This window comes from Dama dama, chromosome 8 (genome assembly GCF_033118175.1).
Source record: "Dama dama isolate Ldn47 chromosome 8, ASM3311817v1, whole genome shotgun sequence".
NCBI lineage: Eukaryota > Metazoa > Chordata > Mammalia > Artiodactyla > Cervidae > Dama > Dama dama.
In genome coordinates this window covers 10,167,273-10,307,471 of record NC_083688.1, presented here as the reverse complement: position 1 = coordinate 10,307,471, position 140,199 = coordinate 10,167,273, and the positions used below count along the sequence as shown (strand labels likewise).

The 140,199-nt window shown below is 54.9% G+C and overlaps 3 protein-coding genes across 10 annotated transcripts; all 3 read left to right on the top strand.

Annotated features, from left to right (window-relative positions):
- The first annotated feature begins 7,069 nt into the window (after positions 1–7,069).
- IFI6 (interferon alpha inducible protein 6) lies at positions 7,070–10,698 on the top strand. Its single transcript, XM_061148335.1, has 5 exons — positions 7,070–7,224; positions 8,538–8,641; positions 9,020–9,094; positions 9,180–9,329; positions 10,455–10,698. Exons 2-5 carry the CDS (start codon positions 8,569–8,571, stop codon positions 10,556–10,558), a joined length of 402 nt encoding a protein of 133 aa, XP_061004318.1. The 5' UTR covers positions 7,070–7,224; positions 8,538–8,568; the 3' UTR covers positions 10,559–10,698.
- Positions 10,699–32,881: 22,183 nt separating this feature from the next.
- On the top strand, positions 32,882–53,263 carry FGR (FGR proto-oncogene, Src family tyrosine kinase). Of its 5 annotated transcripts, none has more exons than XM_061148332.1 (13): positions 32,882–33,067; positions 40,449–40,511; positions 41,464–41,693; positions 42,168–42,270; positions 43,041–43,139; positions 46,681–46,784; positions 47,241–47,390; positions 48,073–48,228; positions 48,357–48,536; positions 49,301–49,377; positions 49,615–49,768; positions 50,545–50,676; positions 50,783–53,263. In XM_061148332.1, exons 3-13 carry the CDS (start codon positions 41,474–41,476, stop codon positions 50,989–50,991), a joined length of 1,584 nt encoding a protein of 527 aa, XP_061004315.1. In that variant the 5' UTR covers positions 32,882–33,067; positions 40,449–40,511; positions 41,464–41,473; the 3' UTR covers positions 50,992–53,263. The 5 variants fall into 5 exon arrangements, with proteins under 5 accessions (XP_061004315.1, XP_061004316.1, XP_061004317.1 ...); XM_061148333.1 differs by lacking the exon at positions 32,882–33,067 and adding an exon at positions 35,390–35,550; XM_061148334.1 differs by lacking the exon at positions 32,882–33,067 and adding an exon at positions 39,166–39,458 and having other exon boundaries at positions 48,073–48,198.
- Positions 53,264–59,904: 6,641 nt separating this feature from the next.
- On the top strand, positions 59,905–128,667 carry AHDC1 (AT-hook DNA binding motif containing 1). 4 transcript variants are annotated; one of them, XM_061148323.1, is made up of 7 exons: positions 59,905–59,929; positions 60,623–60,720; positions 103,454–103,631; positions 108,920–109,031; positions 109,165–109,202; positions 109,575–114,485; positions 124,321–128,667. In XM_061148323.1, the coding sequence occupies exon 6, from the start codon at positions 109,649–109,651 to the stop codon at positions 114,440–114,442; it is 4,794 nt and encodes a 1,597-aa protein (XP_061004306.1). In that variant the 5' UTR covers positions 59,905–59,929; positions 60,623–60,720; positions 103,454–103,631; positions 108,920–109,031; positions 109,165–109,202; positions 109,575–109,648; the 3' UTR covers positions 114,443–114,485; positions 124,321–128,667. The 4 variants fall into 4 exon arrangements, with proteins under 4 accessions (XP_061004306.1, XP_061004308.1, XP_061004309.1 ...); XM_061148325.1 differs by having other exon boundaries at positions 108,815–109,031; XM_061148326.1 differs by having other exon boundaries at positions 108,801–109,031.
- Positions 128,668–140,199: the final 11,532 nt, after the last annotated feature.

Sequence of the window (140,199 nt, the reverse complement as noted above, 5' to 3'; positions counted from 1 at the left end):
GATAGGGAAAGAGTAAGGTCCTGAGACCTGGGTTAGGGACATCAGGGTAGACAAACCTAAGACTCTTTACCTCATAAGTTTTCCTGGGTGGCAGAAGCAGCTCCTGCCCTCTTGCTAATGAATAACAGCTTCTCCTTATCTTGAGACTATACAATAATCTCACATGAAGCAGGTCCCTCATAAGATATTTGTTCTCTTCAATACAAATGTCATTTCCATCGCACACTCAAATAACTGGGGTCAGTTCCTAGCAACTCCTAAGTGGGGAGATTGAAGTACTGACCCTGGAAAAATAGGTTCCAAATGAAAGGAATTGAAAGGCCTAGCAAAAACATATGTGGGAGTGACCTTGGGAGTTTTAGACATGTTAGTGAGGAGGCAGGCATAGCAGAATATCAGACTGGTTTATGGGGAATCCATCATCATGGAACATTTTGTTCACTCGCCCAGTCATGTCTGATCCTTTGTGACCCCATGGACTGCATCACTATGCATGCTGCTAAGTCGCTTCAGTTGTGTTCGACTCTGTGTGACCCTATGGACTGTAGCCTGCCAGGCTCCTCTGTCCATGGGAATTCTCCAGGCAAGAATATTGGAGTGGGTTGCCATGCTCTCCTTCAGCGAATCTTCCTGATCCAGGGATCAAACCCCATCTCTTACATCTCCTATATTGGCAGGTGGGTTCTTTACCACTAGCGCCATTTGGGAAGCCCTCATCATGGACCAGTCTCAAGTAAATCAGGCTTTAATATGCATGCAAGGATGCCTGAGCTGGTCTCTGGTAGTTTTCAAAGCTGGTCACCACTGGGACTTCCCTGGTGGTCCAGTGGATAAGACTCCATACTCCTAGTGAGGGAGGCTGGGATTGGATTCCTGATCAGGGAACTAGATTCTATATGCCACAACTAAGATCCTGCATGCCAACTAAAGATTCTGTGTACTGAAACTAGAGACCTCACATGCCATGATGAAGGTCGAAGATGCCATGTGCCCCAACTAAGACCTGGCATGGCCAAATTAATAAATAAATAAATGTTTAAAAAAATCCAATCATCAATTTCTTCCCTCCCTTTATGTACATACCACTCCTCACAACAGAAAATGGCATCTATTTCCCCCGCTCCTTGAATTTGGACTGGCCTTACGACTTGCCATAACCCACAGAATATGGCAGAAATGACACTGATCCAGTTCCAGACCTGGCCTTTGAGAAGACGGGCAGCTCCCATGTCCTCCCTCTTGGATGCCAGCCACCATGTAAGAAATCCAACCACAGGGAGACACACAGTAAGGAGGTATGAGCTAGCCATGTGGAGATACCATACTGAGAAAGAAAGACGCCTAACGAGCCAAGATGTTCCATCCATTCCAGCTGAGCTGCCATTTATGTGAATGAAAAGGACATCCTGAACATTTTACCTCCTGCAACACCTGCAAACAACAGATGAAGCATATGAACAATCACCTGAGCCTAACCCAGATTGCAGAATTGTCAGAAATTATAAATTGCTGTCATTTTAAGCCTTTAAATTTTGGGTGGTTTGTTATTCAGCAGTAGATGATTGAAATATGATCTTAATAGTTTGCAAGTATGCTTGATTAAAACAGGATGATGACCTACAATAAATGAGGTCAAGATGCTAGAACATCCTTGGTAGAATATTTAGGAAGAGGTCAGAAAGTTCAGGGAGGTGGGAATGTAAGATCTAAGAACTCAGCACCGATAGGAGGGCCCACAGGACACTCTGCACTAAGTCAGTGAGCGGTTCATGATAAAGGGGACACCAGCATTCTGAGTAGCTCAGTGGTGACTGTTTTGGGTACCCTAGGATCAAGAGTAAGAGAAGCTGCTGTAGAATTGGGATCACTAACGTCAATAGTAATGTTGGGATTCCAGAATGGCAGAGATGGCATCCAAGACCAGGTGAATATAATTGCTGTCAAGGGCAGCAAGGCCAGAGCAACAGTGAGGATGCCTCAATCTGCAGGAATCTATGGCAAGTTGATTATGGGGATGGGATGGATGGATAGCTCAATGGATGATCCTCTATTTTTGCTTTTTTTTTTTTTTTTTAAGCAAGAGCTGGTAAGCAGAAGAGTGACATCAGCTGCTACAATAGAAAACCACCACAGTCCATCATCTAGATTCTAGATATAAACTCACAGAGCCAGAACCCCTTGGCTACAGGAGAGGCCATTTCCCTTCAGAAACAACTCTACAGTGAGGCCATAATTATATATAGTAAATATTCCTCCACTCCTTCCCCAAAGGAATCTGATGCCATTTGCCAGGATAACTGTGTGTTGGAAAAAGGACAATATTCAGAATTTTTAAAAGATTGTTAAAGAAATGGAGTCTGAGTTGACACAAAACACCATCACAGTTCTCTGGCTAAAGTGGGGAGTAAAGGAGGCCAAGTGATACAGATGGAGTTTAGCCTAAGTCCAGTGGGTCCTATAGAAGCTGACAGAATCCTGTCATTGTTCCATGATCTGTGGAGTAATGGCTATTATGACAGGAAGAGCCAAGCAGAAGCTCCTGAAACTCCCTGCTTTAGTCAGGGTTCTCCAAAGAAACAGAACCAATAGGAAGTGTACATATGTAGAAAGGGAGTGATTTATTTTAAGGAATTAGCTCATGCAATTGTGGAGGCTGGCACGTCCACAGTCTGCAGGATAGACTAGCCACCCGGAGAGCCAGGAAAGAATTGATGTTACAGCTGGGCCCAAAGGCAGACTGCTGGCAGAATTCCCTCTTCCAAGGAGGAGTCAGTCTCTTTTTTTCTCTTAAGGCTTTTAACTGATTGAATGAGGCTCACCCACATTATAGAAGACAATCTGCTTTACTCAAAGTATACTGATTAAATGTAAATCTCATGAAAAAACTACCTTCACAGCAACACCTAGAGTAGCATTTGACCAAATATCTGGGTACTGTGGCCTAGCCAATTTGACACATAAAATTAACCACACACTGCCCTACAGATGATTTGTGCAGTATTATTTCTGATCTAATACTTTGGCTAAGCTTGGATTCCCCATCATATCCCCATTCAATCCACCTGTCTGGCCTCCAGGAAAACAGATGGATCATGGTAGATGATGAATAGACTACTGTGAATTTAATCTTGTGATAGCCCCCATCAGAGCTGCTCTTCAGGATGTGGTACCTTTACTGGAGCATATCAGCACAACTCCAGCACTTGTGTGTGTGGTTGTTGGTTTAGCAAAAGCTTTCATCTCAACACCCACGAGAAGAGACGATCAAAGGCAGTTAGTTTGCCTTTACATCACAATACTACAATGAGCACCTTTACTCTCTCCCCTAAGGGCTTTGTTAGCTTACCAGCTCTCTGTTATCTATAGTCCTCAGGAACCTTGATCACCTTGAGATCCCACAGAATATCATGTTGGTCCACTATATGGATGACATCAGGCTCACTCACTGGACATGAACAGGAAATGGAAAGCACCATGTTCGCCAGAGAGTAGAAGATAAATTGCATGAAGATTTACGGTCCTGCTACAACCGGGAATATTTTTAGGGGTTCAGTGTTTTTTGAGGCATTCCAGGCTTGGTTATCTAACCCCACACATCTCTTAGAAAAATGCAGTTTTTGGCTAGAGCAGTGGAGAGCTATTTGGATTTTTGGAGTCAGAATATACCCCCTTAGAAGTACTTCTCCAACCCTTTATTAGGTGACCTGGGAAGCTGCCAATTTCAAGTGGCGCCCAGACCAAGAGAGGGCTTTATAGCAGGTTCAGATCATAAAACAGCCAATGCTGCCACTTTGGATTATATGATCCTGCAGAGACAATGTTGCTGGAGGAATCTGTGGTGGATATAGTTTCTGTGGGGAGTCTCTGAAAGCTCAGATAGAAGGGCTGCAGTGAGGACCCCTAGGATTCTGGAGCAAGGCCATAATTACCATGGTCCATTTGAACAAAAAGGTTCTTCTGTGCCTCTGGGTCCCAGTAGTGACTGAGCACGTGACCACCAGAGGTCAGGTGGCTATATATCTAAAGCTAGATGTTATCAGATGGGCACAGCAGCAATCCAACATGATGGAAGTGGTACATTCAGGGCTATGCTCAAAGGATCCAGAGGCATGAGTAAATCAAATGAACAGACATCTCAGACTCCCATGACATCTAACTCTATGGACCTGACACTTCTTTAACTCATACCTATGGCCTCATGGAGGAGTCCCTGCAACCAACTGATAAAGGAGGAAGAGAGTAGAATACATTTTACAGATAGATCATTGCAGGCAGAAGATGCTTGCTCTTTGGAAAGAAAGCTATGACAAACCTAGTCAGAGTATTAAAAAGCAAAGACATCACTTTGCCAACAAAAGTCCGTCTAGTCAAAGCTATGGTTTTTCCAGTAGTCATGTATAGATAAGAGAGTTGGACCATAAATAAGGCTAAGGGCCAAAGAATTGAGGTTTTTGAATTGTGGTGCTGGAGAAGACTCTTGAGAGTCCCTTGGACTGCAAAGAGATCAAACCAGTTAATCCTAAAGGAAATCAACCATGAATATTCACTGGAAGGACTGATGCTAAAGCTGAAGCTCCAGTACTTTGGCCACCTGATGCGAATATGCTGGGAAAGATTGAAGGCAAAAGGAGAAGAGGGTGGCAGAGGATGAGATGGTTAGATAGCATCACCAACTCAATGGGCATGAACTTGAACAAACTCTGGGAGATAGTGAAGGACAGGAAAACCTGGAGTGCTGCAGTCCATGAGGGTCAAAAAGAGTTGGACATGACTTAGTGACTGAACAACAACAGAATAGGCACCAGATGGAAATGGACCACTCTATTATAACCCTAGGTAGGAGTAGCCCCAAAGGACAGCAGTCAATCCTCCCTGGGGGCAAAACTCCAAGCAATATACTTTGTCATTTCCTTTGTGTGAAGGAAGCAATGGACTGAAGCACAGACATACACTAACTCCTACTAACTAGCAAATGGCTTGGCTAGTTGGTCAAGGGCACAGAAGAGGAAGGGTGGGATTTCAGACATAAGCAGGTTGGGGTAAGGGGCATATACATGGACTTCTGGGAGTGGGTGCAAGGCATGCAGATCTCTGTGTCTCGCACTAATACTCACCAAAGACCATCGAGGCTCCCCAGCCAGAGGGTCAGGTGTCCCACCTTGTGGAAATCAACCATCGTCTAAACCTAGCCACCCTGCTGTTTTGCAAAAGACCCATACAAGGATGGCCCCAGTGGCAAGGATGGAAGCTATGAATGCACCTGACAACTTGGGCTCCCTTCCATTGAGGCTTATCTAACAACAGCCAACAACTAGCCAACCAGGCAGCAGCAGGCAGCTGCACAGAAACGTTGGTTAGGGAGAGCAGCCAGTCACCTGGGCGCAGGTCAGTTACATCAACCACCTTCCAGCTTGGAGAAGGCAACAATTCATCCTTACTGGAATTGTTCAGTTCAGTTCAATCATTCAGTCATGTCCGACTCTTGGCGACCCCATGGACTGCAGCACGCCAGGCCTCCCTGTCCATCACCAACTCATGAGTTTACTCAATTGAGTCAGTGATGCCATCCAACCATCTCATCCTCTGTCATCCCCTTCTCTTCCCGCCTTCAATCTTTCCCAACATCCGGGGCTCTTCAAATGAGTCAGTTTTTCACATCAGGAGGCCAAAGTACTGGAGTTTCAGCTTCAGCATTAGTCTTTCCAGTGAATATTCAGGACTGATTTCATTTAGGATGCACTGGTTGGATCTCCTTGCAGTCCAAGGGACTCTCAAGAGTCTTCTCCACCACAGTTCAAAAGCATCAGTTCTTCAGCACTCAGCTTTCCTTATAGTCCAACTCTCACATCCATACATGACTACTGGAAAGACCACAGCTTTGCTTAGATGGACCTTTGTTGGCAAAGTAATGTCTCTGCTTTTTAATATGCTGTCTGAGTTGGTCATAGCTTTTCTTCCAAGGAGCAAGTGTCTTTTAATTTCATGGCTACAGTCACCATTTGCAGTGATTTTGTAGCCCCCCAAAGAGCTGGAATTGTTATTTACTCCAAATATGGGTGGCATTTCTAGTTCTTCAATCATCACCATCCAAAGGTTGAAAGAATGTTCAATCCAATACCCAAGGCAAGAAGACCCATTTTATGGCAAAGGATCTGAGACAATGGCCTCATGAACATAGGCTTCACTGGTGTTACTATATACCCATCACCCAGAAGCAGCCAGGCTGAGAGAACAATGGAATGATTTCATTTCCACAAGCTTTAATCTCCTCATCTGCAAAACACGATTATGAGCAGTGATTGTACTTCTCAAGACTGTTGTGAGATTGGATGCAAGTGCTCAATATATGACTTGTTGTTTAGTCACTAAGTCGTGTCTGCGCCTTCCCTGGTGTCTCAACAGTAAAGAATCTGCCTGCAATCCAGGAGATGCAGGATATTCGAGTTCAATCCCTGGGTCAGAAGATCCCCTGGAGGAGGGCATGGTAACCCACTCCAGTATCCTTGCCTGGAGAATTCCATAGACTGAGGAACCTGGTGGGCTACTGTCCATGGGGTCACAAAGAATCGGGAACAACTGAAGCGACTGAGCACACATGCATGCAAGTCATGTCTGACTCTTTTGTGATCCCATGGACTGTAGCCCACCAGTCTCCTCTGTCCATGGGATTTCCCAGTATTCCCAGAATACTGGAGTGGGTTGTGATTTCTTTCTCTAGGGGATCTTCCAGACCCAGGGATCAAACCCGAGTCTCCTGCATTGTGGGTGGATTCTTTACCTCTGAGCCACCAGGGAAGCTCCCCAATAAATGGTAGGCATTATTACTAATTCAATTAAATTGTCAGAGACTTTCTGCCTTAGGAGGAGCTGGTGGTCTGGCTTCATTAAGCCCAGTAGGACTGTGGATCCCAGTCTAGTTTGACCTGCTTTGAATACTCCGAGCTGTTCAGAAAGTCTCCAGCTTGAATTACGTCTTTTAGCCACTAAGCAGCTCAGCAGAGATGTTGTCACTGAGCAGAACTGGAAAGGAGGAGAAAAGCTGATGCAGAGCGCGAGAAACTGAAACGAAAAACCGAAACTAGAAACTCTGACACTGATTGGCCACTTGGAGGCAATCTGAAAGGGTGATAAAAAACCAGCCTGAGGACTGTTACTTCACTTCTGCTCCCTTCTAGCAGCAGGCTCCATCCAGGCAGGAAGATTCTTTCTCTGCTCTCCTCCAAGGTAAACCCAGAAGCTATAAGGTGTGGGTGTCAAGTTGCCAACCTCTGCCAGGCTGCCTGCCTGGGAGCCTCATTCCATAAGAGCTAGAATGCCCATTCCTCAGGGAGGCTATACTCCTGAGTGCCCGGACTAAGACTGGTCTGAAGGGATGGGTTGGTGGGCTTTTAGGGGCTTGGGTTGCAAGAAACCCCAAGAGTCATGAGATTTAGCTTATAGGTGCTGTGTCAGCGGCCTGTGGCCTTAACCCTGTCACTTCATTTCTCTGGGCTTCAGTTCTGTAAAAATGAGGCTCAAGCTACTTCACCTGCCCAAAGGACTGGATGATTTCTGAAACCCCTTTATTATAGGATCTAATGTGATGGTGAGTTTATCTTTGAGGATAGACGAAGGGATCCAAAGCAGATGTTCAAAGTGTGGGTGTGGCATCAGTTAACTGTGGCTTTAAATCTTTACTCTGCTTCTCCCTAGCTGGGTAGGCTCAGGAGTGTCCCTTTCCTGAGCTTCAGTTTCCTTATTTATAACATGTGGTTGAGAACAATGGTACCTACTTCATGAGGTTGTTATAGGTATAATTAACCTCGTGCCATAAAGTGCTGAGTAAGTGCTCAGTCCAGGGGAAGTTTTGGGGGATTTCTGCTTGCTTGTTTTTATTTCAAGGAAAATGCATTGAATGGACAAAGATCACATTAAAGGTAAACTGTGGTGGGGGCAGGGAACTGTGTTTCTATTTTGTGGTGTAATGGAAAGAGCATAGGTCTTGGATTCTGCCAGTCTTGAGTGTGTGTCTAGGCTGCAGGATTTGGGAGTGACCTCGGGCAAGTTCCTTTATCCCTTTCTGCTTTCTGAAAAATGAAGTTAATCTGAGGCAGCGTTTGGTGCCTGTACATATTCAATGCACTGGAAGAATAAGTCTATCAACAACCATTGTTTAGAAAACCCTATGTGACAGGTCCTGTTCTAAATGCGAGAGATCCAACGGTGCACAGTTGCAAAATCCACAGCCACCCCCTAAAATAGGCTCTATTAACACCCCCACTTTAGAGTTAAGGAAACTGAGGTTCAAAGAAGTCCCAGGTATCCTGGTTAAGGTCACACAGCCAGAAAATTCTCACGACCACTAGAGGGGCAGAAACATCAGCGTCGCTGGTGCAGCGAAGAAACGAAAAGCCTGCGGCTCCTTAGAGGGGGTCCTGGGCTCAGTCCAGAGCATCTTGATGCTTTTTGTGGACTTATCCTCGCATCGAAAGGGAATTACCACCGAGCGGGCGTGGTTTCAATAAGAGGACCGTCTCTTTCCTCTGCCCCTGTCCCAGGGACGGTGACAAAGCCTTGAGCTGCGCCACCATGCGGCAGAAGGCAGTATCGCTCTTCCTGTGTTACCTGCTACTCTACACCTGTGGCTGCTACGGGGAGGAAGGTAAGGATCTTGGGGCACCTAAGGATTAAGAAGCGAAGAGTTTCAGGATCCCTCGTTTAGAGACCCAGGCATGCCTCTGAATGAGAGGAGCTATTCCAACGGACAGCGCGGCGGGGGTGGGGGTAGGGGTGGGGGTGGGGGTGGTCCCTGTAGCCAGAGCCCCAGGTTTGAATCCCTGCTCTGTCCGTTCGTCCATTCTCTCGAAATGTATTCAAGCCAGTTCTGTGCCAGGCCCGGCGACCTGCGAAAAGCCGCTATCCTTCATTGAGGCTCTCCAAAACGGGAGGATGGTGGTCCTACCTGTCCGGGTGGTCTGGAGCTTCGGGCACAGAATAGGGGACCTTGCTCTCCACTGGGCTTTGTCCATTCTCCTTCCAGACGAGAAAAGACACTCAGAGGAAAACAACGACTCAAGCTTCTGGGGCATGGTGACCTACATGGCCGTCGGAGGTGGTAGGTCTGCAGGGTGGGGAGCCCGGAAGATGCAGGCGGGCCCTGCAGCCGGCGTCCCTCACCCACCGCCCTCGTCTTCCCGCAGGACTCATGGCCGCGGCACTGCCCGTGCTGGGCTTCGCGGGCACCGGCATCGCCGCCAACTCGGTGGCCGCCTCACTGATGAGCTGGTCGGCCGTGGCGAACGGGGGCGGAGTGCCGGCCGGGGGGCTGGTGGCCACACTGCAGAGCCTGGGTGAGTGCGGGCAGGGCTCCTGGAGGCGGGAACACCCAGGCCAGGGGCCTCCTTTACTGTCCTGAGCCCTTTTCACAGCCTAACTCGGCTCTACACACCGTGGGGAAACTGAGGCACCCACCTGGGGATTAAGGGATTGACTCTGGTTCTCCCATATAGTTAGTACCACCGCCAATATTCAAGCCCAGTCAGCAGGCCTTCTCACTTTCAGCCTGTAACGGCGGAGGCCTCACCGATGCTCTGGCCAAGTCACAAGTCTCAGTTTCCCCATTAACCAGGATAAGCATCCTCACTTTAACACTTTATGAAGCTCATCCATCCCAGAAAATTAGAGTGGCAACGAACCAGTGAGAAGTGACCCAATTCAAAGTCCTGCTCACCCTGGTCTTGCATTTCTTGAGCATCATGACGGGGACAGATACAGAGCACAGAGTGGTGCTTCTGAAAAACCTGCTTTCACTTCTCTTTCTGTCTCCCCATCCAGCCCTTTCTTTTTTCGTTTCCCCTCTCTCCCTCTCTCTAAGGCCTCCCACATCCTTCAGAAAAACCACCCCTGACAAACTGGCCCTCTGCCTTTCCCTCCCTCTTCCCTCGGTTCTGGATGACAACAGCCCCAAGAAGCGGCCCAAGAGGCCAGGGCCCTTCTCGGAGCGGGCAGCGGGCAGACGCAGACGGAGCCACACCCCCAGCGGTGGGAGAGGAAGAGGGTGGGCAAGCCCAGCAACAGTCCTGTGCTGTGAGACGGCTGTCCTCTCACATGTCACAGGGTCGTGACAGGTTGTCCTGTCCCACATGGCGGGGACAAGGTGGACATATCTCACTTGCAAAGCGCCAGCACCCACCGAGGCCTCCACCAAGGAGGCGGTTCGCATTACCAATAGCACAGCGCGTCTGCTGCAGACATGAAGAGAATGCGCTCTTATTTTTGTCATTTTCATCCCGGATTTGAGATGGCAAGTTGGCAGGGTGGCGATGGGAGTCCCTTCGCAGAAGTCCTGTCCCCTCTGGGCCTCCGTTCCTCTAGCTGGAAATAAGAGGGTACACTTGGCCTATTGTTTCCCCACATTTGGATCCCTGGGCCTGGTGCCTGGGCCCCAAGGGACCCGGCTGTCGTTTGTCTTACAGGCGCTAGTGGTGGCAGTGCCCTCATGGCCAAGATCGGGGCCCTTCTGGGCTATACTGTCCACAAGCAAGTCGAAAGCAGACAGGAGAGAAAGGATAAGAAGTAGCTAGCAGCTCCCTGGAAGCCCCTCCTTCCTCCTTGTCTTCCTTTTCCAGCTGCAGTCCAGAGCTTCCTCTGTCACACTTGGCAATGACCGAGGTAAAAAAAAACACACACACACACAGAATAAACGTCTCTCAGAAAACACTCGGGCCTGCTGTGAGTCGTGGTTGCTATGAGAAGCCCAACAAGATCTCGCTCTGGTGTGCCTCATCCACACACCCCACCCCCACGCCCCTCCCCAGAGCCCCTCACAGCTCCTGGAGCACCATCAGCTGGTTTTGCCCCTGAGCCTTGGTGAGTTCTGGTCTCTCGGCCTAGGACGTCCTTCTGAAGCTCGCAACCCACCTCACACATACCTCATCCCCCGGGACTCCTTCCCAGCAGAGCCTTCCTGCTACCCCTGTCACAGCCGGAGCGCCCAGGCTCCATTTCACAGGGTGTCTGGGGGGGCAGATTCTTCCTGTTCTCAGTGAGCAAAGCTTCCGGCTACTTCCCTGATCAGGTAGGGATGGAGAAGCCAGATCTCCATTCCCCAAAGAAGCGCTAGAGGGGTCTCCCTCAGATAAGGCCAGGCCTTTGTCGTGGGGAAATGGTTTAAGAGCAGCTTTTGGGGGGATGGGGGTGGTCAGCGAGGCCTCCCTTCCTTTAGAGAGCTCTGGGGACAGGGTGGGGAGTTTGCAGCTGGAGCCCACACGCCTTCTGAGGGGGAAAGGGAGGCCCAGCCCTTGGGAGGATCTGAGGTTCAGGAGGCCCATCCAGGGAACCAGAGTGCCAGGACCTCGGTCAGGGAAGGGCAAAGAGGCCCTGGAAACCAGTCAGCAGTAAAGCTCAGGCTGGTTCTGGCACTAATGCAGAGAGAGACAGACTCGAGCTCTGGTTCCGGCCTGAGTGGGTGTGCCAGCCACGATTCCAGACCAGCCTTCTAGAGAGATCCGCACCCCTTGGGAAGTGGCCGTGTGTGAACCACAAAGCCGGTCACTAAAGGCCCCAGCCAGCTGTCCTCAGGCCTCCCCCACCCAGCCCCACTGCTAACCCAGAATTTCTCCTTCGAATACCAACGTGCAACGGCGGCTAAGAGGCTGTATCGTGCTCGCTCCTGTCTCCAGGTCCGACGCCACCCTGCAGGTGGCAAACAGTTGGCCTCAGCTGGCTCACCCCAGGCCCCCAGAGAAGCCGGGTTTGTGAAAGAGGGGGCACAGGTGCTGGAGGCCCCACCAGCACCTCAAACACTGTCTCCACAGTTTGTTCCAGGAGCGGAAGCTGAGCTGAGTTCCCTGCCCTCAGAGTCACCACAGGGCATCAGCTGACTCCCGCCTTGGTGGACTTCCGCCCACGTCTCAGGCGCCACACTCTCCCAGGCCTGCTGATTGCACCCCAGTTTGTCCACAGAGTTGATATCCCAGAGATGGAAGTGTGTTCCCTCAGCCCCTTCACAGCGGGCACTGCATTTCACTCATCTCACCTCCCCAGCCCCTGGCATACAGCAGGTGCTCAATATATGTGGGTAGAATTGAACCTGAGGCCAGTCTCCTTCCATCCACCAGTCCTTTCACCTCCCCCAACCTTCACGGGAGGCAGGGGCTGGACCGCTTGTTCTTTTCCTGGGGAGCCCTGATAATACCCGCTGTCACTGCCATGCGGGCCTCAACCCCCTTTAACGCTGTGGTCAGGTAAACACAGGCCCCTAACTTTTGCTCAGTATTCTCTAGCACAGGTGAGGCTGGGTTTTCCATGAAGCAGAGGAGCAGAGTGGTTAAGGGCGTCCCTCCGAGCCCCACAGACCCGGGTTCGAAGCTGCCCTGCCCTCTCCGACCAGGCTTCATGCCCTGCAAGGTCCCCTCACTGCCCTGTGCTGCGCTTTCCTTCCCCGTAAACCGAGAACAATAACAGCATCTGTGTGTTAGTCGCTCAGTCGTGTCTGACTCTTTGTGACCCCATGGACAGTAGCCCACCAGGCTCCTCTGTCCATGGGATTCTCCAGGCAAGAATACTGGAGTGGATTGCCATTTCTTATCAGACCAGATTAGATGAAATCATGAACAGAGTTTAGCACGATGCCTGACAAATGCTAAACACTCAGTAAATGTCCATTATTATTATGAATAGGGACTTGCATAAAGCAAAGAGGAAATAGACAAATAAAACCAAGAATTAGATAATCTAACTTTGGAGTCTGGGTTTACTTTATAGGGCTCACAGCCCTGGATCTTCTTTCTTCCTAAGGGTGGGCAGCCTGCCCCCAGGGGCATACACCATCCTTAGATATCATATTGCCCTGAACAGCATTTAAAGCCAGAAAGAGGTGGACGACTCTGGCTCCAGATTTTAGATCTGAGGCCTCAGCAGTTCTCAAGCTGAGTGACACTGGCAATGACCTGTCTTTAAGGTGATCCTCTGCCTATCACAGGATCCCTTTGGGCTGGTGCAGGATAACTCTTGACTTTCGTTCCACAGCATTTACTGGGCACTCACTCTATGTCTGGCACTGTGCCAAATATTAAGGACACCGCAGTGGAAGAGACCCAGTTCCTACTTACTTGGAGCCCCTGCATACAAATTAGAAGCCCCTCAGAATATTCATGACCACCCCCCTCCCCCCCGGTTCTCCTTCCCTGTCATCACCTCCTCGCCCCCATCTCCTTTCACCCATCCTGGCCCTTGTCAACTTTCATGGACTGCAATCATCTTGTCCATAAAATATGAGACAGAATGATGAACATAAACCCAGAATTCGCTAGTGCAACAAGTCAGGAGACACTAATCACCTTTGGACTCCTCCTTGGCAATGGTCTTCAGAAAGACACAGCACCAAATCCTGGTCCAGCTCCAGAGTGGGGCGCTCAGGCAGGTTACTTGCCTTCCATGAGTCCCAGCTTCCTCCTTTTTAAAACAAGGGGAGGTTGGACATCTGAGTCTCTGGGCACTTCCTGCTCTAAAACTGCTGAGCCTGAAGCACGGACTTCTGAATCCCCTAGGTCTGTCGGTCCCAACCCCTGAGGTTTTATTTTTGGAAGCAGCCAAAAGCCATCTTGTGGTGCCAACTTTGGTGACTAAGGTGGGTGATGGTGCTGAGAGATGCCTATTTGGTCACAAATAAGGGTGGCTAGAAACTAGCAGGGCCGTTCCTCACTCTGGGACCGCACCCTAAGACAAATCCAAAAATAGATCCCATCTGTGTGGCTGACTTGATGGAAAACAACAGTTGAGGTCCTCTGACATCATCATTTCTTTCTGGACCTCAAGGTCCTAGTCTATAAAACAGAAGAAGGGGAGAGCTGGACTCTCGTCTAGACCTAGAATGTCTTTCCAAAGTGCTCAAGTTAGAGGTGTCTTGCTCTTTGATAAAAATCCCTTTATCTAGAGATTTATTTTATTCTTCAAGGGGCCCCCTGGCCCCCAAGACCCTTGAAAGTCCACTCACTCCCTCTGCGGGCAGGCTTCCCACAGTCCCACTGTGCTATGCACGAGTATGACCACCAGGTGGCAGTGCTGTCCCAGCCTGAAAGCCGCCTCAGCCTGACTCATCCTCCCGCAGCTCCACTATGATCAACAGCTCTCCCTGGGGCCAGCCCCACCAAGGATGCTAGGGACCAAAATGATTCAGGCTCTGCGCCGGCTCTGCGGCAGGAGCTCCTGAAGCTCACAGGAGTGGTCAACGCTGAGGATGCCTGCAGGGCTGCCCTCTCCTCTCCTTCCAGGCCCTGGGTCCTGCAATGCTGGGATTTCCAAACTCCTGACCACAGCAATCAGGACACCCTGCGACCGGGTTTCACTTCCAGGCTCACAGCCCGTGCTCCCAGACCTGAGTCACGGGGGGTTTGAGAGGAGCACTCCACACAGACCCCTCTTGTCGGGACGGGAGATGGTGATACCCGGAACAGGGCCTCTCTGGACCCAGTCTTGAAGGGGACCTGGGCCAGGAGAGGGCTTGGGTCAGCAGCAGCTGGAGGGAGTGGAGGCAGAGGGGGCCTGTGGCTTCCTGTGAAGAACCGAAGAGCCACTTCCTTTAAGCTAGCCGGTGTGGGGGAGGGGCAGAAGGTTAGGGAGCATGGACTTCCTGGCTCAGCGGGAGAGGAAGGCCCTAGGAAGACCCTACGAAGAGGCCCAGAGCAGCCTTCTATTTCCTTTCCCTCTAGGGGTTTCCATGGAACAGACAGAGCGGACAGGCAAGGTCACACCTTTTCCAGGTTCTGTGAAGCCACAGGGAGGTCAGATTGGGGGAGGCTCATTTGTACCAGATCAGTAAAGAAATGGGGTCTTGATGGCTCAAAGAAACAGGCCCAAAGGTACCGCCAGGTATGTAGGAACCTAGGCTAGACATTTGCCCAAAGGGGCCCTCCTACCCCACCGACCTTCCAACGATAGCCTTCTTTACTCTGGGGTCTCCACTCAAATGTCACCTACTCTGAGAAGCCCCCCTTGACCACATTTTAAAGGAGCCTCCTTTTTTCTTGCTACCACAGCAGTTCCCAAACTTATCTACAGCTGGAATTACCTGGAGGGATCAAAACATACTGATATGTATCTTACCCACAGAAATTGTTATTTAACTGGTCTGGGGTGTAGCCTGGGCTTTGGAAGTTAAAAAAAAAATCTCTGGGTGATTTTTATGGTGCAGATAGACAAGTGTGGGAACCACTTTGCTCACATGTCATCCTGTTTTAATTTTCTGTATAAGGCCAGTAAAGCATTGGAGACTTGGAGGTCCTTGGTGGTCCAGTGGTTAAGAATCTACCTGCTAATGCAGGCAACATTGGTTTGATTCCTGGTCTGGGAAGACTACACATCCCTCGGGACAACTGTGTCGCAACAACTGAGCCTGCATTTTACAGCCCGTGCTCCGCAACAAGAGAGGCCATCGTGATGAGAAACCTGCACACCGCAGCTAGAGCAGCCTCAGCTCACCGCAGTTAGAGAAAGCCTGCGTGCAGCAACAAAGACTCCACGCTGCCAAAAATAAATACATTTTTTAAAAATAAATTTTAAAAAAAAGAGCATCTTTAAAAAAAAAAAATTAAAGAATGGAGCCTTGGTTGCTTCAAGAGGCAGACCCAAACACTCAACCCCAAGTTCAAGTCTAAGGAACCTCAGAAACTAGTCCCAAACACCCAGATCCAAGGTTTTACTTATATCACCTCATTTAATCCTTACCACAATCTCCTTAGATGTTATTAGGAGCTTCATTTCACAGAAAAGAAATGAAGGTAAAGAGATGTCAAGTCACTTCCCTGAGGTGAACAGCTGGCAAGGACTTGAACCCAGTCAGCCTCACTAGGACAGTGCCTGGCCTCCACAGGGCACTCTATAAGTAACTGCCCAACCAAGGAATTTAACTTTAATCTCCTTCTGCCTCAACCATCCAACCCCATTCAGCTGAGCAACCAGGCAGCCTGTAGATCTATTTTCTAATTATTTCCTGAGTCTGTTCACGGGTCTCCACCCACACGGCTCTCCTCTCAGCATCCAGGTCACTACCCTCAGGCCTAGAGGGCACCCACAAAGTCCTTCTAAGAGGTCACCCTGGGTCCACTCTTGATCCTTGTGTTCACTCTTATGTATTCTCCACACAGGGCCAAGGAGATCTGAAAACAAAGGAGATCAAGTGACACTCCCCCAAAAAATCCAACCCATCACACTTAGAATAAAGTTTCACTTCTTTATTTTGGCCTTTGAGGTCTTTAATAATCTGCTCCCCCATATCTCCAGAGTCTTATCTCACTGTGCTTCCCCTCCCCCAACTCTTTTCCAGCCATACCGGCCTCTTTTCCCTTCCCAGAACCCTGCAAGAGCCTGCCAAGTTCAATGCCTTTCCACAAGCTCTTTCCTCTGCTTGGAACACTTTTGTTGCTTCAGGAGTCAGCTGGAAGGTAACTTCTCCAGAGACCCGAGCCCCCAATCTAAATTCAACACTCCTTTATTCCGGCAGCTGGTTCCTTATGTTCCTAGAATTGATCACGGTTGTAATAAAAGCATGATCGGTGTAAACATTTGTTACTGTCAGACTTGCTCACTAGACTTGAGCATTCTGAGATACAAGCACAGGGCTCATCGGTGTTTATCACCAGCACCCAGCTCAGCTCCTGGCACACAAGAGACGCCCCAAAGCTTTGGCTGAGCGGACAGTTAAGATGGACAGCTGGATGTACAGACCGATGAATGGGTGGATGAGTGAATGAGTGAATAAATACATTTTAAAACTTAGAAAACGATTCACCTGCCTGTATATTTCTCAGGGTAGCTATAACGTGCGCGATTTACAAGGGAGTTCTTTTCACCCTTCGACAAGCCCCACCCACTGGCCCTTCGAGGCTTTTCCCAGGCCCGGCCACTGGGCGGGACTTCCAGGGCCGGATGAGTGACGTCACGGGGCGTGCCCGGAGTCGGCCGCTGCCTCCTGATTGGCGGGCGCCCCGGGCCGCGGCTCTCACCGCCACTGCCGTCGGCGTGGAACCGTGGGAGCTGAGCCGAGGGACCTCGGCGAGGTGTCCCCGTGGACCTCGGCGACGCCGTCTGCAGCTGCGCCGGCCTCGGCTCATCGGGGTCCCCTGGGGCACGTTCACGTAGCGCTGAGCCTTTGGCCAGGCTCTCCCCGTTCTGCCGGGAGATGGGACAGCGCAGGGGGCCCGCGCTGCGGCTGGACCGCTCCCCGCAGAGGGCGGGGCGGAGAGCTGGTGACCAGACCTCTGAGCGCTCGCCGAAGCGCCACTATTTCGGGCCTCTGACCTCAGCGAGGAAAGTCCCAGAAACACAGCCCCACACACCACCACCCCCCCCCCCCCAACTCTTCTGGACACGCTTCATCTCTTCCCCAACCCCCCACCGCAAACTCAGACCCCAAAGATCTGGACGAGGAGTAGCACTGGATTCCTATTGCCTCCGTCAGGCTCCATGCCCGCCCTGTAAGGCGGGAGATGCTGTTCCCATTTTACAGACGCATGAGCTGGGGTTTCTGGTTGGATGCTTTTTATCTAAGGTCGCATAAATGAGATAGTGACCAAGCCAGGGTAGACTTGAAAGCCAAGCCTCTTTCTTCTACCTCTCAGCTTGGTGCCTCTTGTCTACTGACCCTGCTTCCAGAAGCATCATGAGATCCTGAGGGTTCACGGCTCCTGTTCTACACAGCTGGATCCCACCCACACTGGGGCCTCGGCCGTCAGCTAAGAGCTGACTGTATGCCAGGAGTCGCCCCTTCCTTCTGTACTTGGTCACTCCCCAAAACCACGGAGGGACCTAGACTAAAATTAGGCAGTGGCCAAGGAGCATTCTGGTAGCCATCAAGTCCCTGAAACTAGACTGAGCCAGTTATTTCCTGCATGACCTTCAGTGGTTTCCTTTCTTGGAGCCTCTGTTTATCATCTGTAAAGGGGGAATATTATCCCTCCCCGGGGTCTCTGTGTGCCGGTTTTCAGGAAAACTGCTCTTCTTTCTCCCAGTCTCTGTACTACTATAAATAATAATATTTAAATCCTCCTGAACCCTCTCAGAGAGCATGGCCTCCTCTTCAGGGTCCCTGTGATGGCAAAACGCCAGCATAAACTGCATATAACCTGGTCCTTGATGGAAGTCACAGATCCTGGGTCGGGCAGGCAGCAGGTGAGGGGAGGGGGCATAGCTTCCCCAGCTTCAGCCGCTCTTGGCCTCCATCTCTGCTGAGGAACCGCTCTCTCATCACCTCGACTCCCTCTCAGTTCTGTGGCCTTTGCAGAGCCGTTCCGCAGGGGAACCCTGTCTCTTCTGCCTCCTTCTGTTATCCTCTCTCCCTTCTCTACCGCCCCCCCTCTGCCCACAATTGTTTATCCTTGCCTACTCTGTGCATCCGTCACTGAATAAGCTCAGTGCCAGTCCTTGCAAAGGAGGAGACTGACAAGGAAACCGAGTTATAATTCATGCACCCATCCCCAGTCCTATTGCCCTCCCCGGTTCTGCCCTCAGCGGTGCAGTCTGCTCTCTACATCCTGATAAAAGGGAGGTCAGAACATGTCACTCTTCTGCTCAACTCCCTCCCACGTCTCCCCAGCCCAGAGGAAAAGCCAACGTCCTTGCTGTGACCTGCACGGCCTGCCTGAGCTACCTCATCGCCTCCCACTCTTCCCTCTGAGAGCTCCATTCCAGCTGCACCGGCTGCCTTGCTGTTTTTCAACATGCCAGGCATGCTCCCGCCTCAAGCCTTTGCATTTGCCCTTGGTGCCGCTGGAATGTCTTCCCCAGGTATCCCGGTGACCTCCTCCCATCACTCAGGTGTCTCCAACTCTTTCAAGGGCTTCCTTGAAATACTGAATACTACTTCCTACTGCCTTCTGTCCTTTTATCTGCTTTATTGATGTTTTCTTGGCATTATCAAGTGACAGATAATTATTTGCTTATTGTGTGTTCCCCTACTTTCAAGACTGTAAGTCCCATGAAATCTCCTATAGTTCCTCTCCCCTCAAGGGGGAAAAAAAAATGAGGGAGGGAGAGAAAAGAGTATCAGGAAACTATAAAAAAAGAAAGGCAACACTCACCATACTACTATAGATAATGTTTAAATCCTCAGTAATTAAAACAACTTGCTTTGGCTGCAGGAAGAGACAAAGGAGTGGGCTGGGCTAGAATGTCCAGAAATAGACCCAACTGTACACAAGAATTTAGTACTTGATCAAAGTGGCATCTCAAAGTGAAGAATGGACTTGCTAATAAATAGTGTTGGGACAGCTAGGTAGCCAACTGGGAGGGCAAATGAGATCTCTACCTCACATTAGAGCACTAGGATAAGCTCCAAAGGGGTCAAAGTTTTAAATGTTAAAAAATTAAAATAAAAGCACTAAAGGTAAACAGGAGAATCTGTAATCTCATAGTGGGAAAAGTCTAACTGATGACTCAAAAACTAAAATGTCATTAGAAAAGATTGATAAAGTCAACTATATAAAAATCAAAAACTTTTGCATGGAAAAAAATCATATAAATTAAAAAATCACATAAATCAAGTCATAAGATGAATGACAAAATAGAGGAAAAGATTCACATCTCAGATCACAGACAAAGGGTCATCTCTCTAATTTATAAAGAATTCCTGGAAGACCACTGAAAGGATCAATGATCTAGTAGAAATAGGCAAAGATATGAATTGACAGTTTGCAGAAAAGTAAATACAAATGGCTTTTAAACATATGGAAAGAAGATCAAACACAGTTGAAAAAATGAAAATGAGGAAAAACATGGTGGAATACCATGTCTTATCCGTCTGGTGAAAAATCCAAAAGTTTAATAATATACTCTGTGGGCCTTTCTGTAAGGAAACCATACTCTCACACCTGCAAATATAAATTGGTGCAAGTCCCCAAAAGGGCATTTTGGCAAAATCTATCAAAATTACAAATGCATCCAGATATTCTACTTCTGGGAATTTATCCTTCGGATATACTTGCAGAAGTGAGAAATGATGTATGGACACGATTATTCTCGGCAGCGCTGTTTGCAATAGCAATAGACTGGAAACAACTCAACTGTCTGTTAGTAAGTGCTGGGTTAGGCAGAGTACAATCCATCCACAAAATGAGGTACTATTTAACTGTGAAAGAAAATAAGGGAGATCCATGTATCCTGACAGGGAAAGGATATCTGTAAGGGATAGTAAGTTTTAAAAGCAAGGTACAGGTACTTCCCTGGTGGTCAATGGCTAAGACTCCATGCTCCCAAGGCAGGGTCTCTGGTCAGGGAACTAGATCCCGCATGTTACAACTAAGACCCGACACAGTCAAATAAACAAAGAAATTTTAAAATATATATGTTTAATTTAAAAAATCCAGGTGCAGAGCAGCATATATGATATTCCACCTTTTGTAGGAGAAAGGGGGAGAATTATATATACAGCGGACCCTTTAACAATTCAGGGTTATGAGCTCTGAATCCCTGCACAGTCAAAAATCTGTGTACTGCTATGTCCGCCTCAAAAACGAAGGAATTGGTAAATGACTCACACAAAAGCAGGAAGTGGGGGATTCCCTAGTGGTCCAGTGGCTAAGACTCTGCACTCCCAATACAGTGGTGCTTGGTTCTATCCCTGGTCAGGGAACTAGATCCCACGTGCCACAACTAAGACTCTATACAGCCAAATAAATAAAAAATAAATATTTGAAAGAAAAAGAAAAAAAAAGCAGGAAGTGGGAACAGTTCAGATAGAATCAGGATTCAACTTCAGTTCTTTTGATTCCATGGACTGGGATCTCTAATCAAACACAAACTTTCCCCCACACAATTAAGTTAAAGATCTATAAAATGAAATCACTTGAAATCTCCTACAGATCTTAATATACCCATTTACAGCTGGGGTTTGTCTAGGTACCATATTTATTGGGGAAAAAAATCCTTGTATAAGTGGACCCACACATCTCAAACCCATGTTGTTCAAATGCCGACTATATATTCATAATCTTACTGAGAGGCAGTATAACCGGTGATTCACAGCACAGGCTCAGAAGCCAGACTGCCTGAGTGCAAATGTACTTTTGGGTGCCAGGCTGGGTTCAATAGTGTCCCACCAAAATTGATGTCCATCTGGAACCTGGGAATGATTGTGACCTTATTTGGAAATAAGGTCTTATTTGCAGATGTAATCAAGGTAAGACAAGGTCATCCCTACATTCAGTATGACTAATGTCCTTATAAGAAGAAGAAAATTTGGACACAGAGACAGGCACACACATATGAAGACAGAGACTGGAGTGATGCATCTACAAGCCAAGGAATTCCGAGAATTGCTGGCAACTACCTGAAACAAGGAGATGGGAGGCTTGGAACAAATTCCCCCCAGAGCCTCCAAGAAGGACTGAACCTTGCTGACCCCTCAGTTTTGGACTTTTAGCCTCCAGAATTGTGAGAGAATAGATTTCGATTGTTATAAGCTACCCCGTTTTTGATCATTTCTTCTAGCAACCCTTGTAGCTGTAGTGGTAATATAGTTACTTAGAAGCTGTGTCATCTTGGGCAAGTTATTTAGCCAGCCTCTCTGTGCTCCAGTTTTCTCATTGGTTCTGGAACCAATCTCCAGCAGATACCGAGGGACAACAGTCACTGAGTCTCTATATTCTTGGACAAGTAATTCAGCCTCCCTGGGCCTCAGTTTCCCCATCTGTGAAATAGGAACAATGATATTGATCTTTCTGTACATTTACGGTGCACAGTAACCCAACAGGCACCTTACATGCATCATTTCACTTCATCACATAGGAGATTTTATCAATGTACCCATTTTACAGATGAGGAGGTTTAAGGAGTTTAAGCAGCTTGTTCAAGGTCACCCAGTAAATCAAGGAGTCAGGATTTGTCTAGAGGCCAATGTCAGGGTTATGGAGACAAGGCAGTGTTAATCAGTTCAAGCAGACCCTGGGTCAGACCCCAGCTTGTTCACTCATACACTAGTTGTGTGACCTTGGATAAGTCTCTGGAGCTCTCTGGCCTCTAACCTTATTCACTGGAAGAATGACTCTACTTTGCAGGGAGATGATGCAGGTAGAATGTCTCGAACAGGGCCTGGCCTACAGTAGGTGCTCAGTAAAAGTGTCCCTGCCCCCTTCCTTCTTTGCCTTCTCCCTTGCTTCTTTCCCTCCTCTGGAAGGGATTTCCAGTCCTGTGGGCTAACCTAGCTGAATCGAGACACAGTTGGTGTTCCCTCCTCCCATATTGATGAAGACCAGAGGACTGGTGGGGGCATCCCCCACTCCCAGGGTCTCTCCATTCCCAGGGAGCCTCAGCCTGCGGCCATCTGGGGGATGGTCTCCAGTCTGATGTAGACACAGCCCAAGCAGAAAAGGAAGATCCCAGCCCCAGGCCTGACGCGGAAACCACAGCGTTGTGCCACCTCATTGCACAGTGTGTGTGTGGCTGTGGTGTGCACACAGGAGATAGAAGCATTGGCACTGTAGCGGGGGCGGTGAGGGGGGAAGTGTCTGCCCCTCTGCTCTATGCTGAGTGACCTGCTGGGACCATGACCTGTTGGGAGGTGAGCGCATTGTGTGGACGTCTGTTGGCACGGTCCAGCTGGTACTTGTCAAAGTGACAGCCCAGTTGGTCGCTAAAGCAACACATGGTGGAGCAAACAGGAATTGTACCCCGAGTGAGCCATACTGGCTCACTCTCTTCCTCCCACCGCCCATTGACACTGCCTACTTAGCACCCTGGCCCCCAAGGGCCTCGGGTCTCACAGGCTGCAGGAAATACCGGGGACCACTGGGGGAGAGTAACCTCCCCCACCCCAGCAGGGCTCCTATACTCAGGAAATCAGCAAGCCCCCCATAAAACAGGAGGGACTGCAGGTAGACTGCAGAGACACCCTTGGAAGCAAGGGTCTGAGCTCAGCAATGCTCCCCACTTCAACCGGGAGTCCCACACTTGAGAAAGGGTTGCTGAGGAAAGGAAAGGAGTCCTGCCCAGAGGCAGAGGGTTGGCCAAGTTAACCTGACCCTTATCTGGAAGCTCCAGGGCACCAATGGGAGGCTACATCAGGACTGGCTTCTCCTTGGTGCCACCGACGTGGAGGCAACATTGGATATTGGACCCCAAGGCCTTGGTCTCCAGCATCACCTTGGAAGACACACTGAGGGACCACGTGTGGCTGAAGTGGAGTGCGATAACCCTGAGGGGCAGGAGAGAGCATGAGACTGGACTTCCAGGCACTCCAGAATCATTGGACTGCAGACTCGGGGCTGAAGGAGTTCTCTGGCAGCCTCCAAGGCCATACATAATCTCCACCACTATTCTCACTCACCTCTGAAATATCCCAGTCCACCCCATGAAAGACTTCAACTGCCTCTGAAGGACTCCTGATCCCTCTGAAATAATCCAGCCTCCCCCAGAAGACTTCAACCTTCTCTCTAACATTCCAGCTTCTCTCTGAAATACTGTAGATCCTCCTCACTCCCCATACTCTAGCACAGAGGTCCCCAACCTTTTTGTCTTCACAATTTTTCCACAGACCAGGGGTGGGAGGATGGTTTCAGAGTGATTCAAGCACATTACACTTACTGTGCACTTTATTTCTATGATTATTACATCAGTTCAACCCTCAGATCATCAGGCATTAGATCCTGGGGGTTGGGGTCCCCTGCTCTAGCATCTTCTGAACCCAGCCCTCGGTGAAGTCCTGTAGCTCACCCGCTCTGCATCAGACAATATTCCAATCGTCTCTGGAGTACTCCAGCACTTGCTTTGAAATTACACTCCACTTTTAAACTGCAGCTCACCTTTCAATGTGTGCTCCAAGTTCAGTACTCTTGTTTTCTGTCTGCAATATGCCAACGTCCTTAATACTCCTCACCACACTAGAGTACTCTAGTCCTCACTCTCATTATAGTCTCCATCCCCAGTGAAGATCTTCCAGCCCCTTCAGTAATACTCCAACCCCACGCTATAGCCCAAAACCTCTGGAATGCTCTGCCTGGCCCCAAAAATGGACTCCCAGGCCTGCCTAGGACACAGTGAGAGGTAGGACTTGCCCTGGCAACTCAGTCTGCTGTTCCAATGCCCTCCTGAGCCTCATATGGCTCCTGGACGTCAGCATAGCACACAGTGTCAGCATCCCTTCTGGGAGGAGGCTCCCACCAGCTTCCTCACAGTCCTCCAGCCAAACAGACTCTCCTTCTAGAAATCTTCCCCCCGATCTGCTCAAGTTAAGAGCCCCACTGACCAAACATGACAGTAGTCCCCAAAGGTTAGGGGCACCCAGGGTCTGGGGGACAGTACACTGCTGACCTGCCTGGTGGACTGGTCAGGAGCTCCCTGCCTGGGTCAGCCACCCAGGGTAATCTGACAGGTTCAGTCAGCCCCAGCGCCTGGCCGGTTTCCCCTTGTGCTGCTCTGAGACACCTGTCCTGTGGCTCCATAGGTCTAAGATAAAAAGGCAGTTAGGCCAAGGCCAAGTGGCCTCTGTTCAAAGAACACAGTGACCCACTATGGCCCCTGTGTCACCAGGGAGCAGAACTGGGCCCATGGGGAGGGTTTGGGGGGCCACCGGCCCTTTTCTTTGCTTAAGGGTCACCCACTGGGTCACCCTTATGTGAGGGTGAATGTCGCCAGAATCTAGCAAGTCCCTGACCACAAGGTGGCTCCATGGAAGGGGCTATTAATTGTGGGTTAGCAAATAGAAGGAACTCGGTTCCAAGCCCAGCTCTGTTGTGTTACTTTAGGTAGATCACTTACCTTCTCTGACCTTCAGTGGCTTAGCCTTTGAAACAGGTAATAATCTCTTTTTTTTTTTTTTAATAATCTCTTTTAAAAAAATATTTATTTTTTTGGCTGCATTGGGTCTTAGTTGTGGCACTGGGGCTCAGTAGCTCCACAACATATGGGATCTTAGTTCCCTGGCCAGGAATTAAACTGTGTCCTCTACATTGAAAGGCAGATTCTTTTTTTATTTTTTCTTGATATTTATTTATTTGGTTGTGCTAGGTCTTAGTTACAGCATGTAGGATCTAGACCCCTGACCAGGGATTGAACTCGGGCCCCTTGCATTGGGAGCACAGAGTCTTAGTCACTGGACCACCACAGAAGTCCCTGGAAGGCAGATTCATAACCACTGGACCACCAGGAGAGTCTCCAGATAATAACCCTTATTTTGCCCTGTACCAGTTTGCTTCAAGGCTCAAGTGAACTAGTAGTTATAGAATGAATCTTTCATTTAATAAATATTTATTGAGTGCCTACTATGTACCAGATCTGCATCAGACATAGACATAATATATTTATTATTTCTCCCTGCACCAACCAGTTTATGAGCATGAAGAAGGTAGAATATAGAGTGGTGGAGGAGAGATTCCAAAACTCTTGTTCAGACATCCCTCACTGGCTCCTAACAGCCTGTTGTACGCCTGCTATGTACAAGGTACTTTCAAAGACATCATATCTTTTACTCCTCATCCTGGGAGATGAGGAGTTCTGGTTTTACTGGTGTAGAACTAAAGCTTAGTGTTGTTAAGTCATGGTCTAAGATAACATAGTAACTTATGGGGCCTAAACTTTGGTCCATCCTTCCTTTGACAAAGAAGAGGTCAGAGCAGCACCACGCCCTGCTGCCCTCCATGAACCAGGTCTGTTCCTGGAGCCGGGACCACTTCTATCCTCTGAGAGTCCCTGGTCCATACAAAACAAGAAGACCGGACTCCAAGCCAGACATCTGAAGGTTGAATAGCCCTCATAGGGCATCTTGTCCCACCCTGTCCTTGTACAGATCAGGAAACAAAAGCCCACAGGTTGATAGACACTTGTTCGAGGTCACACAGCCCATGAGGGGCCCTGCCTCTTACCCAAGTGAAGACTTGTTGCCTGTAAAAGACAGCAGGCCAATAGCCCTCCTTCCCAGATGGTGCTAGTGGTAAAGAACCTGCCTGCCAATGCAGGAGACATAAGAGATATGGGTTCGATCCCTGCCTGGGTCGGGAAGATCCCCTGGAGGAGGGATGGCAACCCAATCCAGTATTCTTGCCTGGAGAATCCCATGAACAGAAGAGCCTGGCAGGCTTGGCAACCCACTCCAGCATTCTTGCCTGAGAAATCCCATGGACAGAGAAGCCTGGTGGGCTACAGTCCATAGTGTTGCGAAGAGTTGGATAGGACTGAAGCGACTTAGCACAGTACAGATCAGAAGTGCTTGAGGGTCAGAGAAGGGGGAAAAAATGCAACCTGCCTACAAGACTGAGCCTGCGCAAGAAAAAAGGAGAGAGAGGCTGCCGGTCAGGGGGACCTCTGGGCCAAGGGTTGGCAATTGGACTAGTGTGCATCACCAGGGGGTCCATCCCCTGCCCATACAAGAGGCCAGTCCACGAGGATTCCCTCTGTGAATCACCCTGGTGCCTCCTGAGACCAACCATTCTGCTGCTGAGCTATTCTGAGAATGTGGTTCTTCCTGCTCCTGAACTGAAACTCGGCTGCCCGAGGCTGCGCCCGCTGGTCAGAATTCTGCTGTCTGGGTCTCCAGAAGGAGCATCAACCCAGAGCCACTGGGGTAGGGGAGCGGTGCTATCAAAGTTTTCGCCAGTGAGCCATCTCCTACTTCTCCTTGAGAACCCATCAGACACTCCCTCCTCTGGGGAGTCATCCTTCTCCCTCAAGCAAGGTTCATTCCTTCCTTTATTCAACTTATTTTTATTTTTGGCTGCGCTGGGTCTTTGTTGCTTTGCTTAGATGCAGTAAGTGAGGTCTGCTCTTCGTTGCAGTGTGCAGGCTTTCTTACTGCAGTGGCTTCTCTTGTTGCAGAGTATGGGCTTTAGGGCACGTGGGCTTCAGCACTGCGGCTCACTAGCTCAGCAGTAGTTACAGTCCATGGGCTCTAGACCGAGAGTTCAACAGTTGTGGCACAGGGGCTTAGTACTCCGAAGCATGTGGAATCTTCCCAGACCAGGGATTGAACCTGTGTCTCCTGCATTAGCAGGCAGATTCCTATCCATTGCACCAACAGGGACGTTCCCTTCATTCTTATTTTCAACCAACGCCTATCTATTGATGTGCTGGGAACTATTGCTATGTTGGGAAGATCTAGGGACAAAACCCCCGCCCTAGTGGAGCCGAAAGCCTAGGAGGGAGAGAGGAAAACACATTGACCAATACACACCATGATAGCTGTGTTTTTCCCAAGAACTCTGTAGCCAAGTTTTATATGTTACGTTTGGCAATGATGTTGGCTTTTTGGTCTCTTTTCATATAGCACAGTGACCCCTGTCTTGCCTTTAAAAAAAAAAAAAAAAAGACAACAAGTTTTTAAAATGCCCAGGTCAGTGGTCTTCCAGAATGTTCCACATTATAGGTGAGTGTGAAGTTTCCCTCTAGTGTTATTTACCCTCTTCCTCTAAATCTGGTATCGCTTGTAAGTGGAAGTTAGGTGGAGAGCACAGATTGGCAGACATTTTCTATAAAGGAGCAGAAAGTAAATATTTGGGGCTTTGCAGTGCATACAGTCTCTGTTGCAAGCATTCAGCGCCGCCACTGTAGCATGCACACAGCACGCAAATGGAGCACGGCTACGTTTCAGTGCAACTTTATTTCAGGATGTTGAAACTGAGATTTAATGTAATTTTCGTATGTCACGCAATATTATTCTTTGATTTGGGGGAACCATTTAAAAATGTAAAAACTGGGACTTCCCTGGTAGTCCAGTGGTTAAGAATCCGCTTGCAACGTAGGGGACACCAGTTTGATCCCTGGTCCGGGAAGATCCCACAAGCTGCAGGGCAACTAAGCCCACCCACCACAGCTGCTGAAGCCCCGACACCTAGAGCCTCAACAAGGGACACCGCCGCAGTGAGAAGCCAGAGCACAGCAATAAAGAGTAGCTCCCACTCGCGGAAACCAGAAAAAACCTGGATGTAGCAACGAAGACCCAGCACAACCAAAAAAAATTAGCAAATTTTTTTTTTTTTATGTAAAAACCATTCACAGTTCACGGGCTGCACAAAAACAGGCAGAGACCGTCTTTGACCCATGGTTTGCTAAGCCCTGATTGGATTTAGGTTAAGCATCTGTAACAAGAATTCTTCATAGTGATGGTGATTATCTAACAGTCATCGAAGGAGGAGGCACAAGGGCCACCTTACACGAGTTACGGCTGAGTTATGGGATGTCCACTAAATCTCTCCATTGAAAAGAGAGAGCCTCTCTGCAGAAGCCCGTCAGCCGTGCAGGACTCCTTCTGCATCACGTGAATACTGTTCCTCACAACCTTTCACGGAGGCACTTCCCCGGTGGTCAAGTGGTTAGGAATCCGCCTGCCAAGGCAGGGGACATGGGTTCAGTCCCTGGCTGGGGAAGCTCCCACATGCTGCAGGGCAACTAGGCCTGTGCACCACAACTACTGATGCCCACGTACCTTAGAACCCATGCTCCAAGACGCGAGAAGCCGCCACAGCCAGAAGCCCAACACCGCCAACTAGAGAGTAGACCCCACTCTCTCCAATGAGAGAAAGCCCACATGCAGCTATGAAGACCCAGCACAGCCAAAAATAAACTAATCTTTAAAAAGTTAAAAACAAACCCCTTTACCTAGTGTTTTTGGCACCTTCAATACACTGAATTGGGTCCCCCATCTCAATTCATAAGTCGAAGCCAGAACCCCAATGTGACTATCTTTGAAGATAGGGCCCTTGTGGAAATAATTAAGCTTAAATAAAGCCATAAGGAGCTTCCCAGGTGGCACAGTGATGAAGAATCCACTTGCCAATGTAAGAGACGAAGGAGACACGGGTTTAACCCCTGGGTCGGGAAGATCCCCTGGAGGAGGAAATGGTAACCCACTCCAGTATTCTTGCCTGGAGAATCCCATGGACGGAGGAGCCACGGGGTCGCAAAGAGTCAGACACTGAGCATGCATTCATGTACCCAAAGCCTTAAAGGTGGGGCTCTAATCCAGTGGGTATCCTGATAAGAAGAGACAGTGGACAGTGCCTTCTCTCTCTGCCAGGTGAGAACACATAGAGACGGTGGCCATCTGCAAGCCAGGAAGAGAGTTCTCACCAGAAACTCACCTTGATCTGGAACTGCTAGCTTCCAGAACCCTGACAAATAAATGCTTACTGTTGGAGCCACACAGTCTATGGCTTTGGTATGGCAGACCGAGGTGACTAATGCAACATCATTGAGAGTTCTTGCCTAAATCGATTATCAGTTGAGGCAACAAGATGGAGCTTTTCTAGTTCTCACATTCCTGCTAGTATATTAGTTGGCATTTTTCTACAAAGAAAAGCTTTCCTTCAAGTAGCAATGAACTGCAGCCTCTCCAAAAAGAGGCAGGATAAATGCTACATTTTCTAAGGGAAAGTTTGGAGTTGTTTTTTTTTTTTTTAATTTTTTATGGGAACTTCTAGAACCTGTTTGTATGCTGACAGGTTAATTCTTTAGAGAGGGAGAGACACAGTGTAAGACAGGAGGTCACAGAAGGTGTGAAGTCCTAAAAAGGTGGGAAGATGTGGAGTGCAAGTGGAGGAAGGAAGGGGAGGGCAGAAGAAACGATGTGAACTGGTCATCTGGGCAGATGTACAAGGCCAGCTTACTAAGAAATGTGCCGGAGGATTGCTGGGCCTGGTTGAATACATGCTAAGTCGCTTCAGTCGTGTCTGACTCTATGCGATCCTGTGGACTGTAGCCCACCAGGCTCCTCTGTCCAGAATTCAGAATTCCTCTGAATTCTCCAGGCAAGAATACTGGAGTGGGTTGCTATGCCCTCCTCCAGGAGCTCTTCTTGACTCAAGGACTGAAACCATATCTCTTACGTCACCGGCATGGGCCCGCAGGTTCTTTACCATGAGCACCGCCTGGGAAGCCCACTGGGCCTCGTCAGTGTTTTTAGAACCTGGGAGCTGTCACCCTGTCTGTCTGGCAGGTGCTTTTCTCCTCCAGACCCAGAGAAGGTGGATGGTTTGATTGCTGCAGGTCTGGGGATTTCCAGGCAAGCACCCTGGAGGGTGAGGGGCGTGGCAAAGGGGCACCATCACAACTGACCACAGAATCCAATATGGTTGAAAACAGAAGTGAGAGCAAGAGAGTGATGGCTGGATGGGAAATGGATAAGCGTGCACAGCTACTTGCTAGCCCTTGGTTTTTAGTTTTGATATCAGTTTTCAGAATTGATTTAAAGGAACATGCAAGCATGGGAACTGTGAGCACTAATGACAGTGAGGGAGGGTGTCCAACAGGCCCCTCCTGTGGCCTCTTTGTCCTGTGCCCACCGTGGGGAGTAAGTGCCACATGGAGGGCAGGGACTGGATCTGACTCCTGTTCGAGCCTCCACCACCCAGCCTGGCACGGGCTAGTGACAGGGAAGGTTGAGTTTGATTGACTGAATTGAAAGAATGATAGCAAACACTTTATATAGCACTTACTATGTACAGGTCACTAGTACACATGTACAAGTCACTTACTATGTCTGAGCACACTGATTTCTCCCAAGACTCCTGTAAGGTAGACGCTTCCATTTTTCAGATGAAGAAACGGAAGCACAGAAAGCTAAAATAATTTGTCCAAAGTCATGGAGCTGGAAAGAGGCAGAGGTGATCCACAGACCAGGCAGTCTGGGCCCAGAGAGCCCGTATTCCTTATCACTAGGTTATTCTGAATGGATGAATGAGAGTCATAGAATCGGCTTGTCTCTGTGCTGGGTGAAGCCAGGTATCTCTTGTGGTCAGAGCCCGGATCTGGTCAAGAGAGAGCCAAGACAATCATCAATGAACTGAGAACCACTCTGTTCTAGATTGTGACGATAGCCATGAAGGAGACAAACTCGGTGCTAAGGGCAAGAATAAAGGGACCTCCTTAGATGACATGGTCAGGGACGGCTTCTCTGAAGAGGCAGCACTTCAGGTAAAGGATAGAAAAGAGCCAGTGCTGTGAAAAACAAGGGAAAGAGTGTTCTAGGAAGAGGAAACTGCATATGAGAAGATCTTGAGGCAAAAAGTCAATGTATTCTAGGAACTGAAAAGGATTGCAGTGTGGCTGAAGAGGAAGATGGCCCAAAAGGAACTGAAGAGGTGGGCAGGGGCCACGACTCTTGCGAAGCCATGAAAAGGGTTTGGATTTAGTTATTTTTCACTATTATTGAATTGTATTTTTGTTATTCCAAGCAAAATGAGAAGTAAGCCATTAGAGTTGGGATTTTGAGTTTGTTTGTTTGTTTGCCATTAACGTTTTAAGCAAGGAACTTATATGGTCTGATCTGCATTTTAAAAGCAGAAACAGTTCTGTTCTTCCATTCACTTGGATATTCAGTCATTGGTTCTTAGATATGTTCATTTGTTCTTTAGTTCTTACATTCAGTCATTTATTTTTTCATTGGACTTTCATTTGTTTGCCTGTTAGTTCCTTTGCTTCTTGATTGACTCATGCACTCCTGTACTCAGAGAACCTGCCTCTCTGTGCCAAACCTTGCCTGGACTCCAGGAGCATTGACAAAAGCCAGACATAGTCCTTGCCCTTGAGAAAAACATATCCCACACCCCACACCCCAGGAACCAGTGGTCACCAGGCAAATGGTGCTGAGTGCTCTGCTGGAGATGAGAAGCCAGAACTTGAAAGATGCCAGAGCCTGATAGATTGTGGGGGGAGGGGGTCCTCAGGGACAGGGATCAGTGTCCTTCATGTCTGTGGTCTCTAAACCTGACAACTGACCGGCAATGGTAAATATGTTTGTTAATTGAACAGGTGGGACAATGGTCAGGCAGGAAGTGCTTGATAGTGGAGGTGATAGTGTCCAGCCAGGGTGAAGCCACCCTCCCCAAGACCCTGCACCTCCATCTCCTCCCCTGTGTCTTCCTCCCTACTCTTCCTCCAATGAGAAAGGCATTCTTACCTGCACCCCACTGTTCTCTGCCATCCCGCAATCATATTGAGACACACCTGAGCACACGCATGTGCACAAACACACACAGGCATTCACATGCATCCCTGCTCACACACGCCTACATAATAGGTCCCCGTTGTTGATTCCAAAATTGCAGTCATCGTGTTCATTGCCTACAACCACACACTCACACATCTGTGCTTACACCCCCTCCCAGCCTCCCCACCATCCCAACACACATACTTCTCCACCAAACAGCCTTCCCACACACATCTCATCCTCCCCAGGCAAGAGAGATTCTTGTGGTCCTGGTTGAAGGCTGAAGAAGTAACAGTGGTGGAAATTGAACCCCAGGTTGAGGGGAGGGGCCTCGAACCCTACTAGTTGGAAAGGCTAGAACTGTTGTGATAGAAATTGCTATACTTCGCTTTTCTAAAAGGTAGGTGGGTGGGGGAGGCTGACACCTTCCTGCTTGCTCAGTGTACTGGGATGACTGATTCCTCTGAAAAGCAGAGAAGGGTCTTCCGCTGCTCCTCACTGTCCTAAAACCTCTCCAGTGCCCACTCCCCAAAAATGGCAGAGCATGGTGACTGGAGACCAAGCGGCCCTGGTAACAGCAGCCTTGGGTCAACTGGCTGTGAGAATTTGGGTTAAGGCCTGTCCCCGTGTGGTCCTCGATTTTTCTCAGCTGCAAAGGCCAGAGGGCCGAGCAGTGGTAGAGAAATGCCCCCTCTTAACCTCAAATGCAATAATTCTAAATGAGCAGGTGCTTCTGGGTGTGAGGAGCCTGCCACTTTGAAGGGGGTCTCGGGGAAGTCTATGCTAAGAGTTCAGGTCAGCAGAGAGGTGCTGGGGTGGGGTCGAGGGTGGGCGGGGAGAGGCCTGGGAAAGCTGAGCAGCAGTAACTCCGGGGAGGTGGGAAGCGGGGGCGGGAGGGCCTGGGATGTGAGGGCCCCTCCCCGCTGCCGCCGGGCAGCTGGCTTGGGGCTGGGGCGTGACTGCAAATTCTCCCCGTCGCCACCGCCACCGCGCGCGCCGCCGCCTCTGCAATAAGAGAAGTCCGACGAGGCGGCTTCCTCCTCCCTGACCAGAGGGGGACCGCGGTCAGAGGCGGGCAGCACCCCCGTTTGCTCGCCCCCACCCCTTTCGGCACTCGTGGCTGCTGGGAGCCCCGGCCGGCTAGCCTCAGGGTCAGTCAGAAGCGGTTTCGCCTGGGACCAGGTAGGAGCCGTCGGGGGAGCTGGAAGGGCCGGCGGTGCCCCGCCCCCAACCCCTTCGTGGTTAGGAAGAAAGGGGGACGTGGGGTGCGGAGAGGAAGCCCTAAACTTGGGGAGGAGAGCTGAGGGAGTAGAAGGCCAAAGGGACCTCACCCCGAAAAGGACATAAGAAGGAAAATGGAGAGACCCTGGAGAGTGAAAAACTGATACAATTTGGGGAGAGGGCTGAGGGAACGCGGGGAAAGGAGACTAAAAGGACCCGCCCCCCAAAAAAGATCTGGTGGGAACCTGCAGAGACGAAATTGGGAAAGGGCTGAGTCGGAAGAGGGAAACTGGGGGGATCCCCAAAAGGATCTGGGTTGAGAAACTAAAAGGGACCTTGAAAGTGAGAATCTGGGGAGAACCTGAGGGGTCTGGAAGAGAGGAACGAGTTTTAGGTGGGCGGGGAGGGAGTCTGCCAGAAAGGAGTCAAGGAAAACCGTTTCTGGAGGACGCGGAATGTGGGTCGCAATCCCGAGGGTCCAGGAAGTCTCTCTATCCGAAATCAGCGGAAGTCGGAGGTGGGGTGAAGCCAGCGGCCGGGAGGGGAGGGGAGGCTATCACAAGCGCCCCCCTAGACGCTGCAGCCCCGCACAGGTGGGCGGGTCCCGGCTGGCGAGGGGACTCCTGCAACGCGCAGGAGGCGTGGGTCCCGGTTTCCTGGGGAAGTCCCCGCCCTCGGCAGGGATGGGCCTCTCTGGGTGCCCCCTCCCCGCCCGCAGCGCTGATCTCGGTCCACGTTCCTCTCGGGATCCGGGAATTGCTGGCCGCCCCGACGGAAATCCTGCCTTTGACCGCGATTGCCGGGAGGGGCTGTCTCCACGGTTACAAGAGGGCGGAGGGACTGAGCCCTGCGCTGGGCAGCCGCGGGGCTCGACGCCCGCGCTGCCCTCTGTGGGCCCCTCCCCCGCCCCCATTTTGAGTCCTTAGTTGGGGACGAGCTGTGGGGCAGAGAAGTAAGGTGACGATGTGCAAGTGTTCGGGGATCGGGGCGGCGGGAGATCTGCAGTCTCAGGGTCTTAGCCAGACTGGAACCTTGATTGCTGTGTGACTTTAGGCAAATTATGGGCCCTCTCTGGGCCTTAATTTCCTCATTTGCATTATGTAGGAAATTATCCCTGCCCCTACCCAGCTTCCACCCCCCCCCCCGGCTTATCCCCAGTCGTGGGACTCGGGTGCAGTAAGCAGTTTCTCCCACCCCCATCCCCCACCCCACCCGGTGTCCTGGGGGTAGCCTCTTCAGTTTCTCATAAGCATAGAGCTGGACCAGAAAGCCTGACAGGGCCTCCAGGGACAAAAACACAGGTGACTTCTTATAAAATAAATATTTGTGGGTCTGTTGAGGCCCCATACTGGGAAAGTCAGCCAGTTTGAGACTGTCCTTGACCCTCCCCCACTTTTCTTTTCTTTTGGTGATTTTGTGTGTGTGTGTGTTTATGGTATAAACACTGGTTTGTCAGCAAGTTTTGCTCTTCTCAATTCCAAATAATGCAAAGTTCAAGAATATGCATTTTATTGCAACTTTCTTTTTTTAAACTGTTGTATTTAAAAAAATGTTTGGCCATGCTGTGCCACATGTGGGATCTTAGTTCCCCAACCAAGGATTGAACCCATGCCTCCTGCATTGGAAGCGTGGAGTCTTAACCTCTGGACTGCCAGGGAAGACCTGAAACTTCATTTTATTGAAACCAGTGATCCCTGAGTCTTTTGACATCCTTCCATCTGTGAGTGTGGTGGTGGGAGAGCGAGGCTCTGTTCCCACTTCTCAGATGGGAAGATGGAGGTTCGGGAGTGAATAACTGACAGGTCAGCAGTAGGGACCCAGAAGCCAGGGTATCCTGTCCCTGATGTGGTGAAGGATGTAGACAGAACTGAAGCCTACATTCCCTCCTCATCCTGACCAAATTCCATTGCCCTCTAGAGAGGAGAGGGGAGCCAGGGGGGCAGTGGTGAAAAAACATATGGGTTTCCTGGGCTGTGTCGCTGGTTCTTGCTTCCCAGTGGGTGTGAAGCTGTGAGTGAGGGTGGAGAGTGTTTGTGAGTATGGTTTGGGCTGTGAGTGAATGAGCTTGAGCGTGTGAGCATGTGTGTGGGTGTTTGGGTGTTCTCTGCAGCCACCTGGGGCTGATGTGGCAAAGGAAGTGGCCAGACCTTGGGAGGATGGGCAGGGGGACCCCAGGGCGGGGGAAGGAGGACCCAGGGCCCTTCCTGCACAGTCCCCCAGGCTGGCCTCTGACCGGACCTGGGGAAGGGGACTTCCTGTCTGGCCGCGCTGTGAAATTCAGACTGCTACTCCCTCAGTTCACCCTGGACCAACTCATGGCTTTCCATCCCCCGAGAATCTCAGGTCCCTCAAGATCTCTATTTTAGAGGCTAGTGGGTAGGTTTTCAGCAACCGATGAGAAAACACTTTTACCAACAAGAAGTGGAGAAAATTCAGCTGACACGGTGAGGACCTTGCGGACGGGAAAGCTAGTGTGGCCCCTCCCTCACCCCCACACACTGGCCTTACCAGAGTGATAGAATCAGAGCCAGCTTTGTCTTAGCCCCTGGGTGTTAGGGGTGGGGGTGATAAGGCCTGAGTGATGTGAGATGGTTGGAGGTTCTGTGAGAGATGAAGGCCTCAGTGAGGGAGATGGAGGCTCAGGAAGGGCACTAGAACCAGGGAGGGGTGGAAGGTCTCAGTGAGGAATGGAAGCCTTCATCAGAGGGGCCAGGCCTTGGTGAGGGATGGGCTGCAGGGAGCCTGAGACTTGGGCCTGCCCACCGGGCCAGCCTGAAGCCCTGAGGAGAAGCCGGAACTCTTGCTGGATGGTGGTTTCCTGTGCCTGTTCAGTCCCAGTTCCCTTTTGGTGAAATCCCCCAGGCGGCTGGGCCAGCTCAGCCCTCCCACCTCCCCCCAGCACTTCTCTTTCTTCTCTGCCCCGTCACGTCTCCTCCCTCGGCCTTGGAGGGGGCTTCCTCAAGGGAAGCGATCAGAAGTGAAAGTTCACAGAGCAACTACAGTGCACCCAGTGCTTTTAGGGGCTTGACCGCAATTGAGGCTCAGGAGCAACCCCAGGAGGCAGAGATTTAGATTCCTATTTTCTAGGCAAAGAAACTGCAGCTCAGCGAGAAGTGAAGCGACCTGCCCAATGTCTCAAGTCGGGTAGAATTTGAGCCGAAATCAGTCTCCAGATCCCACAGATACTTGGCAGAAGTCAGGGGGGAACAGGACATCCTGTGTCTACATCAAAGCCCTGATGTGCTGTTGGCAAGTATAGACCTCAGGAAAGGATGGGTGCATATGGGGCTCCTATGTCCAGGAGGAGGGGTGGGAGGTGGGCAGGTTCTCCGCTTTGTGGCCAGCTGCCATATATATGGCAGGGGTGGTATGATCAGTTGTCCAGGGACTGGGTAGGAAATATGACATTCACCAATCAGGGAGAGCATGACCCCCCTGCTCAGGCTTTGGAGAGCACAGCTGGGAACAGAATTCTGTACATGAATTAATAGTCCTGGCTTTGAATCCCAGGTCTGGCTGTTTGACCTCCAGCAACTCACTTCCCCTCTCCACACAAGAGAGAGGTAGACTGATAAATCATCCCTGGGGGCCCTTCTAGCTTTGCTGCTTGTGGTTCTCAGCCTCCCTTAATTACACTGGCCAAGAGCCTTCCCAACAACTGCACAGAAGATAGAGATGCAAAAACAGAGGCTCAGAAGGCTGATGTCATTCAACCAAGGCCCCAAAACTCGGGAGGGCCACACAGAGGGGGAGATGCTGAAGGTGGGAACACCATGGTCCAGGATTGGACCTCAGCTCTGACATCCACAGCCTGATTTTGACCCAGATCAGACTTTGGAAGCCAACTCCTGTCAACCAGATGTTCAAGAGGCCTGTTTATTAACAGACTCAAGTCCCTGCAGTAACCAGAACGCTTGTGGCGGGTCTCTGAGCCGCTCCCTTTGTAAGCAGGCAACCTATATCGGTGCTATGACAAGAGAGACCTGGATTCAGATTCTAAGGGCTATTGAAAATTGGTGGTTGCTGAGAGACCCTGGGCAGGTCACTTCCCCCGCGCTGGGCTGTAATGAGGATTCAGGGTGTGTAGCACGGGGCTTGGCACTCTGTGAGGGCTCATGAAGGTACATACTATATTGATTTCACGAGGACTTCAAAATACAGCAGTACTTATGATGGACGTTGGAGCCAGATTGATTGGGGTTGTGTTTTAGCTTCCCCTTATTCGCTGTGTAGGTAGTCTTTGGGAAGTTATTTAACACCTTTGTGACTTGGTTTCCTTATCTGTAAAATAGGGGTAATAATAAAACCTACCTCATAGGGTCACTAAATAAGATCAATCATGGGACTTGCTTGGCATTGTGCCAGGCACAGAGTGAAGTGAAGTGAAGAGAAGTGAAAGTCGCTCAGTCGTGTCCGACTCTTTGTAGTCCCAGGGACTGTAGCCTGTCAGGCTCCTCTGTCCATGGAATTGTCCAGGCCAGAATACTATAGTGGGTGGCCATTCCCTTCTCCAGGGGATCTTCCCAACCCAGGGATGGAACCCAGGTCTCCTGAATTTCAGGTGGATTCTCTACGGTCTGAGCCACCAGGGAAGCCCCAGGCACAGAGTAGGTGTTTAATACATTAGCGTTTTAAAACTAATAGTTGTCGCCTCCCCACCCGCTTCCCCAGATTTCTAGGAAGTCAAATTATGCTCCTAGGCATTGGTAGCTTGTAGCTGAGATGAGAGCTAGGAGGACAAAGATTCCTGGGGGCTGTTTTCATGCAGATGCCGAGCAGAGAGGACCCTCTGTGTTCCCTTTCTCTTTTCTCTTTCCTCTTTGTCTCTGTCTCTACCCCTCTGTTTCTCAGCCTCTGTCCCCCTCTGTCTCGCTGCCTCTCATTTCAGTCTCTGTTTGTCTCTTTGTTTCTTTCTGGCAGTGGTGTGCTGGAGCCAGCTACCTAGTACCGGCCCTGGGGAGCTGATTCTGCAAATCTCTTTCCAGCCCAGCATTCAGCAAGTCACTTCGGTAACTTGAAATCGGCCATGGTGGGAATATTTACACCATGGAAATCAGCAAATGCTACAAATCTGGGCGTTTTTATTCCCCCGTTTCTTTTAAGAGTCAGTGTACCAGCACGGACACGACTGAGCGACTGAACTGAACTAAACCGATACCAACACACCCTCACCCCTGCCCCCGCTGCCCACGCCATCAGCCTTGCCAGGGCTCTCCCTCTGCCTCCTTCTTGGAGGGTCTCTGAACCCCCTCCCCATTCCAGGTTTGCAGAATTCAGGGATCCTCTTAGGCTGATTTTTAAAGATGGGGGTAACATATACCTGTGTATTGTTGGCAGTGGCGGCATCATGTCTAAGTGGGGACTCAAGAGATCATGTAAGTTTGAAACTCGTATTGAGAGGAGCTCTGTGTGGGTCTGTGACTGGGGGAGAGGAAGACTACATATATCTCTGGGTTTCCTGGTGGAGGCTCATTACACCTGTGTGTGCTTGAAGGAATGGCTGGAATCCTCTGTGTCTGTGACCAGGCAATGGAGAGAAGTGGTTCAGATCCTGGAACCAAATGCCAGGATACCTCATCTGTGTGGCCTTGGGCAAGTTTCTAAACCACTCTGTGCCTTGGGTGCCTTAGCATTAATAATAATACTTAACCTTGTAGAGTTGTCGTAAGAATAAACTGAGGTAATATGTATAAAGTGTTTAATGCAGTGGCTGACATAGAGGAAGGCTGTAATGGGAGAGGCTCTGTGTGTGTGTGTGTAGATGGGTGAAGGCTGAAGGTGTGTGTCTATTCCTAGCTGTCTATGTCTGTGAATCTGTACAGAGGAGCTCTGTTGTGTAGCCGAGGTGACGGGGGTGTCTGAGAATGTGTTGGCAGGGCTGTGTGCCGTCTGAGGTGTGCGCGTGTCTTCCTGTGAGAAGACCTCCATTCTCACCCTGTAGGTTGTGTTTTCCTCTTACCCCCATCTGTCCCCTGAGTGCCTGAAACCCCCTCCCTTGGCTGGAGATGCCCCTCCTCCACCCCTGTGTCTATACTGTCCCTGAGCCTCACCAGCCCTGTAGCACCTTGGAGCCCTTCAGTCAGTGGCTGCACCCCAGGGGAGGGGTCCTGAGGTCCTGAGGCGAAGATCTCGGCAATGGCTTGGTGAACAGGGGCTATTTTGGAGCTCAAACCACAGCCCGCCTCGTAGTTCACCACATGGGTGTCACCCCCTACACATACACGGGAGAACGGTTGCAGCGGAGCATGAGACAGCCTGGTGGGTCTAGAGCGGGGGTCACAAGGCACTGATGTGACAGGGCCATCAGCCAAGCAGCTAGATCTGGTGGATCCAGGAAGGCTTCCTGGAAGAGGTGAGTGGTGCTGGCTGGACAGGTGGGGCTGGACCCATAGAGAGGAGGGCGGGCTATCCATAAAGGGATCCGGACTCAGGAGTCCGGAGTCAAGAAAGGCAAGGCGGGACACCTGTCCCGAGGGTCCTCTGGGAGAAATGAAGGCACACTGGGTTGGCCCCACCCTGGAGCTCACATCTGAGGAAGTCGAGCCCTTTCCCCGGCAGTTCCTCTCTAAGTGTTGCAATGGCGGAGTTTCTGGCAGGGCGTGGAGAGCCCTTGCTCAATGACCTGCCTGCCTTGTCACTCAGAGGACACAGCTACCAGGAAAGCCTTGGCTCCCTTGGGGGCACCCCAGGTCAGACCTGGTGGTCCTGACTTCTGACTTGGGCCTTTCCATGGTGTGGAACAAGCTCTGGAGGTAGGTGTCCTCCTTCCCTCGGCTACTCAGTGTTGTCCTGGGGTTGCTGGGGTTTACCCAGACCAGGGTGGGTGCCAAGGCAGAGCCCAGAGGGAGGGCTTGGTTTTAGAAGACAGTGATCAGAGGCCTAGGGGGAACTGAACAGGGCTGACAGAGACCTGGGTCTAACCCAGAGATGTGCATACGTGAGTGTACGAGTCTGTTAGCCTGAGCGGGCAACCTGTGTGCACGTGCATGTGTGCACGCTACCGTGCACCGGGGCTTGGGCTCGTGTGGCTTAGTTGTGTTGCTGTGTGGTGGTGCTGCTGAGCCCACTCACGCAGGGGTGCGTGTGCGTGTTGCGTGTGACTCTGCTGCTCATGTGCTAATGTGTCAGGTGGAGATGAGTGTGAGAGGGCTGACGTGGGTGGTGGGTCTTGTGTGAGGGTGGATGTTTAAATGAGCCATGGAGGCCAGGACGAAAAGGAAGGAGGAGTCCTGTCAGGGCAGAGCCCAGGCCCCTGGCTTCCCTGGAGAGGACAGGCTTGGGCATCTGGCCGCCAGAAGCCTGGCAGGGACTTCATCTTCCGTGTCCTCTGTCTCGCCCTCAGGTCTCCGGCCCCTCCCAAGGACCATGCCGCAGCCCCACTGACGCAGGAGTAGGGGCCTGAGGGGTGAGTCGGGGCTGAGGGCTCCCCGGGTCAGGAAATGGGGTGGCGGTGGCCTCTCTGGGCCCCACAATTCCTCACAGCCCCTTCCTCCTACAAGGGCCCTGTTGCTAGGTAACAGATGGGGGAGCCAGAGTGAGGCAGCTTGAAAGGCCAGAGGCTGGACCCACGACAGGAAATGGCCTTGATCCCCCTCTGCAGGGACTCTCCAGGTGCAGGCACACAGCCCTCACACGCACTCACACACAAACACGCATCGACACACAGACATGCGCACACGCACGGACACGCACATACCCACACGGACTGACGCAGACCTGCACACACAGATACACACACGCAGACAGGCACAAGTACTCCCACACAGGGCCACACGCATGGTCATGACACACAGACACACTCACACACGCCTGCAAACACAGACACACACACCCATGCTGACAGAGAAACGCATGCATATGGACACACTCCAACAGACATGAGCATGCAGAGTCGTTTCATACAAGAACGTCCACACACTCACATACACACAGACACAGACATTCACAAAGAGCTGCCCAGACACACACAAAGACATGCACCCACAAGCAAACTCACAAATACTCAGAGACACAAGAAAGATACACACACAAGCACTCTGAGGGGGTCATAGAAACCCAACACACTGAAGCAATAGGGGGCAAAAACATATAAATAAACACAGAAACATCCCGAAACAGAAAACCAGTCCCGTAGAGGAGATACATACTCTCCAGAAACACTAAAGCAGCTGTAGGGGTGGACGGAATGGTGACCCCGCCCCCCTTTATCCCTCCACTTGGGGAGGACCCCCTCCCCCCAGGCCTGAGCAAGGCAGCTGCACGCCTGTGTGCGTGTATGTCAGTGTGTGTGCATGTGTGCCTAGGGTGGCAGGTTTCACAGGGACCCCTGAGTGAAGCATGCCCCCCTTCTATATCAGGGCACCTGGCATGGGCTGTGTGTTCTGCAAGAAGTTGGAGCCGGGGGCCAAGGAGGATGGTAGCCTAGAAGGGGACTTCAGGAGCTATGGGGCTGCAGACCGCTATGGCCCCGACCCTACTCAGAGCCGGCCTACATCTTCCTTTCCCCACATCCCCAACTACAACAGCTTCTCCCCTCAGCCCACCAGCTCCGCCTTCCTTGATGCGGGCACCATCCGGGGCATCTCAGGTGAGTCCAGGGGGCTGGAGGCAGGCACTGACTGGACCCTCGCAGGACCTCGGGGGAGGAGAGACTTGGCCTTATCCTTCGTAACCTCCAGGATGACTTGGGAGACACAGCCCTGCTTTTAGCGTCCAGTCTGAGGGAGTGCGTCCAGCCCTACCCTCAGAAACCCCCATCTGAGGGGCAGACAGAGCTCTGTTCCCCGTCTGACAAAAGGTCTCTGAAGACAGTTACCAGTGGGATGTCTGCTTGGTGGGGGAGAGCAGAAGGGACTCCCAGGGAGCCCCCAAGGGAGGAGGGATGAGCTCAATGGTGTGTGTCCTGAATCCATGAGGTCCAAATCAGAAATCCACTGGATTCCAAAGACCTTTGAGCTCCAGGGCACTGTCACAGTAGGGAGGCAGAGCGCCTGTATGGGGAACAGGACTCTGGGGGTGCAGCCTCTGGGGGGCCCTCTGATGAGTAACCCTGGCTCTGCAGGGGTTGGGGTGACCATGTTCATCGCCCTTTATGACTATGAGGCCCGAACGGAGGACGATCTCACCTTCACCAAGGGCGAGAAGTTCCATATCCTGAACAACACGTAAGTGATCAGGCCCCCCCAGCTCAGGACCCAGAGAGGAATCTTACCTGGTCCTTGTCCTCAGGAAATGCCAGTCTAACTGGAGAAGGAGACATGACAATAACAATCTCTGGGTAACTGCTACTATGTAGGGGAAGCCTGAGGAACTATGGGCACGGAAAGACTACCAACCAGGGCCTCGAGGGTAGCAGTGATCAGGGCAGGCTTTCTGTAGGAGGTGATTTCTAAACTGAGACTAGAAAAATGAAGAGACATTGAAAGAAGAGGTAACAAAAAAGGAAGAGAGTTAGAATGAAACTAAATGATGACTTCTGGAAACCACCAAGTGGTTCAGTATAGGAGGGTCATAAAGTCTGAAGTGCAGAACAGATCCTGGAGGACTGGGTGGGAACAGATTCCGCAGGGCTTTTTAAGCCATCTTGAGGAGTCTGGATTTTATCAAGAAGGAAATGTAGCCATTGGAGGGGTTTTTAATGGGGAAGTGACCTAGTTAGCTGTTCACTGCCTGCCCAAACCCCAGCCCAGCTGAGGTGCCAGAAAAGAATGCCAGGAGGCCCAGATGTCCCCACACATACTCCTTCTGCGGAGAAAAATCTCCCAGGGCAGCTGCAGTGGCTGGGGGCAAAACAGGCAAAAGCCCTGGGGGTGGTGTGTTCCGGGTGAGAGGTTGGCAGGGCCAGTGTTCGCCTGATCCTTGATGTGACCCTGCCTGGCCCCACGGTGCCCCAGGGGCTAGGTTGCCAACGAAACCCTCTGTTCTGTTTCTCCAGCGAGGGTGACTGGTGGGAGGCTCGGTCCCTTAGCTCCGGACACACTGGCTACATTCCCAGCAACTACGTGGCCCCTGTGGACTCCATCCAGGCTGAAGAGTGAGTAAGGATGGGGGGACGCCAGCCTTAAGGGCAGGGCTCTGGAGTCCAGATTCAAGGCCACTCTTGAGCAAGTTGCAGCTGCACTCTGAGCCTGTCTCCTTATCTATAATCCTGTAAGGTCATTGTGAGGATACGAGGAGATAAGAGAGATGATACTAACAGTTGGTAATATTATCCAGCACGTACCTTGTTCTGAGCACTATTCAGAGTGTTTTCTGTGTATTAACAAAGTCTGAAACTAATACTATACTGCTTTACAAATGAGGAAACTGAGGCAGAGAGAAATTAAATATCCTGCCCAAGTTCACATGGCTAGTAAGTACCTGGAGCTGGTATTTGAACCCAGCTAGTCTGGCTACATTTGCTAAGCTTTATATATACATGAAAGTGAAAGTTAGTCGCACAGTCATGTCCAACTCTTGGCGATCCCATGGACTGTAGCCTGCCTGGCTCCTCTGCCCATGGAATTCTCCAGGCAAGAGTACTGGAGTGGGTTGCCATTCCCTTCAGCCCAGGGACTGAACTTGGGTCTCCTGCGTTGGAGGCAGATTCTTTCCCAACTGAACCACTAGGGAAGCCATATATAAATACATATTCTCTCAGTGATAACAACAGTGTACGAGCTTTTTAAAAAACTGTGAAATGCTAAACACATAGAAGGAGACATTACTTAGAATTAATTCTGTTAAGGAATCAAAGAAATATCATTTTTTAATACCCTGATGAAATTGAGATACTGTGACAGGTACTTTATATACCTTGATTCATTTAATTCTCTATGGATTTTACGGATGAGGAAACTGAGACTCACAAACACTTTTTATTTAGCTTCACATATACATCCATATATAGGAAAAGTAGAGATTGGAGAGACCGCAGAGTAGGAGTCACGAGGACTTGGTGACTGATTTGCTGCTGGGTTGTGGGAAGTGAGAGGAATCCAAAGTGACCCAAAGGCTTCTTGTGGAGTCAAGTGGGTGCTGTTTGCTAAAGTGGGGAACCCAGGAACAGGTACAGATACATGAGGAGGGGTTTGCTTGTTAGGTGGAATTCATGGAGGGGAACACTCACAATTAGGTCAGCAGTTAGATTGGGTATGCTTTGTATGAGAACTGCTCAGCCCATGCTAAGCCATGTGCTTGCATTAGCCCAGATGAAGGGGCATCCTTTTCTAACCATCACTGAGATTCCTTAGTTTGTTGGCTGTGGCTCTTGCAGAGGTCATGCCTGGGCTGGGGTGGAAATTCAGGACTCTTCAGAGTGGAAAGAATCATCAGAGCTGCACAGAGGAGTGAAGGAAAAAAATGAAAGAGACTGGTCCTAGGACCCAACTCTGGAAAAAGCTGGACGTGAGGGAGAGGGAGCTGTTGGCAGACCAGGCCAAGCCAAGTCAGAACAACCAAGAAGGCAGAGGGGAGGTTTCAGGAAACAAGAGAGGGAATGTCAGAAGCTGCCACTGGATTTGGCAACAGGGTTGACCTTGGTCAGACATCCCTCCGCGTGAAGTCAGGGTGGAGGCCAGACAGCAGAGCCTGGGAGGGAGTGGGAGGTGAGGAAGCAGAGACCCAAGTGTGAAGGGCTTTTTCAAGTGAAGGAAGGTGAGAGATACAGCAGAACGTTGGTGGTAAGATAGAGCTTAGAATGGTTTCCTTTGGGGAAAGAAGAAGTGTGGCCACATGTAGGGGCTGGTGGGATGGAGAGGAGGCAGATGGGGCTGGTCGCTGGGGGAGAGGTGTCCCTGAGCAGAGGCCAGTGGACGGGCTCCAGAGCTCAAATGGCATAAGGCCTTCATCCGGAGAGGGTGATAGGAGGCTTTTTGGAGGAGAGGAGAGGTGATGAGGCAGGTGAGAAGTCTAGGGGTCTACATCTCAGAGGCAGTGTCATGAAGCTCTGAGAGGTGCTCCGTGCAGCGTCGTGGTTAAGAGTGCTGTCGTGGTTAAGAGCGCAGGCCCGAGAGCAGACAGCTTGGGTTCCTATTCTGGCAGCACAGCTTAAGAGTTGTGTAGCTCTGGGTAGGTTGCTTAACCACTAGGTATTTCAATTTCCTCATCTGTCTAATGGGGGTTAATAACAGTACTTATTTCACAATATTGTTATAAGAATGAAATGGATACACACATGTAAGATAGCAGAGCCTGACACAGAATAGGTGCCGTTATTGTTGTGTCAATGATTAAGGAAGTAGCTAAGATCCCGGTGTAAGGAGTGGGCAGAGCATTGAAAAAACTTGAGAATGTGATCTGTCTACACAGCTTCTCCTTTCCCCACCCTGCCTGCCTGCCTGGACACTACTCGCCAATACCTTTCCTTATTCCCCAGACTGTGCTTAGTAACCAGGCATGGCTTGACAGTCCCAGAGTTCACTGAGACTGCCACCTCCCTTAATTTGAAAACTGTGCTCCTTTTAATTCAGCCCAAAATGATCATAAGCCAATCTAGTGATCAAATGACACCTGAGTCTTCTGTGGCACCTATGGTCACTTTGGCTCTCCTCCCATTGTACTCTAACCATTGGCTCAAGGCTACAGTTCAGTCCCAGGAGGTATATCCAAGAGATAGCAGGAATGCTTGAGGTCTCAGTTGAAGTTGAGACTTAGAACAACATCCAGACTTCAGAAAGTGAAGGAAAAGCAGCAGTCAGAACTGGGCAGGAGCAGTTCAAAAGAGGGAGAAGGGGACTTCCCTGGTGGTCCAGTAGTTAGGACTCAGCGTCCTAACTACTGCCTTGGCCTGGGTTCAATCCCTGGGGCAGGGAACTAAGATCCCACAAGTCATGCTCTATGGCCAAGGGGGTAAAAAAACAAAGGAAGAGTAGAAGAAAAGGGTGTTGTTCTGGACGCCAAATGAGGAAAGGGTTTGAGGGGCATGTGGAGAGAGGAACCAGAGTGACTGCGTGTGATGTTGGGAAAAGAAGTAGGGTGGGAGGCAAAGGTTTTAGATAGAGCTCATCAGCTAGCCTTGTGGGCAGGTCAGTTCTCCTCTCTGAACCTCAAGTTCCTCATCTGTAAATGAGCCTATAGAAGGAACTGTAGTGACCCCCTGATGACGTCTAGCAATTTTAATTCAGGAGACACTCAGAGAGGAGATTTCCCTAGTGGTCCAGTGATTAAGAATCCACCTTCCAATGCAGGGGACAGGGATTCGACCCCTGGTCCTGGAGCTGAGATCCCACGTGCCGTGGGGGCAACTAAGCCCTGGCACACAACTACTGAGCCCGCCCTCTAGATTGTGTGAGCCCCAACTAGGGAGAAGCCTTCGCAGTGAAAGGAAGATCCCTTGCAGCCAAATAAATAAATAACTAAGAGGGAAACCCGGAGAGTGAAGAGGAGAAGCCTAAGCTTCATTGGGTAACTTCTGTGTGCCAGGCATTCTCTACATCTCTGCTCTGTGATCCTCCTTGTCAGGCTGCAAAGCAGGTGTGTGATCCCCGTTTCATGGGTGAGGAAATCAAATCTTGGCTAGTGAGGTGACTTTTCCTGGGAGGCTCAGTTGGGGGTTGAGCCAGGTGTATCTGACTCTCGATGGCCTTTCCCAACAGGTGGTACTTCGGAAAGATCGGGAGGAAGGATGCTGAGAGGCAGCTACTCTCCCCAGGGAACTCCCGAGGGGCCTTTCTCATTAGAGAGAGCGAGACCACCAAAGGTGAGGGTTCTGCACTGCCCACCCAATGGGGGCAGGCTAGCCGTTTGGGTGGGGCTAGGAGCAATGGGCTTCCCTTGTGGCTCAACTGGTAAAGAATCTGCCTGCAATGCGGGAGACCTGGGTTCGACCCCTGGGTTGGGAAGATCCCCTGGAGAAGGGAAAGGCTACCCTCTCCGGTATTCTGGCCTGGAGAATTCCTGTATAGTCCATGGGGTCGCAAAGAGTCGGACACGACTGAGCGACTTTCACTTTCACTTCACTTTCAGGAGCAGTGGGGTGGGGCTTGCGTCAGGGCCAAGACTGGGACAGGGTTGGAGGGGCTGAGCTAAGACGGGGACTGGGTTCAAGGGGTGTGGCCATCCAACTTCAGAGTCCCCAGCCTTTTGGGCTTCCCCAGGCTCCCAGACTAGGGGTGGTAAGGAGGAAAGCAGACCCAAAGGTGATCCTTGCCCACAGGCGCCTACTCCCTGTCCATCCGGGATTGGGACCAGGCCAGAGGCGATCACGTGAAGCATTACAAGATCCGGAAGCTGGACACCGGGGGCTACTACATCACCACGAGGGCCCAGTTTGACTCCGTGCAGGAGCTGGTGCAGCACTACCTTGGTGAGGACAGCCCTTCAGGCTGGCGTGCGTTTGAGATTCCTGAGCCAATCGGCTGCGACTGAGGTGCCCAGGGAAGGGAAGGGGCTCCCAAAACAGTTGTGCCTGGACCGGAACTAAAACCCAAGTTGTCTGGACGCCTGGCCCAGGATCCTGCTCTGTAAGTTTCCAGAGGAAACTGAGGCGTGAAGCCCTGCATGGCCGGAGAGCGCCCCCCTTAATGTCTGAGCTGAGTAGGAGACTGAATGGACCTGACTTGGAGGATGGGCTCTAGGGTGGAGGAGAAGTTTAGCATCCAATCCCAGTTTTTGCTTTGGTTGGTTAGGCCAAGCATAGGTCTGTGGAAGGGCAAAGGCTTCGTGTCCACGCCTTTGTCTGGAATTCCCAAGTCCATTTCCTCCTGTCAGAATCCCATCTTATCCTTGGAGGCCCAGCTGGAGGCCACCTCTTAAGGGAAGGCCGTCAATCCTTACAGGAATCATCTCTCCCTCGGGTGCCACCTCCTTCCCTGGGCACCAACATGTTCACCTACTCGGTGGGCTGGGTTGCCTTCTGCCCTGGCCTGTGACCCTCAGCTGTGCTCTAGTGACTTACAACTGGTCTTGGAGGCTGGGGTTGGAATGAGGAATGTGTGGAGCATCCTGGCCGCCTTTGACCTTCACCTTCCCAATGCCCCCCTGCCCAGAGGTGAACGATGGGTTGTGCCATCTGCTCACTGCGGCCTGCACCACCATGAAGCCGCAGACGCTCGGCCTGGCCAAGGACGCCTGGGAAATCAGCCGCAGCTCCATCACGCTGGAGCGCCGACTGGGTACCGGCTGCTTCGGGGATGTGTGGCTGGGTACGGAGGTCCCGAGAGCGGGGGAGGCGGTGTGGGTGGGAGTGGGGGTGTGGGGGATCGGGGCCGAGGCCGGGGCGAGGTCTGGGGGCGGCAGGGAGCTGGTCCAGACAAGCCTTTCCACCCAACAGGCACGTGGAACGGCAGCACCAAGGTGGCGGTGAAGACGCTGAAGCCGGGCACCATGTCCCCGAAGGCCTTCCTGGCGGAGGCGCAGATCATGAAGCTGCTGCGCCACGACAAGCTGGTGCAGCTGTACGCGGTGGTGTCCGAGGAGCCCATCTACATCGTGACCGAGTTCATGTGCCACGGTGAGGGGCGGGGTCAGCACGCGGGGCCCGGGAAGGCGGGGTTTGCGGGGGGATTCCCAGTGTAAGGTGGGTTTATCTGGGGGAGGAACCGGGGTGGCGATTTGTGAAGGGACGAGGAACGCTGGGCAGAGACCGAGTGAGGGGCCCCAGAATGAGAAAAAAAACACCGGGAGTTTGGGCGGGGCCAAGGTAGACTGGGCGGGGTCTGTGCCCGGGGGCGGGGCCTCGTGGGGCCGTCCAAGACATGTGGGCAGAATAGGGTTGTCGGTGGGAGTAGGGTCCGGGCGAAATCCGTGAGGGGTTGAGGCACCTGGCGGGATCCCGAGTGGGTGTGTGTGTGGGGTTGGGGGGACGCAGATCTAGGGTGAGAGACCTGGGAGCAGGGGGCGGGGCCAAGCGAGAGAAGGCAGGCCCTAGGCTGGGAGTAGGGTCTTAACAGCTGCTTTTCTTTCTTTCTTTCTTTTTAATTAATTCATTTTAATTGGAGGATAATTACTTTACAATACTGCGATGGTTTTTGCCATGCATCAGTATGAATCGGCCATAGGGATGCATGTGTCCCCTCCACCCTGAAGGTCCCTCCCACCTCCCTGCCTATCCGTATCCCTTCAGGTCCTCACAGAGCACCAGGTTTGGGTGCCCTGCTTCCTACATCAAACTGGTTATCTCTTTTGCATATGGTAATGCACATGTTTGGATACTAGTCTCTCAAATCATCCCACCCTCTCCTTCTTGCTGCTGATTTTCTGAGTTCTTCTCCCCAGGTAGCTTGCTGGAGTTCCTCAAGAACCGGGAGGGTCATGCTTTGAAGCTGCCCCATTTGGTGGACATGGCAGCACAGGTAAACTGGGACAGCCGCCTTTATCTCTCAGAGCCCCTCCTATTATCTTCCACAAACCCCTGGGTCCTCCAGCACCTAGCCTGCTCCTGGAAGTGCAGCCCCAATGCCTGGACCATCTGTGCGACCTGAGGCAGGACCCTGCCTCTCTCTTTGGGCCCCAGTCTGAAAAATGGGATTTTTTCAAATGATCGCTTACACAAATATGGTGTCCTCATCTCTCCATTCCTTCGCCCCCAGGTTGCTGAGGGCATGGCCTACATGGAGCGCATGAACTATATCCACCGTGACCTCAGAGCAGCCAACATCCTCGTCGGGGAGCGGCTGGTGTGCAAGATTGCTGACTTCGGGCTGGCCCGTCTCATCGAGGATGACGAGTACAACCCCCAGCAAGGTGCCCTGCCTCACCCCTCCTTCCAAGAGCTCCCCAGTGCACCAAGGGGCTGCCCTGGGGCCCCGCCTCCTCCCAGACCATCCGGGACACTCCTACTCCGATATAATGTAAAAGGCAACTCTGGGTTCAAACCCAGTTCCTCCACTTACCAGCCATGTGGCCTTGGACAAGTCACTTAACCTCTCTGGGAACTGTCTTTTCTCACAATGGAATTCTCAGTGAATAATCCCAATGAAAATACTCAGACAACAGATATTTATCAAGCACTTCCTATGTGCCAGGCACATCTATAAATCTCAAGTGAAAGACCATAGAGTGTAATAGCAAAAACGCTGTAGCCAGAATGCCTAGGTCTGAATCCTAGCCACTTGGAAGCTGTATGATTTGGGCAAGTTATTAACGACTTAGTGCTACCTTTTCCTCTTCTGTACAATCGGGATAATACTAGGAAAAAAAAAAAAATAGTAATAAAACTCACAGGGTTTTCCTGAAGGTTAAAATGAGTTAATGCATGTAAATTGCTTAAAACAGTGCCTGGCACATGGTCGAGGCTATACGAGTGTTAGCTATAATTATGATGAGAATTATTACAATGTTTGCAAAGTGCCCAGCACTATACTAGACCCTTAGCAAGTTCTGGCTAGATACCAGGTCTTTCCTGTTATGCCCAGAAACCTCTGTGCTTAGGGTTCCCATTCCTAAAGATGCCATTCTTTTAATCCAGCTATTCCCAGGGATTTCTTCACTAACTTTCCCTTCTCCCTCAATCTCTCCAGGGACCAAGTTCCCCATCAAGTGGACAGCCCCAGAGGCTGCCCTCTTTTGCAGATTCACTATCAAGTCAGATGTGTGGTCCTTTGGGATCCTGCTCACTGAACTCATCACCAAGGGCCGAGTCCCCTACCCAGGTTTGCTGGGGGATGGGGAGGTGGAAAGGTGGTCATGGGAAGAGCTTCTTCCTAGCTGCCTCTTCAGAGGGCTAGGCCCTCTGACTGACAGAGCCCTACCTTCCAGGCATGAATAACCGCGAAGTGTTGGAACAAGTGGAGCATGGCTACCACATGCCGTGCCCCCCAGGCTGCCCAGCATCCCTGTATGAAGTCATGGAACAAACCTGGCGTCTGGACCCAGAGGAGAGACCCACCTTCGAGTACCTTCAGTCCTTCCTTGAGGACTATTTCACCTCCACAGAACCCCAGTACCAGCCTGGGGATGAGACATAGCTTGATTGGGCATCAACCACCTCTCTGGGGGTGCCTGCCAACCCCTTCCTATTCCTAGGGCTCTGGTCCCAAAACCCCCAGGCCTAGAACCCTATAGAGTCCTAGCATGTCAGAGTAAGCAAGTTGCTTTAGGTTCATCTAGGGCAACCTGTTCATTTTAAAAATGGGGCAAATCGAGGCTCAGAGATCATCCCTCACCCTCTCTGGCCCCAAGCTCTATCTCTCCTCTTCCCACTTAAGCCCCTACATGCCTCTAGTCTTCCTGCCTGTGCCCCTTCCCCCAAAAAAAGAAATGCTGAGATTTTTTTCTAGTTATTTATAAAATTGTATATCCTTTCCCTCACTTACCTCCTGTCCATGCTTTCCTGCCTGTCAACCCACCCTGGTCCAGACCCCCAGAATTCACCTCCTACTCAATTCCCTCATGTCTGTAAGTTACAAACACAGGAAAAATTTCTGTCAGATCCCTTTCCCGCTGGGTGGATGCTGTTGTCCATGACTGGGGTCCAACCCAGGGTGAAGGAGAGGGTTGCTGAGGGCTCATCACCTCTCTGAATCATGTGTGTGTTTACTGATTTTGTAAATAAGAAGAGTGACCATATGAATCCTTGAGACATGAAAATTTCTTTCTGTGGGAGGGACGGTGGTCAGTGGGAGGTGAGTGGGCCTGCTTTGGCTGCTGGGGGGAGGAGGAGGTTAGAGAGAGCCCTAATGCCTGCTAATCACAGGGCACCCAAGGTGTGTTCTAGGACACCCCAAAGTCCTGAATCTCATCCTCCTATGAGCTTAGGATGAGCTGAGAGATGGATATAGAATCAAGTAACTGGAGATCAAAATATCCCCTTCATTACTGATGTGGCTTTCAGTCTTCATGCAGTGGTTTCACTAAGTCTTTACTTGATTTCAACAGATTTACTGTTCATCACAGGCACCTCAGCAGAACCTCAGGCCTCCTCCACTGAGGCAGGGGGAGGACCACAGTGAATCCTCTGCAGCTCCCCAGAAGGGACAGAGGTAGGGCTGGGTGGGCAGAGGCCTGAGAGTCTAGCTCCTTGGATTTCACTTGGGGCAACTCTGCCCCCAAGGGGCTTTTGGAGAGGTTTGGAGGCAGTTCTGTTAGTGACAGTGATGGCGGAGGGGGGGAGGGGCTCCTGCTGGCATGTAATGGACAGGGAGTGGGGTACTTAACATCCTGACATGTACCTGTGCAGTGAAGACTTGTTCTACCCCTTGGGTCCCCCTTTGAGAAACTCCTGCAGCTGATGTGACTCTGGGTGGAAACAAGAACAGGGAATAAGGATTCCCACCTCTCCCATCAAGAAGTTGTTGACCCTTAACTCACCAAGGGAATAGCCAGGGGAAAGAGTCTGGGAACTGGGAATCAAGGCTATGCTTGGCAAACAATGACTAAGTATTGGCTCTGTGAAGGGCCCTTTGCTAGGCAGGAGCCTGGGAACACAGACCTGAACAAGACCTGTCCCTGTCCTGGAGGAGTTCACAGTCAGGCCCGGGAGAAATAGTAATAATAATAACTCATTTATTAAATGTCAGCTGAATGCCAGATGTGTTTACGGTCATCTTTTTGTTTAATCGAGTCCTGAATCTGGTTCTATGATCAGCCCCCGATTTACAGGCAAGGAAACTAAGGCCGAGGGATTACCTGATGTACCAAGGTCACACACATATATGAGACAGAGCTGGGATCTGAACCAAGGCCCATGATCTGTCTACCAGACCTTGCTACCTCTGGGTTTTGGGAAAGGATCCTGTCTGCCGCAGTGGATGTTTAGGGGATGCTTCTGTCTCTAAATATTGGTAGAAGGATTCCCTGGAAACTCCCCAAGTTGAGCGACCTAAAGGAAACAGGATGAGGTGGCCAGTGCAGATGGAGCATTCCCTGTGCTCAGCCCTCTGCTAGGGATGGCTGAACTGGAGCAATAAGATGTAGAGAAGCCAAATGGCTGCTTAGAGAAGTGGTCGCAGCGTTGGGAGCCTTCGCTTTGCATACTCCAAGTCTCAGGGCCAAGGCTTCCAGAAGGCCATGGTCTCTGGCCAACCAAACTCACAAGAACCTGATGTTTAAATCAGAGGCCCAGTGTTTCCACTTGCCATGGAGTAAGCAAATAATGAGCACAGCTCTGGAACTGTCGTATAATGTTGTGAATCTTACCTCTACCACTTGCTAATTGTGTCATGTTGTACAAGCTATTAATCGCTCCAAGCCTCAATTTCTTCTTCTGTGAAATGGCAATAAAATGCACAACACATGTTAGTTGTCTTTGTCACTACCATTTATAGATCATTCACTCTATGTGAGGCATGCTATACATGCATGCTGCCATTTAATCCTTGGAAAGTCTTATGAGGAAATAGCTATTATATCTTAATTTTGCCAATAAGAAAACTGAGGCACAGTGAAGTAGATTCCAGGACATAAATGGCAGAGCAAGGATTTGAACCAAGTCTTCTGAATCCAAAATCAGTGCTCTTAGTCTCTAGAGTCTTTTTTTGGGACCATAATATTCCTGTCTGCCCCCAAGGGGCTCTGCCTGGTACCTGGATATCCGTTTAGTTTAGATGATGGCCCAGCAGGGCAGTGAGCCACCTGGAGTCCCCCAGGTCCCCATGACTCCTCAGCTGAGACCAGAGCTGCCTGAGCCTGGAATCCCTCTGACTACTGGCTCCCCGTCCCTCCCTCTGATGCAGCCGAATGAATTCTCCCTTGCACCCCCTTTTCTGTGCATCCTTCTGTTCCCTTTAGATAGAGCACAATGCAATTGATTAGGCCTCTGTTTTCTCAATTTCAATCACATCCTCGCCCTGCCTCCCTGAGATTACAGGCGGGTCACCTTGATTGCGGTTTCCACCGTTCACAAAACTCTTCAGTCATTTACAAAACCATCTCTCGCCTCATTCACTCCCCCACCTGGCTCTTCTCCTCTGCGATGCGTGATTTTACTGGCTTGAGACTCAGAGGGCAATTTTATTTCCAAGTTCATGGTGGGGGAGGAAGACACCTAATTGACTAATGCTGGGTGTTTCACATGCATCATCTAATTCGAGCTTCACCGTGAGGCAATGCAGAAGTAGGATTATTCCTGTTTTACCAAAGTGGAAACAAAGACTCTGAAAGGCCACAACGCTTGCTCAAGGTCACTCAGCTGGACAACAGAGTCAGGATTTGAACCCAGATTCGTGTGACTTCAGAGTCTCAGGCATCCCTCTGTGTCTCATTCCCGTATTTGATGGAACAGCATGGGACAGTGTGATACTAACCCAGAGTCAGGCCCAGGGAGGACATGCTGCAGACTGGGGTGGGGGTAGCCCCACATGTGCTGGACTGTTTTCATAAAAGAGCCAACTCATTTATTAATTTCACACACATCTACTGATGTCTCCTGTAGGCTGGTCCTGACCAGGAGGCAGAACAGTAAACAATTACAACACTTAGAGGCAAGGTCAGTCTGGAGACCAAGGGAGACTTCTTGGAGGAAGTGAAAGAAAAGTCTGCCTGATGAAGCAGCCAGAGGGTGAGATCATCTCCCACCGAGGGAATAGCTTGTGCAAAGGTCCAGAGGTGTTGTAGAGCAAGGTCAAGTCAGGCAAGTATAAATTATTATATCTGGGAGGGTTGAGGTTAAGGATGAGGCATGGAAGGAGGTTGGAAGGCCAGAGACAAAAGATACTGGGGGATCAGGAAACCAAGGATTATGGTCCCTGAGTTGAGAAAAGTCAGACAGAAAAAGCCTGGGTGGCCTAGGACATATTGGGATGAGTCTATTCTGGATTCCACTGCTCCAGTACTGAGCTGGGTGGACCCACTATCCACTCCAGGAGTTCTCTCCCAGGTACCACATCAAAGTCTCCCTCCCGCTCCTGGAGATACACACACCCACCCACCCACCCACCCCTGGATGGTCTTGCAGTGATGTCTGTACTCTCTCTAGTGGCCATTCTGGGCACTACAGCCAAAACTGCAGGAAACTTTCTGGGACAGAAGAAACCTTCAGAACCTTCCCATCCCTCAGGATGGGAGAGAGAGTCATTCAGTACAGTTCATGCTGTCAGAAAGCTCACAGTTTACTGGTGGTGAGCGTGAAGGGCACAGGCAAAGCAGAAGATGTTGGCGATCAGGAGAGGGTCCTAACCCAATTGGGCAGGGGGACGTCTTCTCGGAGGAGGTGTTTCACTACCAGAGACTTGAAAAAGGAATTAAAAGTTTGGTTGATAAAGAAGCAAGAGAGGGGCATCCAGACTTGATAGAATTAAGTAGCTCAGAGGCAGGAAATGGGACTGTGAAGAGAGTTAAAATTAAGTAGCTGTGATTGGAGTGAACAATTTGAGGGGGATCTGTGGCTAAAGATGAAGGAGATGGCGAGGTCGGCAGGGGTTGTCTGCTGTGTACTCAAGCTAGGATTCCAAACCTTGGGTCACAGGAAGTCACTGAAGAGTTCTAAGCAGGGGAGTAAGAGAGTCAGATACACTTTCCAAAAGGAACCCACTGGTGACCCAAGCGGAGGAAGGATAGGCAGGTAAGAGGCGGGGGAGGAACACTCTTCTTGGACACAAAGAATCACACCAGGTCACACTCATAGGAGGACACAGAGCTCTGGACAAGCCGGTGAACCAGACGTTGTCACAGATGACAACACCTACAGACTTGTCAGTGGGACCCCAGGCTGAGCACCCAGACAAACACACACAAACTGACATATACTCAAACCCACAACTCAGGACCTCGAACCAAAAGGAGGCCGAGGACATACATTCACTCCCAGCCAGAGGCTGACAGTGAGAACCCAACACTCCTGATGGACGCAGGAATCCAACCGCTCGTACTGTGGCTGTCAAGGGCTCTACCCTGCCCCACCCCACCCCCACCTCAGTCCCTCACCACCTCGGGCAGGAACAAAGCCGACCTTTGCCCCCTGGCCTCTGGCCTCTCCTCCCACACCCCCTGCCCAGAGGGAGGAGCTGTTTGAAGTCTGGGCTGCAGCTGGGGTTTCCTGTTGCCTGGAGGAATGTGGGAGGACTTGCAGGGAGGGGCGAGTGTGGGGAGGCCAGCACAGGAGGAGGGATAATGGGGACCTGGGGGCCTTGGTTCCCACTGTACCACAGTGAAGGAGAGCTTCCTGCTTCCACGGTCTCTGGGGCCCTAGCTCTGAGCTGTTCCCATCCAGAGGAGGGGAAAACCAAGGCCGTAATGGCTGCAGTCCAACGGGCCTCTTGTTCCCGAATCTGTAGCTCAGTGGTTCAGGACAGGCCCTCCACCTCTTTGGGCCTCAGTTTCTCCTTCTGGGGACTAGGTCGAATCCCTCTGCAACAATCCAGACCTTTCCTGGGGGTAGCTCCAAGAATGAGGCCAGCCCCAGAACTTCTGTAGTCAGAGAGGGCAGTGCCCATTCCTACCCAAGGCTCACTTCACTTTGCCCTTTCCAGGAGCTCCAGGGGCCTGGTCCAGGCTGCTGTGACCTCTCAGTTATTGCTATTATTATTATTATATGGCTCAATAATTCCCCAGTATGCCGGTGCCAGTTTTTCAAACTGCTTTCATATCCATATGTTCAGTAAATCTTCTCAACAGCCTTGCCTGTAACACAGAGACGGGGTTACTCTCAGTTTTACACATGTGGAAATGGAGACTCAGAAAGTTAAGGACACACAAGCAAAAGCAGAATCAGAACCAGGTCTGGAGAATTCCCTGGCTGTCCAGTGGTTAGGACTCCATGCTTCTACAGCAAGGGGTCCAGGTTCAATCTTTGGGAAGGGAACCAAGATCCTGCAAACTGCTCAGCACAGCTGAAAAATAAAAAGAACCAAGTCTGTCTGCTTCCTATTCCACATGCCCTCCAAATCCTTAGGCCCCACAACTTTTAGACCCTTTGGACTCTTCTATTTCCTAGGTCTAGCTACATAACACCTTCTGCTTACTTGGAGACAAAAGTGGTTGCAGTGTGCTGAACCTAGAAAGGGATGATTTAGGTTCTTCCTTTCCTTCAAGTCTGCTTTCTCTGGGAGCTTACAGCTAGCTACCCTGCCCAGTCTGTGGTGACTCCAAATGCTGTTTTTAAAGACCGGGTAGCCCCCAGTCCATCCTAAAGGACATCAGTCCTGAATATTCATTGAAAGGACTGATGCTGAAGCTGAAACTCCAATACTTTGGCCATCTGATGCGAAGAAGTGACTCATTTGAAAAGACCCTGATGTTGGGAAAGAATGAAGGCAGGAGAAGGGGACGACAGAGGATGAGATGGTTGGATGGCATCACCGACTCAATGGACATGAGTTTGAGTAAACTCATGAGTTGGTGATGGACAGGGAAGTCCGGCGTGCTTCAGTTCATGGGGTCGCAAAGACTTGGACAGGACTGAGCGACCGAACTGAACTGAGACCCCTTCAGACTAGGCTGATAAACAGATATAGCAATTGGACACTAGGTGGCAGTAGCCACCCACAGGAAGACTTTGCTTGAGTTTGGAGAGGACCCCCCCCCACCCCACAATACAAATTATTTTTTTTTTTTCCCCACAATCCAATTTAAAGAGGCTCCAAGAAAAAGACCAGTCCCCAGGTGCCAGCGCTTGGTTTCCAGCGATGCCCAACACCTTGGGGGCCAAGAGCACCCAGCCTCCCTGGGAAGGGGGCTGCTCAAGCAGACTGGGGTGGGAGGGGTTTGCACAGACAACCCTACCTAACTTCTATTCCCCTCTCACTTACAGAGTCATGGGCCCTACTAATCTTGGCCCCTGTACCTCATCACCTAATCTCTCCTCTGCTGGATTTCCCAAACTCCTCTTCATCCCACCCCACCTGGGGCTCCCTATCTCCCAGAAGCCATCCTGTATTGCCCCCCAATTCCCTCCTCAAACTTGATTCAGCTTAGGTGGGGTCTTCATGCCCTGGGGCAGAGCCTAATAGGTAAGGATGTTGTGAGGGTATAAAAGAAAGGGGAACCTGGGCCTCTCCGAGCCTCCCCACTGCTAAAGTCTTGACTGGTGGGGGACCAGCTGGGGCAGGATGCCAAAGCCTCAGCTATTTGTGATAACTTTAGGTCAGGCTTGGGAGCTGCAAAGGGCCCCTAATGACTTTAACCATTGCTTTCGTTAATATCTGATCTTACAATGGTTCCCATTCAATGAATAAATCTTTGAACCCAGGGCTTGCCTGTAAGGAGAAGCTGCTCCCAAATGGGGGCCTCTGCGGCTGGTCAGCAGCCCCATGATGCCAGATCAATAGATGGAACTATTTAGAGCCCTAGACCTCTCCCATGGCTGTGGTGCGTCCAGTCCCTGCAAAGGGCCAACAGAGTGTCCCCCAGATCCCCCCCCCTTTTTCTGTCTTAGAGGAGGGGCTTGGGAAGGGTGGAGGTGTAGGGAAGGTGGTGACAGGGAGCTGCCATTGGCAAAACGACACCACCTGCCTTTTGTCACACGCTGGCCATCACCTCGTATCACCCCGCAGGGCCAAAGGAAGAGTCCAAAACAGGTGGGCCAAGGACAAAGGCACTGCTGAAGGGACTTCAGACATGGGGCAAGACAGAAAAAGCCAGCCGACATTGGACAAAGGAATGTCAGACACCCAGATGAAGCGGGACTAGCACAGGACCAGTCGGGGCTGGTGTTGGTAGACGCCGGGGACAGGACAGCCACCATGCATTATTCATCTCCGTGTCCCCTGTGAGCCCTGCACACCTCAGTTAACATTTGTCGAATTGAAGTGCCAAGGGAGGACACACAGACGCCGGGAGAGAAGGTCAGATGGAGAGCTGGGGAGTCACAGCTCCCCGCCTGACCCAGAGGTTAAGCAGTGAGCTTTGGAATAGAACAGACCCTGGTCCAGGCGGGCTCTACCAACTTCATCAGTAGGGGTCATGGGCCTCAGGGCCCTCATCTCTAAAATGGAAATGAGAACAAAATCATTCTACCAGGTCTTTGCAGGACTCAAGAGCCCTGCGGTGATCAGGAGTGGCAGCACCAGTTCTCCTTCTTGGGCTATCCAGAGACCTCTCCTTGGTAACCAGGCCCTGGCAGTGCACATTCCCATCTGTGGGGATAGGCCAGGCAGGGGGCCGGGGCTAGGGGCTGGATAACAGATGTGACCTGCAGAGGAGGTAGGTGAAAGCGCTGAGTCCAGCCCCCTGGGCACAGCAGGAGCTCTGGACTGTTGAATCTGAATGCTGCTTCCTGACGCCAGGAAGAAGTTCAGTCGAATTCAGGAAGGCAACGGTTGTGTGTGTGTGTGTGTGAGAGAGAGACAGAGAGAGAGAGAAAGAGACAGAGAGATCGGTGGAGAATCCAGGACTTCATGCTCTTGTCTTCCACGGACTTCTAGAAAAACTAGTCTGGTGGGGGTGGCTAAACCCAGGGCTCAGAACTTGAGATTGGGGGTCCCTGAGTGAGGAGGAGGAGGTGCGGGCGAGCTTTGAGTTTTCTGGAGCAGCCCTCTCTCCATCAACCCTTGCTCTTTACTCAATAGGAAACCTTCCCTGAAGGGAGAACGCCTCCAGGTTCAGGGAGCCGGCCGTCTCCTCTTCCCGCTTCCCCTCTCGTTTAATTGGGACGCCCGCAGAAAGTCTCAGGCCCTTTTAGCTAGTCCCTCGATTCCCCCATTCTACTCTCTTTCCATTCTCAGACCCCGCCCCTTCACTCCCACCCGCAACCTCCGCTCCGGCCAGAGACCCCCGCGGGGGGGACGAGGAACGTGGGAAACGTTGGCGATCCTTAGGGAAGGACGCAATCCCCCTTTGGGTAAAGAGGACGCGCGCCCTCGCCCAAGCGGCTCGGGCGCTGGGTGCCCCCCGCGGGCTCCCGGCCGCGCCGTCGGAGCTGCCGGCGCCGCCCCGCCCGCCCCGCGCGCGGAGCGGCCGAGGCGGGGACTACAAGTCCCGGCGAGCCGCGCGCGCGCTCCCCCCTGGGGTTCCGGATGGTGAGCGGCGAAGGTAAGGCGAGCTCGCAGAGGCAGCGGCGGCGGCGGCGGGGACGGAGAGAGGCAGGCAGGCAGGCGGGCAGGCAGGGCGAGAGACGGCGAGGGGAGGGAGCGAGCGAGGCAGCCCAGACAGACAGACAGGCGGGCGGGCGGGCAACGCGAGCCACCCGCCAGGCTGCGCTCAGCCCCGCTCGCCGCGGAGAGAGCAGAAGGCAGGAGGAGGGAGGGGAGGAGGGGGAGGGAGGGAGAGAGGGAATCCAGCTACCACCACCCAAAGCCAGCGTCTGCTTTCTGTCCTCATTTCCTTTCCCACCCAGCTCTGAGAGCAGAGAAAGGCAGAGGGAGCGAGAGATTGAGACAGTCAGAGGGACAGACAGACAGCCAGAAGAGAGCGGGAGGGAGGAGGGCGGAGGAGGAGGAGCAGGAGGAGGACTACGCGGGGCGCGTTCCCTCCCAGGTTTGCAATTGGGGGGGTGGGGGCGGGGGTGTCCAGGGCTGTGAGAGTGTGTGCGCGGTGGTGGTGGGGGGGGGGAGCAAGGGGGGGCGCAGAGAGAGAGAGCGAAGGAGTGATCGAGGTTGGGGGGCGCCGCGGGAGCTGGGGGGCCGGGTCCAGCGGAGTTAGCGGCGGAGAATGTGAGCCGAGGCGCGAGCCATGCTGTCAGCAACGGCGGGCGGCTCAGGGCTCCTCCACGACTCCTCTCCCCAGCTGCCGGGCGCCCGCGTCGCTGCCGCCGCCGGAAGACAGACGCCCCCCGAAGCCCCTCGCCTGGCTCGGACCCACGGAGCCGGCAGCCCAGCACTCCGGTGAGTGGCGCCTCCTCCCCAGCCCTAGACCCCCGCTGGGGACCGGCCGGCCGGGCTCTTTTGTGCAGCGCACCGGGGGGGCCCCGCGCCCCCTCCGCGCGCCCCGGTCCGGTCCGCCGGACCCCGTGGCTGCGGTGCCCGCGGTGCGATCGGTCTTTGTTTCCACCGGGGCCCGCGGCTCGGCTGGGCTCGGCTCGAAGCCTGGCAGGCAGCGCCGGGAAGGGGGAGGGGGAGGTGGACGAGAAGGGGGGGCGGGGAGGGGGGGTTCTCGGGTTTCCTGGCCGCCCCGCGGCTCCCCCGGCTCGGGGGCGAGGTGCGCGCCCAGCGCTGCCGCGCGCCCCCTCCTCTTTCCCCCTCCCTCCGTCTTTGGATTTAAAACTGCAATTTGCTCTCCAGCTTGCTGAGAATGTGGGGGGGTGGGTGAAGGAGGGGGACCGTGGGAGCGGAGAACAAGGCTGGATTTTAGGAACGGCGCTGGGAAAGGGGGAGACTGCGGAGGGGAGGAGCCCCTCCCCTCCAACCCCCAAATCCCAAGGTTCCGCTTGTGCTCCGGGAGTTGAGGGGCGGGGACCTAATGACCCGGAGGGGGTATGGGGCGGAGGAGGGATTTGGGGGCGGCCGGGGCCGGAGGGGTTGGGCCGCGTGCCCGGTTACCTGGCGAACAAAGTCGGCTCACTTTTGCATAAATAAATAAATAATCGCCCATCAATGCGTTTCCTCTGAGGCTCTGATTGAATCGGGGGCCCCCTCTTCCCCAGGGGGTGGGGTGCTGAGTGACAGCTGTCAGCCCCCTGGGCCAGTCGCTGGGGGGTGAATCGCTGAATCCCTCCGCTTTCTGGCTCCGGGCGCATTCCCCTGCTGGGTCTTGGTCCCCGGGCAGAGCCAGAGGGGCAGGGGGCTGGCTCCGAGTCTAGGAAATAACCTTGTTTCCTGTTCTACAGGAAAAGGGACAGCAACCCGGAGAGTTTGGGGGCTGGGGATGAAGACTGATGGGAGCCGGAGGGGTTCCCCAGCAGCCTGACCCCCCAGCCTCCTGCCAGGCGCAGGGGCCGGCCGAGGGAGGAAGGATGTGGGCCTTGCTGGCCCGAGGCGGGAGCTGGGGCTGTCCCCGAGGCGGGCAGCGGGCACCGAGAGGGAGGAGGGAGACAGAGAGCAGCGGGGGCGGGAATTCTCTACCGCAGACCCTGGGGGCCGGGGCCAGATGTGGAGGGGTGGGGAGTCCCCCCTCCCTGCTAGCTTGGGGGCCCCAGGGGCTGGGCTGGGAGGGGCTGAGCCTAGTGCCCTGGGTTCTGCACCAAGTGCCTGACTGGCAGGGCCAGCTGAATTTGGGCCCAGGCGTCACCCTGGGAGGCAGGGCCAGCCTGCACCAGCCTGGTCCCTGAGCACAAGGAGGGACCCTTGGGGGGCCTATGCCTGTCTGGCTGGGCAGGCGTTTCCCGCCGGACCAGTTGGTGTCAGGCGGGACTTGGCCCCAGCTCCCTGGGCAGAGCTCAGGGTGTGAGGACAAGCTTTGCCTCTGGGTCAGGGTGGCCACATTTTGTCCGCTGCTGCTGCTGCTGCTGCCGCCACCACTGCCGCCACCGGCGGGGCGGGGGCATGTGCCCGGGCCTGGGCAGAGTCCTGCCAGGAGCATTTGGGGTGTTTCTATTGTTGGCTTGTTCCTGTTCCGTGTGGCCCGGTGTGTGTAGCTGTGTGAGCTGGGGCTGTAAGTGAAAGATTACCAGTCAGTCCACCCCCCCACCCACACCCCCCATACCACCACCACCCCCCATCCCCAGCTGCCCGTCGTCGGGGGCAGGCTGGGTTGTGGTGGTGAGCTGTGGGGGACCCCCCCAGGTGGCATGTGCCTGCAGCTTGCCATCTCCCTCCTTTGAACAGATGTATATTTATTTTTATAGTAATGGAAAATCAAACTGGATAGTAAGTTGAATTCATTTTTTTTTTCTCTTCTGCTGTGTCAATAGTTGGAATAACCCCCAGAGACTTCTTGCCCCAAAGCTCCCACCCTCCAGAGGTTGCAGAGATCAGTGAGGGCATGAGCTTTGGGGGACCAGTGGGCACCAGTTCAAACTGGTGATTCTTGTCCCTCTCTGGCATTGGGGCAGGTGCCCAGGTGGGCAGGCATCTCCCCCTCCCCAGGCATCCCCCCCACCCCTACTCCCCCAGTGTAGTCTGTCCTTTAGGCCACCTCCTTGGTCAGTGCCTAAGCTGTGCCCAAGCCCTCGGGGGACGTTCTCCTGGTGGGCTGTCTCCCCCTTCCTGGGCTCCTGGCCCACGTGCTGATATTTATTTTCTGTAGTAAAATCCATTTTTAATGCCGTTACTTTTGAAATAATATAGAGAGAAACAAATGTGATGTGTTTAAGTTGCCCTCTGTGAGTTTTTAATGTGATCTATGGCTGAGGTAGTGATGGAAGGAGCTGTTGGGCTTGGAGGAATTTGGTGTCATAAAGAAAAAGAGCTTACTGTTTATTATGTTTGCTGGGCTGGGGGGTCTGGAACAGGGTCGTGGGGGCCAAGAGCCCCAGCACCCCCAGGTGCCGTGATGGACAGCCGTGCTTCTCAGTTTGGAGGTGTGTGGTTTCCAGGACTCTTTTGCCTTGCTCCCCAGCCCTTGATGGGGCCTTTGGTGAGGGGGCCTGGGGCCTGGGGGCTGGGGGATTTGTCCCCCCCCCCCACAATTCCACCCGGTTAGATTTTGGCTGAGAGGCTTCTGGAACCCCCTGCTGAGCTAAGTGGAGGTGTGTTGTAGCGAGGATGGATTTGGACTCTCAAGGAGATTAAGAGATGGGATCTTGACCTGCTTGGTGTGCCTGTGCGGGAGGCTTGAGGGGCAGACAGTCCCTGGCAGAAGACCCTTTTTTGAGGGGGGTTTGCTGCTGTGGACCAGTCCCCCAAGGGACTTTGCTGGTTTTCAGGTCAGCCTGGAGCACTGGCTGGAGCCACTGCCTCCTGTCGCTTCTGTTCCCCATTGGACAGGGGCTTCCTCCAGGCAAACCTGACCCCCTCCACTTCCCCTCTTCTCCACTCTGCCCCACCCCAGGGCAACTTTTTTTTTTTTTGGTTTGTGGAATACAGAGCGCTGTGTCTCATGCCAGCCACCCAAGACCACAGGGTGCCCTGCCTTCCTTCGTACCAGATGCCCAGGCGCTTCTGGTCTGATTCGTGAGGTCAAGCAGACTCGCTATTATGGGATGGAGCCCAGCTCGGTTGCTGGGTCCCCTGGGTCTCTTGGGACAGAGCCGGGGAGGGGGAAGCCAGGATGGGGTGGAGCTGGGAACTGAAGACAGGGGGGAGCAAGGGCAACATTGTTGCTAATGTCAGCAGATGGGCCCCCCAGGGAGAGAGCTGGAGTTGGGGGAGGTGGGGAGGAAAGAGACCCAGTCACAGGCGAGGTGAAGAGAGGGAAAGATGGTGATGGGGGGGGGAGCGGGCAGAGGGGGAGCAGAGAAAACAGTCCGGAAGAGCCAGGAGCAAACCCCAGGAGACGGGCATCCAGGCGACCTAGAAGGCCTAGGTGTGTGCCACTCCCCACCTCAAAGCCCGAAATGAGCGGGCACTTGAGAGCCTCTCGCCCAAGATCAAATGCTGCTAGGATTGTGTTTGGAGAGGAGACAAGCAAATGTCTCAGGGAAGAGGGAGGAGGACAGACAGGTGGGAGGGGGAGAAGGGAGGACTCCCACAGGAGGAGGAAGAACGGGGAGACCGGGGGATTCCAAGGGTCACTAGACTGAGGTTGCTGCCCCACGCAGGGTCTCCCCACTGCTTTGCCCAGATGTCTGCGGATGGAGCCTGGCTCTTCTTTGGACCTGGGGGCGGGGCCGGAGGCAGGTACAGCGCCCCACAGGTTGTGGGCGCTCTGCGCCAGGAGGCATCGGGCTTTTAAAAGCAGGGAACATCAGGAACATTAGAGGCAGCAGGGTGCCATGCAATTGCATCCCCCCCTCCTTGTTTGAGGGGAGGAAACCCAGTCTAGAGAGCACCCCCTAGCCCCTGCTTGCCAGGGGTCAGAGGCGGCAGAGCCAGATCTGGGACCTAGGCTCTTTCCCTCCACCTCTCTGTAGTTAGAGAGTTGGAACAGCTGCAGGGGGGCCTCCTGGGTGCACAGGGGGGGGCCAGAGCCTGGGGAGAGGAGCAGGCGGGCACCCTTGTGGCCAGAGCCCCCCCAGGGGAGGGGGAGGCGCCGCTGCCGGGAGAGAGAGAGAGAGAGAGGGAGGGGAGAGAGGAGGGAAACAGTGAGTCAGGCTTCCAAGAGCTGTGGATGAGAGAGCCAGAGCTGGGAGGGAGAGGGCAGGGAGCGCTGCTCCGAAGCGAGGAGAGGGAGGGGGCCCAGCCAGGGGCAAGGAGAGCTCTGGAGGGAGGGAGCCAGCCCCTGGCCCTGGCCCAGCGGCAGGGCTGCGCAGGGCTGTGCGCCCTGCGGAGGGTGCAGCCAACATGGACTCGGCCCACAGTGGGTCAGGAAGGAGCCAGGTCCTGCCCCTGCGGGGCCCTCTCGTCATCTTTGACCCCACCCCAGGGTCTCAGGAGCTCCTGACTGTGTCGTCCCCTTCCTTTCCTCGGTTTCCCCATCTAGCGTGAGATCGGGACCGTGAGCTCTTCTCAGAGAGGGAGTAGGGGGAACAGAGACTCCTGAGAGGGGTCTGAGGGCTACCTCCTGCAGCTGCTGGATTCCTTCCGGGGACCCTGTTGGAGGCCGCTGCCAGTCAGCGTAGGGGGCAGGTCTCTGGAGTGGGGCTCCTATTAAGCCTTCTTGAGTCGCTGGGCCACAGAGTGGGGTGTTAGGCTGTGAGTGCTGGAGGGGGCAGTGTGTGTATATGTGGGTGTGAGGTGCTGGGCTGGCTGTGGTAGGTGGACTGCCTGGGGTCTCTTGATGACCAGTGCCTCGACAGGGCCACGATCTCTACATGTCCAGAACCAACCTCCATTTGGGGAAGGGGGGAGACATTCAAGTGATTTCCACCCACCCCCCACCCCCAACTCTGCCTGCCATATCCCTGTGGGTCAGAGGCTCTAGGGCAGAGTGGAGGTGGGAATGACCCCTGTGGAGCTGATGAGAACTGCATGTGCAGCCCCTCATGTCGTGTCTGGAGCTGGGACCAGAACTGGAGGGTCCCCAGGGACTGCTGGGAAGGGCGGCGAGGCGGGGAGGAGCCCCCTTCCCACCCAGCTGACAGGAAGCTGCGGCTCCAGCCCCTTTTATACCCAAGGCCTGGCGTCCCCCAACCCTTTACCCAAGGCCTGGCGTCCCCCAACCCTTCCCTCCTGGATCCCCCGGTGTCTCTTGCATGGGCGAGGGGATGAGGAAGGTGGGCATAGAAGCGTCCTCTCCTCCAGGGCCTGGCTTTGGGGGGGAAATGGTGAAATGAGGGCAAAGTGAGGCCCCCTGCCTCCTCTTTACACACACACACACACACTCAGCTGCAGTGAGGCCCTGCTTTCTCTCCTCTCTGCTCTGGGGTCCTTGGCTTGGGAGCCCAGGGGAGGGACCGCTTCTGCAGCTGGCTGGCCCCGAACTCCCAGCTCAGCCCAGCTGCTACTGAAGCTTCCAGAAGCTGCAGCTCTGCACCCCCTCTCCCCACCCTCTGAGCCAGGAGAGGCCTTTGCTGACCTGGGGGAGGGTGCCTTGGTGAGTGAGCGGGTACCCTCCAAAGGACTCACACAGACAACCAGACAGATGGGTGGTGAAGCAGATGGACACAGACACCCACGCACAGGCAGGCGGAGAGAGACGGACAGATGGACCAGGACAGGGAGAGACGGACAGACAGAGGTGCTGGCAGAGAGAGGAGTCAGAAACATGGAAGGGTCTGGGGAGAGAGAAACAGACAAGAGACTTGGAGACAGGGAGATCCAAGGAAAGAGACAAGGTGACTGAGATGGGAGAAGGAGAGATACGGGGAGAGAGTGAGAGGCAGGAAGAGATAAAGAGAGGGGGAAACCCAGACTGAGAGAAAGAGAGAGAGGCTGGAGGCTGCAAACCACAAACAAGGATTTGATGAGAATCTGGAAGGTGTTTTCTCCTGCTTCCCTCCCCAAACCCCCAGGCCAGCCAAGTCTCCATTCCTTCCACCCCCAGCTCAGTTTCCAGCTGCTAAAGAGGTCAGGGAGGGAGAGAGAGAGGAAGAGAAAAAGAAACACACACACACTGGCCAGATCCCAGAGACCCTCCCTGCTGATCTCTTTGTGGGGGCAGGGAGTCTCAGAGGGCACCTCTCCTGGCCCTGACCCCTATTCACAGATGTACATATCTCTTGTCTCAGGAAGTGTTCCAGAATCCTCCCCACTCACTGGGTGTGTGTCTCTTCATATAAGTGCACCCCCCGCCCCATACTCATACCTGTCCACACAGGCCTGGCCTCACACATACTCACAAATACATGTTTTGTGGCTCTCACACTCCTCTTGAATCTCACAAACAGAACCCAGAGAACTTGTCCCTGGGCTTCTCACCCACACGGGCAGTGACAGCCAGGACTGATCGTGGGTTCTCAGGACCTGTTCCTACCCCCGTACACAGTCACCCCACAGCAGAGAGAGGACCCTTTCTGGAGGGGAAGATCAGGGGTCCCAGGGGGCCATGGTATTGTGGGGGCAGCGGAGGGGGTTTACCCCCAACTCTGAGTTGGCTGGCTGGAGTGGAGGCCCTCTGAGCTGGTGGGAGCCCTCCTGGGAAGTGACAAGGCCTGTCCTGAACACTGATCAGCTGGCTGGTGTGAAAGAGCTGAGAGTTGGTGAGAGTGTGTGTGCGTGTGTGCACATGTACAAACCTGGGCACGTACACGCAGGTGTAAGGGATGGCGAGTGTCTGTTACGGTGTGTGTGAGAGACTGAATGCATGTGAGATGGGCTATGGGTGTGACAGGGAGATCCGAGGTGTGTGGCGTGTGGGTGTGATCACTACTTGTCAGGTATATATGTGTGTAGGCATGTATATGTGACAAGTGTGTGTGGTCGTACCTGGCTTTGCAGCATGGGGTGGGGTGTGATGGGCGCGCGCATGCGAAGGACTGGGACCCTGGGCCGCAGGTTCTGCAGATGTGAAGGTGTGGGGGCCGTGTGTGCGGGAGTGTAGGCAGGGTACATGTGTGAGGGGTAGCTGCCTGTGTGAGCCTCTGAGCGTGGAGCCTGGCTCGGAGGGAGGGCTGTTTTCCAAGGCAAGGCCGCTGCCATGAACACAGGCAAAGAAGGGGCTCCAAGGCGCACAGTCGGGCGCTGACCCACACAGACGTCCAAGGACAGACCCTCCCCTGCCCTCTCTCCCGGCATGAGTGGTTTTCAGAGGAGCCTCTGGGAGGGCTGTTTTCTCTGCAGAGCCCCCAGCCCCCAGCCTGTGTCTCTTCAAACACAGCAATGCCCTCCAGGCAGCTTTGTGGAGGCTTCTGCCTCGACCATCTGAAGGCAGATGGGTGGGCTGGGATCCGCTGCCGCACCCCCCCACAACCCTGGGGAGCGAGGAGGCGGCTCTGCTCCTCCGGCCTGTCCGGGCACAGGCTGATACAGATGGACAGGCGGTCTCAACACCCCCACAAGGGGGTCTGAGGGCGAGCAGGCACCACCCTCCCACCCCAGCAGAGGGGTTGCAGCAGCAGGCAGCCCCCAGGTGGCTGCAAAGGCCAGGACTCTGCCCTTCACCTCCTCAGAGGGGTACCCCACCTCACCCTGCAGCCCCCCCCAACCTGTCGGGGCAGCCGGGGGGGACCCAAATGCAGCTCCCTCACGCCTCCTGAGTATACAGCTATTTCCCCACTCACAGCGGCAACACCCCCAAACACACAGCCCCAGCTTCTCCACAAACACACAACCTCTCCACATTCCAACACCTTCCTCATATCTGCTGCTGCGTGCACTCTCAGCCCCAACACAGCACCACCACACGCCCACCCTCCCACACATAGTCACAATTCTAGTACTGAAAACCCAGATTTTTATGACCCCCAGTATATCCCCTAACACCCCAACACACACACACACACACACACACACACACACACACGGCTTCTATCACATCCTCAAACATCACCTCCCCTCTCTAACCCAACACCTCCCCAGATACAACCAGAACCCCGCTCCAGCCCTAATACCTCCCACACACCCTGACTCTCAGAGCCCCAACACCTAACAAGACACTCACAGACTCTCCCTACAGCCCTGACGTTTCCCCCAGCTGGAGCCCAGCATGTCCGTAGACACCCTCTACAGCTCCCTACACCTTTCCAAACTCACAGCTCCCACCCCTCACACAGACACAGACACGCACGTTGCCTCACGCAGGCTGCCGCAACAACCACTCAAACGACAACACCTCCTGTGGCCACACCATTCACCCCAGACACACAAACATGGCTTCAGTTCTACTGTATCTTTGAACAGGCAGTGGTCCCCCAGCTTCTCATGCCTTCCCGGGCATGCCTGTGCAACACACACACACACACACACACACACACACACACACACACTCCCCAGATCCCACAACATCTCAAACAAGCGGTCCTCTGTACATCCCCAACAAGCTCCAGCACCTTCCTCTGCCATCCAAGGGCCCAGGGACAGCCTCCAGCCCTCTCCAAAGGCCAGTATCTCACTTGTGTACACACACACACACACACACACACACACACACAGCCCCAGCCCCATCACAGCCCTGCACCCATTCACCCCTCAGAGCAGAGCTGCCCTGTGCCCCCTGCACCCCCACCTCAGCCTGCAGCCCTCACTCCCACTGTCGCACATTCCAGCACAGCCTCCCTTGTTCTTCCCACCCGCCGCCCACCAAACCCCCTCTGGATAGCCTCAGCCTTGCACACGCACACGGACACACTGGCCCACTCTTCTGTGCTGTCTCTCTCTCTCTGCTGCCCGGTCCTCCCCCACTTCCCAGTGCCGCCTCTGCCTGGGGAGGCATCTCCACCCCGCCTCATTGCCCCAGGCCTTTCATTCCTGGACAGTGAGGCTGTACATCTGGTTCAAAGCTGCCCCACCCAAGACCCTGTGCTCTGGGCACCCTGGCCTAGGCTTTGGGGGTTTGAGGCCTCTTTGGGGGCTCTTGGCACCTGGTCATCCTGGTCTCTCAGCCAAGAACTCTGAGTACCCAGCCCTGCCCTGACTCTGGCATGTATGGTGGGGGCGGGGGTGGCCTGGGGCTGGGCAGGGGGATTTACCCCCAGCCTGCACTTTGTCAGGTGCTTGCCAAATCCCCCTCCTCCTTGGCTCACCTGAAGGGGGACATCAGGCCTGGGACTTCAGGGAAAAAGATGGGGAAGGTGCTGGCTTGACCTGATACCCCCTCCCCAAACACCCCCCCAGGATCCGGGCTTGGGGCTTGGTCTCCCTGGGAGTCAGTTCCGACAGTGAAGGTTACTTTACTAGATGCATGATTTTAAACGGAATCTCCACCATCTGTTCCACCCCCTAATTACAGATGCACAGAATCCGCCTCAGAGGGCAGCGTGAGGGAAGTGATTTAGAGGCTGAGCTGCTTCTGCCTGCATTAGGGCTGAGGAGATTGGGGTGGGGGGGCTCTGGGTATTGCTCACAGCCCCCCAACCCCACCTCTTCCCCAGGGGCCCCTCGTGCCTCTTCTCTTGCTGGGGGAAGGCTCCTAGCAAGGTGCCCTGACCCCCTAGACCTGAAAGAGGAAGCAACTGCAGTGCCGAGGGAGGGGTCCCTGAGACATCGCCCGCGTCCCAGGCCCCAAGTCTGGGGATGCAGGCTCCATTAGAGCCTTAAAAAATTCAGTGGATCGATCTCCTGCCTGCCTCGTGAGCCCCGGGGAGCCACAGGCACAGGCCTGGCCCAGCTGTCTGCCCACCCCAGGGGTAGCAAGGAATTGGTGAGGTAGGGAGGGGGCGGTTAGAACAGAGGTGGGGACATCGGGGTTTTGGGCAGCAGAGGACGAGAGCAGGCACGACAAAACCCACCAGGTGTGTTTGCGCATATGTGCCCCGGCTGCCTTGGCGCCACTGGCAGGCCCGGCCCCAGCTTGAGCCGCACCCTATGGGGCTGGAGGGGCACCTGGGGCCAGAGGGGATGGGCCAGCACCTGGGTCTCAGAGGGTCCCAGGGGACACCGGGCTACACCCCGAGGATGGGTCCTGGGACCTGGGCCTCCAGCAGGCTCGGCGGTGGCGGCCGCGGGCACACTGTGATAGGAGCTGGAGCCTTCGCCGTGGGGAGAAAGGGAGCGAGGCCGGGCTGGAGGAATTTTAAAGATTGCTGCAGGCAGGAGGGTCTCAGGAACCCTGTGGAGCGGGCAGTCATGCAGAAGTAATCCTATCGCTGCCTGCCTGGAGGAGAGGAGGGGGGCAGGGAGGGGAAGAGCAGGCGGACGCCCCCTTCCCACCTCAGCCCCTGCCCTGGCCAGCGGTGGAGGGAGCCTGGGCCCCAGGGCACCCCTCTCCTGCGGGGAGGCACCACCCTTCCCGTCTCCTGCGGCCTGTGCCCCCTGGAGGGGCAGCACTGCAGCTGTTGCAGGGCCTGGAGCGCTGGGTTTTATAAATAAAGCAGCTTGGAGGGGGAGCCAACTCAGCACCCCCCACCCCCCAGTCACCTTGGGTCACCCCCTGGGGGCATCAGCTCCAGCTGGCCGTCCTCTCCCTTGCAGCCTGCTCCTTTTCTTTGGCTGTGTGAGCTTGGGCCAGAGGTCCAGTCTCTCTGGACTGGACCAGGGGCAAAGGTGTGTGGAAGAACCTAGAATCCCCTGCCCTCTTGTACCCCGCCCACCTCCCCCCCAGGCTTCACAGGTGGACTGGCCACTGGCTCAGCACATCCAGGCTGGGAAGGGGTGGCTGGCCGTTCAGGAACCTCCCCTGTCTCCAGCCCCTCCATTTTGCAGATGGAGTAAACGAGTCCAGGGAGGGCAGGATGGCCAAGGCCAGCCAGCTGATGAGCGCCTCCTTCCTGCCTCGTTCTGCTGTCACTCAAGACTCTTCTCAGCCTCAGCTCAGCTAAGAGCAGGGCCTGGGAGGGGGGGGGGTGTGGGGTGGGGGATGTTTGGGAAAGTGGTTGTGGCTGAGAGGTTGCCATGGCGATGCTGCAAGATGCCGAGCTGAAGTGGGGGTCCTACAGGGTCTCTGGGGCCCCCAGCTCCACACCCCTGTGGTCTTCTCCTCCCCATCTCCTGTCCCCCCACCCAGATGCCTGTCAGGCAGCTCTGGTGACAGGCGGGGTGGGTGACAGGTGGTGCAGGTGATGGGCTGGGTGGGTGACGAGCTGGGTGGGTGACAGGTGGTGCGGGTGCGAGGCAGGCAGGTGACAAGCTGGGTGGTGACGGGCCCTGCTGATGACAGGCAGGGGGTGTGGTTGGCGGGATGCTGCCTCCTGGCTGGTGGCCTGTTGCAGCCCCCCACCCACACGCGTGTGCACATGCACAGACTCTGGGCTCAGAGCTTGGGGCTAAGATACTAATGAGGCTTATTACGTGTGGAGGGGCAGGTGCCCAGGCGCACTAATGAGAGGCCTTTAACGAAGAGGGGAGACAGCTGGGGGGCTTCGAGGAATTTGGCTGGCCCTCCTGGGCCGGAGGATGAGCCAGGTCGGGACCCCTCCTCCTCTTCCCCCCTGGCCACTTGGCTTTGTGTTAATACTACCCACAGTCAGGATAGCTACCATTGTCGAAGCGTTTGCTACACTGGCTGAGCCCATTACATGCATTGTTTCTCATTTCACCTCAACAGCCTGTAGGAGGGAGGCACTATTGCCCATTTTACAGATGAGGAAATCTGAGGCTGAGAAGGCAAGGGGCTTCACACAGCAAGTGTCTGTTGCAGCTGGCATTTTAATCTAGGTCTTTCTGACCCCGAAGCACATGCTCTTAACCATCCCACCAGTAAAGCTCAGGTCTTGGTGCAGACCCCAAGCCTCTCTCAGGGCCTCAGTTTCACTCTTCTAGAAAACAGATGTGTAGTCGAGTGGGGGGAATCACCAGGCTCTTCAGCTCTGAGTTGGGTGCCTTCAGGGACTCCTCCAGGTGACCCCGAGGCCTCACCCCATCTGGCCCAGATTCTCAGTGACAGCCCTGGACTGGAGAGAGGTCAAGGCTTAGCCCTGAGGGAGCGGAGCTAAAGGGGGGGACACCTGGGATCTGAACCACTTCCTGCGTCATGTGATGGGGAGGCTGAGGTCTGGAGAGGACCAGCAACTGCCCAAGGCCACACACCCTGTGCACTATAGGCCCCCCTCGGGGATCCCAGGTCTCCTGGGCTGTTGGAAGAGCGGGGCTGGGTGTGGTGCCAGGGCTGGGAGGTCACCTCCTCCTGGGCCCCACCCTCCAGCATAGCTTCTTCCCTAGAAGTTGTGAGCCCTTACCTCCTGGGAGGGTGCAGGGGGCTGTCCAGCTGCTTCTTTAGGACCTTGCCCCATCCCCATCAATCTGGGCCCCGCATGTCAGTTGAGCCCCCTCCTTTTGGGACCCGTTGGGGTGGAAACTCCCTGGCAACAGCTGATGGATGGGTTAGGGCCTTGACATTGGCCTGGGGCCACAGCATGACCCTGGAGGGACCAGGCTAGGGCTGGGGGGCTTGGAGGGGAATTTAAGGGAGAAGAATTAGGCTCATAAATCTTGGAGCATCTTGGTTCTCTTCTCCTCGACCTTAATCTCTTACCAAACCTGCTCTCCGGCTGCTCGTCCAAGGCTGGGGGTTGAGGGAGTCCACCTGGCTCATTCATTCTCTTCTCCCTCCAATGGATGCCTCCCCGTCCTGCAAATGCACCCTCTATGGAGAAGAATGAGTTGCTACCACTGTTGTTAGGCAGAATTGAAAACCTGTGTGTCTTAGACGCCTGGATGTGGCCTCTGATTCATGATGGCAGGCAGGGCAGAAGGTGCCCCTGCCTCAGTTTCCCCAGCCTTGGATTTGAAATCCTGGCCTGGTGCTTGACTGCTCAGTCAGGAAGGAATGCTAAGATCAAGTGGGACGTCACAGCTGCAGGACACATGGCCCCGTCCTGGGGAGCCCCATTCTGAGATCAGCAGCACAGCCCTGGCCTTGCGAGCCCTCAAACCCCAGAGGTGAGGTCTTGAACCCAGGCTGGGCATGTGCGGAGGCTCAGGCAGGGAGTGGATGGCGCTGGGTGGCTGGTCCGCAAGGGCTCTCTGAAGCAAAGGCTGCAGCTGGGGAGACTCCAGGAGAAGGGTGGCGTTGTGCCTGGGGGGCCAGGGAGCCTTCATCGATGGTCGGGGTTGGAGCCCGGAAAGGTCTGGCTTTCCCATAGGTCTGGACAGCTGTAGCCTCGAGTTCTGGGGCCCTCCTAGCTCCCCAGGGAACCCACTGCTGCCTGGCCCTGGGGACCCAGGCGTCCTGGCGGGTGAGGGCGGGTCTCCAGCAGGCGCCCTGCCAAGCCCCGCAGCCTGCTCACCAGGAATCTTGTTGCTGAGAGATGGAAAATCCCGACCGGGCCTGCAGCTCATCCCTCCCCTCCGGGAGGAGGAGGGGCCCAGAGATTCCTTCCTGCAACTCCCCCCGCCCCCCCCCCCCCCCCCCCGCCTCCCATCTGGGGCAGGGCCCTCCTCAGCAGTGGGTGGGGCTGGTGGGGGCCCAGGACAGGCCTCTAAGGCTCCATCACATGTCCTGGAGCCTAGCCCAGCCCGCAGTGGGCACCAGGGCACTCTGGAGGCAGAATGGGCCTGGTGTGGCAGAGGAGAGGTGGGGGTGGGGTGCTGAGGCCACAAGGGGGTCTGGATGGGGGCCTAAGCCTGGCCCTGGCCCCATGGGCTCCCCCAGGGCAGAGGGTGAAGAGTTGGTTCTCTCCTTGGACAGGAAGACGAATGATCCCATTATGGGAGCGTGATTTTCTTCCACGTGTCACGGAGTCTGAGATTAACTTGCTCACCAGTCTGTGACAAACCCCTCACACCCTCACATCCAACACACGCATCCACACATAGAGGCACACGCACAGATCCTTGGTCTCACAAACACACATCCCACGGGCACACAGGAGCATTTCCACATTACCACGCGTGGCAGGAGTCTCACAAACAGAAATACAAGCACATACTCACACTGAGGTACCCCGAGGTCTAGACCCACAGCCTCAAAAGCACAGTTCTCTCACTCACACCAAGGCCAGCCATCAGAGACGCAAACAGGCGGCCCAGGGCATGCTGGCGGCCCTCCTGAGGCATGCACAGCTCAAGGACACACAGCGCTCCATGGACACAGATATACCCAGACGCACACACCACCCCAGAGACAGTCCTGTGGGCAGGCCTGGACCAACAGCCACACACAACAAGACAAAGGCCCAGATACAGACAGAGACAAAGACAGGCAGCGACACACAGCCGGCAGCGTGCATACAAGCACAGGCGTGCACACCCGGACCCAGACAAAGACAAATACATGCCCAGAGGTTTCGCTGTGGACACATGTGAGGCACACACACACATCTGGGCCTCCTGCTCGACCTGCCTGCCTGGGGACGTGGTAAGCTGGCGCCTGTGGCTCGGGGGAGAACTCTGAGGAATCTTCTGCTCAGTCAGATCCCCCACCCCACCCCCCCCCCGCCCACCCTGGGCCCAGGGCCAGCCCCCACCTCTGGCACCGGGCCCATGGCCGAGGCCGTGGCAGCCACACCCTCAGCAGAGCCTGACGTCCCTTACCTCACTGTGCACGCTCACGGGCACACCGTCTCCTCCGCACACGCTCACGACGCCCTCCACGCCCACACACTGACAGTTCTTCACTCACACCCCCCTCAGGTGCCCCGCTCCTGGTTGTCTTCCTCAGTCCCTGCCCCCCCGGCCCCACAACCTTCATGGCCCACACCCTCGCCCCCTCACATGGACCCCCATGCACGAGGATAACGCATGGGCTCTTCTTCCCAGATCCACGAGCCACGTCCGTGCGCCCCTGCACAACCTTCCTCGCCGCTGCTCACAGACTGATTCACAAATGCAGCACGCGCGCACACACACACACACTCCCCCGCATACATCCCCACCACTTTCTCACATGCGTGCGTGCACACACACATACTTTCAGAGCCTCCCTCACACCATCACTTTCCTTCCTCTGTCTCTCACAAACACTCCCTCTGCCAAGAGGGTGGCTCTGCCGCAGAGCAGCCCCCGAAGTGTTTGTCACTGTTCTCCGTCACGTCCTCCCTGGCCTCGGGCTCTTCCCTTCCACCTCCAGACCCGCAGACTGGGGCCTCGTGTTCTTCGGTCATTTCTCTGTTACTCAACAATAATACACTGAGTGTCCATTTAATTCATTCAGCATATGTTGATGGAGCACTGATCACGGGTTAAGCTTTGGGAATACTATGGAGATGGGTTTCCCTGGTGGCTCAGCGGTCAAGAATCTGCCGGCAGTGCAGGAGACATGGGTTCGATCCCTGGGTTGGGAAGATCCCCTTTGGAGGAGGGCATGGTAACCCACTCCAGTATTCTTGCCTGGAGAAGCCCATGGACTGAGGAGCCTGGCGGGCTACAGTCCATAGGGTTGCAAAGAGTCAGACACAGCTGAGTGGCTTGAGCACACACACGCGCACACTGGTGACAGAGGTCCTTCCCTCGTCGAGCTCTCGGTTTTGTGGCCAATTTGTTGGCTGCTTGTCTCGTCTGACTCGATTGTTAAAGTAACCCTTGATCTCCGATGTTGAGACATGAGTAGGGATTCACAGGAGGAGGAACAGGGGGCGGGTGTTCTAGGCAGAGGGAACAGCATATGCCAAACCTACCAGTGAATCAGGGTATGGTAGGCTGGAAACCAAGGTGATGTTCAGAGACTGGAGGAACCGCTGCCAAGAGGGCAGAAGCCAGATGTCACAAAGCTCAGAGGCCATGCTCACGGGTTTGAATTTTGTCCAGTGGCCCCACGGAGTCATGGGATGTCTTCAGTGACAGGACAGGGTGCGGAGATGATGGTGGTCTGACCTAGGTGAGTGGGAAGGAAAGGAGACTCATCCAGGAGCAAGGCCCCGTGGTAGGGGTCCAGCTTCAGAGCTGTGACCTCAGGGAAGTCACACAACCTCTGTGCCCTGGGTCCATCATGGGAGGATGGGACAGGACAGGGGCTGGGCTTATAGTAGATGCTCAATAAACTATAGCTGTTATTGTCAGTCATCAGTAGAACATAGCAGGGCAATCAGATGAAGAGGAGACTGCATACCTACTGAGTGCTGAGTGCCGTGCCAAGTGCTGGGGCCCAGAGGCGAGGGTGGTCTGCGGCTTCGGGAAGCTCACATGCCACAACCACAGCTCACGTGGACAGCAGAGGGTCCTCCCCAGTGGGGTGGAGGACTCTCCCCAAGGGCAGAGCACCTTGGAAAGTTAAGGGAGCAGGAGGGCTCTGGGGGGTCACAGAGGAGCTGGCACTGAGGCTGGGTTGAACTTGGACGGGCAGAGGTGGGAGAAGGAGCTTCAGCGAGGCGGAGCCATGTGAAAAACAGCCCAAGGGCAAGGAATCTAATCCGGCTGTTGTGTGGGACACAGGAAAGGGGGGTCATGGGATGGGATTATGGAGGCAAGACCGTGGTGGCCAGGCTAAGAGGGAGGTCAGCACGGGACTGAGCTGCACTCCAGAAATGCCATGTTTTGGTGGTGACATAGAATGTGTCCATTAGAGACTCAGCTCCAGGCTCTGCCAGGAAGCCATGGGGTGACGGAGAACAGATGCCTTGCCCTCTTTGACCTCGGGTTCCCCATCTGTGTGATGAAGTGTTTAGTCTTGTTTAGGAGGGAGTTCCAGTATCGCGTCCTGGGATTGGTCCAGCCAGCTTTGCTGGACATGGGATTCTGGGCCTCAGCGGTGCTTCCTTCCTAAGCATTCTCAGCCAAAGAAAGGAACAAAATGAGGGGTTCCCTGGAGGAGGTTCTGGGCACTCCAAATGAGGGGCCAGGAGCCCGCACAGAAGGGAGAGGTCTCTACCAGGACCCAAATCCAGCCCCAGAGGGAACCCAGAAGAGAAGGCCAAGGTCCCTCTTCCCTCCTGCCCTGACCCGTATGGTGGCAGATGTGGGCCATGTGCCCAGGAGGGCACAGTGCCCAGTCCCTGGCCCAGAGGGCATCAGGACCCTTCTTGCCCACTGACAGAGGAGCAGGGCTTGGGTTCAGGAATGTGGCCGAGGGCTTAGAGTCCCCTGAGATTCAGGAGCCAGGAGGCCAATCTCAGGGTGGCGGAGCCAGTAAACACCCACTGGTGGCTGGGTTCATGGATACTTGGTGTTGCTGGTCTAAGGCAAGTCCTGGTGACCCCCAGCTGCCCGGGATCCTGGCTGCAAGGGGCTCTTTAAACATCTCACCTGTGAGGTGGGGCTGGCAGAGAATTAATTTCCTGTGCTATTTTAATTTTGCTGTATTTAATTTGCTGTTTATTTTAATTAATTAACGGCGGGTAATGGTCTATCGTAACTTGCTGCCTGCCGCTGGCTCCTCTTTCTTTTCGGAAGAGTGGAAGGCCAGGCCAGGCAACTGCCAAGTTGGCAGTGGGGGCACTGGACGGCCTTGGGGGCCTACCCCTCTGTCCCTCACTCCAGGGGTCTTCTCTGTTCTCCCCAGTTCTCCGAAGGGGGGCCCTCGCCTCCCCCTCACTGGTAGCCCCTCTACTTCTTCCTCCTCTCCCCTCAGGCCTGCCTCAGGGCCTCAGATGCCGTAACTTCATGAAGAGAGGCTGACACGAAGCCCCTGCCTGTCCCCCAAGAACTGTATTTTTATGTCATAGGTCATGGACTAAAGGACAGGGCGCTTGGCTTGCAACCTAAGTGGTGCTTACGGGCCGTTGGGGAAACTTATGAAGTGTGGGTCAGTTTTAAATAGCAGCTCCCTTCCCCACCCTGGTGCCAAACAGCACGCCCATCCCGTGTGGTCAGGCCTGTGAGACACTCACATGTTCAGATACCTGTGAACACATCCGTGGGTGTGATGTCAGTTATCAGTTAATCTCTAGGACAGACTTCCAGGGGAGGATTATCCCCTGTAGAGAGGAGGAAGTGAGATTCAGAGAGGCTAAGTGACTTGTCCAAGGTCACACTGCAACGAAGGAAAGCAGGGCCTGGACTCTGTCTGTGATCAATCTGGCTGCACAGAAAGAGTTAATAGGTAGAGGGAAGCGAGGGGAAGTGGCTTGGGCCTTAGGGCAGGGGGATACGGTCAGGAAGGGGCCTGGAAATGGGGTCTTCTGGCTCTTGAGGATGTGGGGAGAGGAGGAGAATGGGTCCCTGCCACAAGGGGCTTCCCGAGGTGTGAGGTCTCCGCCACCTGTTTGCATTTCCCTCGGTGTCTTCGGTTGTCTGTTTGGAACTGGGGCTTTCTTTGTCATTTGCCCTGTGCTTTACCGGGGTGACCCTTCCGTGGCTAGGTGGAACGCTACATTTCTTTATTTAACAAACACATAGCACTTACCGTGTCCCAGATACTCTTCTAACTTTATAAACAGATATTCATTTAGTCATCATAGTAGCTGTATTATTATCATCTTTATTTTACAGATCAGAAAAGTAAGGCTCAGAAAGGTTAAGTACCTTGTCCAAGGTCACACAGCCAGTACCTGGTGGAGCAGCCTTGGAACTTGGAACACTGGGATCCATTAGTCCCTGTTCTGAACCACCCTAACCATCCCTCCCACGCTCTTCGTGGAGAGGGGAGCCCTGAATTCCCAGAGATGTGGCATCTTCGGGGAGCCTCTAGCCTCAGTTGAAGGGAAATCCAGCCCCATACTCACCAAGCCCAAATCTCATAGGGCAAAGAGAGCCCACAAATCAACAGCTGCTTTGTGGGGGAAGCTGGCAGTGTCCGAGTGGGCCTGGCTGGGAGGCGCAGGTCAGCAGTTAGGAAGCCCCTGTGGAGCTCGGGCCTGCGGCCACAGTGCTGGCCACGGTAGGGGGTGGGGGACACAGAGACACTGACAGAAGCGTTGGCTTCAAACTGAGTCCTCAGAGAGCTTAGCATCTGACTGACTGGAAAAACAAGGCAGGCATGTGTGATCAGTTAGCAACAGCTGTGTAAGAAAGTGGGAGAAAAACAGCATAAAACCCGATGCAATTGAAGGAGTTTGGGCTTGGACTCTTGTGTGGCCTTAGTTATTTGATCTCCGCTCTCAGTCTCCTCACCTGTCATGAGGAAATAATGATGGCACTGACTCCATTGCATTTTGTGAGGCTCAAATGAGATGAAATGTGAAGGGTTTGAGCTCTGGATCCAGGGCCCAGTGAGCACCCATCTAAATGTGAAGGCTTGACACCTGGAGAAAGAAAGGGACCTGCCCTTGGGGTTGGCCTTGGAGCAGATCAGGATGGGAATAGTGAGGATGAAGAGGCCAGTGAGGGTCTTGGCTCTGGAGTCAGATTGCTTAGGTGTAAATCCCAACCATGATGAGTCACTTACCCTCTCTAGGCCTTGATTTCCTTGTCTGTAAAATGGGTATAACAATAGTGCCCTCCCCATAGGGTATTCTGAGGATTAAACTAGTTAACTCATTTATTCAATAAACAATATTGAGGGGACTTCCCTGGTGGTCCAGTGGCTAAGACTCCGCAGTCCCAATGTGGGGGCCCCGGGTTCGATACCTTATCAGAGAACTAGATCGCACATGCTGCAACTAGAGATCCCGCATGCTGCAACAAAGATCGAACATCCGGTGTGCCGCAACTAAGACCCGGCGCAGCCAGATAAATAAATAAACAAATAATAAGCAATATTGAGCACCTGCTGGGTGCCAGACATATCTCTATTCACCGCAAATAATAAACAGTCAATACACGTTAGTGATCTTATTATCTTCATCAGTCATTTTCAGAGGGTGGGGAACTGTTTCAGGGAGGAGAAAAAGAGGAGGCTGAGGGTTTTCAGGATCTTTGCCTAAATGGGGAGGCACGACATGCTGATCACAGGTTGATAGGTGATGAGTGCTTACTATGTGCTGGGCAGGTCAGCTCATGAAACAGGGGATCACGTCATCCCCCTTTTGCAGGTAGCAAACAGGTCCAGAGAGGTGCAGTGACCTGCCCAAAGAAACACAGCTAGTTGGGGTGGAGCTGGGGTTTGAGAGACTCAAAAGCCAGGCCCTTGTTTTACAAAGCTTTAAACCTGATTGAAAGATGGCATGGGATGGGGGCAGTGACCCAGGAGAGGAAGGAGGGAGAGACCTGGCCAGGAAAGGGACAGACGTGGGCAGATAGTGAGGAATGGACCAAGTCAGCATCTGTCTCTCTGGTGGGTTTTCCCAGCAGTAAACAACTGAGGGAAGAGAGTGAGTGAAGATTAGCTGCCAGGCTTCTCAGAAGAGGTGGGTCTTGAGAAACAAGCCGAGATGAAAGAGATGGGAAGCCAGTGCCTTCCTGGCAGAGCGCACAACATCAGCAAAGGCCCTGAGGTCAGCACACAGCATGGCACGGGGCTGAGATGTGGCAGGAGATGGCTGAGGGAGGTCAGAAAGAGGACTGGAAGGGCTGGAGGCCTCAGGGGCCCAGGGACAGTGACAGCCCCAGGGAGATAGGGAGGGTGACAGATTCAAGAGGCCCAGCTAACGTAGAAATAGAAATAACCTCCCATCTGGACAGGAAGTAGAGCACAGTGATCAAGAGCAGGTCCTGGACATTCTAGTCGGGCTACTTCCTACCGTGTGGTCAGAGCAAGTCGCTTGATGTCTCCTCCTCAAAATGAGGTACCTCTCTCCTAAGACAAGACCATCTGTGGGCGGGGCGCTTTGTGCAGTGCTGGGCATGTAGAAAGTGCTTGATTCATCCACTTATTCCTCAACCACCAAGTGCACCCTTGGTGTCGAGCACTTTTCTGGGGCACACAGCAGAAAACAAAGTCGATAAAAATCGCTGCCCTCAGAGAGCTTACATTCAGAGGGTAAACGACAAAAAAACCGGTGAAATACATGGTTTGCTGGATGGTGATATGTGCCAAGGAGGAAAATAAAACATGGAAAGCACTTGGGGACTGCCAGGGTCACGGGGTGGTTGCAGTTTTAAGTAAACTTATAAATGGAGGCTATTGTGTAGAATTATTGTATGGCTATATTATAACATTATTTGCAGAACAGGTTGTAGCAGAAAAAAGTGCCTTCCAGTTTATGAGGTATTTATCCCTCATTAGAATCACTCGAGGTGTAGGTATTGCAGTTCCCATTTTATAGATGAGGATGTTGAGGCTCAAAGAAAAGAATCTGACCTTGGAATCATGACTCTGAGGACAGGCTGCAGCGCCTGACTCCTGATGACTCCCTGTGACAAGAAGAGTGTTGTTCCTGAAAGTCTAGAGGACAGAGAGGTTAATTGGGGGTGGGGGAGTGGGGGAGTGGGGGTGGATATAGACAGGGGCCAAGGTGGGTCAGCATCTCGGGGTGGGGCTGAGCTGGAGAGGAGGGGCAGAGGCCTCCTTCCAGAGCCAGAGCTGTGGTCAGCATCCCTTGGTGTGGCCTGATCAGAGTGGGTTTGAAGTGGCCGGACCCAGGGGCAACCCTGAGGGCAGAGCGGGGGCAGCAGCAGGCTGGCCCTGAGACACTGCATGATTGAACAGAGGGGCAGAAGCTGTCCAGAACTGAGTGAGTGTGGGGGTGGTATGGAGAATATGGGGGAGGGGGGAGGGCTGACCAGACAAGAGAGAACAGTGAGAAGGTTGCAGAGCCAGAGCTGGCCGTCCAGCTCTTGAATATCAGGGTAGAGACCTCGGCCTTGATGTTGTCGTCAGCGGTGGGGAGCTCTTAAAAGTTGTTGGAGCAGGGACACAGGTGTCATGGGGATGGAGGAAGAAGAATCTAGCACTAGGTGGAGCAGATTCAGGGGAGGCATTTGGAAATGAGGAACCCTCTGGGGGACTGTCATAGCTGACTGGGCAAGAAGTGATGAGGAAGTCAGATCAGAAAGACCGCTTGGGCTGATGAACAGAGTGAGTGGGGCCTGGGAGACGCTACTCCTAGGTGCTAGCCTTGGATCTGCCTTGCATTTACTTTTTTTTTTCTTGAATGCGCCGCATGCTGCTTGAGGGATCTTGGTTTCCCTACCAGGGATCAAACCCAGACCCTCAGCAGTGAAAACACCGAATCCCGCAGGGCACTCCTTGCCTCTCATTTTCTGAGGGACCCAGGGCTAGTCCTGTTCCCTCTGTACCTGTTTCCTCATTTGGATTGAACTAAAGCCCCCCCCCCCCGCCCTTTTTAACCCTGTGGGCAGAGAATCCATTTTGAGAAGATGATGGACCTCTTCAGAAAAAATACTAAAACACATTTTGGTTAAAATTTGCGTGAGGTTTACAAACTTGTCAAAGACCATTCATGGAGACAAGCTAGATCATCAGTAATAGAAAAAATAGCAGCCAGCATTACAGGCTTTTGGTGGGGAGGGGAGAGGGTGGAGCATGCCACAGCATGCGGGATCTTAGTTCCCCAACCAGGAATCAAACCTGTGCTCCCTGCAGTGGAAGCATGAAATCCTAACCACTGGACTGCCAGGGAGGTCCCTGGCATTACATGCTTATTATGGGCCAGGTGCTGGGCAAAGTGCTATATGCATCATAATCCTGTTAAGTTTACTCAATAACCCTATGAGGCAGGTACCATTGTTTTATTCTGTTATCAGACAAGGAAGCTGAGGAGGCCTAGGCCTAGAGAGGTGGAGTGACTTGCCCAAAGTCAGAGCTGGAATCGAAGCCTGGCTGTGTCAGCTCTAGAACTTGAGATCTTAGCTGCTTAGGTTAAAGGCTAGGATTTTAGGATGGAGGAAGGAGAAATGGCAAGAGGAGAGTAGATGTGGGAGGATTTTCAAAGAAAGCCATGGAGAAGCAGCACAAGAGTAGAACCATGGAGCCCTGAGATGACGGGCACAGGTGGTTGTAGGGAAGGATTCCATTTGGAGGTGGCTTGTCTAACTTGCAGGGGGTTGGTATCTGTCCCACATGACCCCCAGCTAAATGACCTGCTCTGGAGCCTGCTGGGAAGGGGAGGGGCTTTTCTGTTTTCTTGGCTTGATCATGTTCTGCCCCCTTGGCAGGAAGAGCTTACCCCTGACTCTTTGACTCAGCCTCCAGTGCTGTCTCTGGAATCTACCCTCCCTCCCTCTTCTCAAGGCCATTGACAAGGGCCAATGGGCCTTGATCTCTCCAGGAAAGTTCGGAAGTGGGAACACCCTTTCCATCCCAGAAAAGAGTACTGAGGCCCATCTCCTGAGATCAGAGGGGAATCTGGAACCCAGACAGCATGGGTGTGTGTTAGGTTCTGGTTTAGATCCGGGTCAGCAGTACCATCTAGGGGGAGGTTTTCTGGATTAGTCTAGGTCATCATTTCAGGTTGGAATCTAGATTTATGGTGGCTGGGACTTGTTGGTCATCTAGAATAGGGATTGGAAACTTTCTGTAAATAGTTTAATAGTAAAAGTTTTAGGCTTTATAGACCATTGGGTCTCTGTCATGACTACTCAACTCTGCCACTGTACCTTGAAAGCATTCATGACAGTACATAAAATGAATGAGCATGGCTCTAAACCAATCGAACCTGAATCATAAAAACAAACAGCAAGCTAGATTTGGCCCTTGGGCCATAGTTGCCAACCCCTGGTCTAGAACCTTATTCTTCCTGTAGATGGCTAGATCTCAAATATGACTAGACAGTAATCTAAGCAAACAAGACTGGGTGATCTAGAGCCACTCTCTTGCTGGATCTAGATATTGGGAACTGGTGATCGAGAAATGTACTAGACTGTGCTTTCAAGCAAACTAAAGCATAATCTCTGGCTGAGCCAGATTCACAGAAAGCTGGGGAGGGCTGGTGTGGGGTGGTAAGATTTAGATCCACACACAAGGCTGTGGTCTGAACATGGGGAAGTGGATGAGCTAAAGCCACACAGATATTGATCTAGAGCAAGCAAAGTCTTGGTCCAAAGCCAGAACACCATATGATCTAGGACAGTACTGTCCAATAGAAATGTAATAGGGGCCACATATGAATCTAAATTTTCTAGTAGCCATGTTAAATAAGGTAAAAAGAAAGAAGTGAATTAATGTTAATCATATAGCTTATGTAACCCAATATATCGAAAATACAATCATTTCAACATAAAACCATTGTAACAATCATTGTGCTATTTTATATTCTTTTTTTCATATTTATACTTCAAAAGCTAGTGTATATTTTATACTTACAGCACATCCCAGTTCCAACTAACCACATTCCCAGAGCCCAGTAGTTAGTTTCTACCACATTGGGTGCATATTCATCCAGCGTTGGGCAGTTTGGAAGCAGGCTTTTCTTTGGGACCAGGGTCCAGAGGAGTCATGAGCCAGAATGCTCTGGAGTAAATAGAGCTGGTCACACCGGAGGTTATATTCTTAGCAGACCTGAACTGGGTATAGACTGGCTTATCCTGGGAGAGCATCTAGGCTCCGGATTGGGAGGTGGTGGTGGTGGTGGTGGTGTCGTCCCTCCCTTGGAGTCCTGACCAACTGGCCTCCAGCTCTTCCCTCCCTCCTCCCAGTGTCACCTCTGACTCTGGAGTCCGGTCTGGTCTGGCAGGTGGGGGTGGGGCAGGGTAGCAGCTGGACCCTTGAGGGAGCAGGAGCTCCACCCCTCCAAGCCAGCTGCTGCCAGCCTTCCTGGACTGACTCTGTGGAAACAGGGGGCCCAGAGACAGAAATAAACTGCCAGGTTTCCGGGGCGGAGTAGGGGGCCTGCCAACCTTTGTGCTTCCTTGCTAAGGGGTGGTGGAGGGGGACAGGAAGCAACTCCAGGCCTTCTCCCAGGCTGTTACCCCTGCATGTCATCTCTCCTCACCCCCACGTGTCCTCACCCTCATGGGGAGGCTGGGCTAAGTCTAGAATTTGGTGGATTAGTGAATCCTGGGGGCATGGGAGTCTGGGCCTGACCCTTGGGAGCAGAGCATGATCCCTCAGGGCCCTGGATACAGTTCTGTGCCCATTTCTAGATCCCATCCTAGGGCCACACTCTCCATCCCAGGGCAGGAGCTGAACAGCTTCAGAGTGCTGCACAGGGCATTAGACTAGGAGCTGGAAAATCTGTGTTACATGCTCAGCTCTGCCACTAACTGGCCAAAGGCAACTTGGGGCAGATCGCTTTGAGCCTCAGTTTACCCTCCGAAGAAAAGGAGACAGTGTTTGTCCTGCTTGTCTCAGGGCACTCTAGTTCAGTGGTTACTCAGACTCTGGAGCCAGAGCTTATCTGATTCTGGCCCCTGCCACTGTGTGACCTTTGGCGGGTCACTTAACTTACCTGAGCCTCAGTTTCCTCATCAGCAAAAAAGGAACATTACCTCCTTTATGGGAACTTTTTAATTAAATGAGTTTACTGAATGCGAATTATACAGGGCAAGCGCCCGGTGCTGGTTCTTGCCCCTGGGTAGTCCATGAGCTCAAGTGGGTTGTAAGTGAAAATGCATTATTCAAATATAAGGGATTCTTCCTCTGTTAAGAGTCCTCTCGGATTCCCTCATTTTATGAACGAGAAAACTGAGGCCCCCCAAAAGAGAAAGCGTTTTGGCCAAGGAGAGGCATACGGCGAGCAAAACCTTTATTTCCGTAACTCCCCTTGTAAAACCAGGTAAGGCTCATCCCCAATTTACAGGTGAGGAAATCGAGGCCGGTGATTGGCCACTGGTGCGTAGCCGCGCCATCCAGTAAGGCCTGAGTCCGTCGCTGGGGAGGGAGTGCCCTGGCCGCCCGTGTGCACCGGAGGAGGGGCGTGCAGGTAGCGGGCGCCCTGGAGCCGCAGCCGGAGCCAGGCGCGCTATTAATAATCCCGCCGCTCGGCCTCGGCCGAGAAGCGCAGGTCCGCACCGCCGCCGGGCGCCTCCCGGGCCTGGGCCCGGGCCCGAGCCCCAAGCCGGATCGCGGCGGCCCTCCCTTTCCACCGCCCCCCCCCCCCGCCACGTGACCCCCCCCCCCCCCCCCACTCCGCGGGCAGCCGAGGGCCCGGGCTGGCGGGCCGGGGGCCAGGAAAAAGCCAAAAAACACCGAGGCCGGGCCGCTCCCCTTCCCGCTGAAAATAGCCCCCGGCCGGGGCTGCCACGCATTCCGTTGGGCCCGGGGCGCGGGAAGGGGCGGCCGGCCGGGCCCCCCGCCCGGCCCGACGTGGCTGCCCGGCCGGGTTGGAGGCGGCGTGGGGCGGGGGTTGGGGGGGAGCCGAGGGCGGGCCGCGCGGCCGGCCGGCATGTGGCTCTCCTTCGGGGAGCCTTGGCAGCCCGGGCTGCGCGCTGCGCCGGGATGATGGAGAGCTTCTGGAATTTCCTGCAGCTGGAGAGCGCGGCCGGCCGGGGGAGCGGGCTGAGCGCGCGGCTCGGGAAGGGGCGCCTTGCAGCCCGATCCTAGGGGGCGCCCCCGCGGCGAGGGTAATCGGGGGTGGGGTGGGGGGGCGTAAGAGATCTCCCGCCCCGCCCCTGCACGGCGCGCCAGGCGAGGCGGGCAGCACACACCGCCTTCGGGTCCCCCGCCGCGCTTTTTCGGGGGGTCTGGCGGGGGTCCAGTCCCGCCCCCTCCCGGCCGGGGCGGCCTAGAGGGACCAGGTGCAGGCGGCGCCCCTCCCCCAGCCGCCTGGTTTCCCTCTCGGCCCGTCACCTCCTCCAGGAGTCAGTAGCTCTGCGGCCTCATCTGGGGGGGGGTGGGGGGCGGGGGTGGCAAGGCTCAGGGGCCGCGCAGGCCTGCCAGGTAGCCGGAGAGGCGGCGGCGGGAAAAGGCGCGGACCGTTCGGGCCCGAGAACCGCTGGGCCTGCAGACCAGAGCCTCCTGCTCAAGCTCATGGCCCCCCGAAGGCTTCTAGGAGGGAGGTGAGGCAGTCAGCTCACAAGAACCCCCACTCCCCACCCCCATCCCTCGCAACTGCGGACACGGTGGGGGTCGGATGTGCCGGAAAAATCTTGGATGGTTTTTTCGACGGCGGCGGCAGCTTTCTTTGGGGGGCTCGCTCTGCACCTTGCAGGTCTGGGAGTCCAGAAAAGGTCTCCTGGGAGGGCTTCCTTTTACAAGGAGCCCTGAGATCCAGGGGAGTAGGTAAGTGACCTCTTAGGGCTCACTCTTGGCACGCTCCCTGGCTTGCGGGAGGGAAAGAGGTCTACCTTGCCCTTTGTGGGGGAGGGGAAGGGATGCTTTCCCACCACTTCGCTAGTTCCAGTACCATTTGGTGCTCTGCAAACCGAGGAACCGTTTGGCAACTCAGCAGGCGCCTCCCCATCCTGGGTTGGACCCCACCCCCGCCCTTACCAGTGGTCCCTGTTCAACTTCACCTCCTGCGCCAACCCAGCAAACCCTCACCGCGTGGAAGAAGCCGAGGGGATCGAAGGTACAGTTCTGATACCTTCTCTGCCGCTCCATGGCTGAGTCACCTTGAGCAAGCCCCTTCACTCCTTAGTCCCTTTACTCATTTGAAATACTGGATGGTAGAAGGTAGGCCACAACAAAGATAAACAAAACAATAACGAATTAAAAGGTAGTCCGCGGTCTTGTAGTGGGGCTTAAAGTTGCACAATACTTAAAGCAATTCCCATAGTGTCTGCATACAGTCAGGACAGGAAATAAAGGGCACCTGTGTATGAGACAGCCAGCCCCATTCAGAGCCTTCAAAAGTGTTTGAATCTCTTCTCCAAAAGCCCTGAGAAATTTGACTTTGCAAGGTAAGTGGTGCCTCTCAGGTGGGCTGGGAAAGATGGAAGGAGGTTGGTTCTACTGAGTGTTCATTTATTCACTGAACACACATTTATGGTTATTCTCAGCTCCAGTCTGGGGGAGAGACTTACACATTTGCTCTGGAGACTGAGAATCAGGATGGTCACCACATTGTTGAAGCTGGAAGGGCCCTTAGAAATCCTTCCTGCTAGGCTTTCTTTTTTTTTAACCTAAGAATTCTCTGGTAGCTCAGTTGGTAAAGAATCTGCCTGCAGTGCAGGAGACTCGGGTTCAATCCCTGGGTCGGGAAGATCCCCTGGAGAAAGAAATAGCAACCCACTCCAGGATTCTTGCCTGGAAAATCCCATGGAAGGAGGAGTCTGGCGGGCTACAGTCCATGGTATTGCAAGAGTTGGACACAGCTTAGTGACAAAACCACCACAGGCTAGCTCTTAGTACAGATGGAGAAACTGAGGCCCAGGGAAGGGGCGGGGTCTCCTCACTACTTCTGCTGTTGGGATGGGGGCGGGGGCAGGGGCTGGCAGAGAGCTCTGGGCCTGAGAAGTTGGGGCAGCCCCTGGCCCAGCTCCCTGGGGTATGGTCCAGGCTGGCTAAGAAGCTTATGGAATTCTGCTTTCCTCTCCCTCCCATCTTCTTGCTGACCTTTCACTCCACCTCAGCTAGAGTGGGTGGGGGTGGAACCCAGATACCCAGATTCAAATTCAAATACTTGTTGGCTACCCCTCAGCCCAGGATGTTGGGCCTGGGCCTGTGTCAACTCCCACCCTTCCCTCTCCTCCTCCCCCTCCTCCCCCCAGTTCTCCCCGCTTCCTGTTGGATGGGCCTTCCCTGTGTACTGGAAGGAACTCAAGGCTCCATTTGTTGTCTCTGTGAACTTGAGCAAACTACACCACCTCTGTGAACCTCATTTTGCTTTTCTGCAAAGTGGAGTTGAAATAAAAATTACCTTGCAGAAAATCTCTTTCGCAGCATCCCAAAGGCTCCCTGGCAGAGATCTATTTAAATAACAAAAGGCAGGGACTTCCCTGGTGGTCCAGTGGTCCGGACTGTTCCCTTCCACTGCAGGGGGCACATGTTCGATCCTGGTCTGGGAACTAAGCTCTCCTGTGCCACTGCCAAAAATAGTAATAATAAAAAGGCGGGGATTCCCTAGACATTCTAGGCTAGGCATAGAGAACAGAGCAGCCCCCTTTCACCTTTGGTTTGGGGAGGGAGCTCTCTGGAGCTCTGGAATAGGAAGTGGGTTGGGGGTGAATGTCTACCAGATCATTTTGGCAAAGTACAAATTCGAGCAAATCTATACAGACCCCAGATTCCAGGGCTGCCGGGGGCCCATGTATCTGAAGATACCGCAGGACAGTTCTCATAAGCTCTCCAGGACTGCAGACCCTCCCTCTCCCAGCTAATCCAGTTCCATCTCTGGGCTGAGTGTCCTCCACCCCCGACCCCCATTATCACAGAGGGCTCTCAGAGACTAGAAAAGAAGGGCTGTGTGGCTTTGGGCAGGCCACTTCCCCTCTCTGGGCCTCGGTTTCCTCCTGCCTAGAGGAGGAGGCTGGATTAGTGACTCCCTAAGGCACCTTCCAGCTCTGACAGGCTCGGAGCCTGTGTTGACTGATGTATCCTAGGAGATAGGAGCACACAGAACCGAGTCAGCTGGGAGATTCCTGGTGAGGTATATTCCACCACCCCCCTCCCCAGAAAGCTGGAGTGCCTCCCTCCCCAAGACACACCCTCCAGGGATACTGGCTGAGATTGTGGTGGATGGAGGGGGGCATATCACCCAAGTGGTGCTACTGATTCCCTGTCAATAGAGAGGCCTGTGCCTAAGAACAAGAGCTGGTGTGGGGGGGGGAGCTGTGAGACTCCTTGCTTCTAGGGGAAGGGAATGTGTGTGTCAGTGACCAGGCAGCCTCCAGGGAATGGGGGGGCGCGGTGCATGAGGCAGCTAACTTTTGGGATGGTGTGTCCAGAAGAGTGGTCACAGGGCCAGTTTACTGGTGTGTGCAAGACAAGGAGGCTGACAGTGGGAGGGAGGGAAAAAAAAAAACGTGAACCACAGAGCCAGGCTTTGGGTTAGGGCAGGCTGTTGGGGAGGCACCAGCCTCACGGGGAAGTGTTGGAATATTCAACAGTCTGACACAGTTTTGCCTGTGCCTAGGATTGTCAGCTTGTTTATAGGTGCTGTGCTGAACCGCACTGTTCGGAATTGCAGTTGTCACATTCTGATGTGGGGGTATCTGTGTCAGGGTGTTGTCAAGGTTTACTGAACAGCAAGAGTCTGGCTGTTTGTGGAGAGTATCTGTACAGGATGGCATTATAAGGCAGTTAGGCAGCTTTTGTCTATTTGGGATGCTATCAGATTGTACGAGGGGCGTCGGTTCTGGCTGCTAGGAAGCCTTGAGCCATCTTGGGGACATTGCCAGGCTGTTAGGGGAGTGTTTTCAGGCTGTGTGAGCATCCTGGCCATGCTTTAGGTGCCTCTTCCTCTTCCATCTCTTACACACAGGGAGAGAGGTCTGTCTTCATCAGTCCCTCCGCAGGTAGGCTAGCAGGCAGTCACAACCCGCTCACACTTGCAGTAATTTTACCACGGTGCCTAAATCAGGAACAGGCGTGAATTGACCTTTTAACCCCTTCCCCGCCAGGGGATTAGACTCTGTTTCCTGTTCAATCTCCTCCAGAGCCAGTTCCATCCCTCCTGGGGGGGGCCCCCCCAAGGAGCGGATAAGCAGCCCCCACCATCTCTTTTCTTCCCCTCCTCTGTGGAGCCGTGGGGAGGGGCGGTGGGCACTCAGGGTGGATGCTGAGGTCCAGGCTGGTGCAGGGCCTGGCAGGAGCTGAGGGCCCAGGCGGGAGTGATAAATATTGAAGAGGAGGGATTTCGGTGTGGGCTGGAGCAGCTGCAGTGGTTCGAGTGTCACACTATCTCTCCCCAGGTTTACTGACCCATTTCCATTCACGCGGCTGCCGGTTTCCTAGCAACGGCAACAGTCCCCCCAGAACAGGCGGAGTGTGTGTCTGCCATTAGCGACTGCCGCAACTGTGTCAAGGTTACCCCGCTCCCTGCAAACCCACCCCGGCGGGTTTGTTTTCTGCCAGCGCCTGGCACACACCGTGCCAGCCAGGGAGGGGGAGGGAGGGGACCGGGGGCCAGCCCAGGGGCTTGGGTGGGGGTGGGGGGCCGAGGAGGAGCTGTAGTTCCAGGTCCAGTGGGAGCCAACTTGGACTCAGGCCGAAGCAGCCCCCCCCACCCTTGGCTGGTGGAATTCCTGAGCCCGAGGGGAGCAGGGGGCGGGGTTGTCCCTCAGCCCTGACCCCCGAGATTCCAGAGCCTAGGGGGAGGGGTGTGGGCAGAGGGGCCTCCGGGAAGCCTGCCCGATCTGACCCCACCTGGCTTGTTCTGCTCCTGCCCTGGCTTCCTCCCACTTCTGCGCAGCTCTTCTCTGGTCTCAGCTCTTTGTCCCAGCCTCTGGGCCTGGTCTCCCCCCTCAGACTCCCTAGGGCGAGGTTGTATTTCTCCCATCAGACTAGGAGCTCCTGAGGTTGGGGTTCATGATACCTCCTTTCCTTCTCTTCCCTCAGCTCCGGTTCATGACTGTTTTTTCTAAATGTCATGGGAGATGAGACTAAACATTTGGGGTAGCAAAGGATAAGTTGCTTTAACAGGGACTAGCAGGGCAAATACCCCCATTCCACCTCCTGGGTGAAGTAGGTTCTGCCTGCACCGCCCAGGCTGGCAGCACTTGTAGGGGAGGGGCTGCTGGAAATAGAGGAGGACCCTTCTTTTTCACCCTGAAAGCCTGGCTGCAAAGGGTTAAAGCAGTTCTTCCCCCCACCTTGGTATGTAAGCTCCCCCCCCAGGCGGGCGGGGGGGGGGGTGGGAGGAAGGGGGGGGGGTCTGTCGCCTTATAGCCACTCATGTGGTCAACTCAGACCTGACCAGTCACATTCCTGCCCAGGAGGATGGGGCTTGAGGTGGAGGGGTAGGAACCTGGAGGGGGCTGGGTGTGTAGGATTTGGGGGGGTTGGGGTACCGAGAAGGTGGGGCATGGGGCTGCTGGGAACTTGGAAGGATTGTGCAATGTAAACCTCTGGAAGCCTGAATCAGCCTCCTGTCCCTCTGGAACTGTCTCCCTGTCTTTCCTCCTAGTTTGCACCCCCAGAACATTCCCGTGGTCCCCATCGATGTGACACAAAAAAGTGTGTAGCGGAAGTAGTTTCCCACATGCAGGATGGAGCAGAGATTTGTGGGTAGTCTCCACGGTGACTTTCTGGTGCTTGGAGGAGGTCGGCTGGATTTTTGGCTGGGTTGGAGGCTCTAAGATCTAGGGTACAGAGCAGGCCATGCTTGACAGTAGAAAGAGACCTGGGCGGGGACCCAGGCAGCCTGGTTCTCTGCCCAACCTTGTGCCTGACTCCCTGTGGTCTTAGTCTCCCCATCTGAGGGGCTTAGGCCAGTGGTCTCTAACAGCCCTCCCATCCTATTGGTCAGTGGTTCTGGGTGAGGGATGAGGAAGTGAGGGGCAGTGGTCTGGAGGGACTGTGGGAAGCTGCCAGCTCCAGGGGGAGTTTGCAATGTGATCCCAGAGCGAAAATAGCCCAGGTCATTTTCAGCTGCTTGGGTGGAGGTATCTGATCCCGCCAGGGCAGGGCAGCTTGGGCAGGGGGCAGGGAGGAGCATTCTGTAAAGCTCTCTGGGAAACCAGACCCCAGGATGGGAGGGTGGGGAAAGGTTGGCATGCCCGGCTGGACTTCCTGAGGACCCCCCCACCCCCACCTCATGGGGGCTCTGGGATTTTAAGATGAAGAATGCACAGGGTTAACAAGAGGTGAGGGCTGAACTCCAGCCCTCTTTGGGTCCTGGCCTGGATGAGGTGAAAGGTCAGCCCCAAGGAGTCCAGGCACAGCTGGGGAAGGAGTAACCCGATCCTTCTCCCTAGCCCTGCTCAGGGGATCACAGAGCTGCCTCCCCCAGGAAAGGTACTTTGACATCCCCAGGAAGACTTTGTTTCGACTTGTTCTCTGCAGGCAGTGAGGGGTAGGGGAGGGTCGTGGCCCAAGGGGTCAGGGAGAGCTCCTAGCCTGGAGCCCCAGCCAGAATGGCAGTGCTTTGTCATCCTGAGGTCAGGGGAGGTGGAGGTGAGCTTGCTGGAAAGGTTAGAGGTAGCGTGTTGTGGACCTGCTCCCATTCTGTGTCCCATTTATGACTCTGATGGCCAACACTGAGGATTGAGGAAGCTTAAAGTTAGGAGACTACCTGCCCTCAACACACATACACTGATTAGTGAGAGAGGCTGCCTGCTACTAGACAGTGACATTGGGATGTGTTTGGGGTGGTGAATTACCCTGACTCTGAGATGGCTTTGCTGTGTGTGATGGAGTCATTATATAGAGTGTAGGATAGTGTGGTGGGAAGGCAGAGATAATACATGGAAGAACATGGACTCTGAAGTAAAGCCTGACCTGGGTTCAAATCCTTGCCTCTGTCTCAGACAAGCTTTTTAACCTAAGCCTCAGTTTCCCCAACTACAAAATGGGACTGATCATCTTCATCATAAAGGGCAATCGTGAGGGTTGGGAGAGAGAACAAGTGCTCAGTAAAAAGTAACCCTTAATGGGCCTCATTGTGTCCCAAGGCTCCAGAGGAGTTGGTGAGCTACAGCTGGTCTGAGGAAGAGGAGAGTTACGAGACTGTAACGGGGTCAGTGTACCCAGGGCTCTGCGTGAGGCTGTGGGAGTATCCAGGTCACTTGGGGTTGGATGGGGTGAGGTAAATGATGTTTAGTCTGTAGCAAGGGGTGGTTGGGGCAAGGTTCTTCTTAACAGCCGACCTCTGAGGCTGGCGACAGCCCCTCTGCTGCCTACCCCTGCGGGTTTGTGCAGCCATGTGTGGGTGTAGCCTGTCCCCGGAGTGTGGCTGTAGGTATGTTTGAGAAGGCGCAGGCATCCCAAGAAAGAACAAGTCGCCTTTTGTACAAGCCCAGCCCCGGGCCGGGTTGGGCCCTCTCTGGGGGATCCCCTGTTTCTGCGCCCGCTCTCAGCCCACGGGACAGCGCCCCAGCCACGCCCGCCACCTGAGGGGGCTGCGAGGCTGCCTGAGCGCCCCCTCCCGGGAGACCCACGCTTCGGGCTTGGAGCTGGGGGTGCGGGGTGCGGGGAGCGGCCTGGGACAGGGGGCGTGTCCAGAGGCCTGCCCCGCCCATGTGACGTCACCCCAGGTGCTACCAATCTCCGGGAGTCGTGCCCACGGGCGACCCGCCCCTTCCAAGCTCCGCGCCCTGAGATCTGGAGGCGCCGTGGGTGGAGGCGGCGGCAGGGCCTGCCCACGGGGCGGGGAGACCATTGAAAGGCCTCGCCCTTCCTGCCTTGGGCGGGGCTGAGCACACGAACCCTGAGAACGAACCGAGCTGCTCTCTTTGAACCTCACAAGACCTCCTTGCTTCCTGGAGCACTCAACCTTCTTGCCCACCTGTCCAAATCCTACCAGGTACCACTTTCTGCAGGAAGCCTTCCAGAACCGACCTCCCCCCCACCCCCCACCAACCTGTTTTCTTATTACCTACCCCCTTTTAGCGACCCTCAGTCATACCAGTACTGACGGCTACTAACCCCAGCAGCTGTCCACTGAACCATTTACTGTGTACCAGGGCGTTGCGTGTCTTTCATGGAATACCTTACCTGATAGATCTCTGCTTTCCACCTTGTATTATGAGCCTTTCTCGCCCAATGGATTGGAAGTTCCTCTGGGAAGTGGTTCCAGACATGGCTAGGCTCAGAATAGGCACTGCTGAATGTTTAGGATGGATAATAAATAAGAGACAGGCTCATGGAGGGAAAATATCCTGGCAGAAGTCCCACAGCAAATAGGTAGAAGAATCAAAGCTAGAAATGAGGTATCCAGGCTCCATTCAGGCCTTTAGTTCTGGTGTGTGACTAAGAGTAGGGAGTTGCAAAGAAGGATGGCATAATCCTCCTCTTTCCCCATAGGAGGGCTTCTCCCCCCAACTCCACCAAAGATCAGAGGAACCCGAAATCTGTTTTCTTCTGCAACTCACACACCTTGAACCAGAATCTCTGGCTCTTGAGAGGATGGGGAAGAAGCAGTGATGGAGGAGCTGGGAGGGCTTTTACAGGCCAAAGTGGTACCTTTGGGCGTAAGGAGTAGTGTGGTTCCAGTAATTGGGGGTACTGGTTCTGGGGACATAAGGCATTTAGTTTGCAGGTGGGAGGTTCCAAGTTGGGCCACGAGGAGGGTTGGGAGCCAAGGTATGTAGGGATTGAGTGCAAGGGAGGCAGGGTTTGTGCTGGGCCAGCACTCCCCCCCACCGCGGCCAGCCTGGTGGAATGCTGGGAGGCCCGGGGGATGGGGCCAGGCAGCCAAGGTGTCTCCGGTGGTACAGAAGCAGTTAAGAGCTGCCTCAGCCCGTTCCTTCAGACAATTAGTGACATCTCGCTTGACAACACCACACTGAGCTGATGCAGACCTCAACCCCCCTCCCGGCCCCCCCACGGCCGCTTCAGCTGTTTATTCTTGGGCTTTAACAATTGGGATTCTGACTTGGAGGAGCGGGCGCCCCGCGCTGCCCTCTGACCCTCCGTCGCCTTGGCAACTGGAGCCCGGTAGGCCTGGGCTCTGCGTTAGGATTACAGATCCTGAATTCACAATCTTGCTGCTCCCCTGCAAGCAGCAGCAGCAGCATGTGGGATCTTCAGCTAGACTGGAGGGGACAAGAAAGAGGATCCCCAGGGGCCAGCCTGAGGCACAGGTGGGAACCAGGGATGCCCACAGCAACCCAGAGCATGTGCGCCCCCCATGGAGTGGAGCAGGGCCCAGAGCCTTCCTCTGTTCCCAGCATCTCCCATCCTCTGGAAACTTTCTTCCTGGTAGAGCCCCCAGGGCAGGGGCCAGGCTTCTTCATCACCCTCCCCCTGTTTTTCCCCCCAGTCAGCCCCCTACCATGCCCAGACCTCCAAGTGCCAGCAGACTGTGCCCCTGCCGTGCCCGCAGCCATGACAACAGGCCCCCCCCCTTCTGAGCTCTCCTCCTCATCCCCCCCACTATCCCACCCCCCCCCCAACCCCAGCAACCAACTGCCCCAGCTGAAACCGGAGCCGACGCATCTGTGAGCCTCATGCCCAGACTCACATTCCATTTCTGTCCGCTGTCCCCCCCAGCTCTGGCGACGACATCTCCCCCTCCTCCTCTTCACACCCCCTCCCTCCTTGCCTCTGTCTACTCCTCCTGCCCCCACCCCACCCCACCCACACACTTTATCACTTAGTGTCTCCCCCTTCCTCCCTTCCCAGTCTCTGAGTGCCTCTCACCCGCTCCCTCTGTCTCTGGTGGTCTTTGGGTGTGTCGGTCAGTCCCTCTGTCTGTCTCCAGTCCCCTGTGCCTCGCCCCGTCTGTGGCAGCCCCTTCTCCATCTCCTTCCCCTCTGCGGGTGTCTCGTCTTTGTCTCTGCCTCGTTCTGCTTCTCTGTCTCTTTGTCTTTTTCTTCCTCCTCTATCCCTCTCTCCCTGAAGGGAAAACTTCCTGTCTCTTTCTGGCTCTTTTCCTTCCTCAAGCTTTTCTCTGTCTTTTTCTCTCCCTCCCCATCTCTGTCTTCTTAACCTCACTCTGCCCTGTTTCTCTTGCCCACCACGTGCTTCCTCTTTCCACCTCTCTCTTCCTGAATCCGATTGTCTGCCTTGGTTTCTCCTTCGTCTCTCTTCTTCTGACTCTCTCCTCCTAAAATACATAGATTTCTTTCCAGTCTTCTTTCTCTGTTTCCTAGTTGGCCATTCCCCTCATGGCCCCTGGGATGGAACTGGGATGGGGGGCCCCTCTGGAGTCACCCCAAAGGAGTCCTCTTTCAAGATAATCCTGACGTCCATTGGGCACATGTAGTTGAACCTGAGATGAGATGGGGAGGTTCTGAGAGCAAAGAATCAGCAGGGGATGGGGCACAAGGAGCCAAGATTACCAGACCTCTCTTACCTTCAGAGGACGGGCTCCATCATCTAGTTTACCTTCACCCAGCCCAGGTGAGGGCAAAGGGTAGTTCTTAGGGGCTGAACTGGCCCAAGAAGCCCCCTGGCTGTAAGGATTCTATGAAGAGCATGTTTAGGCCTCCTCCCCTGATTCCTGGGATTTGTTCCTCCCCCTCATACAATGATGGCTGTCTCAGACTGTGCCTTAGTTTCCCCTCTGGTGCAGAGGGTATACTCCCCTTGTTCTACCTCTGACTCCTCTAAAGTGCTTTGAGTTCCTGGAGCAAAATCAGGGTTATAAAGAACAGGGAAAGGGTGGAGTGACTTCCGCCACCCTTGCTCACCAATACTTCTGTGCTGGAGGGGGACTTCAGCGCAGAAGAATTGGTTTGGCTCAGGGCTGGGGTGGAATAAGGGTCCTGTCTCCTTAAGTGTCTGGTAGAGGACAATGCCCCCGCTCCCGCCGACCCACACGACTGGCAGGCCTTGCTGTCAGGCCCTCCTCCTCACACCCCCTCTTTGGAATGAGCTCGAAGTCATGGGAAACAGACCCTGGGATGGTGGTGCCAGGCCTCCAGGGCCTAGCCCTTGCCTCTGGGTGTGATGAGACCTGGGCGGGCAGACAGTTCTAAGACCCCTGGGTCTGGGCACTACTCACCAAGGGGCCAGGCGGGGGAGTGGGGGTGCCTGGGGGAGGCGGGTTGCACGCAAGGCATGCTGGGCCCCCTCGGCGGGTGGGTGGGGGGAACAAAGCTGGCATCGAGGCCTCAGCTAAAATTAGCTGCTTCCCTGCGCGGGAGCGAGCATGCCTGCCAGCCGCCCAGATCGCCGCTGCCTCGGCAGGCCATCTGTCGCCACGTTTTGCTCAGTCCCTCAGGGCCCCCCAGCTCCAGTCACCCCAGGGGCTGGAGAACTCTGCTCCAAGGCTGTCCCTGGCCAGGACGCTGGACACTGCTGCTGTCATGCTGTGTGACCTCAGGCTAGGCCTGTCCCTCTCTGGGCTCCAGTGTAACAACAGGGCCCCGGACGCTGACATCCCAAGACCCGCCCCAGTCCTTTCAAGCACCAGCTGCTGGCGCCACTCATGGGGCTGGGGTGTGGGCTCTCTCCCTCCCTTAGAGCTAGCCTTCTGGTTTGAAGTCTGCAGGTAGACCACGTGGGGTTTAGGGTAAAAGTCGGGCTATATGACAAACTCCTGTCCATTTTCTTGATCTTCAGTGGACAGGAAGTCAGCTCTATAGGCAACAGCACCCTGATACACACAAACACACACACTCACTCACTCACTCTCTCTCTCCCTCCAAGCAGTCCTACAGAAACAGCTTCAGCCTGGAGGCAGAGGCTAGGTTCAACTGATACTAACTTGCCCTGTGGCTTGGGCAAGCCTCCTGCCCTTTCTTAGTCTTATCTTCCGCTCTTCAATAAGAAGTTCCCATTTCGGGACTTCCCTGGAGATCCAGTGGCTAAGACTGCACTTCTAACGCGGGGGGCGTGCGTTCGATCCCTGGTCAGGGAAGCCTCTCTGCTTTCCAGTCGAGGCAACTGAGCTCCAGAAAGCAGAGGTCCCTGGTGAGGAAGCAAGCAGGGGGCTGAGCCGCCATGTCCCCCTTCTGCCTCAGCGCTCCCCGGCTTGCTGCCTCTTCCCCCTCCCCAGAGCCAGAGACTGAGCCTCTGCTCCAAGGTCACGCCGCTTGGCCTGGGAGGAGCTCAGACTTGAACCCAGGCCTCTTGGCTCCTGTCCTCCTCACTTTCTGGCCAGCAGGCTGGGCCTGTTCCCTGGGTGAGTCATGCCCCTGGACTTTGGCCTCCTTGTCAGGCTCTGTGGCCTGAATTGGAGAGGGGGCGTTGGTAAGAAAGAAGGGCTCCCCTGGCCTCAGTGGGCGTCTGAAGCAATCATCCCACCCCATCCGTCCTGGGCCCCCAAGGGTGTGGTGACAGCCACCCCTACCCTGCCTGACTCCACAGCCTCCGAGAAGTCCTGTTAGGACCTGCTCCTCAAGCCTTAAGGCCAGGACCGCCTCTTTGCCCTCTGCATTCTGTTTCCCCAGAACAACTACACGTTCAATTAGAAATGGGGGGGGGTGGGGCGCTGCTTGGGGAGGCGGCATTTTCAGGCTGTCTGCGCCCAGGCGGCCTTCTTGCCAGCACTCATCTTCCCGGCCCCGGGTTACCCAGGAGGGAGGCCACGGCGCCGCCCCTCCTGGTGTCCAGGGACCAAGGTCACGCCCAGAGCCCTGTGCGCCTCCACTCCTGGGGCCAGTGGTGTTTGTCACTGGGGCAACGTGTGGCTGTGCCCGGCGCTGGCAGTGCTGGGGTGACATTCATGCCCTGTGAGCTGTGACGCCTCTGCAGGCAGAGGACGGCACCACCAGGCTGGCAGTGATGGGGGCGGGGCCGGTGGGCTGTCACCTGTCCAGAGCAGCCCGGGGTGACATGTCCTTTACCCACCCTGCAGTCTGCAGGGAGGACTCACGGGGAAGGTTGTGTCCCCGGCTTGTACTCGGTGTGGTGGGGAGGGGTCTGTGCCTTTGTCACACCTGGAAAGTGAGGCACATGCACGCGTGTGTGTGTGAGAGAGAGAGAGAGACAGGTTCTCTGCATTTCACACCCTGTTGGGGTCTTGATTGTATGTCGGCCCCACCCTCTGGAGGGTGACAACCTGTGTTCCTGTCTCAGACTGTCTGGAGGTTATCAGGTGTGCCCATCTCAGGCTTTGGAGGAAGTGACAGGTTCTGTGCTTGGCCCCTCCTGTTAGGAGGGTGGTCACCCACTCATCCGCCTGTCTCTCTGACTGTTGGGGGTGTGTGTGAGATGTCACCATGTGCCCGTCTCATGCCAGGGTGGGGAGTGACGTGTGATTATCTCGTGCTGTTGGGGGGCTGTCAGGAACTTGGGAGCTTGTCTCTCGACCTTAAGGAGATGACATGTTGCCCAGTGGCATGGGGCTGTCAGTGGGCAAGGCCTCAAAAAGCAGGCCAGAGCCAGCCCGCAGGCCATGGGCACAAGGACAAGCTGGGATCGGGGCAGGGGTGCAGGGCAGGAGGGAGGGTCTGGGCTCCCCAAGACCTAACTTGTGACCCAAGTGCCAGCCCTTGGGACCGTTCCCCGGGAGGAAGGATCCGCTGTTTTCCAGATGGTGTGGACCAGGGCTGCTGGGCTGGGACAGGTGCGACCGGGTAGGCCGGGCACCAGGCAGGGCTGGCATGGGGGGGATTCTGTCCCCACGAGTCTGGGGGACCCTGTGCCTCGCCTCTCCTGCCCCTGAAACTGTTAAACTAATTAAGGCTGTGGAGCCACAGGATTAATCGGGGCAGCTCGGCGCGGGCCGGGAGCTCAGGTAGTCGATTAGTGCGCCGCGGAGGATATTGGATTTCTGAACCGCAAGTCAGCACTATTCGGGCCTGTTATCTCTCCCAGGCTCCAGGGTCAGGAGGCAGGAGGCTCCGGGGCTTGCTGGCCGCCCCCGCCCAGCTGCTCCAGGGCGGCCACTCCCCCTGCCCACCCATTGCCCCTGCCCTCTCTGACCCTGCATCAGGTTCCCCCTGAGTCTCCCCTCCATCAGGCTTGCAGCCCCAGTGCCCCCCACCCCACCCTCTCCCCCTCAGTCCTTCCAGGTCTGACTAGCACCCTGCACCTCCTCGCTGACGTGCTCCTCAGCCCCCGACCAGCCTCTCTCCACCTTGGTCTCCTTACCAGTCACTGGCCCTGTCCCCCACTGTTTGTTAGCCTCGTCCATCATCACCCCATCCTGTCTCTCTGCTTTGGGGTTTGTGTGTCCTTGTCTCTGCTTCTCCTGTCTCTCTGTCTCTCTCCCTGTGCATCTCTGTTGAGTCTTTCTCTCTCTCCCTGTGTCTTTTCCTCTCCCTCTCTCTCTCTGTCTTTTCCTCTCTCTCTCTTGTGTGGTCTCGGCTGGTGTCTGCAACCAGAACAAATCTCCCCCAGCCAACACCCCCTGAACAAGGAGGCCAGAGCAGCTAATGGGAAACATGTGATGCTGCCTTGCGCCTGGAGCACCGTGAAGGGAGCCTTAGTCCCAGCTCAGCCCCTGCTCCCACCACTCCCCCTTTGCCGCATTCCCCCCACCACGCTGTCCCCTGCCTTCCAGTCCGTGTGGGCACAGTCACAAGTTCCCCAGTCATTTCCATCTCAAGGGGCGGGGGAGCGGGGCCGTTATCAGTTGGGGAATATCAGGTTGGGGAGGGGCTGGTAACCGCTTCACTCCTCAGGTCGTCCCAGCCCCCAGGGCCAGGCAGACCTCATGCAGACTCCCCCAACCACCAGCACCATATGTAGGAGAACAGGGCCAAGATGAGCTGAGCTCCGGGGGCCTGGATGGGGGGCGGCCAAGCCACCCCCACTGGAGGGCTCTGGGGCCACCCAGATTTCCATCGTTTCCACCCTCCTGGGCCTCTGGGGAGCCACAGAGGTGGGGGCTCCCCGAGGGCTTGGGAGCTGCCTGGCTGCATTTCTGTGCCCACCCAACCATGGGGGGAGGGGGGATGGATCAGAGGAGGGAGGCTCTGGCAGGTTGAAATTCTCCTTCTCTGCCTGTGGATAAATTGTCCCTAATCCAGGCTTGGGGAGTTGTCTGGCTCCTACAGAGAGAGAGAGAGAGAGAGCAGGAGATAGGGAGGGAGGAGGGAAGCAGGCATACAAACACAGTGACACAGACACACACTATCACAAAGAGTCTCACATACACGCACACACGCGCGTACTGACAAGTTACATAAAGGTATCACACGAACACTGAAGCACCATTGTGCTGACAGGCACACCATGGCACACAGACTCACACGTGTTGACACTGACACAGACATACAGTGACATGGCACAAGGGCCCACTGACACACACAGGTGCACCGTGATGAGGTCATACAACACGCACATGCAGGGTCACAGTCAAGCATACACTGACCCGCGGTGAAACAGACCCGCAGGGACACGGTGACCAACCGCACCGTGAGCCTGAAAACCCAGAGAAAGGCAGCGGGAAGGAGGGAGACGGCACTGATCCAGACACCAGTGACCCCACTCACTGGCCTTGAGACTGGAAGCCTGTGGGGACGGCAGAGGGTCCACCCGCCCCCACCCCCACCCCAATGCACACGCCCAGAGAATCGGAAATGGGCAGAAGTCAGTTCAGCTCCTGACACGGCCAGATGCAGAGTGTGTACACATGGGCACGCATGCCCCAATCACAGCTGGGTACACCTGCTCACACATTAGGCACATATACCTGTGTGTCCCCATAGGTGTGCAAACATAGACTTAGCTGGACACACACAGAGAACTGAACAAACCCAGATACACACACCCACATGTATAAGTGAAGACACCAACTCCAGTAAATATCAGCTCACACACACACAGACAGTACTATACACGGGCACTCTTAAACACACATATACTTGCATAGACATACGGAAATACACAGAGAAACATACAGAAGGCCTAGCAGACCCAGGAAGCCACATACAGGTGTATTTGCCCAGACAGCTGAATGCTCACAGACATGTAGGATCTCTTTAACATGCATGTACACACACATTCCCAGGCAACCAAAACCTATAAGCAGTCTATGAGGCCTGGTTCCCAGACCCCTCGGGGCTCAAGTACAAACCTCAGGGAGGCAGACAAATGGGCAGGAAGCAGAGGGGGTGAGGAGGGCCCTAGTTATTAAAGGAAACAAAAGAGAGAACCAGTCTCGGATGGAGAAGGATAAATGCCAGCTGCGTATACACCCCTCATGAAAATCTGCAGTCACCGTCACTTTGAACAGTAACTCTCACACCTGCATTGTAAGTGAGCTCTTAGCATTTATAGTTTGCCTAGAGCACTTCTCCCCGTTCATAAACTCTCCCTATTTTATAGATTAGGAAACTGAGAGCCAGAGAGGTTAACTGACTTGCCTGAGATCACACAGGTGATGAAAGTTGAGCCAAGGACCATTCTGACCCCCAAGACCAGGTTCTTTTCACCACAGCGTATGTGTTCTTGTTCATGTGTACACATCTGCCCATGAAGATACTGCCTGGGGTTTCAAGATGTAGTTAATAGTCCCCAGTGAAATGAGGTTGGAGCCAATTTCTGTGCAAGACTAGACCCACCTAGGATGGCCTCCTGGTCCCTCTGGTTCATCCTGTATCCGTGCTTATGTCTGGGGTGCTGTTTTTGTTTTCACAGATGGGAGCTTGCCTGCCTGTCTACCCATTGGCCTGGACCCCAGAGCCTGCCCAGCTAAGTGCGTGCAGAGGGCCCCGGGTTCGGGGCGATTCTCAGGCTGCCGAAGAGACCACCCTGGAATCACTGGCGAAGACAGGCCTTTGTTGCTGAGCTGGGTCTGTCTGCACAGCTTGCTCAGGTAACAGTGTACAGAGAAGCTGGGTCTGCCGGCCACCCCAGGAAGTGGGGATCAGGGGTACTTCCTTCTCAATCCTATCAGGGATCCCCCCTTCCCAGCTTAGGCCAAAAAGAGGCCCTTTAGTATCAAAATACTTTAACCGCACTTCCTCAGACTCCCCGTTATCCAGAAAGGCGAGGTCCATGGATATACAGCCGGTTCCCCCGAGTCCTGCCTCCTAGTTGGGGGACCTGCACCTGGATAACCTGAGAGAACTAGGAAGCGAAGGGGGGTTGTGACAGTGACCAGAACCCAGGGCAGAGGTAGAAACCAGAATGCCTGCTGTGTGAAGCTGACCCCCCAGGACCCCTCTCTCCTAGAGTCTGTGGAAGCTGAGAGGACCTGGGGAGTTGAGGTATGCTGGGCTGCCCTCCTGGGATGAGATGGGGCAGGGGCAGGGGCAGGAACCACCTCCCTACCCTGGGCCCAGATAAGCCCACCCAGGCAGGCTGGAGAGCCAGAGACCAGGTGGAGAGGCAACTCCCCGAACTGACACATGGAGCCTCAGGCTCCAGGAAGCTCCCTAGAGCCCAGCCTGCCTGGGGACCCCACCCAGCTTCCAAAAGAGCATTCCTGGGGCCTGAGGTCTGGGGGGTGGAGTCTCCCGGGATTGTCAGGGTGGGGATGTCAGAGCTGGGTGTACCCAACTGTAAATGTTCAGGGCATCTTGTGTGCAGGTACTCTAGCTTGTGTGCAAGCAGGCGTGTGTAGGGCTCTGTCCTGAGGTGTGCAGAGTGCTGTTCATAAAAGTCTAGGTGGACTGGACTGGGAGACATTCACAGGCTGCATACGTGGTACATGGGAGTGAGTGTGCAGGACTGAGGGTATGTCTTGTGCAGGTGTGGGGAGGCTAGAGTGTTGTGCGTGCCATGCTGGGTGGTGTTCTGGGCAGGGTGCTAGTGTACACTGGAGAGGTGTGTAGACAAGCCTCTGAATACACCAGGGTGATACATGAGTACACACTGGGTGGGGTGGGTCATGTACACAGAGGTTCTTCCGCGTGTCACCAGGGAAGCGTGTGTTCAGGGTTCTGGCTGCACACACTGGGGGAGGTGTGTGCACGTGGCTCCGTTTGTGCTTTGGAGGTGGGCTGGGCAAGGCTTCAGCTGAGCTGGGCTCAGCAGTGCCCAGCCTTGTGGCCAAACTGCTGAAGTCACTTCCTTTCCAGCAGCAACTTTCCAGGAGGAGGAGTTTTTCAGACCTGGGCGGGGAGGGGTGGGGGGGCGGAACAAGGAGCTCTCAGGGGAAGGAGGTGGGCGGTGGTGAGGCTGTGGGGAGGGCCTGGTGGGGCTGGAGGAGGGGTGTCCTCCGGGAGACAGAAGGAAAGACAAGGACAGGAGTCTGGAAGGGCCAAGGGCAGGAGGGGATGGGGGCGGAGCAGGCGGGAAGCACAGTCCCTGGGTGACCTCGGAGAGAGGAAGGGAGGGCCGCCCAGCAGGGTGACCCTCGGGTTCAGCCAGAGCTGGCGGTGGTGCCCACACACCTGGCACCCAGGGCAGGGGGCTGGCAGGGGGCGGGTCTAGGGCAGACCTGCTTGCCAGGTGCCCTGCTCCGGGCAGGAAGGGGGTGGGCAAGGGCTGCACAAAGGAGCTCTGTGTGGCTGGGGGTAGGGTGGGGTGGGGTGTGCTGTGCTATTGAGGGGGGGTGGCCCTGATGATTCCAGGGGGTGGGGCGGGGCTTGCTCCCCTTGGGGGCATCAGTGGCTCTAAGGGGACACCTAGTGGTGAGGGAGGGTAGTGCATTGAATGACCTAGGTGGGAGGGGTGAAGAAGCTGAGAGGAGGGGGTAGATTTAGATGTCAAAAATTAGAACTGGTCGTTGGGACCAAGACAGTTCGAGGAAGCTGACTCTCTGGACAGTGGAGAAGTTTGGTTCAGAGGAGCTCAGCTAACCCAAGTGCAGACACTCTTCCCTGTCATGGCTGTTTGCCCTTAAGGGCTTTTCTTAACCTCTCTGAGCCTCATTTACTTGCCAAATAAGTGACAGCTGCCCATTGTTATTTTCATCATTGTTATTTTTTTGGTAACGATTCTGGTCCGGAGTCAGGTTGGAAGGAGATCTTCAGGGGTGGGTGGGTGGGAGGGGGCTGAAGAGAAGGAAATTGGGGGGGGGGGGGTACCTAGTTCCTGAGTGGGGGTGGTCCTGGCAGATAAAGGCCCCCCTCCAAGGGAGGTGATTGACGGGAGGTTTCACCGCAGCAGTGATAGCCCGCTTTGAGGCCTAGTTTTCCATTTGAGGACATCCCTGGGCCCTCAGTCCGGGCTGGGAGGGAAATGGTGTGTGCGGGGTGGGGGGGTGGGGGGGTGGGGGTGGGGAGGAGGCTGGAGAGAGGGTCATGAGGCCGGAAGTGAGAGCTGGGGCTGGCAGCCGGGCTCCCCTGGGGAGGCTGCGGGTGGGGGAGGGGGAGGCTGGCTGGGGAAGGGGTGGGGTGGTCAGAGCCGCAGCGGGGGAGGGTGGGGCTGGGGACTCAAGGATGTGGGCTGGCCCTTCCCGGCACTGCGCGCAGCAGGTTGGGGCCCCCAGCCCCCCTCCCAGCCGGCGGGTGTCCCCACAGGCAGGCTCAAGACACACTGACCCAGAAGCAGACAGACGACGGACAGAGGAACCTTTGCGACTTTGTTCTCAGACGTGGGGATAGGTGGTACCCTTGGGAGGGGGTCCAAGAAAACGTCTGCCTGGGTGTGGTGGGGAGGGGAGCCAGTTGCTTCCCTCAGATCCTGGAGGCCGTGGACAGTCAGGAGGTCTGGCAGGACGGCGCGCCCAGAGGTCTTCACGGGTGGGTGGAACAGAAGCAGCCGCTGGAGAGGCGGTTTGTCTCTTCTGCCAAGGTCACACCCTCAGGCCCCCGGTGGGAGGTCTCCAGAGTAGGGAGGGTTGGTGAGCCCCACCCTCCGCGAGAGAGGGGCGGTGGCTTGTGGTAGGCATCTCCGAGAGGGCAGCGGGAGCCACGGGTCAGCCGTGCTGTTGGAAGTAGGACCCGGAGATTCCAGAGTCTGAGCCCCTTCCCTGCTTCCTGAGTGTCTTACCCACAGTTCTTCCCGCAAGAGCGGCAGTGAGATTCTTGAAGCAGAGAGGGCCTGGCCTAGAAGGGGCCTGACCACAGTCTGCAGGCGGGCATGAGAGAGAACAGAACCCCAAGTGATCTAGTAAATGGGACAGTGAGGAACAGCTGCGGCCTGGGAGCTGAAGAGACACGGGGGTGTTCTGCTTGGATGAGCAGCACCCTGGGGCCCCCCCTCCCCACGCTATCTTGTGGTCTTGGGCAAAGTCTGTTTCCCTCTTCGGTCTTAGTTTCCTTGTCTGAAAAATGGGAGGGGCACGAGATGACACTGGAACAGTGGACCCACTGGGGGAGCCGATTAAAAATGCAGATTCCCAGGGCCTTTCCTGGGTGAAGTGAAGTGAAAGTTGCTCAGTCCTGTCTTGACTCTTTGCAGCCCTATGGACGTAGTCCATGGAATTCTCCAGACCAGAATACTGCAGTGGGTAGCTTCCCCTTCTCCAGGGTGGTCCAGTGGTTAAGACTCCATGTTTCCACCACAGAGGGCACAGGTTCGATCCCTGGTTGAGGAACAAGATCCCACAGGCTGCACAATGCAGTCAAAAAAAAAAAAAAAAACCCACCAGATTCCGAGATGTCCCTTCAGATTTGTGAGTCAGACTCCCTGGACTAGGGTCTGGGTATCTGGAAGGTTACACAGCTCCCCAGGCCCAGGGTTTGGAAGCCCAAGGGTTAGGTGATTTTAAGGTTCCTCCCAGCCTTAATTTAGACTGCAGCTCTAGAAGAAGCACTTTCAGGAGTGGCCGGAGGAGCATTGCAGGAGCTGGGAGTGGAAGGAGGCTTTGGACTTGGCAGAATTAGAAATCTTGCCACTTAGCAGCTATGTGACTTCAGGCAAGTTATACAGCTGCTCTGAACCTGCTTCCTCTGTAACATGGAGGTAATAATCCACGTCTCCCTGGTTCACTGAAGATGCAGTGGGTCATATATGTGGAAATGCTTTGTAGATGGCATGTTGCTGCCCACCAGAGGGGAGTGGACAAGTGGCCCCGCCCACACCTCCCTGTCCCCAAGTCAATCTACTGTCTTCCTGTGAAGTACAAAGTGATCCTCCCAGTGATCAGGGCCCATTCATCTTCCTGCTCCCCCAAACCAGCTCCTGGGGATCAGCCAGGGCCCTGAGTCCCCAGGCTCCTTTGGGAGTCAGACTTGCCTGGATCTAAATCCCAACTCAGCCCTACTAGCTGAGGGAGTTGCTCAGTAAATGTTTACGTAGCATCCAGAGCCCAGGCCCTGGGGTCAGGGGATACAACGGTAGACAAGACAGACTCTGTCCTTACCCCTGAGAGCCCACACTCGGGGAGAAGGCACACTGAAAAGCCAGTCACACAAGTAATTGACTACAGTCCCGGTAAATACTGTGAAGGGGAAATAAAGGGGGCTCTGAAAGTATGTGGCAGGGCCGAGCTGAGGCTAGAGGTGGCAGGGGAGCAGAGAATGTCCCTTTTCACGTTCTTAATCTCCCTCCCTCTTCCACATCCTACCTGGGTCCCTCTTTGGGGTCTGGAGAAGAATGAGAGCGAGCCTTATGGAGAAAGGCTGATTCGTCTGTGTGCCTCATTCATTCATTCGTTCAGTAGATACTTTTTGAAGCACATTTATGGGCCATGGTGTTGGGGGATATACACTTGACAGTCAGCAGGACGGAAATCCTTGCCTTCATGGTGCTTACCACCTTCCAATGGATGGTTTCCTTGACTGTAAAAGTGGGGGTAATAATCATATTGATTTCAGGCTTGCAGGGGGGGGTTAGATGAGATAATCCGTATAATGAACTTAGTCCAAAGTTTGGCAACAGAGAAAGTGCCCCCAGGGCATGAACTTTGATTGTTGTTGACTCCTGGTATGATTGTTGAACCTCGGGCCTCAGGCGCTGTAAAGTTTTTCTCTGCTGCTCTTATCCCACCAATAATTATGTCACTTACGATTGTCCCATCAGTGTTTGTCTACCCAGTGTTTGTGTACAGTAGGCACTTCACAAATAATGAGTATATGAATGAATGAATGAATGAATGTTACTTCATCTCTGAGCCTCCATTTCCTCATCTGCAAAATGGGGTTATTAATAGCCCCTACCTCACAGGATTGATATGAAGAATTAAATGAAACGATGCCTGGACAGCTTCCAGCCCAGTGCCTGGCGCCCAGTAGGTGCTCACTAAACCTGAGCTGCGATGGTCCTTTCCAGGCGCTGTCCACGCCCCGAGGCCTGGGCTCAGGCCAAAATTGCTTCACAACACCCCCAGCTGACAGCCAGCGACTGGCAGAGCCCCCAGGCACGGGGGCCCTCTCTCTTCCAGGTCAGCCAGAGTTCCTGGGGTGCTGGGGTTGGGGTGTGGGGGGAGATGGGGCCCCGTGGGCAGGTGGGCAGTGGTTGGGATCTATGGCTCCCAGACCACTGAGATGGCTTCTTATCTGTCTTGTTGCCCACAGAGATCTCCAGTGTGACAGCCCAGGCGGCAGAGCCGAGGGTGAGTGGCCAGGGTTTGCCTGGGGGATGGGGCAAGAAGGAAGAGGCCATGTCCTTGACAGGACCTCCAGGCCCCCTCCTTAAATTTGATCGGAGTGGTTGCTCCACCCCGTTCATGAGCGTCTCTCTCAAAAGCAGGTGAATTATTCTCCCCCAGTCCTTAGCCCGGGTCTAGACAAAAGTGGGTGCACTGTCAGGAAGTGGAACTGGGGCCCATGGGGGTTCATGGTGCACATGGTGGCTTAGGAAATGCTGAGGGTCACCAGAGGGATTGGGCTTCGGGAGGGGACTCAGGAGAGGGGTGCAGGGGGCCACGGGGGACATGGGAACTTGGGTGTTCAAGGAGGGACCTGCTGCCTGTCCCGCCCGGCAGGTCCTGGTCCCGGCTTCTCGCACCCTCATGTCAGTCCCGGCCCCGCCCGGCGGCCCTCGGAGGACAAGGTCAGGATGCGTGTGAAGCCCCAGGGCCTGGTGGTGACTTCCAGTGCCGTGTGCAGCTCTCCTGACTACCTCCGGGAGCCCAAGTACTACCCCGGCGGCCCCCCCACCCCCCGGCCCTTGCTTCCCGCCCGGCCCCCCGCCAGCCCACCCGACAAGGCCTTCGCCCACACCTTCTCCGAGAACCCGCGCCCACCCCCACGCCGGGACCCCAGCACCCGGCGCCCACCAGTCCTTGCCAAGGGGGACGACCCGCTGCCCCCGAGGGCAGCCCGTCCTGTCTCCCAGGCCCGCTGCCCCACACCCGCGGGAGACAGCAGCAGCAGCTCCCGAAGGCGCTGGGACAACGGGCGGGCGACCCTGCGTCCGGTGGTCCAGCTGATCGACATCATGAAGGACCTGACCCGGCTCTCCCAGGACCTGCAGCACAGCGGCGTGCACCTGGACTGTGGTGGTCTCCGGCTCAGCCGCCCCCCGGCCCCGCCCCCCGGGGACCTGCAGTACAGCTTCTTCTCCTCACCCAGCCTGGCCAACAGCATCCGCAGCCCGGAGGAGCGGGCCACCCCCCACGCCAAGTCCGAGAGGCCCAGCCACCCCTTGTACGAGCCTGAGCCTGAGCCTCAGGACAGCCCCCAGCCCGGCCAAGGCCACAGTCCCGGAGCCACGGCCGCGGCCACTGGTCTGCCACCCGAGCCTGAGCCCGACGGGCCCGATTACTCAGAACTCGCTGACGCCGACATCCTTAGTGAGCTGGCCTCCCTCACTTGCCCCGAGGCCCAGCTGCTGGAAGCCCAGGCCCTCGAGCCACCGTCGCCTGAGCCCGAGCCTCAGCTCTTGGACCCCCAACCCCGCTTCTTGGACCCGCAGGCTCTAGAGCCGCTCGGGGAAGCTTTGGAGCTGCCGCCCCTGCAGCCCCTGGCTGATCCTCTGGGGTTGCCGAGCCTGGCGCTACAGGCTCTGGACACCCTGCCCGACTCCCTGGAGTCGCAGCTGCTTGACCCGCAGGCACTTGACCCCCTGCCCAAGTTGCTTGACGTCCCCGGCCGCCGCCTGGAGCCCCAGCAGCCCCTGGGACCCTGCCCACTGGCCGAGCCCTTGCGCCTGGACTTGTGCTCACCCCATGGCCCTCCGGGGCCTGAGGGTCACCCCAAATACGCCTTGCGGCGCACTGATAGGCCAAAGATCCTGTGTCGCCGACGGAAAGCCGGACGGGGACGCAAGGCAGATGCCGGCCCCGAGGGCCACCTGCTCCCCCTGCCTATGCCCACCGGGTTGGCCGCCGCACTGGCCGAGCCACTCCCGCCGCCTCCTCCACCGCCTCCTGCCCTGCCCGGGCCAGTTCCCGTCCCGGAGCTGGAGCCCGAAGCCTCCCAGACCCCGGTGGTCCCTCCCCGCAAAGGCAAGTGCCGGGGCGTCCGGCGCATGGTGGTGAAGATGGCCAAGATCCCCGTGTCCCTGGGGCGGCGGAACAAGACCACGTACAAGGTGTCGTCTCTGAGCAGCAGCCTGAGCGTGGAGGGCAAGGAGCTGGGCCTGCGCGTGTCCGCCGAGCCCACCCCGCTGCTGAAGATGAAGAACAATGGCCGCAACGTGGTGGTGGTCTTCCCACCCGGCGAAATGCCCATCATTCTCAAGCGGAAGCGCGGCCGCCCTCCCAAGAACCTGCTGCTGGGCCCCGGCAAGCCCAAGGAGCCGGTGGTGGTGGCGGCTGAGGCGGCCACCGTGGCGGCAGCCAGCATGGCCATGCCGGAGGTAAAGAAGCGCCGGCGGCGGAAGCAGAAGCTGGCGTCCCCCCAGCCGTCCTACGCGGCGGACGCCAACGACAGCAAGGCCGAGTATTCAGACGTCCTCGCCAAGCTGGCCTTCCTGAACCGCCAGAGTCAGTGCGCCGGGCGGTGCTCCCCGCCCCGCTGCTGGACGCCCAGCGAACCCGAGTCCGTGCACCAGGCGCCCGACACCCAGAGCATCTCCCACTTCCTGCATCGCGTGCAGGGCTTCCGTCGGCGAGGTGGCAAAGCAGGCGGCTTCGGTGGCCGGGGAGGGGGCCATGCAGCCAAGGCCGCCCGGTGCTCCTTCAGTGACTTCTTTGAGGGCATCGGGAAGAAGAAGAAGGTGGTGGCCGTGGCAGCCGCGGGGGTTGGGGGCCCTGGCCTCACTGAGCTGGGGCACCCGCGCAAGCGAGGCCGGGGGGAGGTAGACGCCGTAACTGGGAAGCCCAAACGCAAGAGGCGGTCCCGGAAGAACGGGACTCTGTTCCCAGAGCAGGTGCCCAGCGGCCCCGGCTTTGGGGAGGCGGGCACTGAGTGGGCCGGGGACAAGGGTGGCGGCTGGGCCCCTCATCACGGGCACCCAGGCGGGCAGGCTGGCCGAAACTGTGGGTTCCAGGGGACCGAGGCCCGGGCCTTTGCCTCCACTGGGCTAGAGAGCGGAGCTTCAGGCCGTGGCAGCTACTACAGCGCGGCCGCGCCCGCAGGCCAGGCCGAGCTCAGCCAGGAGCGCCAAAACCTCTTCACCGGCTATTTCCGCTCCCTGCTCGATTCCGACGACTCCTCCGACCTCTTGGACTTTGCTCTCTCGGCCTCTCGGCCTGAGTCCCGGAAGGCATCAGGCACCTACGCAGGGCCCCCCACCAGCGCCCTGCCTGCCCAGCGGGGCCTGGCCACCTTTCCCAGCCGGGGAGCCAAGGCCAGCCCAGTAGCCGTGGGCAGTGGCGGGGCTGGGGCTGAGCCCTCCTTCCAGCCGGTGCTGTCCGCTCGCCAGACTTTCCCACCCGGGCGGGCAGCGAGCTATGGGCTCACCCCGGCCACTTCAGACTGCCGGGCTGCAGAGACCTTCCCCAAGCTGGCGCCCCCGCCTTCCGCCGTGGCCCGCTCACCTACCACCCACCCGCCCGCCAACACCTATCCCCCGCAGTACGGCGGCTATGGGGCTGGACAAAGCGTATTTGCCCCGGCTAAGCCCTTCACGGGCCAGGACTGCGCTAACAGCAAGGACTGTAGCTTTGCATACGGCAGCGGCAACAGCCTACCTGCCTCACCCAGCAGCGCCCACAGCGCCGGCTATGCCCCACCGCCTACCGGTGGCCCCTGCCTGCCACCAAGCAAGGCCTCCTTCTTCAACAGCTCCGAGGGGGCCCCCTTCTCTGGTTCAGCCCCCACACCTCTGCGCTGTGACAGCCGGGCCAGCACGGTCTCGCCCGGCGGCTACATGGTGCCCAAGGGCACCACGGCCTCTGCCACCTCCGCCGCCTCCTCGTCGTCCTCGTCCTTCCAGCCCTCGCCTGAGAACTGTCGGCAGTTTGCGGGGGCTTCTCAGTGGCCTTTCCGGCAGGGCTACGGAGGCCTGGACTGGGCCTCGGAGGCCTTCAGTCAGCTCTACAATCCCGGCTTTGACTGCCATGTCAGCGAGCCCAACGTGATCCTGGACATCTCCAACTACACCCCGCAGAAGGTGAAGCAGCAGACAGCCGTGTCCGAGACCTTCTCCGAGTCCTCCTCCGACAGCACCCAATTCAATCAGCCGGTCGGCGGTGGTTTCCGGCGTGCCAACAGCGAGGCCTCGAGCAGCGAGGGCCAGTCGAGCCTGTCCAGCCTGGAGAAACTGATGATGGACTGGAACGAGGCCTCGTCCGCCCCCGGTTACAACTGGAACCAGAGCGTCCTCTTCCAGAGCAGCTCCAAGCCTGGCCGTGGCCGGCGGAAGAAGGTGGACCTTTTCGAGGCCTCGCATCTGGGCTTCCCGTCGTCCGCCTCGGCCACTGCCTCGGGCTACCCGTCCAAACGGAGCACCGGGCCCCGGCAGCCTCGGGGTGGCCGGGGCGGTGGCGCCTGCTCGGCCAAGAAGGAGCGGGGTGGGGCGGCGGCCAAAGCCAAGTTCATCCCCAAGCCGCAGCCCGTCAACCCCCTGTTCCAGGACAGCCCAGACCTCGGCCTGGACTACTACAGTGGGGACAGCAGCATGTCCCCGCTGCCCTCCCAATCGAGGGCCTTCAGTGTGGGCGAGCGAGACCCCTGTGACTTCATGGGACCCTACTCCATGAACCCATCCACGCCATCCGATGGCACCTTCGGCCAAGGCTTCCACTGCGATTCGCCTAGCCTGGGTGCCCCTGAGCTGGATGGCAAGCATTTCCCATCGCTGGCCCACCCGCCCACGGTGTTTGATGCAGGTCTGCAGAAGGCATACTCGCCCACCTGCTCACCCACCCTGGGCTTCAAGGAAGAGCTGCGGCCGCCGCCCACAAAGCTGGCTGCCTGTGAGCCCCTCAAGCACGGGCTCCAGGGGGCCAGCCTGGGCCACGCGGCTGCAGCCCAAGCCCATCTGAGCTGTCGGGACCTGCCGCTGGGCCAGCCTCACTACGACTCCCCCAGCTGCAAGGGTACAGCGTATTGGTACCCGCCAGGTTCAGCTGCCCGCAGCCCACCCTACGAAGGCAAGGTGGGTTCGGGGCTGCTGGCTGACTTCCTGGGCAGGACGGAGGCTGCGTGCCTCAGTGCCCCACACCTGGCTAGCCCACCGGCCACACCCAAGGCCGACAAGGAGCCGCTGGAGATGGCCCGGCCGCCCGGCCCACCCCGTGGCCCCGCTGCAGCCGCTGCTGGCTATGGCTGCCCACTTCTTAGTGACTTGACCCTGTCCCCCGTGCCGAGGGACTCGCTGCTGCCCCTGCAGGATACCGCCTACAGGTATCCAGGCTTTATGCCGCAGGCGCATCCCGGCCTGGGTGGGGGCCCCAAGAGCGGCTTCCTGGGGCCCATGGCGGAACCTCATCCTGAGGACACATTCACCGTCACCTCCCTGTAGTGCCAACTGAAGTGCCGACTGGACCTCGAGGTTTTGTTCCTGGGTGAGTCTGAGGATGTGGGTGCAGTGGGCAGAAGAAACCGGGGGGCTGGGGCTGGGGAGGCGTGAAGACATTAGAGCTTGGGCAGGGGGCAGAAGGATAGCCACGAGCCGGAAGGACTTGAGGGCAAGATTAGGGACCCGACAACAGGACAGGGAGTTGGGATTCAGGGAGTCTGGCATTAGCTGTTGGGAATGGTCTTTTTTTTTTTAAACAGTCTTAGGGAGGAGGTGAGTGCTTGGGTGGGGAACCTAGCATGGGGCTTAGATATTCAGGGGTCCCATTACTGAAATGGCTGGAGGACCGTAGACTGGATGGGGCCATCTGGTTTGGTTTGTCAGGTGTCCATTCCCCTTAGCCATGCTCAGTCCTGAGCAGGGACCACCTGAGTCCCAGCACACACTCATCACTTGACCTCTTGTAAGGGAGGGTGTTTGCATCACTTTGCATGAGACAGATGAAGGAAAAAGCAGGTTGGATAATTACCCACGAAGGCCCATCCGGGATCCTGATCCTGCAGGCTTCCTTGTCTCCTTGGGAACTTCATTTAATTTAAGATGCAGTCTGACAAAGGCCAGGCTGAGGCTGTGGCTAGGATGTCCTTTTCTGGCCTCACAGGGTACCCCAAAGGCTGTTCTTTCACAGGGGTATTGGGATTTCACTGTCTGGGAGCCTCCAGCTAGTGGGTCTGTCCCCAGGTAGGATGTTTCCTACCTAAAAAAAAATCACAGGTCCTTTCCTGAAACCAAATTCATTCGTTCAGAATTCAGTTAAGTATTGTTAGGTATTTAGATACTGTTTTATCGGGTACTGTCACCTCCTTCAGTATTCTTTAAGATTTTGTGTTCAAGAAAAAGAAAATAAAAGAGGGGGAAATGCCCCCAAAATGGTCTAAAGGGACAGAGTTGAAGGAATCATTTTCTTGATGAACAGTCTGCTCCAGAAATGCAGCTATAACTGGCCCTTCATTTCCTCCTTTTGGAACAGACCTGTCGCAGAATTGACCTGGACATGGTGCATAGTGATGGAGTGGGCTGGGGGTCTGTCTGAGCCTCTCACCCCACCTCACACCTCTGTGACTGCTGCAGCCTCCTGGGAATGTCTGTTCCTGGAGAAGGAATGGCAGGGCTTCTGGAAAGCCCCATCCCTACTTGGGGAAGGCCATTCGAGGCCAAGGTGACTCAGGGTCCTGAAGTCATGTCAGTGGAAACTTATTACCCCCTCTCCGCCTGACCTCAGGTCCCTTGGTGCACGGAGATGGCAAAGGGCAGCATGTGGGAGTCAGGAGGCCTGGGGAAAGACCATTCCTCAATTGGCCAACTTGCTACGTGCCCTTGACCAAGCTTTTACCCCTCCTCCTCACCACCCCCCGAACCTTTCTTTCCCCATCTGTTCAAGGAAATTGACTTTGGTGATCTTTTGGGTTCTTGAAACTCTGCATGGCATAGAGAATGGACCAGACTTTCTTGGGGGCAGCATATTTTTCCTCATAATGAAGCCAAACCAAGATTAAAATGGCCTTCCATTCCCCATGCACCTCATTGCAAGCGCCAGAGCCACAGATCTGAAGCAGGCCAGGGAGAAGCTGCTTAGGGCTTAAAATGTCAAACTCTTGATCCTTCTCACTGGAGGGAAGATGTCTTGTGGATAATCCAGAAAATGTGAAATAATCTGAAAACCTTTTCCTCACGGGCTCTGGGTGGGAAAATAAACCGATGTGGGGGCTGGGTTATTGGGCAGGTCACGGCTCAGTGAGATACATAATGGAACCACCCAGCGAGGCCTGAACACAGGAGGAACTGGGACGCCATCCAGCCCCACATTCTGGCCCGCTCCCCACTCAGAGCTGGGAGTTGACAGCACTAGTCCTCAGACCGAGGCACTCAGTTGTTCCAGAGACATCCGTCCAACACCCACTGCCTGCCAGGCGTTGGGGACACAGCAGTGAACACCACAGTGAGCCCCTGGTCCTCAGGGGGCTTCCAGTTTAGAGGGAAAGACGGGAAAACAGAAGAACACAAAGCATTTGGTAATTATGGCCATAGGAAGGACCATGCAAGAGAATAAAAGCTAGGAGGCTGTAAAGGTCTGCAGCCGGCTGGCCAGGTGCTGAGCTAATGCCTGAAAGATAAGGGGGCGTCAGCTAGATAGGGATGGGGGAAGAGCATTCAGGGCAGGGGGAAGGGCAGTGGGTAAAGCCCGGAGGCCAAAAAAGCACCTCAGCTTTGACGACCTGATGGGAAGACAGTAACGCTAGGGACGGGGTGAGGAGGCAGGGCCAGATCATGCAGCCATTGGAAGGAATTTGAAGTTTGTTCCAAGACAAATGGGAAACCATTGAAGGGTTCTGAGCGAAGGTACCTCGGCAGCAGGCAGGTGCTGGAGGAGGGAGACTGGCTGCGGTAGCTCAGGCAAGCAGTGGTTGCTGGCTTAGACCGTGATGGCGGGAGGGCTGTCCCCGCTTCTTCATCCAAGATGGCACATCCGCCCTCATCTCGGGCAACCCCCACTCCCAGTGCCAAGGACTGATTAAAAGCATTGTGGGGAGTGAGGAAGTGTTGGGGATGCAAGGAAGGAGAACGGTGAGGAAGAAGAGTTAACAGAGGGAGTGGCGCTTGTTAACAGAGGGAGTGTCACTGTCAACAGAGGGCTTAAACAAGGAGGACAGTGACACTGATTCACCAGCAGGGCAGCAAGCCCTTTAGACCCAGGGCTGGGTGCGGGAGAAGTCACTGAGCTCAACCTCGCATCTTGAGCATCACCCCCACCTACCCTCCGATGCCTGTCCTGATGCCAGGCGCAGCCCGTGTCCTTGAGGGCCCATGGAAGCTAACCCAAGCCCACAAAGAGCCTCAAGCATCTGGGTGTGAGATGGTAGGGAAAAGCAAACCTCGTGCATGAGGAAGGCGGGCCATGGCGCGAAGTCACCTCTCTGTCCCTTTGGTAAGAAAAGGGATGTGTATTCGTGCTGGGCCGTTTGTACAACACAGCCTCACTGGCCCTTCACAACAGCCTGAGGGGTTGGGGTACTTGCCTCTTCCATCAGTGAGTCAAATCTCTCGGAACGCAGGCGCAGCTTCGAAGCTTGCCCAGGAAATCCACGGGTAGGAAATGGCAGAGTCGGGATTTGAACCCAGCTCCCCACCCTCACCGATCCTGGATACTCTGCCTCGCTGGTCCCCCGTGCCCCTGATTCCCCACCTGCAAAATGACGGAGTGGTTGGATGCTCCCCACAGCTCTTTCTGGGTCTGACATTTTAAACGGATTTTGAGGTTCTGTGAAAGAAGCTGCATCTGAGCTCAACCTTGAAGGATAGGCAAGATGTGGACACACAAGAGACTGGGGGAAGGGCGATTCCAGGCAGAGGAAACTGCGGGCAGGGGCAGGTCACATCCCGATGTGAGTTAGAAGAAGAAAGCTGGGAGGAACCAGAGTGGGGAATGTGGGACCTGACTGTCTGGGAGCTGAGCTGACAGAGAGGGAGAGGGGCGGGGGGCGCCCGAGCCGGCAAACATCTTCTCTAGTCCCTTAGATGGAACGCAGAGCCAGACAGACTGGCTCCGCCTTGGGCCCTCACAGCTGAAGATCAGCCCCTTCTAGACCCTGGGGACAGGCTGCAAGGGTGGGAAGGGCCCCTCCAAGGTGTTCGGGGATCTCGAGTCCCCCTCTCCTCCCCATTCCCTCTTGGGTCTGGACCTGAGGCCAAGAGAAATGTCACAGGTCCTCCAAGGTTATACCAGCTGGGGCAGGAAGTAGCTTCCAAGGCCACCAGCCAGCCAGGGTCAGCAGGCATGCCCGGACCTGGGCCAGGCCCTGACCGCTCTGGGCTTTGTCTCTCCCTGTCTTGAAACCTCAAGAGGTCACCTGATCTTGCCTCTGGCCCTGAGCAAGAGGCCCACACCTCAGGGGTCAGGCAGGCTTGCCCGGGCTCCTCTCCCCGCTGTCTGGGGCTATCCTTACTCCTGGCCTATCTCTCGCCTCTCCTGCAGCCATTTTCAAGCCAGGCCTTCTTGTTCTGAGCCCTTATTTCCTGGAAATGTAATCTCTCCGTGAGCATGCCTTCTCAGGCCCCTCCTCTCCCATTTCCCCGCATCCCTGCGGACTTGGAAGAACCCAAGGAGGCTGGAGGGTGGTGGCTGGGAGCAGGCCTGTGGGTGCAGACGGGCCTCTGTGCAGAGCCCGATTCCATCCCTTCCCAACCATGTGACCTGGTGAGTCATGTCACCTCACTGCGTCTCTTGTGGGAATTAAATGAGATTACCCGTGAAGCACTTAGCCCAGTCCCTGGCACGCAGGAAGCACGTAATCAGTGGTTGGTAGATGAGTGAATAACATCCCTCCTCACAGTGTGTGTGAATCACACACCTCTGACCCTTTTCTCCAAGCTCAGGACTCTTGTAGCCAGCCCGCCTTCACCTGCTCTCCCCGCTTCCCTCCTGGGAAGGAGCTGGTATTCTAGTGTAGGTTTGGGGCCTTTGGGTTTGGGAGGCTGTGAAATACCACCTGGTTACATGCCTTAATAATGGGGCTGAGTCCTCCCTGGGGGGGTCCAGAGTCAAGGTGAGTCACAGGTCCCACCCCAGCGGACCTGATGGGCAACAGGACCCAGACTGCTGCGTGACCCAGGTCGGCTGGAAACTCTCTCCACATAGTCATCCACACCAGTTCTCTGTCTCAGTCCAGATCATCTGAAAAAAAAGATTTCTTTGTCACTTTGTCTTCTAACTTTGGCTACCATAGCGCCCTCCGTTGGTGCCGGAGGGCAGGAGAAAGTAGGTTAACTCTGGGTTCAGCCCACACAAATGAACCACCTGGCCTGGGCCAGGCATTGCATGTGGTACTAAAGGAGCCACTGAACAAGAAGAGCAGTATCCTGCCCTCATGGAGTTTGCAGCCTTTAAATGGGTGTTCATTACAAGCATCCACATGGGCCTCACTCACCAAGGGAGGGACTAAGACGCTCCCACCAGACCTACTAGAGACCACCCTCTTGAACCAGGGGCAGGACTGGCAGGAAGAGCTGGGGCAGGGGGCGGGGCAGCAAAATGGGTCTCGAAGAAACTCGAGGCTTCGGGAGCTATAACCTTGGCTCAGCCACTTGGGTCAGCCCAGCCAGCACCTGGCAGGTCTCTGCCCCAATATCCTTCCACTCTGCACCCCAAGAGCCCATACCCCCATTGTGGCTGCCAAATATCCTTCAGCTTTGTGGGATGCTGTGTCTGGAAAGCTCCCCACTCCCGAATATTTACTGGATGAATTGATTCAGACATATCTGCTCTTGTGGCTTCATTGCTTAACACCTTCTGATTGCATCCTCAGCCCTTCAGCCTCCTATCCTGGTGTTCTAGGCATTCGAGGCCATTTCTTCAGCCCCAACTTCCTGTTCACACAGCCTCCCTTCCCAGCCCTAGACTGTGGGGTCTGGAGAGAGCTTTCCCCAGCGTGCCTGCCCCTTTGCTGTTGGCCGTTCCCTGGCCTGGGCCGCTCTTTCCTAGCCACCATCCATCTCCCACCTGTCAGTTCCTATCTTTCACTCAGACACCACCTCCTCCAAGAAGCGTTCCAGGATCCTTCCCAGGCGCAATTAATCTGCAGCCTTTTATGCATCTGTGACAGCTTCTCCTGGAATGACTTCCTCACTGCGCCATCCGCTCCTTTAGGCGGGTTACTCCTTTCTGTGCACTGTCCCCTCAGTGTCTCATTGTGCCTGGGACATTTCTGAGGTCAGGGTTAGTGTTTTGTTTTTTTTTTTCAACTTGAGTCAAAGAAGGGCATGTAGACCAGGGAGAATTGTGAAAGGGTTAGGCATTGGGGCATGGACATGAGCTGGTTTCTCTCAACCCCGCTGTTACCAGATACACTCCCAAGGATGGAGCAAGGGTGGGGTGTGTAAATAAACCACTTCCAACTCTCATGGCTCACCGGGCTCCTGGAGTTCTCCAAGTGCAGTCCCTCCAAGTTGACAGAGAGGAAGAGGGACTCGCCCAGCCATCCAGGCAGGAAATCACAGAAACAAAGAGCCAGAGAGGACCCTTGGGATCACCCAGGTCCACGTTCTTGCCACTTCTCAGCTTCCATTCAGTTGCATACCCAACACATTACCTGTGGGTGACACCTGTCCTGACACAGGCATCTCCAATTGGGAAGAGAGATGGGTGTTAGGGGGACATATATAACCTCCCAGGACAGGTAAGGAGTGTGAGGCTCTGAGAGGTGAGCGATACACACAAGGCCACACAAGTTGGGTGGGCAGCCATGGGTGTAAACCCCACTTTGTCTCACTAGCATCCCTCCGTGTGCCCAGCAGTGGGGGGAAGCAACGGAGGGTCCCTAAAGAGGGAATGACTGGCAGAACTGGCGTTGAAGGAATGCCTCTGGTCACTGGTAGGTGGATTCTGAAAAACTCTGGAACAGGGAGAGCCACACCCACCCACGCCACAGCCTACCCAGCCCGTTGGAAGCTTCATCCCTCATCAATGCCTGGGTCCAGCCTAGCTGAGGGTATCCCCATCTGCCAGGTGTGCTTTGGGTCTCCTATTGGCAGTGTCCTCTCCACATTTAAGGGACTCACAGGCCGGACTTTGCCTGAAAACCTCAGGGGATGGATCACCTTTGGGCAGCTGCGGTCTGTCTCTGACCCCCTTGTCTTTGGCACATTATCTCAGTGCCTAAAGATCTTCCCCATTCCCTGTTCAACCCCCTTATTTTGTATAGAAACTGAAGCTCAGAGAGGGCAAGGACTTGACCTAGGTCACACCGCACATCGGTCTCTCAAATTCTTACGCACTCTTTGCCTTCTGTTCCACTGTCATATTTGATGTTGAGACCCCCCTTTCTGGAGGGTAGAGACTCGAAGGTGGGGCTATATTTTAGACTACCTCTCCGCTGGTTTGCTTGAGTGAATGCACGAACGTGTGCTCCTTTTGCCAAGGAGAGCAGATCTCTGGACAACCTGGTTTATCCGTGGTCTTCAGCATTTTAAATTCCTGCTCAACTCAGCTCTCCCTTGGTGCCCCCAGTGCCAGCCCCCACTGACAGGGAGAGGCCACTGAGAGACCTGGCCCCACAGACCAGGTAAAACTGCTGGAGCACCAGGCTCCGTGGAATACAGCTCTGCAGCCCTTCATTATGGCGGTACTCAAAGGTTAAGTCTCGTGAACAACGGCCGGTGTCCTGGGGCGCTAGCTGCGTGCTGGCGTCGGGGATGCCCAGGAGGAGCTCGGAAGGGAATGACAAGTGCCTCAGTAGCTATGGTAACAGGGTGGTCTGAGGAGGCGTCTGGAGGTGTGCAAGACCTGAGCTGGACCTTGACTCCCCCACCGGACATAGACCAGTCACAGCTCCGTCATTCAGTCCCTGTATACCATTGACCCCAGCATGTGCTGGGCGCCCTGCTCAAGAGTGAGTTGGAAGAGTCAGTCTCTCCCACCAAAGCCGGGTGAGGTGTGTTCCCTGAGCCCCCCAGGGCTTCTCTTGCCGTACCCCCATCTCCCTGCCTTGTGATCCTCTGGTTTGGGGGTCTGCTTTGCTTCCTTCTCTGCCCTGGGAGCCCCTCCTGAGCAGGAACCAGATCCGTCTTCCTCTCTTTGTCCCCAGTGCCCAGCTCTGGGCCGCCTAGCCCAGCAGCATTGCTTCTGGGCCGGGGCGAGTCGCACCTAGTGAGGTCAAGGTTCTACATGGCCACAGCACTCTGCCTTCCTGGCTCAGAAGCCTCTGGTTTTGATTCTCTCCCCATCCCCCACCCCCCCACCATCCCCCAGATTCTGGCCAAGTCATGAAAGCTGGGGAGGGCGGTGGGAGGAGGAAGGTGAGACAGCGGTGGCTTAGCAGAGGGTGAGAAAGCCTCCCCGCTGCCTGGCCGCCGGCACCACGGGAATGGTTCTGGCAGGAGCTGCCTGCTGGGCTGAGATCACCATGGAGACCTGGCTTGGAGAGGGTCACTGGCAGTGGCTAAGGGCTGGAGGGGGGCGGGGGCGACAGGGATTTGTGCAGAGGCTCCCAGCCTGCCCTGGGGCCCTTAGGGGAAGCAGGGGAAGCTGGGGTTCGGTACAGTTTGCTTGTTAAGTGGTTTGGAGCTGCTCGTCCTGAATCTCCCCCTCACTTGTCACCCCAGTACACCCTATCTGTCACCCCAACGGCCGTTCCTTAGCTTGGCAGCTGTTCTTCAACTGCAGTAAAGCTGTCTTACAGATAGATGCCCCCAGCCCTCCAGCAGAACCTGTCCCCCCCACCCCGTTTATCACTCCCCTAACTGGAGTACTGGCACCCACCCCAACTGCATCCCTGGTCCCCACCACTCCAGTTGTGATACACCTGTCACCCTAACAAGCACACCTCTTACCCCTACGGCTAATTTTCCATCCTCCTCTCACCAGCAGGAGACCTGACAGCCTGACAAAGATACAGCCCTCCCACTCACGCCTCTGCAAGCCACCTGGGCTGATGCACAAGGATGGGATTCTGTCCCACCTCCCAGGGGTCCACCTGGCTCCCCTGGCCCTTGAGGGGAGTCCTGGCAAGTCCAGCCTCAGGACAAAAGTCTTCCCTGGGGCTGACTGCCCAGCAGACAGCAGCCGGGGCTGAGCAGAATTTAAATGTGGCCCCATTGGAAAGGGAAGCCAAGAAAGAGGACAAGAGAGGAAAGGCTTTCAGTGGCTGCTGGTGGTGGGGGAGGTGGGGATGGCTCCCTGAGGAGTCTCAGAAGGTGGTTCTAGCACCCCCCACGCCTGCCCGTTAATTTCAGTGACATTTCACTCACCAAGTATAGGAGACATGAATTTTAGGGCTCTGAGAAGATGGAGCCCCAAAAGAGCCAGGCTAGTAACTAGAGATCTTGAGAATATCACCTCTTCCCCACTGGACATCTTCCTGCTCACCCCAGCAAAGCTGGGGGTCTGGATAGGAAATCAGGTCCCCAGAGCCCTGCAAACATAATTAGGACCATCTAGGGAAGTGGGTGATTTCATATCTCTAGTGTCTGATGATTGTAGGGACTGGGGAAGTTTCTGAGCTTCTGGAAGGCAGGGGCTGCAGACAACACAGATGCTATTGTTGTCTTTTTTCCTTTATTCTGACAGACTTCCTCATCACCTCGCCTCTGTAAGGAACAGAATGGCAGTGGTAGGGAATGGGGAGAAGGTTGGATTCGGAAGAAATTAAAGCCGCAGTTCACACCTGTGCTGTGCTAGGGCCTTGTCTTCCCATTATGTCATTCCTCAGAACAGCCTCAGTAGGAGGAATTATTAAACTTACTGTTACATTAGGAAATTAAGACTTGGAGAGCCTAGCTGGCCCGGGCCCCAAGAGTATAATGACTCATGCTAATTAGTATCACTTATGATGCATTTATGGACTAGGTGTAATCTGCCTCAAACCACTGAATCTTCCCAACAAATACACAGGATAGTTCTGTTATCCCCTTTTTACAGATGAGTAAACTGAGGCCTGCAGAGATCCACTGACTTGCTCAAGGTCATAGAGCTATGAAATGGAGGTGCTAGCATTTGAGCTCAGCTGTGTCTGACTCAGGAGCTCAAGTTCTTAACAGGTTGCTCTGCCTGAAACTCCACCTTCTTATCCAGCACATCCTTTATCCCTCAGTGGTGTGGGCCTTGGGCACACATCTATCTTACCAGTGGGGAAATTGAGCTCAAAGCAGGCTAGAAGCAGGCCAGAGTTTCATGAGCAGGGCTGTTTGGAATTTTCTGGGAGGAGGAACAAGGCAGTTCACTTCTGGGTGAACTGGGTGGGGGGTCCTGCTCTTAGACTCCCTGTTCTTGGAGCTCAGAGTCTGTCCCTGCCACTGACTTCTGCCTCTTCTCTTGTGTTTCTTTGCAGCTTTCAGAAAACCAACGCCAAGACCCCTCCCAGCGTCCACATCGTCCTCCTCTGCCTGCCCCTCTGCCTCCTGCCGCCCACCCCCCCGCCCGCACCCCCTGCAGCCCTGTCCCTTGCTCCCACCCCTCCTTGTCCATCTCCTCCACGCAGAAGCCGAAGGTGAGCCCTTTCTGCACAAAACCAGCAATTGTAAATACTTTTTAAAAATGTACAAAACTTAAAAAACAAAACACAGTTTTAGAAAAAGACAAAAAAAAGAGAGAGAGAGAGAGCGCGCGCGTGTGCAAGAGGTTGCGAGCGGGGCCTCACGGTGTCCAGAGCCCCTGCAAGTATGCACTGAGAAATTTATCTACAGGTCGTTTGACAAAAATGAACAATATCCTATTTATTGTATATACTGTTTTATTATAAATCGTGGATTGTATATTGCATTCTGTAAACCTGCTGTGGTCCCGTGGTGTGCAAATTCGCATGGTGGGGGGGAGGGAGAAGAACCTCTTGCGGGAGCTTTTTTTTTTTTTCTTTCTTTCTTATTTTTCACTCTTTTGGGTTTTCTCTTCTGTTGTTGTTGTTGTTTTCTGTTGGCAGGACACACCCAAAGATCCAAGTTTGTATTAAAAAGAAATGAAAAAAAGCAAAAAAAAAAAAACAAAAAAAACAAAAAATCAACCTCGTGTCTTGTGAAAGGGGATGAATGAGGGTGGACAGAATGGAAGGGGTGTGACAGCTGGGGGTCATCACCGTCCACCGGGTCCCTGGAGAACTTGAAATACCTCCGCCACGTTCCCTCCCTCAGAGTTCTTCCTTCTGCCTGAGATCTGTGTCACTTTTGCATCTGGGCCCCTCTCTTTGCACACCAGGCCTTGGGTCTCCCCTGCCTCTGGGCTCCTCAGTCTTAGCCCCAAAGTTTCCTAGGCCCTGATGCATTCTGTCCCAGGTCCAAGGAGTCTACCTTTTATAGCTTCATTTTGCTTTAGGTCCTGGGTCTCCCCTGATTCTGAGACCCCTATTCTCCCCCAAGTCCTAGGTTTCCTCTCCCTGAGGAACCCCCATTATAAAGCAGGTCTTGGATCCCCCCTTGCTTCTCGACCTCCTCACTCCATCCTCAGCCCTGGGTCTCTGACTCTAGCCCCTTCATTTGTCCTGTGTCCCCCCAGCCTTTGGGCCCCACAGTTATATTCCGGTTCAGGATACTTGTCTTTGAGACACTCAATCCATCCTAAGGGCAAGAACCCTTGTGGTTCACCCCGTTTCCCCACAAGGACTGGAGCATCCCCTGTTTGCGTGTCCCCTGTTTATCCTAAGGCCTGGGTCGTCTTTGTCTCCAGCACCCCCCTCTCCCACTTTTTTGACCCAGCACACCTTCACCTGCCTTTGCAAACTGCAGGGTTTGACTAGGCCAGTGACCCCAACATTTCTGCCTTCCCCTGTCTTTCCACCCTGAACCCCAAAGGCCAGGTCTGGATTTCTTCCCAGCTTCTGTAAACTTTGGAAAAAGAAAACTCCTAATCCTGAGCCTATTTCTGGTAGACCTGGCAGGGCGAACTGTGTCCCACCCCCTGACCTTGACGAGCTCTTGGCTGCCCTTGACCAAATAATGCCCACATTGGGCTGCTTGGTCCTAAGCAAGCAGCTTTTCCCATAGCCCCAGTTTATATTAAAGCTCTGCTCTGTGTCCCTCCCTGCTGAGGCTCAAGGTGACCCCCAAGGGACAGCTCCATACCACCTGCCCCCCACCCCACCCAACCAGCATGGCCCAGGCATTGGGAAAGTCAGAGGAACCCTCGATCTGAGAGAAGAAGATAAACCCCCAACTTCTGGACATCCCTGTCTGAAAGAAGACACTGGAGGGTTCAGACGGGGGCAAGTAACAGCCCCCAAAACTTCAGTCTCTGTGCTGGATGTGAAGGTTCATTCTCCCACCAAGCCCCCCTCCTTTGCAGTCTCAAGACTCACCCTCCTGCACAGTGAGGACCCAGGCATCAGGCTGCAGTGGGGTGGGACTGGCAGGGGTGGTAAGACCTGGCAAGGGTTTCCTGGAGGCCGAGACCAGGGTACGAGGCAGAAGAATCAGGGAGTTCCCGAAGGAGGAAAGAGCCAGGGGATGGAAGCCGCACGTGGCTAGATCCACGAGGAGTAGACACTTGTCTGTTTGGGGAGGAAAGAAGGCTTTCACAAAGCCACCCTAGGGCTGGGGGCGGGGAGCAGGGGAGGCTGGTTGGAAGGGGTGGGTGGGTGGCCTCAAAGGGACCAGAGGGGGAGGCCTTGAGATGTTTGTTTTCAGCCCCAAGAGTCGCCTGCAGGGAGAAAATGAGTACGTTCATTGGCTGCTGAGGAAGCAGAGACCTAGGGAGGCTGTCCAGGTGGGGCAGGCTGGGTAGAGGGTGGGGCCCCGGTGAGCTGGGCTGAGGGCCGGGGGGAGTGGGGTGCCGAGGGGGAAGGGGGTAGTGGAGGGCTTATTCGGTGGAAGGCATTGCCGGGGCTCAGTGAGAGGAAGAAGGACACAGAAGGGTGGTGTGCCCAGGAATTGGGGTGGGGGTGGGGAGGGGTGGCCCAGGAAGGAAATGGGAGTTGAGGGAGGTAATTATAGCCCTGCAAGGGGGCTCTGTAACTCGAAGAGGGCTCTGTAGGAGGGGTGAGGTTTCACTGAAAAGAGAGGGGCGCCCAGAGAGGGATGGAACCCAGAGAAGGCCTTGTGGTTTCCGGGATGGGCGGGAGGCTGGGTGAGGAGGACCGAGGCTCCTTGAAAGGTGAAAAGGAGGCTCCTGGAGCTCAGGAAGCGGAGGGGTCTCAGTCTACGGTCTGTGGCTTAGTCTGGGCTGAGGGGGGCGGGACCTGAGGTGTATTTGGAGAGCAGACTCAAGGGGAGCTGCCAGGGCCAAGGGCATAGCCCTTGGGATGGAAGGTTCTCTTGGCCCTTGGGCCCTCAGGCTTCTGAAGGAAGGGGAGCAGAGACCCTGCTCAGAAGTTTGGCCCTTCACAGCCACCGTCCCACACCTGATCCCAGAATACATCAAGGCAACTTGGCTCCTAGGTATTTGGATTTTGCCACTGTTTATTAAGCCCCTCCCTGAGGCTTTTTACTCCTCAGGACAATCTTTGAGGTAGAGAAAAATATTCACCTCATTTACAGATGGGAAGACAGGTTCAGAGAAACAAAGTAACCTGTCCCAAGATCCCACAGGAGGTGGCAGAAGTAGGTTGACCCATTGCTTTTTCATAACAAAGGGAAAAAAGTCTTGCTTATAAAATTCATCCCCAAATTCATTGATTCTGTGATTAAAAATTTAAATGATAGAAGTAAGATCAAGAAATAATTATATAACATTATGTACTAGTTACTGTTCTAAACTAGATCTATAAACTCATTCCATCCCCATGACAATCCCATGAGGCTGTATTGTAGTGATTATCATCCCCATTTTACAGACAGGAAACTCAGGTACAGACAGGTCACTTACAAAGACATCTCAATGAGGAACTAGTGACACCACCATTGAAACCCAAGCGATCTTCAGGAGTCTGCTTCACTATACTGTTCAAAGTGAAAACCCGCACTACCCCCATTCTTGGTAATAATCCTGACGTCAACATTTTCGAGTCCATTCATCTAGATCAGTGGTTCTCACCCCAGAGATTTTATCTGTTGGCCTGGGTGGGGCCTGGTCATGGGGATTTTTAAAAGCTCCCCAGGTGGTTCCAATGTGCAGCCAAAGTTGAAAACCTTGAATCTAGCTATTGTGCTGAATGTTTGCACACAAGCAGCCACCTGTGTGCACACACCTATATTTAACGTGTTGTCCAAGGTGTGCATAAAATGCTCTCTCGTGTGTACACTAGGGTACCCGTCAAGTCTTTTTCACTGAATGACTGGTTGTAAATTACCATGGGTTCTCTCAGTGACTGTTAGAGACATGATGTGAACACATTCATTCAACCAATATTTCTGAAGCATTTACAAGATTCCAGGCACTGTCCCAGGCACCTGGGGATACAACAGTGAACAAGACAGATGAGGTTCCTGCCTTTGTGTGTGTGGTCTGATGGAATTGACACATTTGGTCTTCTGTCTTTCCCTGTGGGTGACGGGTTGGGAACCCCTCAGGGGTTGCTGAAAGGTGAATGGCAGGCTGGGGGAACTTACGAAGGTGAGACCTGTTGTGCGCATGGTGGATCTTCTGGCCCTGTGTATAGATGAGAGACAGGGAGACTGAGGGCATGTTTCCGGGTGTGAATGCGTGTGGCTGACTGTGTGGCATGTGTATGAAGGTGTGCATGATCTGGGCCAGTGAAAATGTGGACAACAGTGTGTGTGTGTGAAGGGGGAGGTGTGTGTGTGCCTGTACCTTTGTGTATCTGTGTTTGAGCGTGTGGTTGTGTCTGCCCTCTTTGTGCCTGTGGGCCTGTATGTTCCTTAAGGGCTGTGTGTGTGTGTGTGTGTGTGTGGTTATGTCCGTGTGTATGCCCGTGGCCCTGGGAGGGCCGTGTGCAATTGTAGGCACCAGCCAAGAATAGCACACAGATGGTATCACATGCACACTGGAGCACTTGCGTGCATGTGCACACGCACACACGCATGCACACACGCACAGCCAGCTGCTGCAGGAGGAGGCTGGGTTCCAGTCCTAGGGCACAAACTCTCAGGGCCAAGAGAATTCTGCGTTGGGTGTGTGGAGGAGGCACAGCTGGGGCTGGAAACTCTAGAGCGGGAGGAAGGGAGGGAGAGAGGGAGGGAGGCTGGGGAGCCACATCCTTGATCTCTGGTCTGTTTCAGCAGTTCCGGACTTGGTGCTCTGGGTCTCTGTGTGACTCTGGGTCTCTCTAATGTCTGAATCTTGGATCTCTGTTTCTCTCTTCTGTGTTTTGGGCTCTGAGGCTGATCACATGACTCTGGGTCACCACCTCTGCAGCCTGCTTGGCTCTCTGTGTCCCCTTCCAAGTCTCTCTGTCTCTGCCTCTCTGCCTGCCTCTGTCTCTGTGTCCTTCCTTGTCCTTGCCAGGTGGGAGGAGGGGGCCCAGTGCTCAGGGAGCAGGTGTCGGCTCACTCAGGCAGCAGGGAGTGAAGTTGAGGAGGGCACAGAGCCAGGAGCTCCTGGACACAGAGCCACACTCCAGGACACAAACTCAGGGCACTTATAGGAACACACGATGACATACATGGAGAAGTAGGTTCTGGAGGACATACACACAAGTACACTGTTCAACACACAGCAGCGCCCCACCACACACAAAGGTGCCAAACACCGAGGGTCACGTGCAAAGAAATCACACGTACACACTGTGTGTGTATACTCATCTAGGCACACCCGGATATACAGTCACAGGCACATGGCATTCTTCCCGAGGAAAACCCAGGGCCATGGGCATACACACGGACATAAACACACACACACCCCTTAAGGAACATACAGGCACACAGGCACAAAGAGGACAGACACAACCACACGCTGAAACACAGATACACAAAGGCACAGACACACACTCAATTACGCTGGGGCAGTCACACTCAGAGCCACAGACAATCAGGAGTAAGAAGGCAAATGAGCACAGGCAGGCAAATACCCTCAAGGACAACCAGACACAGAGGAACAACAGGCGCGCTGAGGGACACACCCAGGCACAAGCAGATCATCCTCAGGTACACTCCCCCCGACCCCAGGGCTCTCTCTGGAGCACCTGGGGACACGCCCACAGGCGGCGGGCGCGGGCACCCGGCGGCCCAGCGCACCTGGCGCCCACGGCTCGCCCCCAGGTGCCCCCAGGCGCCCCGAGTGTGCGTGCCCGCGCGAGCGTGCCCGGCCCGCGCGCGCCGCCACCTGTGGGAGGAGAGGTGCGCGCTGCGCCCGGGGCGGCCTGGCCGGCGCGGCAAGGGGGAGGCGGTTGCCATGGCGCGACCGCATGCTAATGGAGCGGCCGCGGGCGCTGCCCCGGCCCGGCCCGCTCCCTCCGCCCGCTCCTTCCTCCCGCTCAGCCCGGCCCCGCGGCTAGGCCCGCGCACCCCACTCCGAGAGCCAACACACCCCGCCGGCCTGGGGCCTGGGGCGGTCGGGAGGCTCGGGGATGGGGGGGGGGCGCTGCGGGACCCCCAGAGGAGGCCCAGGCCGGGTGAAAGGCGGCGCGGGGCGAGGGCCTGGGGCGCTGCGGGGGCTGCCTGGCCTGGGCACGGGCACCAAACGAGCATTGGCAGCTGGGAGTGCAGGTGCTGTCTTGGAAACGGGGGGTCGGGGGGGGGGGCTGGCTAGGAGGGGGTGGCTATCCTGGGAGGGGGGGAAATAAAGGGGGGATTTAACCCTTTCGTTGCCAGAGGGTCCTCCAGCCAGTCTTCCCCAGGCTTGACGGGGAGGGGGAGGGGACTTGACCAATCGCTAATACGGTCTGCACCCCTCACTTTCCTTCTGCTTCCAGCATCTCTCCAGTTCTGGCGGGGGGCATCAGTTACCTTCCCTCCAGTCCTGCCCTTGTCTGACGGGTGAGGAGGGGGGAGCATGAAGGAGTGTGCTGAGGACTGGGGGCCAGCGGACAGCGGCACCAGAAGGGTTACACCTCCCCACACCTTAATCCCAGTCCCAGAGCCCCCCCTTTCACGCAGCCTTGACCCCCTACCCTCTCAGCCCCGCTGTTTTAATTGGCATGGAGGGGGCGTGGCCGTATCCCGGGGTGGGGGGAGCCGGCAGAGGGTTTGCAGGTAGAGGCAGTGGGAGGTGGGGGCTTAATAGAGGGGGGGAGCCAGGCGGTTGCCTAGCAACCCCACAGCTGTCTGTTGACCTAGAAGAAGCTGCGCTGTCTTGACACAGCTGGTGTTTACATGTAACCGAGGCTCTGGCTTACCGCTTGCTCGGAGGAAAGCTGAGGCAGTGCCCTGGTGGCAGCCTGGCCTCGGCTCCCGGCTGTGGTGGGCTCCGTGCCTGGGTCCTGCCTGCCCTCTTTCCTTCAGCTCCCACCTCAGTCCAGGGAGAGAGGGTGGGAGGGCAGATCTCAGAGCTGGAGGCACTGGGGCTGGGGGCTGATAGACACACACACACACACACACACACACACACACAGTCACAGCACGAAGCCCGAGGCCTTCAACACAGAAATGGTGGGAGACTGAGAAAGGACTGAGGGACAGGGGTGCCCAGTTTGTGCACAGATTTCAACCCCCACAGACAACTCCAGCATTTGCAGGAATGCATGGACACACAGACCCACAAAATCAAGCTGACAGCAGGCACACACGCCGGCACAGAGGTGCCCGTTGACAAAATGACATCCAGGCAGACACACACAGACACACGGAAACAGAGTCATCAGGTGGCGGACACCCCAACACACAGACACACTTGCGGACCTCTTGATACAGAGGACAAACAGGCACTGACCATCTGATAGAGACACACACTCCAACACGCCGCCACGCCGAATTCTCCGTGTGGTAACACCGGCCGCTATCACAGCACCACAGTTCATTCCAGCCTAGAGTTTGCAGGTCTGCATTATGAAAGAAACCCAGGCTCACATACAGAGGAACATTCATTCACACAGGGGAACATCCAGCTCCCCAAACTTCCATCGATTGCCCACAAGGTTTAAGGCAGGCCGTTGCTGACAGCACGGACATAGGCGAAGACACACCCAGGAACGTAACATGTGATGGGACACAGGTCCCTGAAGAACCACGGGCCCTGACATGTCCCGCCCGCACCCACACAAACACCCGCAGCACAAACACATGCCTGCCTGGGGTGTGAGCCGAGCTGAGGCTCCTCCCTGCCCACAGGCCCTGAGAAGAGCAGATGTGCCTTGGGGTCAGAGGGCCCTAGTGGCTCCAAGACCAGCTCCAGATGAACCCACACAGCCTGGGCTGTACCCTTGACCCTCGGCGCTAGGGAGGAAACAGCACCAGCTCGTTCCCCGGGAGCGCCCCCCCCACCAGGCTGAGGGGGAAAGATATAGCCCATCCCCAGAACCCCCGGTTGGAAGCTCTGTCCTCCCAAGTCCCTGCCTGGACTGACAGGGGAGACATGGTCCTGCCCACAGGAGCCCTGGTCAGATGGAGGCTGTATTTCCCTCCCAGGCACCTACAGACACAGAGACACACATACACCCCAGCATGTGGCAGCTCCCGGGAGGTTCTGGAGGGCTTCCTGACAGAGGTGAGCCTGGGGCCTGGTTTGGGAGCCCAAGAGGAAAGGAGAAGGGGGTGTGCTGAGGAGGGCCTCCTTATCTTACCCCACACCCGCCCCCTCGCCCAGCAGTTCCTCCTCCCCCCAGGGCCCAAGGGGCCTGCTGGGGCCCCACAGCCCCATCAGCCCAAGCAGTGAGCAGGAGGAGGAGAGAGGATATTTTTAGCTTCTCTGCCACTGACATTTCGCAGCAGGCGACCTGGGGTGAAGCTGAGTGAGTGCTGAAGGCTGGGAGAAGCCGCCAGCGCCTTCCCGCCCCCGTGCACATGTACACACAACTGTGCACGCACACAGCCACATTCCCCCAACACTCCCAACGCTCACCGAAGGGGCACAGCTCCAGGTACACAAGTTATGTGTGGATCTAGACACACACACACCTGTACACCCACTTGGTTCACAAGTCACTTCAGCCTCAAACTGCACACACCTGGACAACACCAAAATATACCTGTTCACACACTCAGATACACACACACACAATTCAGACATACAACACACTTCCCACGCTTAGCCCAGCATGCGCACATTTGCTCATCATTTAGTCAAGAAATAGGATCCAATGCCTACTGTGTGTTGAACACTATTCTAAACACAAAGGGTACCATGAAGAAAACAGACCAAAATTCCAGCCTCATAGAGTTTACATTCTGGTGGGGGAATGTTTGACCATAAATAAAAAATAGACAAAGTACCATTTCAAGAACCACACATTTAACCCAATCCCCCAAAATGTACAACCACATATGTGAACAGCTCCTTCACATTCACTGTCCCACAAATACACACAACTGCACACACCACCCTTAGTCAAGACTCACACACACCACTCCACCTTGTACCTCAAAACAATAACATATGTGTACACACCTGCACTCATATGCAATTATACACTTCACATATAAATACGCAATCAAACACAATATACACACACACAAATCCAGCCACACACACACACTGCACATAGCCATACAAGTACTTACTGCGTACACAGAATACAGCCTCCACAACAGCTTGTAAATGCAGGGCCACACAGCCTCCTTCACATACCCAGCACGCACACACACACACACACACACGCATACAACCTCAGGGTAAAATTCCTCTTCCTGCCTAGAGCAGACACACACATGTACACATTCCCACAATCCTCCCCCCACCCAGTGAAGTCCAAGCCTGTGTGCCTGTGTTCACAGGTGTACACACAGTGTCTTATCACGCTCACAATGTCACATACACACCTAACTCCCAAGCTCCAAAGAGGCCACACACCCAGGTTCACACCCACCCCGTTTTCTCTTAAGGTGAGTCTAGTCACTGCACATCACACTTGCCTCTGGAATTCTGCCCCCAAGATTTCAACCCTACTGACCCCAGGGTTTTGGGGGTTGAGTCCAGGCCATAGAGAAACCGAGCAAGGGACAGGACTCCCTCAGAGCTCAGACTCTGCCCTTGGTGCCCAGGCTGGAGGTGGAGCCAAGAGAATCTAAGCTTCTCAGATCTGCCACCAGGCTCCTCCCCGCCTCCCTCTCTTCCTCTTTTTTTTTTTTTTTTAATATTTTTTGACTGCACCAGCTCTTAGTTAGGGCATGTGGGATCTAGTTCCCTGACCAGGGATCGAACCCAGGACCCCTGCATTGGAAGAAGCATGGAGTCTTATCCAGTGGACCACCAGGGAAGTCCCCTTTATCTCTTCTTGAGTTCCTTTCCTTCTCTTTCTCCACCTCCCCATCCCACCACAACTTCCCCAGTAGCCCTTGGCCCAGAACCAAACTCTCCTTTTCTCTTCCAGGTTCTGCTGCCCCAGAGGGTATTGGCGCCCTTGTGATAAACAGACGGACTAACAAGCAGACAGACTCATCACTTGGGACAAAAACAAAAGCAAAAGCCAGAGGTCATTGTTGTATCCTGAAGAACTAGGAGGCAGAAGCAGCTCAGTGGGTCACGGGAAGGCTAGGATAGGATGGACTGGCCCCTGGGCCAGCGCGCACGAGGCAGAGCGGGAGCCCTGGGTTCCAGGTCTGACTCTGCTGTGTTACCCTGGATCAGCTGCTGCCCCTCTCTGGGTCGCTTTTCTGCTTCTAACAAAGAGAGAGCTGCAGTTGGTGATTTCTGAGGCAACCAAGATTCTCAAAGACACTGCAGCAGTTGTATAATGTAACAGGGAGGGGGCCCGGGAGCCTTGGGAGTCTGATTAGAGTAATAAAAGGCCCCTCCTTAGGGGCTGCCCCCACCCCTGCAGCCTCCTCCCCCTTCTAGGCCTGGGCTCTCCCCTGGGTTGAAGCACCTGAAGCCAACAGCACCCCCTGCCCCCCAGTACCTATAAACACATGTGCTCCTCTAAGCCTGGGCCACGTGTTTCGCCTTCTCTGGCCCTTCGGCTTTCCAGGCTTGTGTATTTAGGGGCTGACATTCGGGCTCTGTGCCGGTGAGCCGGTCTATGTGTGCACTGTCTGTCTGTCTGTCCAGCTGCCAGCAGCCTTCAGGCGCCAGGAGGAGAGGTGGGGGCAGGGAGGGAGGTAGCGTTGACAAGTTCCAATGTCTGGCTTTCCCTCCTGGAAACCCCGAGCTGGGGCTGGCCCCCCCTTCCCTTCCTGTCTCTCTCGCTCAAGCACGTCCCTTCTAAGAGCCCCTCTCTGCAGACACCCCCAGTGGAACCAAGCCCAGATCTGCTGCCAAGAAGGCCGACATTTCTTCGACTTGCCACGTTAAAGGGGCCTGCACAGGCACGCACTCAACCCCCCCCCCCCACGTCCTCCTCCTGCGCACATTCAGACGACCCGAAACACACAAAGACACGGTTGGACACAGCGGCCACCTGTGCACACAGGAGGTAGCACATGGAGCGCATCTGACCCCGGGCTCACAGACAAGTACAAACACAGCCATGTGCTCCCCCCCTACACTCAGCTTACCACAGACCCCGAAGCACGCCGTTTCCAGCACGCGGTGCTCACAGACACGCATAAGCACAGTCACACACAGGGCCTTGCCGAGCAGAGAAACAAGTGCAAACCCATAGCGTATTGTCTCCCTACACGGCACAGCCGCTGCTACCACCACGGCTGCTGCGGCCCCAGTGGAGGCAACCCCAGGAACACAACACCCGGGTCGCCTGTTCTCTGCACACACAGCCCAGCAATCAACAGTCACACACGGTCATCCTCTGCGTGACCAGAGATAACCACGCTTACAAAGCCTGCTGGGCACAGAGAGACACTCCGTGCCCACGCCCTGGACATTTGGGCCAGACTTCTCTGTTTCACTGTGTCGTCCCGGGACCTGCCTCAAATCCCAGTTGCAAGCATCCCTCCAGTGTGCACACACAGTCACCGTCCCCTGGGCACACACAGAGGAGCTCAGACTCACAGTATCATCGTTATCCTCTTGGACACGATGACAAATTCACAGGGGGCCAACACACCCAGACACGAGGTGAATACACAGACTCAGACACACATGCTGAGCCTTTTATGCACACACCAATTCCTTGTCACTAACAGTTGTTGTCTTGTTGTTTTCCCTCGTGCTTACACAAACAATGCAGTGGTTCCCCCCCCACCCCGGGTCTCACAAACCAGCAAAACTCAACACACACAGCATCGCCTGTGCACACTGAGGCAAACACAGACTCACACCAATCACCCCCAACATGCCCCCCCCGCCGCTTGCACACACAAGCATGCACGCACCCACGGAGAGGCCCAGCTGTCTGAAGCTCACACACAGAACACACCAGCCCCAGGCCCTCAGCCCCAGTCTCCTGGCCTCCCTTTCTTGGCTGATGAGGGTGGGGAAGGACTGGGAAGGTTGGGGGCTGGCTCAGCCCTTGTTCCCTCCCTCCGCCGGCTGGCTCGCTCCTTCCTGTCTGGCAGAGTCAGCCAGCCCAGCCGAGCTCCGGCAGCCCTGGCTGTTCTGGGCAAACTCTCTCAGCGGGCTGGTCTCGGCTGATGCCGTAGCAGCAGCAGCAGCAGGGGCGAGAAGGCTGCGGGCGGCTGCCAACGTGGCAGACGGCGGGCAGGGCGGCAGGAAGGAAGCTGGGCCCGTTCTGCGCCCACTCACTGGGGGAGACAAAAGCCAAGGGGGCTGGATGAGTAGGCAAGGCAGCTGGGCAGGGGGACTTCGTGCCCAGCCCGGGCTCTGGGCCCACATTGGCCCCAGACTCACTGGGTGACCTTGGAGAACTTGCTCCCCCTCTCTGATCCTGTTTCCTCCTCCTTCAGTGAGTGAACAGTCTGCTCTGGATGCTTCTTCCAGCTCCCAAACCTTGTATCCAATGCAGGGCAGAGAACTCAGGGGAGGGAGAGGTGGCTTCACTCAGTGGCCTCGGGCTAGTCCCTTCCCCTTTCAGACACTTAGCTTTTCAGTCCAGCAGTTAAAAATCCCTCCCCTCTGTACTGCTGTCACCGTTGACAGTACGTTTTCATTCTACAAAGGTAGCAGCATTTTCCAGATAAGAAAACTAAGGTTCAGGGAGGTCAAATGATGCACCCTGAGTATGGCAGGGCTGGGACAGCAGCTCAAGGCTTCTGATTTAGTCTCTAAAATCGATGTTGCCTCCTTTATCTTCCAGACATCCCACACCCCCCCACCCCAGCTGCCCCTCTGAGGCCCTCCCACCCATCGTCTTACCCTCCCAACGGGGCCCTGAGCACCTGGTTCTGCCCTGGGGAGTCAGGGTGCAAAGGCCAGACAGGCCTCCCACCAGCATTCCAGCTGCCAGTGGGAACACAGCTGTCAGCAGGGCCAAGAGAGCCAAAAGTCACCTCCCAAACAGGCCCACATAATTGGTACATTGTCAGCTCAGAGACAGAGCTGCTCTGGGCTCTTGGGCAAGCCCCGGTCCTCTCTGGGCCTTGGTTTCTTCATCTGGCTGCAGTGCATTGGACTAGATGATTTCCAAGGGCCCTCTCAGCTTGGAATGTTGCCTGGGGAGTGATGGAGGAGAAGAGTGGCTGGGGGCGGCAGCTGTGGCAAGGTCCAGGCAGCTGTGGGTGGGCCTCAGATATCTGACCCGAGGAATCTGGCCTCTGCCTCACCTGCTTGCTGGGGCCACAGCTGGGCCCTCCCACATCTTTGCAGGATGGCTGGGTGGACAGACAGATGGACAAACAAAGGTATGAAGGAGAGCGGTGGGGGAGGAAGGGGGAAGGAGACCCTCAAGCAGTGCTCCAGGGGCTGAGCACCCCCATGGAGGGAGGAGGACAAAAGGCAGAGGGAGCACCCCCCCAACCCTCCTGGCCTCCTTTGTTTACTCGACAAACTCCTGCTGCTCACTCTGCCCAACAGGGCAATCTGTGGGGAGGACAAAGGTGGGACACATGGTTACCTGAGTGGGGTGAATGCTGTGGAATCAGTCCTGGGGGCCGTGGAGGAGACACCCAGGTCAGCTGTGGGAGTGAAGAAAGGCCTCTAGGAGTTGGAGGATTCACAGGTATTGTGCTCAGCCTCCCAGGATACATCAGAGTAAGCCTGGAGACGTGTGCGCCTTTCTTTTTCTTTTTTTTTTTTAATTCTACCACTTTTTTGCTACCAACCCACCTCCCTCCACCCTCGTGCACACATGCTCAGTCATATAACCCCATGGACTGCAGCCCGCCAGGCTCCTCTGTCCATGGACTTTTCCAGGCAAGAATACTGGAGTAGGTTGCCATTTCCTTCTCCAACGTGTATGCCTTTCATTGTGAGTCTGTGTGGGGTGCAATTGGTATCCCATTTTACAGATGGGGAGGTCAATGCTCAGAGGTGGCAAGACGGAGCCAGGCCTTACATCCTGGCCTGCCTGACTGCAAAGCCAGAGTTGTTTTGCGTGTGTGTGTGTGTATGCGCGCGCTGTGCCACGTAGCCTCCCGAAGGAGTGAATTGCTAATGGTGGCATTTCAGATTTCAGATGTAGTGACAGCAAACTAGAGAAGAGGTTCTGGACAGATGGCTCCCAATCGGGTCCCTGCCTCGGGCTAGCAGAGCAGAGGCTTGTCAGGGCAGGCGAAGCGCCCCGTCCGTTCCTCTCCTGTGTGGGATGCAGGCCGGTCCCCCACACACACTCTCCCCACCATCCCCCTGCAGCCCTTTGGCCCTGCCTGGGTGACCTCCATGAGCTCAGCTTCCCAGCAGCTCGGCGGAGGAGTCAGCCAGGGCAGAGGCTGCCTCTGCCCTCCCTACTTGGCAGTGCCAAGAGAGGTGGGGCCGTGGAGGGCGGGGGGGGGGGATTGCCTCCCAGCCACCAGACCTCCAGTCCTGTCCCCCAACTCAGGCGCCCCTGGGGTGTGCTACGGCAGACCAGGCTGGGACAGGTGGTGCCGGGCTGGGGCACGCTGGTCAGGCCCGTCCCCGTTGCTGCAGCCTTGTTGAGCTGCCATTAACAAGTGGCCGGAGGTTGCCTTGTCTCCATGGAGACCAGACAGTCAGTGCGGCTCTGGGGTGAGGGCCGTGATTAGTGAGTGTCAGCTTTGCCAGCCCTGCTCTTCCCACCACCCGCCTGCCGCTGGGCTCAGAGACAACAGGCCTGGCCGGGGGTGGGGAAGGACGGGGAGGGGGCTCTGGGGCCCCCACAGGCATGGGGGCTTCCAAGCCTGGCCCTAGGTACTGTCTTTGTCTCAATTCCTCCCCCCTCCCTCCCCAATCCATCTTCCACACAGCCCCCAGGGCGAGTTTCCTAAAACACAAGCTGAATCCTGACACTGCCTCCCTTAAGAACTTTCCATGGCTCTCCATTCCTTGGAGGCCAAGAGTCAAATTCCTTATCATGGCATTCAAGGCCTGCCTTCCTTCTTTCCTTCACTTATTCCTACCAAAAAAAAAAAAAAAAAGCTTGTTTTGAGCACCTACTGTGTTTCAGGAAGCCTGCCAGGTACACACGTGGTCCATGCAACAAGGTGACAGAGGAACTTCCCATCTATTGAGAAAGACGTACTACAAACAAAATCCAAATCAATAGATACCTGACGACCACTCTGCAGAGGGCAAGAAGGGCATGGAGCGGGTATGCGGGTAGAGTAATCTATAGGGAGGCCAGCCTGCCTAGGCGGACTCACAGTGGCCTCTCTGAGGAGGCACCATTTTGACCAAGTCACAGACATTGATGGGGACCCAGCAGTGGGGAGACAGCGGGGGGAGGGCATTCCAGGGTGCAGCCAGCCCCCAGGGCCCCATCTCCTATCCTGGCCCCCCTCTTCCCCTACCTACTTCTGATCCCACCCATGTTTCCTCTCCTGGTGAAAGGCAGCAGGCTATCAGAGGGAGAAACCTCTGAGTTATCGCCAACTCTTTCTTTTTCACCCTGTGCTCACTTCTCATCAATCGTGCGTCTTGTCAATGCCTCTCGCTCCTCTCTGCACTGCAGGCCCCATCATTTTCACTTGACTCTCACACCTGCCCCCTAACGGGCTTGTCCCTTCACTCACGGGTTCCGTCTTTCCTCTGCTCAGGGTTGAGCGCCCTCTATGTGCTGGGCCTGGTGGTCCCTGAGCAGGTGATCGCTCCACCAGAGTTCAGTCACAAGTCCCCAAGAGGAGGAGGAAGACCTAATCTAGGCCTGGCCAGGGGTTGCCCAGGAGGGCTTCCAGGAGGAAGCGTGGCTAGACAGAGACCAGAGGGAGGACAAGGATTAGCTGGCGAAGGGAGAGGGGAAGACATTCCATGCAGAGGAGAGGGTGCCCCTGGGGGCAAGTGGGAAGGAAGAGGTCAGGGCCTGATCTGCAGGCTGCTGGGGGAG

Bases quoted from the DNA above. Each gene is read 5' to 3' on its own strand.
- AHDC1 (XM_061148323.1), top strand. From the start codon at position 109,649: ATGCGTGTGAAGCCCCAGGGCCTGGTGGTGACTTCCAGTGCCGTGTGC.
- FGR (XM_061148332.1), top strand. From the start codon at position 41,474: ATGGGCTGTGTGTTCTGCAAGAAGTTGGAGCCGGGGGCCAAGGAGGAT. The intron at 42,271-43,040 runs GTAAGTGATCAG...CTGTTTCTCCAG, and splicing joins TTCCATATCCTGAACAACAC to CGAGGGTGACTGGTGGGAGG. The intron at 43,140-46,680 runs GTGAGTAAGGAT...CTTTCCCAACAG, and splicing joins GACTCCATCCAGGCTGAAGA to GTGGTACTTCGGAAAGATCG.
- IFI6 (XM_061148335.1), top strand. From the start codon at position 8,569: ATGCGGCAGAAGGCAGTATCGCTCTTCCTGTGTTACCTGCTACTCTAC. The intron at 8,642-9,019 runs GTAAGGATCTTG...TTCTCCTTCCAG, and splicing joins TGGCTGCTACGGGGAGGAAG to ACGAGAAAAGACACTCAGAG. The intron at 9,095-9,179 runs GTAGGTCTGCAG...GTCTTCCCGCAG, and splicing joins CTACATGGCCGTCGGAGGTG to GACTCATGGCCGCGGCACTG.